Source organism: Poromitra crassiceps, assembly GCF_964638095.1.
Source record: "Poromitra crassiceps genome assembly, chromosome: 1".
NCBI classification, from domain to species: Eukaryota; Metazoa; Chordata; class Actinopteri; order Beryciformes; family Melamphaidae; genus Poromitra; species Poromitra crassiceps.
Genome location: NC_139623.1, coordinates 28,828,944 through 28,973,122, shown reverse-complemented (window position 1 = coordinate 28,973,122; position 144,179 = coordinate 28,828,944). Strand labels below are relative to the sequence as shown.

Sequence of the window (144,179 nt, the reverse complement as noted above, 5' to 3'; positions counted from 1 at the left end):
AAGTAGCTCAAGAGTTTGATGTATAATATATGCATGTCGTGTTAAAGTTGTGTGAACTGTCACAGTTTTTAAAATGTAAACACAGTCACCCGGCTAGAGTCAGACACTCAAGCCTCCCAAAGCTCACGCTCCATATAATAGGGTTCCATTGCCGTTGCCACCCAGTGACGCAGTTTGTTTACCAAAATGCTGCTCGACTGATCGACTGATCCCTCTCTGACTGCCTGTCTTATAGGATAGTAGACCTAGGGTCTATCTTGACCGTTCTCTGGTTAACATGTTTTGATGATTGATTTGACTTCTATGGGCCTTTTAGAAAATATTAGCTCCCATATCCCTCCCAAAAATCCAGAGCTTTCTTGCCACAGGGCCAAATCCAAGATGGCTGCTGGCACCAACTTGAAAACTTGAAACTTTTGAAGCAGAGCACCTAGAATCATGTATGAATACACTTTTCCATGTAATTTGACCACAAGGATTAGAATTCTGACATCCGTTTGATGATATGACATAATTTTGACCCAGCAATTCAAGATGACCACTGACACAGACTTGAAAAGTGAACTTTTGGACAAGAGCACCTAGAATCATGTATGAAGACACTTTTTCATGCAAGTTGACCACAAGGATTCAAATTCTGACATCCGTTTGATGTTATGACATCATTTTGACCAAGAAATCTATGATGGCCACCATCCAGTAGAGTGAAAATGTAAGCCTAACTTTTGAAGAAGGTCAGATGTGGTAATAGACGGCTTAGTGGTTGCTACTTTTTCCTGCTCCTGAAATTCTGCATCACTGTTGCCTAACAACAGTTTTTTAAATATTTTTTTTTGGCTTTTACAAAGCTAAGAACAAATAAAACACTAGGCAGAAACAACCTGTTATGGACAGCAGCCACATCAGCAAGATTCTGCAATAGACTCACTGGATGGTACAGTACAGGTCTCTCTATCTCTTCCAGGTCTCTCTCTCTTTCTCTACTCCTCTCCAATGCACTTTCTATACACTCACCTCTCTCTCTCTCTTTCTAGGGAGATACTGGTCTGCCAAGCGAGATTACTCTCTCTATCTTTTCCAACAGTTTAGCAAATATTTTAATTGCCCGTCAGATTGACGGTTTTGGCCATTTTGGCAGATATTCATTTCATGTGTCCAAAAATGTTGAAATGCACATTGCTTTTGCTTTTATGAGTTATTGTTAGAAAGATTCATGAAATTGTTTTTATTTTCCAAAGAAATTGAAAAAATATTGATCTAATTCGAATTTGTATATCTGTAATTATAGCTGGTTCTGTTGTTGTGATGAACTAATAAATTTGCACGTTCATTAGAATTTATATTTGTGTTTCCCGATATTTATTATTAGGCTACCTATCCTAACATTACAGATCCATTTAGTCTTAGATTGTATATTGACTATTGAAATTATATGCAAATAATGTATGTGAGTCATATGATTGCCTATGGGATTTCTAGTAGTTATAGAATTCCGGGAGTTCTAGTGTTAAAGGACTATGTATTTTTAGAGGACAGCGGGGGGTTGGGGGTTCCAAGTTACTGACCAAACACTCTATTTCAGTGATTTCTGTCAGAATATAGAGCCATTTAACACTTATTTTAATACAAAAACATCGCTGAATGCAGCTTTAAGGTAAAACAACTTGATGATGATTGTTATTGATTTGATTGTTCAACACAGTTCTCTGTTGATAAAAAAAAAATTGTGATCAATTTTTTTAATTGAAGGTATAGCAGTATAGCCGCTGTTGATAACAATTGTATAGTGTCCAGTAAGTTGCTCCTACTGGTTGGTAGCTTCACCTATATAAGTGAAGCCTGGCACACAACCTCCTGGCTTGACAGTGAATCAGCACTGCTGATACATGTACTCATGCTATCTTGCGGTCAGTGGAGATTGTGTATGAGGCTTCCATGACTGAGCATGTTCCATGTGTCTGACCATGTGTCTAGATATTGATATTGAAGTTAATAGTGCAGGTAAGGCTAAAATTGATTGGGCTAAGCTCACTAGGAATGATGTCTTAACTTATTATGGGAAAACTGATGACCTCTTGAGTGATCTATTTTTACCTTTAGGTGCTATTATCTGTGCTGATGTCAATTGTAATGTTATGTCACACCATAAAGACCTCTGTGCCATGTATGATTGTATTGTGGGAGCTGTGTATGAGGCCAGTAGGCCATACCTAACCTACTCTAAGGCACATAACATCAAGCCTGGTTGGAATAAGAATGTTGCTGCATTTCATACAGAAGCCAAAGAGGCCCATAGGGCCTGGGTCCTCGATGGTAGGCCTAGACAGGGTCCTGTCTTGGAACACAAAAAATCCACACATTTTTTGCTAGGTTCAAATATGCTGTTTGCTATGTATGTACTCATGAACAAGCGATGAGAGCTAACTCGGCTGAGAAGTTGCTTGGGAACAATGTCACTGGTTTCTGGAAGGAGGTGAGAACCAAGAACAGGGGCAATACATTGTTGCCATGCTCTATAGAGGGAGTCTCTGGTACAGACAATATAGCTGAGTTGTGGAGGCAACATTACTCCGATCTTTAATTGTGTCAAAAGTGATCCATATAATGTGGGCAACATTGTCTACGAAGATTATGTGTCTTTCACTACTAAGGAGGTCCACCAAGCAATACAGTTACTGTAAGTCAAGTCAAGTCAAGTTTATTTATATTAGCCCTAATTCACAAGCATGTCTCAGAGGGCTTCACAGAAAATATGTCTAGCTAATTCTAGCTGACACAACAGTAGCAAGAATATACAGAATAAAGATAACATTTTGAACAATTGATAGAGAAATATAGAAAATATAGAAATGAAGGAGAGAGCAGAGGAGAGAGCAGGAGAAGGGAGGAGAGCAGGGGGAATGTGAGAGAGTGATGGGGTGGGGAGGGAATGGGAAATGTTGGAGGGTATAGGAGGTGGGGAAGGAGCAAGAGGAGAGAGCAGGAGAGGGGAAAGGGGGGGGGAGCGGGGGGGGGAGAGCAGGGGGAGGGAGGAGGTGGGGAGAGAATGGGAAATGTGGGAGAGGAGAGAGCGTATGGAAGAGTATGGGAGTATAGAGGAGTATGGGAGACTATATGGAGAGAACAGGGAAAGGAGGGCTAGCTGACACAACATTAACAAATTACAGTAGTAATAATAACACATCGAACAATTATATGATAGAGAAATATAGACACACATCTTGCAAACGGACATATGTCGATTTCTTAGCAACCAAACTATGCCTAATTTAATTGGCTGCAAGCCTTTAGTAGTGAGTCCCTTTGCCAAATAAACACATGTTCACATATAGAGCTTATGGGTGCCTCGCTTTAGGGAAGAATGGGTGCCATGCTTTAAATAGTGGCGGAATATTAGAGGGGATAGAATGGGTGCCATGCTTTGGAGTAGAATGTGTACTATGCTTTAGAGTAGTGGGGGAAGGGGGGAAGAGGAGAGAGCAGGAGAGTGGAGAAGGGAGGGAGAGCGGGGGGATGTGGGGGAGGAGAGGGCAGGGAGAGGGAGGAGGTGGGGAGAAAATGGGAAATGTGGGGGAGGAGAGAACAGAGAAGGAGAGGTGGGAGGGTCCAGGGGTGCAGGGGGAATGTGAGAGAGGGGAGAGCAGGAAGTGGCAGGGAATGGGGAAAATTGGGGAGAAGAGGAGGAGAAGGAGCAGAGGAGGAGAGAAAGAGGAGAGAGCAGGAGAAGGGGGGGCAGTGGGATGTGGGGGAGGAAAGAGCATGGAAAGAGAGGAGGTGGGGGGGAATGGGAAATGTGGGAGAGGAGAGAACAGGAAGGGAGAAGAGGGGAAGGAGCGGGGGAAGGGGGAAAGAGAAAGAGAGGGGGGGGGGAGAAGATCAGACAAACTGACTACTCTAGACATTAACCAGAGCTAACTGGGACATAGGGGATCTAGCTAATCTACAGCCTAGTCTGGCCTGTCCTATTCTGCACTAGTCTGATCTTTGCCTGAACACTATAACAGGTCAGCCTATAGTTAGGCTGTAGCTAATCTATCGCCTACCTAAGCTATTCTAAACCAACCGGCAGCCCTCGACCAGTGATGGAGAGCACCGATGCCCCCCGCCCCGGCCCCGGCCCCCACACAAATAAGGCGTGGGAGAGAAGGCCAGGCCGGGACACAGCGGTACCCCCTCACCCCCAGTGAACGCAAGAAAACCATTCCACCATATGGTGGCAATCCACCACATGGATTGCCACATGGATTGCCTCAGTGACTTGGCTGAGGAGGAACCTTGTGAGGTCGTTGTACTGTAGGGGTCCAGCTATGGACCCCATCCGGGGACTCCCCTCCGAGACAGGCCGAGAGATGCCGGGCTAAACCATTTACAGAGTTTCAGATAATGAAACTCTGTTTTTATTATGGAAATAAAATTTACAAAAGAACAGAAAATTGAAAATGTAAAAAGGAGTCCAACAAAAGGGATACAAAAATGTAGTTTTTAAATTATCCTAAGATCAGGGAAGAGAGTTGAAAATTAAAAAGTAGAGTCCAAAAATAAATAGAAAATGTAGTCTTTAAGTGTTCGTAGGTTCAGAGAATACTAGCTAATTAGCTAGGTGAAAAAAGGGGTAACAAGATTGGGAGTTCCATGAGGATGATCTGAGGAATCCACGAGTCCGCGTTGGTGACATTGATTAAGAGGAGGGGAGGGGAGGATAGGAGTCGGAGGTGATGATGAGGCCGGGGGGCGTCCCCCCCCCTTCCCCTGGGCAGGCAGGTGAAGGAGTAATAGGTAGGTGGGCCGGAGTGACGACAGGTGACCAGGATGATGAGGATAGGGGTCGGTGGTGATGATGAGCCCGGGGTGTCAGGGTGTCAGACAGGAGAAGGAGTAGTGGTGGCCTAGAGTGACGACAGGTGGCTGGGACGATGACGACCGGACCTAGGGCTGCAGCGGCGGGGGTGTACGTCAGGCCAATGAAGGACACCTGAGGGGGAGAGAGAGAAGAGGGCGGAGGAATCTGCGCAGAGGTGGAACTAACTCTATAGATAACAATAAAATTAGGTCAAGTCCAAATTTATATTGATATAGCTGGCTTGAGGCAACCATCAAGCACAAGTTTGGCAGCTAATCATTTCCTGTCGATACTGCTGGGACAATTGATACTATATTACAAAGTCAAGTCTAGATTTATACTGATACTCCTGGCTTGAGACAGCCCGCTCAGCAGTTCAGGACTAGGTTTGATCAGTTGGCTGATAATAAAAGCAAGTGGCTTAGATAATATCACTGCAGAGCACCTTATGCTATAGCTAGCCCTAGATTTGCTGTGCTTCTTGCCATTTGCTTTACTGGTCTTATGACCCATGATTTGTTGCCTCACTCTATGTTACTCTTGTAACTGTCATCAAAGACAAAGCAGGTAAGGTAGGGAGTCTGGATAACTATAGGCCGATTGCTCTGGCCACTGTGGCCAGTGTGTTATCCAAGGTACTGGAAAGAATTTTATTAGATCACTTCAGTTGTTTTATTTCTACCACAGACAATCTGTTTGGTTTCAAGGCTAAGCACAGCACCGATCTGTGTATCTATGCCTTGAAAGAAGTGGTTGAAACATATAGAAGGCAGAGCTCTTCTGTTTGAATTGGCTTTATTGATGCCTCTAAGGCTTTTGATCGAGTTAACCACCAGAAACTGTTTTTAAAATTTAGTCAAAGAGGTGTGCCTGGCAGCATAACACGTATCCTGACATAATGGTATGCCAACCAGAGTATGCAGGTGAAATAGCCCATTGAGATATGTTGTTTTTTTACCCCACCCGCACACCAGCCTCGTAACATTTTGTGGGCGTTCCCATACAGACCGACTATCTATGGAGACACACCTGAACAACACAACAACCATGAAGCTGGTAATGGCCAACTTCTGGCCAGACCTCTTTGCCTTTCTCGCCTCAGAAGACCGGGGCCCCGTTCCAATACCCATACTTCCATACTATTTAGTAGGCAAAAAAAGATTTAGTATGTCCCAATACATAGTATGTCAGATGCAGTATGCCAAGAGTACCAGGATGTTGTACTACATCAGCTCCTATTTCGGAGTATGCATCGATGCATGCTGCTTCAGCCAAACTTCCCCACAATCCTTTGCGCAGCAGGAAGTTATGTCTTCTTCTTCTTCTTCTAATGTTTTATGGCAGTTGGCAAACAACTTTTTGTGCATTACCGCCACCTACTGGAGTTACGTCGCACTGACTGAGCTGCGTGTTCATGAATGAGATAATTAACTTTAAGAAAGCCTTGAAATATGTTAAAACCAAACAAGCATGGTGTGTACCAAAACATGCATATCTTGATTCCTGTTTAGATCTCTGACTTAATGTTTTTGCTTTATTTATTTCATTTTGTTTATTTGATTGTCTGTTCCAATTTTGTAAATGTTTAGTCTGAATTTTTTGTATAATGTACTGTTTGTTACTGCCAGACTTTGTTTATTGAATAAAAAAAAAAAAAAAGACTCAAATGTGGCGCTGCGGACGTCGGCGGAAGTGAGCAAGAGGTCGGAGTTCAGGAAGCTCACGTGACGACAGATGTAGTGTGTCCCAATAGTATGCATTTTGCATGCATGCTGCACACTACAATCCATACTTTGTGAGGGCAGCGGCAGTACATACTACAAGAAAGAAGTACAAGTATGGGTATTGGAACGGGCCCCGGGACAGTGTACTGAATTACACTTGGTAAGCCACCTTTCAATTCTTCACCAGTTGGTGCAGGTGCCTGGTGTCCCTGTGAATTGTGATGGCTTGCTGCTTAATATATTGCTTGCTTTGCTTGTATGTGCTAGTGTGTTATGCTAAGCTGCATTGTTAGATTGCTTGCTACATGCTAGTGTTAAGCTAAGGCTTAGCTTGGCTTGGTAGCTTAGCTGCTAAGCTAAGGGTAGCTTGGCTTGGTAGCTTAGCTGCTGAGCTATTTGATTGTTTGTAGCCACAGGCTACTTACTAACAGGCTAGCTTGGGCTTTACTGTGTTGCTGGTAATTCTGTGTCTTTCAGGTTACCCATCAGTGACACTTAATACAGACAGGAAGTTGACCATCTGGTGACTTGGTGCAGTCAAAACAACCTGGTGTTAAATGCTCAAAAAACAATGGAGATGATTGTGGATTACAGGAAACACAAAGCCCCACCTTCCCCCATCACCCTGGGTGACTCCCCAGTCAACACTGTGGAGTCCTTCCGCTTCCCGGGGACCATCATCAGCCAGGACCTAAAATGGGAGCTGAACATCAGAGCTCTCACCAAGAAGGCACAGCAGAGGATGTACTTTGTGCGACAGCTGAAGAAATTCAAAGTGCCAAAGGCCACGATGGTGCACTTCTACTCCTCCATCGTTGAGTCCATCCTCACCTCATCACCGTCTGGTATGCTGCTGCCACGCAAAAAGATATCAACAGACTTCAGCGCATCATCCGCTGCGCTGAGAGGATAATCGGATGCAACCTGCCATCCCTCCAGGACCTGCACGCAGCCAGGACACTGAAGCGGTCTCGCAAGATCATGGCTGACCCCTCCCACCCTGACCACAAACTCTTTAAGACACTCCCCCACGGCAAGAGACTGAGGTCTGCCAAGACCAGGGCCGTTTCTCAATAAGGGTTCTTGTGTGTTCTTGCGTTCTTGTGTCCCTGTGAAACGTCATCAGTCGCAGCCCAAGTACTGTTCCAATACAAAGTTCACATTTATTTATTAATTTTAAGCGTTCACAAGAACGCTTAAAATTCCCGGATGTGTTCTCGACATGCCCACTTTACAGAGGATGCTCTGGGTGGTGACTTGTGTCAACTTGGCAAGGCAGATATCCCAGCATTCATTTCGGCATAAGTGGAGGCAGAACCCAGCAGAGAAGACGCCATAAGTTTTTTACAATTTAAAGTTTTATTTCATCACTAAATTAATTTCTGATGACTTTTGATGCCTACAAGCAGGGTAGTAGGTTTCAATAAGTGCCACTTTACGGACATTTATAGCGAAAAATGGCAAAAAGCACAATTGGCTGCATCTAAATCAGCTGAGCTTTTTATTTGTGTAGTACTGCAGGCAGCCTCTGCGCTGGTATTGCGCAATACCCTCAAGAACGCATTGTCTCAAACTGCCAACAGCGTTATGTGTGTTTGTAGGATAGGATAGGATAGGATAGACTTTTATTGCCCCGAAGGAAATTTGTCTTGGACATACACCTTATGGCTGCTGTTTGGCAGGCAACACGTACATACAGACAATACATACAGCACATACAACAGGACTATTGCAGTTAGCAAAATTGCACACTGCCCAAAAAGTACAATCCAATGCATAAAAGAGATTAAAAGATATATTTGCTAAAAACAGAATTGCACATTGCCCAGATTGCACAACACTATAGCCTTCTGTATTTAGTAAAATAGGTAAAAACGAATAGAATTTAAAATAGCAGTAAAAACAGTACACAGGTTAAAAACGCCTTCAGCTACTGTTTAGGGCTTTGATGGACAGGGGGACAAAAGAGTTCTTAAAACGATTTAACCTGCATTTGGGGACCCTGTAGCGCCTGCCAGAGGGGAGGAGCTGGTACTCATGGTGGAGCACATGGGTAGGATCAGAGCAGATTTTTTGAGCCTGTTGGATGATTGTTTTTTCAAAGACAGCCTGGAGTGAGGGGTGCTGTCTGACACCCATGATGTTCATGGCCCTCTGTGTTAGCGGAGTGATTTGGGCTTTCAGCTGCACACTGAGGTTGCCGAACCAGGCTGAAATGCCGTACCGCAGGATGCTCTCTATTATGGCAGCACCTTCTGGCTCACGCCAAACACCCTCAGCCTGCGAAGGAAGTGCAGCCGCTGTTGGACCCTGCTGCATACACTCTCCACCTGAACGCTCCAAGTCGGTTTATTGTCAATGTGTATGCCCAGGTATCTGTAGGAGTCAACCTGGGCTATGTTCTGGCCATGAATGACCACTGGTGAGTGGTCTCCAATGGATTTGGGGTCAAATACCATCTCCTCAGTTTTCTTGGTGTTCAGAATGAGGAAGTGTCTGCCACACCACTGGACAAAGTTCTGGATCTCCTGTTGGTAGTCCAGTGCGTCTGATGTGTCAGACATGAGGCCCAGGATGGCGGTGTCATCCGAGAACTTAATCATGTGGTTGTTGGCAGTGCTGCATTTGCATTCATTGGTGTACAGGGTGAACAGGACTGAGGAGCTAACGCTCCCCTGGGGGGCGCCAGTGTTGATGGTGACAAGCTCAGACAGGGTCCTGTTCACTTTGACCTGCTGGGTGCGGTTCGTCAGGAATGAATAGTACCACTTTATGATGGACGGGTGTACATTCATCTGCTGTAGTTTTTTCAGGAGAACATGGGGCTGCAAGGTGTTGAAGGCTGCACTAAAATCAACAAACAGCAGTCTGGCATAGGCTCTAGGGTCCTCAAGATGTTTGGTCACCAGGTGCACTATAGTGTTGGTTGCATCATCAGTGCCTCTCTGATGCTTGTAGGCAAATTGGTAGGGATCCAGCTGTGGGCCTACATCCAGCTGTAGTTTGCTCACCATGAGCTTCTCCATGCACTTCATCACAATAGAGGTTAGCGCAATAGGCCTAAAGTCATTATTCTCCTGTGGATAGCGCTTCTTAGGGACAGGTGTAATAATGGCCCTTTTCCACTGTGTTGGTACAGTGTGGGACTGCAGGGACCTCTGGAAAATGGGGCACCAGGCGGGTGTCAATTAATCTGCACATGTTTTTAGTAGAAAGGCAGATATACCATCTGGGCCTGTGGCCTTATTGACATTGATTTGCCTAAGGACTAACAGATTCAGGGTCAATATCTAGCCTGTCAGCATTATCAGTGAGTATCTCATTAAGCACCATGTCACATTCAGCAGAGAACTCATTGTTGTCAAATCGCTTGTAAAAGACATTTAGTTCATTTGCTTTAGCCAGCTCATCCACAACATGCAAAGTTGTTTTTGTTGGTTTCATGTTGGTGGCTGTTTTCATCAAGTCCCATAGTTTTCTGGAGTTCATGGTCTGGAGGTTTCTCTCCATTTCCTCTTTATGTTGTCCCTTTGCTTCTTTGAGCATCTGGTTTAACTCCTTCTGTGCAGTTCTAAGTTGTAGTTGGTCATTTGTTTTAAATGCCTGCTTTTTCCTGCTAATACAGGCCCTCACCTCCCTGGTGATGTAGGGTTTGTTGTTGGGGTAAACTTTTACTGCCCGTTTTGGAATCACATTGTCAACACAGAATTGGATGTAGTCTGTGGTAACTTCTGTGGCTTTGTCCAAGTTCATCTCTCCGGACAGGGTACGCCAATCAGTGCATAGAAAGCAGCCCTTTAGTGCTTCTATGCTATCATCAGTCCATGCATTTATCGATTTTACCAGAGGTTTGCTGCTCTTGAGGGCTGTTTTGTATGTGGGGATCAGGTGAACAGTATTATGGTCGGAATTAGACAGGGGTGGTTTAGCTATAGCTGTGTAGGCATGCTTTACATTGCCATAGCACTTGTCTAGGGTCTTATTCTTCCTGGTGTCGCATTTAATATACTGCTCAAAGCCTGGCAATGCAATACTTAAGTTGCAGTGATTCAGATCTCCCAATATAAAAATCGGGGCAAATTGTGACCTAGCAAGTTCATTCTTCCAAGAACAACTAGCAAGAATGTTCTCCCCAAGAACACATAAACAAGAACGCATTCTTGGTATTGAGAAACGGCCCAGAACCACCCGCCACAAGACCAGCTTCTTCCCAACCGCCATCAGCCTCACCAACAAGGCCCGGAAACCCCTTCCACCAAGGGCCTCACCAACAACCCCCCCCCTTCACACGCACACACACACACACACACACACACACACACACACACACACACACACACACACACACACACACACACACACACACACACACACAAACTCACTACCTCCTCCTAAACTCAACTGAGTTAAAAAATGAGTTCCATAAAACTGGAACTCATACTGTATCTAATTTAATACCTGTCTAACTGAGACTGGTAAATTGATGTAAATTCCCTGCACATTAATGCATATTTAACTTAGCCTGTAAATTTCATGTACATTCAATGTAAACTCTTATCTAACTCTGACTGTAAATTCATGTAAATCCACTGCCTATTTAACGTATATTTAACTCAGTCTGTAAATCTCATGTAAATCCAACATAAATTCATATTTATCATCCACAGAACACTTCATGTACATATTGTATATATTGACTCGATTTGATTTGATTGCACTTGCAACCTTGCGATTGCCGTTAGTTTAATTGTCATCATATATGCACTTTGTATTATGTTGCTCTCAATTAGTATTTTTGCACTTTACTTATTTATATCTGTGCACTTTACTCCCCGCCTGTGAAGCACTTTGGTTCGGCTGCCGCTGTATGTAAATGTGCTATATAAATAAAGTTGACTTGACTTGACTTGACTTATCTTCCAACTTCTTATCCCTGTATATTGATGTAACCGATACGCTGCATACAGACACTAAGACAAATTCCTCGTATGTAACTTGCATACTGTGGCAATAAAAGTGATTCTGATTCTGATTAATTGAAGATACTTTCATTGTAAAGTTGGAGTACCCCACACCACTGTACGCAGTTGGGGGGATTCATGTGAGTCTCGCTAGGTACGTACGCGTACCGGTGCAGGCCACTAGTTAAATTTGATTGCCTTTTACTGCTGTTCGCAGCTAGTGGGGTTGGTTGTGGTCTGGCCTAATCCTGCTTGTTGCATCATGGCTTCGTGCTGTCGGCTTTGTCAGTCAAGGATGGAGCCCCAGGATGGATCATCTGTCAGAGGACGTAGACAATCCCTGCAGTGCAGCATATGACCTGTCTAGAAAGGAGCGATTGCGTCGAGTGGACGAGGTTCGCAACGATACGTCCGAACACGGGAGGAAGATGGGCCGTGGTTCGGACAGGTCTGGTCATTATAAGAGCTCTCGCAATCGCTCGCATGAACATCGTCATGATTCCTGAGACAGGTCGAACCGTGAGCAGACGCCTAGACCGGCTAAGCGGCCAGCCCCAGCTTCAGTAGCAGGGGACGGCAGCTCGGACACACAGATGCAGGTGTTGACTGCCATCCAGAGTTTGGCTCAGAGGATGGACAGTTTGGAGGCTCGTCATTCTGCCAGCCGGGACAGTGTTCCTTTACATGGGCCTCAGAGCCATGTTGGCTTTACTCTCTGTTGGATAGTGAACGTCGTTCAGAAAGCAGAAGCCATGGGGCGGGTCCCCATTCAGATTCTGCTGAGGTGGATGACCATTCGGCGTTGGAGGATGACGGGCCTGCAACAAAAATTGATAAGAGTACTTAGTGCGGCAAGAATTGTCAGCCTGCAGCCTCCCGTGCCCAAAACCAGCCCCTGTAGGAGGTGTTTTGGGAGGGCATATCTCACGTTAGTGCCCCACCGGGCATTCCAGTGGCGGATGACTATGCCTCGATGCTGAGGACAGCATGGTTGAAGCCGTCTCGGAAGCCGCAATTCAATGCGGGCTGTAGACGGCTGGCTAATGCCTGTTACCCAGCGGAGACTGGGTTAGGTGATATTCCGCCAGTGGAGCAGGCGATGGCATCATGGACAACGCTGGGCCCAGCCCATGTTTCTCCTAATCCTCGCTGCCCCAGGAAGGAGTGTGCCAAGACTGACCGGCTCACGCTCGTTTAATGCTAATGCACGGGCAGCTCGTATGGGCAATGCCTGGCTCTCCTCCTGGCAGTCTGTGTAAGACGATGCCAGTGGAAGATCAAGATGCCAGGGCTCTTATTGATTCTGCTTTGCCGGCTCACTCACAACTGACACGCGATGTGGGGGAGGCTATGTTGTCAGCAGTGTTGTGTCGTAGGCAGGTATGGCTGGCACAAACTTCGTTGCCTGAGGCCATAAAGGGTGAGCTAATGGAGCTGCCAGTGGTGTCTGGTCAAGTTTTTCATCCAGGGTCTCAAGACGTGCTTGACAGGGCGGAGCGCTCTATCAATTTGAGGGACACGGTCCAATGGGCGTGTCGTCAGCCAGCCCTGGCCTTTAAACAGGGGTTTAAGGCGCTGCAGAAGGCACAACAATCTGCTTGGCATAGACAGGCTAGTGGGGGCCCTGCTGGGCCTCAGGGTCAGAGTTTTCGTGGCCACAGTCAAAACCCTGCCACTAACCCCCAGAGATCTCAGTTTCGGGGGGGGTGGTAAGCAGAGGGGCTCAGGCAGAAGTGCAGGCAGAAGTGCAGGCCGCAGCGGCGGTCCTGCATAGGGGTCAGGGGCGGGCCGTCGAGTGTCCCTTCCAGCTGTCTCCGAATGATGTGTCCCATTCAGGTGCCATGCCCGAGCTGCCGAGTGCCCGTCGGTGCTCATTAATATTATAATTTGGAGGATGCCGCTTGAAATCTTCTTTAAATTAAAAAATGTAAATATTTATGGTCTCAATCGCTAGTTTCAAGTCTTCATCAATACAGCATGAAGTTCATTTTGTAAATTAAAATAGACCATAAAACAGACTATGCTTTAGGGCATGATTGACAGGTCGCCTGTCCAGTGATCGAGCCGCTTGCCGATCACAGAAGAATAGCAGGCGGTTGCTGCAGTTCTGTCTGGCTAAAAGAAAAAGGCGGCGGTTAAAATGCCAAACTCAAGACTTCAAAACGGGAGTCCACAAACCAATGGGTGACATCATGGTGGCTATTGTACATGTATGTCCATATTTTTTATCGTCTTGATTCTAACCCACATAGACTGGCCTTGCTTTACACAAGTTCCTCTAATGGCCTGTGTTTGTTGATTTGTTTATTAAAAGGATCCCCATTAGCTGCTGCCTAGACGACAGCTATTCTTCCTGGGGTCCAAGACAAAATACACATTACAAGACACACAATAATTAAAATACAAAAACACAAAGTAAAAGAACAGAAGAAAGAATAAAAAGCAAATCTAAGCTAAGGCAGACAATAGCATGGTCAGCTAGCCCTGTAGCTGGCCAATAGCCCAAATATTAATATATGGTCCGTACAACTCTCTATACTTTAGAAAACAAACATAGAAGGAAAAATGATGTGACAAACATTATGTGTGATAGTGCAGGTGGAAGGACCAGACCTATACGCATGTTGGAACATAGTTGTTTATTATAATTATATATATTTTTTGTCTATAATTTTTTTTATTGTTTCATTTTCAGACATCAGTTTAATGCCATAAGCAATTGGGTGTACACCCCCAAGCAAAAAAAACAACACAACTGCAAATAATCTTCAAATAAGTTGCATACCCATATCCAGTTGATTATACAGATTTTGGTTGTGTCGTTTCCTAAGCGCAAATTCGCCGTCGCCGTCTAAAAGGGAGGCACTAACGATAAAATAATTCCCCGTGACCATAGGAAACCGTCCTCGTGTAAAGGGCCCCTCACATTGCTGACAGGGAGGAGTCTGTAATAGAGCTGGCTTCCATTTTTAGCCAAAGGGGGGTCCCAGAAATTAAGTTGTCAGGAGTCCCCTGTCGCCAAAACATTAAGGCTCTAGCATTGGCAGCCCAGTAGTAGTGCCTGAACACTGGTAAGGCCAGTTCGACTTCAAGCCTGGGTTTTTGAAAATGGGTTTTCGAGATTCTATGATTCTTATCATTCCAGATGTAAGATAGAATTATAGAGTCCAGCTCTTTGAAAAACCCGGAAGTGAGGGAAATGGGAAGATTTTGACACAATAGAGGAACCTGGGAAGTGAAATCATCTTAACGGAATTCATGCGGCCAATCATAGACAAAGGGAGAATCTTCCAGTTTTCTATACATTGTTTAAGTCTTGAAACGAAGTCTCCAAAGTTCAGCTTAAATATTAATTTAGGATCTCTGGCTATGGTGAGGCCAAGATAGGTGAGCCAGTCCTTTGCTAATTTAAATGGGAGATTTTCCAAGAAACCAGGAGTGAAAACATCGGAGAGAGGCATAAAGTCACTCTTTGTCCAGTTGATTATATATCCGGACAACTTACCGAAGGAGGTGAATAGTTCTAGAAGAGGGGGAATCGATTTCTCTGAGTCATGTAGATATAATATTACATCGTCAGCGTATAGACTAATAGTCCAGGCAAAGTAGCGTTTTACGACAAACTAATTGTAAAATAATTTTTTGCAGCTTAGATCATTTCTATGAGGTGTCCAGAACAACATACTAAAAGTCCTAAGAAATCCTAGTTGAGGAAATATGTTTAATTCTCATCAATCCAAGATGTGTGCCAGTAAGGCCAGACAACAATACACCCCAATGGGGCTATTTTTTTCCTTTACTCCTATCAAAATAAAACTTTATACAATGAAAGTATCCATGAAAAGTAACATTTTTTGTATTACAAGTTTCTTTGAAAATGAATTTGAATATGCAAATGAGCTATACACTAATCGAATATATACCCAAAATATACCCGCATAGGAGTAAAGGAAAAAATGAAGCCTATCACAATCAAACCTCACACAGTGAAAGTATACATGAAAATGAACTTTTTTGTTTTACAAGTTTCTTGGAAAAATCGATTTTAAATATGCAAATTAGCTCAACACTAGGCCTAATTGACTTGTCCAATAAGCCATAAAGTCACAAGTAAAACAGGGGCCAAATAACTAACACATTCATGTCTATTCAGTAAGTTAACCTATGCATAAACAAGATAAATTTGAAGTCACTTGCCACACTTACCTGGGTCACTTGCCACAAAAAGACTTATATTGACCTTAAGAATTGATTGCACAATCTTGCCTCCAGTGGCTTTCTAAATTATAATTTTTTATTTGCGAACAAGCCTAACCTAATGACATGACAGAAAGTCAGAATAGCCATCTTAGTCATTAGTAACGTGGTGAGATTACATTTTGGGCTGGTAGATTTACAAATAATTGGTATTGTTGGTAAGATTACGAGATAACAGGCAGAAGTCATTCTTACCAACTAAACGATTCACTCTCACACAGAAGACAGATGAAAAACCAGATAGACACACTTTCCAGACATTCCAGCTCTTTAAATAATTTTGCCAGACACCAAAACTGCTTTTGTTTTTGTAGTAAGCAAGTATTTCAGACCAGGCGGGCCACACATCAGACTTCCACCATTTGTAAAGTAGCTTTGCAGTGTTATTGCAACTTCTTTCTTATTTTTTTAAATTTTCCCGATTTTTTTATCCCATTTTATCCCCCATTAATGCTCACTTGATTTCTCAATCCTGGTTGCTACTCCATCCTCTGCCGATCTGGGGAGAGCCGAGACTGGCTCCATGCTTCCTCCGAGACATGGGCAGTCAGCCAGCCGCTTCTTTTCACCTGCCAGAGGAAGTTTCACCGGTAGGACATAGCACGTGGGAGGTTCACGCTATTCCAACCAGTTCCCCTCCCTCTGAACAGGCGCCCTTAACGACCAGAGGAGGAACCACATTAGCAACCAGGATATTGCATGTTTTTGTGAAGGGGGTTCCTATATGAAGGAAACCCCCGGGAGGCACGGGGAGAACATGCGAGGACATGCAGACGGGCACGCATTCCTTCAGCGTTCACATCGTCCCAGGTGGGAATTGAACCCACGACCTTCGAGCTGTGAGGCGATAGTGCTTACCACTACACCACCGTACCTCCCACCAACTCCTTTCTAACTAGACATTTCTATCTGGTTAGGCTTGTTAGCAAATAAAAAAATTTTTTTTAGAAAGCAACTGGAGGCAAGATTGTGCAATCAATTCTTAAGGTCAATATAAGTCTTTTTGTGGCAAGTGACCCAGGTAAGTGTGGCAAGTGACTTCAAATTTATCTTGTTTATGCATAGGTTAACTTACTGAATAGACATGAATGTGTTAGTTATTTGGCCCCTGTTTTACTTGTGACTTTATGGCTTATTGGACAAGTCAATTAGGCCTAGTGTTGAGCTCATTTGCATATTTAAAATAGATTTTTCCAAGAAACTTGTAAAACAAAAAAGTTCCTTTTCATGTATACTTTCACTGTGTGAGGTTTGATTGTGATAGGCTTCATTTTTTCCTTTACTCCTATGCGTGTATATTTTGGGTAGCCTATATTCGATTAGTGTATAGCTCATTTGCATATTCAAATTCATTTTCAAAGAAACTTGTAATACAAAAAATGTTACTTTTCATGGATACTTTCATTGTATAAAGTTTTATTTTGATAGGAGTAAAGGGAAAAAATAGCCCCATTGGGGTGTATTGTTGTCTGGCCTTCAGGCCCGTATCTAGCCTGCCACACTAGGGTGGGCTGGTAGGGGGCAACTTTGGCGGTAGGTTGCCAGAGGTTGTGGGTTCGGGGATGGGGATTAAATTGCATTATATTCAGTGGCGCTGGAAGTACTTTTAGGTAGGAATGGACTCTCGATGCTGCTGAAGAAAATTTGACGGTTTTTGGACTTTCATCCAAGAATATTTAATTTTAAATTAACATTAGGATTATACTGTTGTGATGTCATTATTCAGTATCTTCTCCTTTTCTCACTCACTTTCATGTAACCACCTGCTCTCCCTTTAGTCGTTTTACACTACAACAGACAGCAACACAGGCATAAACACTGAACCAAATTGTTCCAGTAGGAGTCACCATTCTGTTTTGGGTCACCAAACTGTAAGTAGGAACTTTCACTCAGGTGACAGGCCAGTGTTTACATTATTATTGTCAAAACTATTAGCAAACTATGTACAAACTAACTATTTACAAAACTATTGCTATATTTCCAAGACGTTTAGTCTTATTCAAATTCAAACTGAAAAGTGACAAAGAAAACTACTTTGAAAGCAGATTGACTTACCCTAAAAATAAATAAAAATACTTCATCCAGTTTAAAATAATCAACTCCATAACATTTCTTTTCATTGGATGATCTTATTTCTCAAATCAAATTAAAGACTAGTGCAGTGAGACTTAATCATAGCTAAAAACTATTTGCCATTTAGTAGGGGTGTCACAATATATCGTCCCACGAAATTTTGCGATAGTAAAACGTCACGATATGTATCGTTGAGATTACGGTAAATCTCATATCGCAAATTTTTTTTTTTTTTTTTTTTTTTTTTTTCAAAAATAGACTAAGAAACGTCTTTGTTTGTTGAAGTTCAATGTGTGGAAAGTAGTTCAGTTGAACAAGTCTCTGAAGAGACACGAGAAGTTATACAGGAGAGAAACCATTCAATTGAGTTTCTGGCAAAACTGTTTACTTGACAGGAAAAACTGAAGCATAAAAAATAGACTAAGAAAAGTCTTGTTGTTTGAGTTTGAAGAAAAACTGAAGATGCATAATGAGAATTTATACTGCTGAGAAACCTTTTAGTTCAAAGTAAATCTAAGTGACGGTGTAACTCATTCTATTTCAAGATAAGCCTTATCTCCAATCTCATGTTTTTTCTAGTTGTTATTGTAATAACAATTTCCCACAACAGCATGTTTTGTATTTGTGCATTTCAAATAAAATACTACTTTTCCAGTCATATATTGTCATTATTCAAGTTAAAAAAAATATTGTTAAAATCGTATCGTATCGTATCGTTATCGTGAACCCAGTATCGTGATACGTATCGTATCGTGAACTGAGTGTATCGTGACACCCCTACCATTTAGCCTTCAAACCTATATTTACAAGACTTTTAGTCTTATTCAAACTCAAACTGAAATTAAAACTTTGAAAGCAGATTGACTTTGTTACCCTAACAAATAAATAACAATCCTTCATCCATAGTTTAAAATAATCAACTCCATAATATTCTTTGCATTGGATGAGCTTATTTCTCAAATCAAATTAAAGCTATAACTACTGTTAGGTGCCCTAAACTAACTAACCCAGTGGTCTCCAACCTTCGGGTCGCGACCCTAAGTGCGGTCGCCTGGAATTCAAAAAGGGAGATACAAAAAAAAAAAAAAAAAAAAAAATTTGGGTGGGCAAGATTCATTTTTGGGTGGGCATAGCCCACCCCTGCCCCCCCCTAGAATCGGCCCTGCTGGCCTTACTGGCACACATCTTGGATTGATGAGAATTAAACATATTTCCTCAACTAGGATTTCTTAGGACTTTTAGTATGTTGTTCTGGACACCTCATAGAAATGATCTAAGCTGCAAAAAATTATTTTACAATTAGTTTGTTTTTTGGTTCCAAAATGAGTTACTTTGCCTGGACTATAATGCGTGTCGGTGATTCATAGTAGAACGGGTGGATCTTCAGGCCTTCAATACTTGATTGAGCGTGTATTTTTAAGGCAAGGGGCTCGAGCGTGACGGCGAAGAGGGCTGGTGAGAGAGGGCAACCCTGCTGAACCGAGCGAAGTAGTGGAAACTTGGTCGACTTATTGCCATTGGTTATAACTGAACATGTTGGACTAGCATATATAAGCTTTAGCCAGGATATAAATGAATCGCCAAATCCAAATTTGTGTAGGGACTCGAACATATAAGGCCACTCAACCTGATCAAATGCCTTCTGTGTGGCAATTGATAAGATTGCTGCACCGCGGGTCTTATTGTGATCTGCATACATGGAATTGAGAAGGCGCCTGACATTGAAAAAAGAAAGCCTGTTAGGAATTAACCCTGTCTGGTCGGGGTGAATGATGGATGAGAGCTTATTCAAACAGGTAGCCAGAGTTTTAGTAATTACTTTTCTATCAAAGTTCTGAAGTGCAATAGGTCTGTAGCTGGCCGGATCTGGAGAGAGCTTCCGACTTCCGATTCCTGGGCGTCCATCTAGATGACGACCTGACCTGGAGCACCAACACCACTGCTACCATCAAGAAGGCACACCAGAGACTGTACTTCCTGAGAGTACTCAGGAACAACCATCTCGCAGAGGAACTGCTGGTCTCCTTCTACCGGTGCTCCATCGAGAGCATCCTCACGTACTGTATCTGTGTGTGGTTCTGCAGCTGTACAGCCACGGAGAGGAAGGCGCTCCAGAGAGTCGTCAACACCGCCCAGAGGATCGTCGGCTGCCCCCTCCCAGACTGACCTGTACAGCTCCCACTGTCTCAGGAAAGCCCACAGCATCCTCAAAGACCCATCCCACCCCGGGCACTGCCACTTTGAACTGCTGCCCTCGGGCAGACACTACAGAGCGATGAGGGCACGAACGAGCCGGTTCAGAAACAGTTTATTTCCAAGAGCCATAGCTGCGCTCAACATGCCCTAACAGAGTTATCATAGATACTCTGTGCCTAATGTATAAGAATATGTGCAATATACGTGCAATATGCTAAAAGTATAGCGACCGCCCTCAGTTATCTTAGATATACTGTGCCTTAATACGATACGATACAACTTTATTGTCAGCTCACACTGAAATTTGTTTTGCCTCCATGGCATCACCGTTCACAATACAGACAGGACAATACTGGTTACAGACAAAACATTGCAGTACATAGCAAGACAGAACGATGGACAGGACAGGACACTAGAGCAGAAAGAGCAAAAAGCAACAAACATATCCTCTGAATTATCGATGTTGGTTTAAAAGCAGGACAGACTGATGTACAAAAGAGTTCCTTAGTCTGTTTTTCTTAAATTTAGGGACCCTGAACCGCCTCATGGATGGCAACAGTTGATATTCTCCATTTAAAACATGTAAGGGGTCCGAGGAGATACTATTTGCTAGTCTAAGCATGCTCTTAGTATGGGCTTCTTTGAAAGAATGTAGCACAGCCTCAACAGGCCTACCAGTAATTTAAGCACAGATCTTAATTTGGCTATACAGTTTGTTCTTATGGGTTATTGATAGGCTGTTAAACCAGGCCGTGCTACAGTACAACAACACAGTTTGGACAACAGAAGTATAAAAGAGAGACAAGATCTGACTGCTAGCACCAATCGATCTAAGTCTTCGTAGGAAGTAAATACGCTGCTGTATCCTCTTACAAATGTACTCAATATGTGAGGACCATGACAGAGTGGTGTCTATCATCACCCCCAGATATTTGTAATGTATATAGAATGCTCAAAAATGTGCACACAGGACCAAGTAGTGTCGATGCCTTAATGTATATAGGACTGTGAAATAGGCTAAGTGGAATGACCGTCTCAAGTGTACAGGAGTGTATACGAAACAAACTTGAAACTAGACACTTTTTACTTTTTTTTTCCACTTTTTATTACTTCATACTTTTACACACTGAACACTTTTATCCTTATTACCTCATTACTTTTTAATACCTTATCTTTATTACCTTGACTTATTGTATTGTCTTGTCTAACGCACCAGGGGATTGCTTCAATTTCGTTGTTCTTAACTTGTTTTGTAACAGTGACAAATAAAGCTCATTCATTCATTCATTCATTCATTCATTCATTCATCTGCTTGCTCCTTCCCCTTTTTTAAGATGAGTGAGATGTTAGCTTCATATAGTAAGAAAAAATCTTGTCCTCGTTAGAGCTAGATGTCATTGTGAGGAGTGGTGGTGCAAGGATGTCACAGAATGTCTTGTAAAACTCGGCTCCGAATCCGTCCGGACCAGCTGCTTTACCTGATGGGAATGATTTGATGGCGGAAGCTATTTCTTCCACTGTAAAATCAGAGTCTAGGTCCTCTCTGGCAGCGTCACTGAGCTTGGGTGTCTCAAAAGAGTCAAAAAAGTCACTCAAATCAGACCGAGTGGCATCACACTTAGACGAGTAAAGCTCACTGTAAAATTCCCTAAAACTGTCATTTATTTCCTTAGGATTGGTCAGCAATCGATTTATTATAATTATTATAATTAATTAATTATTATAATTGTTATCAGAAAAATAAACTTGTATCTCAAATATAATTTGTTCCAATAATTTGCTAAGTACTGGCAAAATGCTGATGGGCCTGCTGTTGGGACCACAGAAAGTTGATTTTGTGACTTTACGTAGTGGAATGATCTTCCCTTCTTTCCACAATTTCGGGCATACACCACTAATTAGACATCTATTAAAAATATGGCAGATTGGTTTGGAAACATGTTCAGCAGATATTCTCAACAACTTGCCATCAAGGTGATCAGTATACCAGCAGACCCACCTACAGGCAGAGAACTCAACAACCTTTCCACCATCCCAACATCAATTTGGTGAAATTCAAAAGTACACATCTTATCCTTCATGATGTTTTTTTATAAGCCCGTCAGAGTTAAAACTAACAGTACTATCCATGTTCTCTCTGAGTTTGGAAACCTTGTTGACAAAGTAATCATTCAAATAATTTGAGATCTGAAGTGGCTTAGTCAAATAAACATCATCCGATTAAACAAAAGAAGTGCGGACAGTCTTTCTTCTACCCATAATTTCATTCAGTACATTCCATAATTTTTTACTGTCATTACAGATGTCAGAGATTTTCTGTTTATAGTAAGTTCTCTTATTTACTCCGTTCATTTTGGTCACCAGGTTTCTTAACTTTCAGTAATACTTACTGTCTTCAGGAGAACCAGAGATGACAGCAGCCTTTTTGGCATCATTTCTCTGGGACATTAAGTTCTTCAATGATGCGTCAATCCATATGGTGCACTTTTAGCTCCAACTGTGAATTTCTTTAACAGGGCATGATTGTTAATAATTTTCATAAAATAATCCATGAATACATTCAGAGAAGTTTCGGCATCCTCAATAGCACATACAGTACATCAGACCAGTTTATCATTTAGTGCATTAAGAAAAGTCTCCTCACTAAATGTCTTATATGTTCTAGAGATAATTATTTTTGGGACTGGCCTTGGGAAGTTTGCTTCTCCTAGACAGCTACAGTACGACATTGTGGTCACTGAAACCAACCAGTACAGAAAGTGGAGCATATGGGTTGTTAGTATAGATGTGATCAATGCATTTTGAGGATTTGCTCCCAGTATTATTCATGGAGATTCTTGTTGGTTGGAACATTACTTGAGATAATCCACAGGTATCAGCCATGGATCTAAGCCTGTTCCTCAGAGAAAAATAATCGGAAAACCAATTAATATTGAAATCACCCAGCAAGTACAGCTTTCTATTTTCCTCAGTATCCCTGTCTAACATGTCAAATAAACTATTTAAGTACTGTATGTTGGAACTAGGTGGCCTGTAACAACAGCCGACTAGACATGGTTTTAAGTGTGGCAGTTGCTTCAATGTCTTTTGCCATAATATCGTGCCTCTGTTTTACAGGAACATGCTCATTGCCTATTTCTGTCATTTCTATAAATAGAAAAGCCGTCAATATCGACTTCTGTGGGTGACCAGGCAATTGTACCTTAAGTAGGCTATGTCTCCTCTGTCACGTACCTCTTTCAGTTTAGGCCGTCTCAGAAAAGTCCTCGCCGATGTATATCCCAGGGGCCTTCAACTCCTTTCGTTTCAGTAAAACCAGTTCTCTCTCCTTGAAGTTCAGGAATTTGACCACAATGGGTCGATGCTTGTCGGGTCTGTGATCTTGCTTTCCACTACGGTGAGCCATTTCGATGGGCATGGCTGCAGCATCTAGTTTTAATTTTTGAGAGATTGTTGCATACTTTACTTTACTCTTCGTCTCAGCCCGGCTCTCTCGTGCAGACTCCTCAACTCCATCAAAAATCAAGTTATTTCTCCTTGATTGATTCTCAAGGTAGTCGGCCTTATTCTCGAGTGCAACAAGGCCATCACAGATGGTTCGCATACCAGTTTCAAGAGTGTTGTGGTCGCCAAGTACCTTAGATGACTTTGATATCATAGACGTCCTTCTGAGTAAAATGGATGCTGTCTTTTATCTCTGGTATACTCCTGATCGTGGAGTCGATATGCTCGTTGGTGAAGTCCATACCTGGACTAACGTATTAAAGGTGTCAATCTGCCTGTCCAGCAACTCAACGTAGTGAGCTTTCTGCTGAGCTAGCATTTGGTCAATAAGCTTCCTTGGCTCCTGTGTCTGGCTCCATATCGTCAGTAGCAACAACGGGGGGGCAGCCTCACGACCACAGTCATCACCTGGCCGTCACCCTTACCCTTTTCCCTCCTTCCCTTGCCTGCTATCCTGCAGAACCCTGGGCTGAAGACGAGCCCCACTGCAGAGCCGCGTCGGATCCCTCTTGCCAGGTTAGCCAAATCGCTAATGCTAAGCGATAGGTTGTAGCAGCTACCTGGCCAGCTATTAGCCACCCGCTCCGAATGCCAAACAAGTCCGCAATCCGTGTTGAAAGTCCCAGTCCAGGCAGTGTTCAAAGCCAGAAATGTAAATCTAGGGGTCCAATGTCCGTAATCCAGTAGAAGTAGTCAGTGCTGACCCTCCCTCAGCCCAACAGGGAGTGCCATAGTCAAGTCAACTCTCATCTAGTGACATGCCCCCCCATATGTCACCACCAGGTTCATGAAGTGAATTGAGATGCATGATAGAATCAAATTGATAGCGGAATAACGCGTCCAGTGTAGCCTCCATGCAGAACGGTGGAGGCTGTGCGGCCATTGCACAGCATCGCAATTTCGGCTATTAATCTGTGCAGCCATCGCAAATTCGACCATTAATCATCCATAATTAGCTAATTAAAAAATCTGGCTCCGTTTGGTCACCTGCAGGGGTGCTCTTTACACCCCCTGAAAGATTAATTGCAATCACGCGGAAAATGATAGCTGTGGCCGAACACAATCTGCTCACTCACACACAGAGATTTTGCATTATCATCATAGGATGCTAGGGTATTGGCCCCTTTTGGACCGAAACTGCTATGCTATGCGGGCGAGCTGTGTCGGCTGCTGCGTTGCCTCGCCTGCTCTATTGGCATGCGCAGCGTGCAATCGCCTCCTCCATTTGCATGCGCAGTGCCTACTTGCTCAACTTCGCATCACTGATGTCACAATGCCTATGACATCATCAGTGATATCACAGTGCCTATGACATCATCAATTTAAACAGAGAAACAATGCCCACTTGCTCCCTTTTATAGATATAGATAACACTCAGATATGTGGCAAAAGAAATCAAAGAATTTCATTAAATCAATCAATCAATTCATCATCATCATCCTCAACCGCTTATCTGGGATCAGGTCGCGGAGGTAGTAGTTCCAGCAAGGAACCCCAAACTTTCCTTTCCCTGGGCACGTTAGCCAGCTCTGAATTCAATTCAATTCAATTCAATCTTTATTTAAACTCGAAAATTCATTGAGGACAAGCCTCATTTGCAATGATGTCGAGTAAAGAAATACATACATAATAAATACAGTAAATGTACAAAATGCAAACATAATAAATGGTAAATAAATATAAAGTATGTACAGTTAATCAAAACAAGTGCAGGTTATGGTGGTGGAATGGTTGGTGATCAGAGATTTAAACTGACCGAAAGATACCAGGGTATTGAGTTTTAGTGTTTGTTGAATGGTGTTCCATGTATGAGGTGCACAGTAGTTAAAAGCAGTTTTTCCGAGTTCCGTATGAACTCTTGGAATCACAAGAGTGAGCCAGTTTGTGGTACGTGTGCTATAATAGCCAGATTTCCATTTCATTAACGAAGTGAGATAATCTGGACAGTCTCCAATTAAGGCTTTATATAAAAACAAATGCCAGTGCAATTTTCGTCTTTGTGCTAGGGAACACCAGCCAACTCTATTATATAAAACACAGTGATGAGTATCGTATTTATCACCGGTGATAAATCTAATGGCTGAGTGATATACAGAGTCTAGGGGCTTAAGAATAGAAGTAGAGGCGTGTCTGTAAATAACATCCCCGTAATCCAATACAGACAGAAAAATTGCTTCGATTATTCTTTTCCGACTAATCATCGGGAAGCTGGATCTGTTCCTATACAGGAACCCAATTTTTTGCCTCAATTTACTGGCAAGAGTGTCCACATGAAATTTAAAATTAAGTTGTTCATCCAGCCAGATACCAAGATATTTATATTCTGGGACTCTCTCAATATTAGATCCATCTACAGTAAATATATGTATGTTGTTATAAACAATGTCTTTGGCCCGAGAAAACAGCATAAATTTGGTCTTACTAGCATTAAGCATCAATTTAAGATTTATAAGGGCATCCTGCAAGGCACTAAAGGTGATTTGCAGATTCTCAGTGGCCAATTTCACAGAATCCGCAACACAATAGATAATAGTGTCATCCGCGTAGAGATGGCACTGACAACCACTAAGTGACGAAACAATATTATTAATATAAACAGTAAATAAGACAGGGCCCAGGATTGAACCTTGAGGGACACCTTTAGTAATTGACAGAAACTCTGACTGAGCAGTTCCTGTTTTTACACATTGTTGCCTCTCAGACAAATAGTTTTTAAACCAACTACAAGCATTTGCATCAAGGCCAATATCACACAGTCTTTTTAACAGAAGGGAATGGTCAACCGTATCAAATGCCTTTGAAAGATCTACAAACAGGGCAGCACAATGTTTTTGCTTGTCAAGGGCAGATACAATGTCATTTATGACTAAAGTGGTAGCAGAGATTGTGCTATGCTTTTCTCTAAAGCCTGATTGATGTGGGGTCAATATGGAGTATTTAGAAAGAAATGCTTTTAGTTGTTTATTCACTAGTGATTCCAGGATTTTTGATAGACAGGACAGTTTAGATATTGGTCGATAATTATTTAGGTCACTTTTATCTCCTCCTTTATGCAATGGGGTTACATGAGCTGTTTTCCAGGCTATAGGGACTGTACCTGTTAACAGAGAAAGATTGAAAATATGTGTTACCTGTTCTGAGATTAAGGGTGCAGCCAATTTAAGGAAAAAGGGGGCTAGATTATCCTCTCCTGTTGATTTCCTGGGGTCAATTGATTGTAGAGCTTCTAAAACAAGATTATTTGTGAGGGGCTGGAAATGGAATTGGTGATCATGATCATGTCTTACCCGTACGTATTTCTCATCACCAGGAGGGGGCCCCGCATAATTATTTTCAAACAGATAACCAGCATTTACAAAATGCATATTGAAGGCTTGGTGTATCTCATTTTGTCCTGAAAGTAAACAATCATTAAATTTGACATCTGTGGGTAAGGAGGTAGTGCCCTTATTTTTACCAGCATTCACTGCTTTCCAGAACTTTGATGGGTCTGAATATGAGCTGGTGACCAAATCTAGAAAATAATTTGTTTTGGCATTTTTCACTGCAGATGTACATTTATTTCTAAATTGCCTAAACAGATTCCAATTGGAAGGGTCTCCCGAGTATCTAGCAGTTGTCCAGGCTTTGTTTCTTTCTCTGAATAAAGCTGCAAGTTCTGGTGTAAACCAAGGTGAAGATCTATCTTTAACCCTATGTTTTTTCCATGGGGCATGTCTATCTATAATAGCAGTAAATTTTTTAATGAAAAAGTCTAAAGCCATTTCTACATCAGGGATTTCAGATGTATATTGAATGTCACTAAGATGGAGATCTGCTAGAAATGCTTGGTCATCAAAACATTTTAAATTTCTTTTAATGATTTTATGTGATTGTGATTTTCTTAATTTAGAATTTCTGATGCACGCTACAGGACAGTGATCACTAATTCCTAGGTCAAAGACACCACAGCTCAGAATTTTATCATTCCTGTTGGAGAAAATCAAATCAATTAAGGTGGACTTAGCGATATTTTTTAGGTTTGGTCTAGTTGGTTCTGTAATCAACTGGGACAAATTAAGGTTACCACTTACCTCCTTAAGATAATGGGATTTAGTACTCAGCCAATCGAGATTGAAATCTCCCATTACAATCATCTCTGTATTAGAACACTGAGAAAGTAAGTCTGCTATTTTATCGATTGAGCTACTATCAGCAGATGGAGGTCTATAAATCCCTATCAAATAGAAAAAGTTATTTGGTCCTAGTTCTATCCTTAACATAAGCAATTCAAAACATTTTGGAATAGTGATAGATTTCACAACAGTAACTGAGAGAGAAGATTTTACATATACAGCAACTCCACCGCCACGCCCAACTCGATCTGTTCTAAATATAGTAATAATGAGGGATCCTGAGGCGTTCCCAGGCCAGCATGGAGATACAATCTCTCCACCTAACCCTCAGTCTGCCCCGTGGTCTCCTCGCAGCTGGACGTGCCTAGAACACCTCCCAAGGGAGCCGACCAGGTGAATAAAAAAATAATTCAAATAAATTAAATTCAACTTCCTGAAGGTTTTTTTCCAAATTCCAATTGCATTCCCAAATCTTTGGGTTGAGTTCATTTTGTGAACTGACCCCAACCCTGGTCCTCGTAAAAAAAAGACATCACAGGACAGATGTTATTCAAAACTTTATTAGATTTTCTAAATTTTTATTTTTTATAATAATGACACCTAGAGCGGAAACTGTATGCATGGATGAGAGGTTGTCAATGGGGACATCATCTGAGGGTGAGCCAGAGCGTAGCTGTATACTAGTGTGTTGAGAGCAGCAGTGTGGTGCCATTTGGTGAGTCTGCACTCTGCAGGGCCAGAGTACCAGCGCTCCAGTTCACTCGGTGCTCCTCTCCGGATGTTCCTCATTCACGCTGCATTCCGCCACTACAACTCCCTGACTCCCATGATGCATTTCCTACATTGGTATTGCTTACAATATCATCACAGTAACTCAAAAGGTGCAGTGTGTTGAACTGTCAAAGTATTCTTTCAATCCTCTCCTGTTATGATTTGCATAGAGTTGCTTGTCATCGTAAGGCCATCAACTGACACAATCTCACAATTACATCCAACCTTTGTTTCCTTGTGAAAGAGCAGCGGGCTATTGATTAAATGATGCTATCATTTAAATAAACCACTTTTCTTAATACAGCGCTTAATTAGACAACTTGCAGAGATTAGCCCTGTGCACTTAGGGAAAATCCATGCTGAAACAGAATTAACAAATCTTTTGATCTCGTGATCTTGGACAACTTCGCTTAGATTTGTGTTCATATCTCCAAGTCTCTCCTCGGATCTCACAATTCTTGGGTCTGCTGTTTAATTCTGCCTGAAGATAGATTCCCCCTTTAAATGAAAACAAGAGAATGGGAAACTCACAGCTATAGCCATTTCGAATGCATAATATACAGTACTGTCCATAATATTTATTGCACTTTGTACTTACACTGTATGTGCTCTGTGTGGTTTCTTCTCGATGAACAATGTAACACACTTTGGATTACACATACACAAAAATATACATCTCTTTAAAGTGCCCAATAGACTCCCTTTACAATATTGCTTCAAGCCAGCGATTAAAGACTGGAGGCACATACAACAGTTCTTAATAGCAGAATGCATTTCAGACAAGCACCTGAAACTCACCATTTCACATTTCACTATACAGTACTGTACGTTCATGTCGTGCTTGTCGGGGCTAGGGAGGTACATGTGTGACCTGACAGTGTTTACCCTCACGTCTGTCACACACTCCAGAGGTATTTTTAAAACCAGACATTCAGTGCCTTGAATGTGCAACAGTTGTATATTGTAAATGCAGCTGACATTATATTTCATTGGTTGAATTTTATGCATCGTTATAGATGAAAATACATTTCTTTCCTGATATGTTGGGTGTGTGTGTGTGTGTGTGTGTGTGTGTGTGTGTGTGATCATCCTAGTTTGGCACAGTCATTGAGAGTATCACTTCAACTATTTTGTGCTTCAGTCTTGCAACCTGTTCTCACTCCCAAACCCTCAAATACTGATGTTCAGTCAGGAACCCTTGCCATCACTTCCAGAAGACAAAGGTATCTCCCTAGTCATGAGTCACATGACCGCTAGTCATGTGACGACAGTCCTCTGTCCCATCAGACATCGACGTCACGGGCGAGGCAACTAGTGGTAGCTACCGGGCCAAAGTGAGCCACGAGTTGTGGGAGCCTACCGGGTCGAGGCAGTCCATGAAAAATGATGGGAAATAGTGCTGGAGTACTCAAGACCACATTTTGATGGTCTCAGTCTCGTCTCGGACTCGCCCTCCCTCGGTCTTTGACTTGACTTGGTCAAGTCAGATTCTGGATTTTCTTTCAAGACCACAAGGCCCATTCTGAGCGAGGAAAAACTCTGTTTTCCATTGTGTGAAAGCAGACCAACAGGTTTACATTTCAAATAAATGTTTGTTTCACACTATAGACTAATGTTTCTGTTAATTAGCAGCATACTAACACATACAGATCATATACTGTATCATCATACAGGTTATTACATACGGTATAATTTATCAGTCAGTGGCTGACAGTTTGGGGGAGTCATAATTTAGCAGCAGTAAGGTGTTTTTACACTTCATTCTGCCCACTGTGTGTTCAGCCTTTTCCAAGGTCAGTGATATGGAATTGCAGTGTTTCAGACAGACTGCCTTCTGTCACTGAGATACAGTCGGTCACGTTACTTCCAGTAATGTGTGTGGCCGTCGGGGAAAACGGGAGGATTTCCCCATGCTGACCCATTGACCACGCGTCTATGACGAGACAACGCCTGAATGTATACTGTACAGCCATTTGTATTTTACTACAATTCATAAATGATTACTTTGTTGTTAGCAGAGCAATGGTGTAAACTTTACACCGCCATTGCTTTACACCATTGCTTTACCCTGTAAAGGTTAAGCCATCATTAGAGTCATGGTCTTGAAAATGGTCTCACCCCCCCTCAGTCTTGGTCTTGAATCGGTCTCGGTTTAGGTGGTCTCAACTCCAACACTATAAGAAAGAGGTATCCCAACTAAAGTGAGGGCAAGTGGTCCTGACCAAACTTTGGGAGTGTGTTGGCTTCAGCAGCGTATAGTTGAAGTACAGCCCCTTCCTCTCCCTGCTCCTTCAGCGCTGAGCCTATGCTCATATTAAATATGACTGTATGTGTGGGCAGAGGATGCTTATTTCCAACACAATAGCTTTTCTTTTTCACTCCACTGGAGCTAATAATGACTTATTGCAAGGAGTAAAACACTGTTTGAATGAATGTTGGCCAGTGTTTGGAAGAAGAGAGCAATTTTCATTAAGGGGCACACTGTAAGATATGGGAATATGTTGTGTCTGATCCAGGCATGTCCGGGTCCATTTAGAGCCATAGCCTTGCCAGGATTAGCACAATGAAATCAGCATGGTATATGATGGGATTTACAATTAACCTCAGAGCTGATGCTACCAGCATTACACAGGTATAATTAGAACAAGTATTCCAAAAAAGTACACATTTCTATTTTCAAGCATTGTGTCTAAAATCTTGCCCGTGTTACTTCACATGCTTAAAATGCATTGGTTATTTGTCTTAAAAGCGGCATCATCAGAGGGTCATTCATGTTTCTAGGGGTGGGGGTTTTTGTTTCAGGGGATTGTCTATCATTTCAATTCAGTAGCTTGTTGTATTATTACTATAGCGTTTGCTGAGTTTTTGCAATATGTAGTTGTCCTCATTAACAGAGGAGTATAGAAGCGCTAACAGGCACCTGTGTTTTGTATCAAGCAAAGAAAAGGTACAGTATAAGAGCTGGGCTGAATCCTCACAAGGTCCTTAAAAAACACACACACACACACACACACACACACACACACACACACACACACACACACACACACACACACACACACACACACACACACACACACACACACACACACACACACACACACACACACACACTTTGTTTTACAGTTGTTAGTTAGAATTGGAAACCATTCATGTGGATATCGACAAAAGCCATTGCTACCCAGGAGAGATGTTTGAGGGAAATTTTTAGAAATTCTGAGACTGCACACTACCCTCAAAATCAGATTTAGATTAGGTTGACCATTTTACTGAAGGTCTACTGTTACTTTAATGTTCTGTAACGAAGGATTCAGCCCAGTTCTAACTACTTACATTGCATTATTCACTGTCTCAAGCATTTAAACAATACATTTTTTGTTTTGACGTCGTATGAAAAACAGTCAAAGGTTAATTTTTTGCACGCAGCCTGGCTGTATAGCTACAGAAAATATTTTATATATCATGGCCACAAATTACCGTACTTCATAGATCGCAACTGTGCGGCACAAGATAGTTCTTTCTCTCATTTTTTTGTTTCATCCACACTTAATAACTTCTGCACGCAAATTAACTCATTCCCATTGACAAAATTTGCGCACACAATTTCACATAGTATGCATATATTATCAATTATAATTGAGTAAAAAAAGCCATCTACCAGAGACAGTTATTGGTTACTGCTAGAAGAAGCAACCACCTTTGAAAGGCTTGTTTGGCAGGGGTCTTCAACCTTTTTAAGCCCAAGGACCCCTTGGTTGATAGAGAAGCAGAGCATTTAAAATAATATAAAATTGTGTTGCACTGCTATAATAACATTGATAATCCAGCGCACACCAGGATATCAGGATTGACACTTATTTTTATTAATATATTACATTAAAAAATCAAGGGGTAAACAACGCGTTTCGCATTTTGTTTCATCATGGTTTTGTGCAGGACAGTCCACACAAGCTGTGTGATGTGGTTTGATGAAGATTTGACCAAGTGAACTAGTTCATTTTAATCTGCATGAGCTGAACTTTGAGCTAGCTCTTGTGAAGTGAAAGCTTGCACAACACTGAGCAGGTCTTATGGTTTCTGAGTGGGACCAAATCGGCTTGCAAATTGGTGACTAAATTTGGTGGACAAACCCTGTTATAGGGCCTGCGCCCTGCGTGCGCTGGCCAAAAAGATAAGAGGGCAAATAAAAGCACAAACTGCATTGTTGTGATCTGTACAAAACTAACATTTAATTTAGATCATCTGCAAAGGGTCCTCTGAAAATTATATAGAAATCTATCAAAACAAAAATATGAACCATATACTGTACATGTGATTTTGCAGAAAGATTGAGTCAACATGATTCCCAGGTCGTCAAATACTGACGCGTAAGATTTAGTCAACATGGTTCTCATTTTCCCAGGTCGTCAAATATTGACACTTTGGGTTGGTGCGCTGGACTGACCACCAACCCAACGTGTCAGATGACCTGCGAATGAGAACTGTGTTGATACTGACTTAAAGTAGTGTGGCTTGCCTCTCTGTCCTCTTGCAGCAGTTAGTGTGGGCACAGCATGTACTGTAGATGTGTGGATCTAGGTGGTAGTAGAGGGAGATTTTGGGTAACCCTTTATTTTACAGGTCCATAATTACATATGAATTACATATGCACACCAATGTAATTAATGTTGGTGTCCATGTCTAATTACAAATAGTTCATATGTAGTTACATATGAACTGGGTTTTAGCAATCGCTGTCCCAGGCTGTAGCTTCTTTACAGGTCCGGTACCATGTAACTACAGTTGAATAGACTCACTCCATTTTACAGGTCTGGTACCATGTAACTGAACTACATATGAACACCAATGTAATTACATTGGTGTTCATGTCTAATTACAAATAGTTCATATATAAGTTATACTACATTGTAGTACATTCATATGTAGTTACATAGTTACATAATGTAACTATGTAACTACATATGAATGTACTACAATGTAGTATAATGTAATTACACAGTAATATTGGTGTTCATATGTAGTTCATATGTAATTAGGGAGCTGTAAAATAAAGGGTTACCAGATTTTGCTCTTTCACTGCCAACTCTGAATAAAAAGGAATATGGTTAAGGGCGGCTAAGTAAACAGGTAAGATATTTATCCTAAATAAGTCAAGTTGAAGTGTCTCTGGTAGGTGGCGTCACAATTGATTTGATCATGTGCCTATTTGGCAAAAAACATATATTAATGTGTGCACTCACAACGTGCACAGATATTTTGTATTGTATATTATTTGCACATTCTGTATATTGCGTATATATGGTAGCATTTTGTCCCCATCTATCTTTTTCACTCCAGGAAGGCCACAGCCAGGTGCCATTACCAACTTGTTACATAATGAAGTCACATGTGTGTTTGCTCACATGCAACTTCATTATCTTCAAGTGCATATATAAATATGCGAAGATATATAAATATTCATATGGATTTACATACATGCAACTCATTTCTTTTTTGGTGATTTTGCTGATTTTGTTTCAGCTTTGGATCCTGAGAGGCCGTTTTCTGTGTTGTCGATCCCTGATGTAGTTACAAGGCACTCCTTACTGCAGTTGGTTCAGAGTAAAAGAAACAAGAACAAAGTTAGAACTGTAGATACAAAGCAGCTCAAAGAGACAACTTGCTGGGCATCATTTAAAATCTAATACATTGGTCAAGGATGGATTAAGAATGCCATGAGCACAAACACTTGGATGCCCCCCCTACTACTTATACAGTATGATGCCCATCCCCAGGCTCAATTAGGTCTCACAAATTGTTGAAGCAACCACCACCTTGAAAGAAAACATAGAAAATGCTGCGATTTGGTGTCAATAACTTGGAGATTTCTGAAAGAATTGCATTTTTCGCAGACCGGGTAGCCAACATCATACCCAATTTATGCAATTCCACGACTGTTTAGGGACCCCCAGTATGCATAAATATTCAAATAACACTGGTTTGTCTGTAGTGGGCATGTCTGTGTAACCGAGTTGAATCAGCGCGGATTCCTCGTGAGTCCCGAGTGGTAGCGAGTGGATTGGTTAAACTCACTCCCCAGTATAAAGGCATGTTAATCAGCTCCGCCAAGGGAGCTAGCTCTCTTGGCGCAGTGTCGGACTCCCAAGCCGAATGTCGGCGGTTCGCAACCACCCCTGGACAAGCCCTACACATGGGTTGCTGCAAGTACCACCTACACAACGCGGAGACTCGTGGGTACCCATATAACCAATTCTCATTCAGATATCTTGAGGTGAGAGGTCAAGGGACCCCTTTGACCTCGCCAAAATTTAGCCTAAATTTGGAGCGTTATTTAACCACCTTCTCAACAAGCTAGCATGACATGGTTAATATCAATAGATAGCCCGCTACAGCCTCTGAAAGACAGCAAAGCAGGATGAGACCACAGTTGGTGAGGTTTCGGAGGCCCCCGGTAACTGGCTCCAATCGGTCTGGTAGATAATCCGGGCTTGACAGTAGTGTGGTGGTCTGAGAACCCTTCACATGTTGCTGCTACACATTGTTGGTAATGAGCCAAAGAAGGTCGCAAATTAGTTTTGAGATTTTGAGTAATTTGGTTACTTTCATCTCCGTAGTACGTGTTGGTGAATAGTTATTTTCATAAAACAAAGGAGAAAGTATTTATTTTTATAGTTTTGGTGGAATGCCACTGTAGAAGAAAATTGCATATTGTGTAATGTTTAAGCCATTTTTATCATGTTTTACTTTTAGATACATAACATTAAAATACTCATAACTTTTGATCTAAGAGAGCTATCTCATTGATTCAAAGAGTTGTATATAGGGAGGAGTTTCCAATTTGTGGAACTAAAAAAGGGCACATTTTCAGCATGTAAAGGGGTTTGTAGCCTTGATGCAAGACTCAGCCTTCATTCTTCATTCTGAGTCTCGCAGTAGCAGCCCCAGAGGCAGTTGCAGTCCCCTCTTCAAATGGCTTTACTAACGTACCAATCACAATGAAACAGTACATACATCCTGCACAAAGTTGTTATCTTGTAAGTATGCTGTATGGTGTTCCCGAATATTGTGTCATTTACAATAGTGAGCCCTTATTCACATGCCAGAGCATGTAATTTCTGCATTTTCTGGATGTGTAATTACGAGTTTCCACGCATAGACACAACAGAGATGGCGCTGTTTCCCCTGCTGGGAAGCAGAAGAACAACAACGGCCATTTTGAATGGAAAAGATGAAAGAAATTACATGCTCTGGCATGTGAATAAGGGCTCAGTATTGGAAACTACCCAATATTCGGGAACAAGAAGGAGCATACTTACAAGATAACAACTTTGTGCAGGATGTATGTACTGTTTCATTGTGATTGGTACATTATAGTGAAGATGTGAAGCCATTTGAAGCGGGGACCGCAACTGCCTCTGGGGTTGCTACTGTGAGACTCAGAATGAAGAATGAAGGCTGAGTCTCGTGTTTTGCAGGCTAGGGGTTTTGCAGGCCATCACACAACAGATCTAACCTGCCAAGAAATTACGGAGAAGGATTAGGGCAATATGTGAAAAAAACATTTTGAGTTCCGAGTTTAAAGTCAGAATTCTGAGAAAAAAGTCAGAATTCTGACTCAGAACTGAAATAAATTTTTGTGACTATAATCCTCTTCCGTAGAAATGTTGTATTGATTACAAACAAATGTGTTAAGAAAAATAGACAGTGATTGATGGTTGTCAAGACTCACTTTTTCTCCTCAAGTTTTTGAAGAACGAAGAGAGTGAAGTTCTTGAGCAGCATGAAGCCCATCAACAGCGCAATGCCACCACCCACTGCTGAGGCTATGATGATGGTCAGGGTGTTGTCCACCACCCTCACTACAGACAGAAACATACCAGTCATGAGGGGGGTTAAGATTAACGAAAATCAACATAAGACGAGTATAGTGATGGGTGCAAAGATGGAATACAGTCAACACAGTTTAATTGAGAATTATATTTTATGCATCATATCATCATGTAGCAAAGTAACCCCATTATAGATACTGTATAGTGTAATAATTCCAAATCTGAAGACAAGACAGATGTAGGATTAATGTGCTTCCCCCTTACAGAATAAACACACGAGGTTCACATGTGTCCACATGTGAACCACATGTGGCACATGTGGTGAAACATGTGGGCACTGGGCACACGTTAAATTTCACATGTGAAAACATGTGGAACACATGTGAAACACATGGGAAGCATGTGGTTTTGGAACATTTACACATGTGGAACACATGTTTTGCCACATGTTGTATAGCAACATGTTTTCCACATGTGGAAAACAACATTTACATGATTTTCACATAAATCACATAGGTTTCACATGTAATCACATGGGAATTTACATGGGTTTCACACATTTCACATGTGAAAACGTTCCAAAACCACATGCTTCCCATGGGCAAAGCACATGTTTCACATGTGTTCCACATGTTTTCATGTGAAATCTAACATGTTTTCACATGTGATCACATGTGAAATAGCACGTGACGTTCATTTGGTTTTTAACTGTGGTATTATATTTCTTTTGAACTTTTGAACAGTTGAGATTTGCAAGATGACTCCCCTTAATGTGCTTTCCCTTAATGTGCTTTCCCTTTTGGGGGATATAGGGTCGGCAACTTTCTAGGATTGATCCTCCAGCAGCAGAACTTGCACTTGTGTGTATTAGTGTGTAAAATAGCCAGTTAAAGCAACTGCTTATCATCACAGGTTTCATTAAACACGGGTGTTTTCTGTAAGCCCACATTTTATTAAACTGGCAGGTTGCTATTACATCAGCATCAGCACCCGTTAGCATGCACGGCAGAGCGGGACCACTCACACTCGTCCACCACAATGAGGGTGAAGATGGCACTATGGTTCCTGCCCTTCTCTTTGGGGTTGCGTCCAAAGCAGGTGTACTGGCCCTGGTCCTCGAAGGTGATGTTATACAGCAAGATGGAGACGTTGTGCTTGTTCTTGTCGATTAGTTCTTGTTGATTCTTGCCAATAAACTCCACCCGGTTCCATAATATATTCACATCTGGCACCGATTCCTCTGACGGAATCACCGAGTCACAGATCTGAGTGGACCAGCAAGCCGTCATTCATCCACAACTACTGGTGACACATTAACAAAACCTTGACAAAGCTTACATGGCGTCACTGTATTCTTCTACTGGTTAAGTGGGTCTGCAGATGCATGACGGAGGCTGGGTGTGCTCCTTACCTTGTCCATGGTGCCATTGTTGTTGAACTGCCAGTTGAAGTAGAGATTTATGATGCCGATACAGCTGGAGTACGAACAAGGCAACATGACTGTGGTGCCATTCACCGCCTCCAGGTAAGGGATCTTCCCTGTAAACATCTCTAGGGCCTCAGCAGACCACACACCTGAAGAGGAGGGGGGAGGAAGAGTCACATTTACAGTGAAGCAGCATTGTATAAACATGAAACCATTCTTTCTTTAATTAAACACCCAGAGGAGGAAAGTACTTGAGTAGTTTGTTTTTGAGGATTTGTACTTTTAAGTATTTTTTATAATGGTATATATATATATATATATATATATATATATATATATATATATATATATATATATATATATATACATACATACATACATACATACATACATACATACATACATATATATATATATATATAGTATATATGGTATATTTATACTCTTACTTTAGTCATTTTAATAATAGATATTCTACTTGAGTACTTTTAAATGTACACTGAGTAAGAATCGTCAAACTGAGCATTGCTGGCCACATCTGAATGAGCTCTTCAGTATGAAAGACAAGACAGACAAAGACAGGGACAGTTTATTCAGTGGTTTCCAACCTTTTTTGTCTTATGTACCTCTGAACTGTTTTGCCATGCCAATAGTACCTCCTCACTCATGTGTGTTGATGATTCTCCTAAATGTGTTCTCTTAAACCCATATTAATTAGTATCTGACACACAACTTATTATTAAATGAATGAACGATGAATGAGTGAACGGTGACCTCTTGACAGAGTATAGTGTAACAGTTGACACCTGCCAGGGGGGGGAACTAATTGCACATACCATTTTAGCAATGCGCTTATGAAATTACTTGGAATATGTATATATTTTTAATAATTTTGGAAATGAATTGTAATCCCCAATCTTTCCAAGTACCCACTGCAAGCTGCTCAAGTACCCCTAGGGGTACACGTACCCCTGGTTGGGAAACTGGCTTAGGTAACACTGGTAACGTGCTGGATGTGTAACACAAATTGAGTTTTACTTGAGTACTTTTAAATAGGCTACTTTCCTAATTTCCTGGATTAGTACTTTTATTTGTACTTGAGTTGTTTTTCACTAAAGTAACAATACTTGTAATTGAGTAGGATTTGTCAGTACTCTTTCCACCTCTGTCAACACCACATCTACAATGTCGCCAAACATCCTCTTCTCATGGACACTGTTACGGGACCTAGAATTATTTTCTAGGGATAATTGTCTTGTAGATTTTCTGTTGAAGTAAACAGGTGATGTTTACTTCACCTGTAATGTCGTGACCATGGGGAAAGGCCCATTGGCGGTGGGGGAAGACCCAGGGACATCCGTGAAACAATGGATGACAGCTCGGAAAGAAAAGACGGCACGCAATAGTGTTAGGGCTAGCACCCTGAAGCACTGCACTGCACAAGCTACAAGTACTAAACAGAGAAAATACCCCCAGGCAGACCGAGGAGGGGGGAGGATAATCTGCCAATAGGAATGGATCACACGGCCAAAGACCCGGACAATGGCATAAAGACTACGAGATTGGATACGGCAAGACAGGAGGGTGAAGCCAAAAGAAGATGCAACATCTGCGGTGGAATATTCAAGAACGAACGTGGCGTCAAAATCCACCAAGGCAAGACCAAATGCAAAGAGCAGCTACAGCAACGCAAAGCACCTGATACTACCCAGAGAGTTATCTCTGAGTTTAAGCACTGCTTGTCAGTCGGCAGAGGACCGGGGTCAGGAAGCAAACCACAGTGCTCTGGACCTCTGCTCAACCTGTTCAGGGCACAAGAAGAGGGGGTGAATCCGAAAGTCTAGAGGACTTTGAGAGGAAACCATGCTTGAATCTACCACCAGCAGCAGATCGCAGATGGGCACAATTGGATAAAGATCTGAGTACCATCCTGGACAACACCCTGAAAGGAGATGCAATCAAGAAGATAAAGACCATGGTGCAAGTCGTGCATGCCAAGATGCCTTCGGTGTCAAGGAAGGCAAAACCATCAGACCACCAGCAGGAGACAGCGTTAAATCACAGAATTGCGGAAAGAACTAAGGACACTTCAGAAAAGGTGGGGAAAAGCAGGCGAAGAGGAAAAAGCATCCCTGAATGAGCTAAGCTCAGAGGTTTGATAAAAACCTGGTCAACCTTCGCAGGGCAGAGACAATCCGGAGAAAGCAGTCAGAGAAACGCCGACAGAGGAAAGCCTTTTTTAACCCCTTCCAGTTCACAGCTGGCCTCCTCGGAAAGCCCAAAAGTGGGCGGCTGATGTGTAGTAGAGTAGAGGACAGTGTGGCAGCAGCACATGGCGACCCCAACAGAGACATACCACTGAGGGAATGCCCTTTCCAGCTGCCAACACCTAAGCCACACACTCCGTTCAGCATGGCAGACTTCACCCTCGATGAAGTGAGGGCAGTAGTGGGAAAAGCTCAAGCAGGATCTGCTCCGGGACCATCAGGCACCACCTATAAGATCTACAAAAACTGTCCACAGCTACTGAAGAGGTTGTTGAAGCTTTTACGGACACTCTGGAAGAAGAAGCAGGAACCCAGTCTCTGGACACTCACTGAGGGCTGCTTTGTGCCGAAAGAACTGAACTCGGCAGGGCTTTACCAGTTTAGAGAGATCTCCCTACTAGATGTTGAGGAGAAAATATTCTGGTCCATCATTGCCAAAAGGCTAACATCGTATCTACTTGCCAATGAGTACATTGACCCAAGAGTTCAAAAAGGAGGAGTCCCAGGATACTCTGGATGCTTGGAGCATACATCAGTGATCAGCCAGCTCTGGTAGGAGGATTTGGTTGATTTTCTAGCCATCTTGTATTGACAGGAAGTAGAATTTTCTTCTACTACGACAAAATTGTAGCTTAGGTGTCCCCAAGTGAGGACAAGAGGTCTGAGTTCAGCAGAAATAAGTATTATAGAAACGGCAAAATGTGATGTCCTCGCAGGAACCCCAGGGGACTCAGGAGCCAAAGCAGGACCTATGTTAACAAAATAGTTGTTGAATTAATTGGCAATCTCAATGGGGTCCTCTATGATTTTACTATTAATATTAAACTTATTGTGTGGCAATTTTACAGAAGAGGGCTTATTTATAATTTCAAAATTTCATTTGAATGACATTCCATGTACTTTTCATGTCATTTTAAACAAATTAAATTTCTGTTGATAATGTTGTCTTTTTGATTTTCTCAGCAAAATCACAATATCCGTGGTCCTGTTTATCGCTGCCATGAACTTACTACTAAAGGCAGGAGGAATGCAATGTACAATACAAGACACCCGGCGTGTAGAGCTTTAATGGATGATATAACTGTAATGACTCCATCAATCCAGGGAACTCGGTGGATCCTAAGCTCACTGGAGAAGATGGCTACATGGTCACGGATGCAATTCAAACCAGGGAAATCTAGGAACCTAAGTATCCTGAAAGGAAAGCTGACAAAAACATCTTCAACATTCAAGGCTCTGGGATTCCAACGATTCAAGAACAAGGGATCTGATGCCTTGGAATGTATTATGACAGCACCCTGAGGGACACCGGGAACCCCAAAGACACCAAGGCTCAGCTAACCATCTGCCTCAAGGCAATTGACAACAGCCAGCTACTTGGGAGGTTTAAGGTGTGGAGCTTTCAGTACGGCATCATACCCAGACTGCAATGGCCATTCCTGCTGTACGATTTTCCGATGACTCAATGGAGAGACTGTGCAGTAAATTTGTGCGAAGATGGCTTGGTGTTCCCCCATCTTTCAGCTCAGTCAATCTGTACAGCAAGACCTCCAAGCTCCGCTTACCAGTTTCATCGGTGGTGGAAGAATTCAAAGCCACCGAGGCAAGAGCAGTCAGCACACTGCTTCTGTCTGAGGATGATAAAGTTTGTCATGCTAACAACACCATCAAGTGCGGCAGGAAGTGGAAGCCCCAGGAAGCAGTGAAGGAATCAGAAGTGCACTGAAAGCATCAGGAGATCATCGGGGTGGTCTGTCAAGGACGGCTAGGGGTTGGAAATTACAACGCCAGGAGGTGGAGCAAGGCCAGTGCCAAAGGCAAGAGAGAACTGATGGTGCAAAGGGTCCAAGAGGCTGCTGAAGAAGACCGCCGCGTGAAAGCGGTAGGGCTTGCCTGCCAGGGACAGTGGATGCAGTGGGACGAGGCGCTCGAACGATCACTGTCCTGGAAGGAGCTCTGGAGTACTGACCAGGGCAAGCTGAGCTTCCTCCTGCGCGCAGTGGCTGACCTCTTGCCAACCCCAAACAACTTACAGATCTGGGGCAAGGAAGAAGATGCATCCTACAAGCAGTGTGGAGTAACTCCTTCCACAATAAATCACATCTTGACTGGATGTCCTAAATCACTTGAAGAAGGCCGATACAGGTGGAGGCACGACAAGCTCCTTTTGGAAATTTCCAATTGGGTGTCAAAGCAAACAAACATCATGCATCACCAGCCAAATCTGTCAATTTCCAAAAGGAAGGGGATTCAACCCCCAGGGCAAGAACAACTGCCAAGAACCTGCCCTCCATCTTGCATCGAGCTTCCGACTGGGAGATGCAAGTGGACCTAAAGAGAAAACTTGTCTTTCCGGAGGAGGTGGCGGTAACCTCACTCCAACCAGACATGGTTCTTCTATCCAGAAGCACAAAAACCATCATACTAGCTGAACTCACAGTGCCCTGGGAGGACAGGCTAGCTATCTCTCACCAACTGAAGAAAGCAAAGTAACAAGATCTGATTGACGAGGCTCTTCTCAAAGGATAGCACGCAACTTTATTCCCAGTCGAAGTCGGCTGCCGTGGTTTCCCAGCAACATCCGTGCGCTATTTCTTACACAAGGTTGGCTTGGAACCCAAACATCTGAAGAAAGCCACAAGGGAGATAGCCATGGCAGCTCAGACCAGCTCAAGATGGGTGTGGTTGACCAGAGTTCGCAGTTGGAACCCTTCTGCAGGCGAAGGTTAATCTTCGCAGCCCCACTCAGGCGAGGCGTACAGGCTAAGCCCTCATTCACACAGGCCGCCGAACGTAAGCAGAACTGAAGCTTGAAGCAGGCACAAGCTGAATGTATGCCTTACTGTTCACACAAGACGCCTTCTCTTTTCCTCTCAGCGCCTACTCTCGTGCCTTGAACCCGCCCACAACAACCCCCATTGACTTCATGCCTCACGGCTTCACGGCTTCAGCGTCACGCTTGGAAATTCGGCGTCAGGCCTGAGTGATCGCTTCGGCGTGGCGTGAGCGTGGCTTCGGCACGGCGTCAGCGTGGCACGCGCGCGGGTGGTGTGAACGACTCCGCCTGTTAACAAGGACGCCGAAATTAAACTTGTGGGTACAGCGTAGGTACAGCTTCGGTTGAGCGTTGCTTCGGCGTGCTGTGTGAATGGGGGCTAAGGGGTGAAACGCTGGTGACCCTGAGATACCTGCTGAGGATGCAGAAGGGTTCCCAACAATGTGAATGCTCTGACCACACTTCCACCAAGGAATACTGCTGTGAGGAGGAACCTGCAACAAGGTATCGTAGCTCCTGCAGTTTCTGCTTGTAGCAAAGCATCTTTGATGTTTACTTCACCTTGCAGTATTTAGTATATTATAATATAGTATATTTAGCACTTAGAATGAAACTCATTTGGGTGTTGACACGTAACCTAATCAGTGCGCACTATGACTATCCTTTCACTGCAAATAGCGGTCATCCTGGGCTATAGAGAGCCAAAGTGAACGTCAATTCCTGCTTCAGCACTGTACCAGTTTAATCCGCCATTTATTTTCCAATAGACATTTCGTAATATGCTTATAAAAATAGTTTTACTTGTTCAAACCAAACGGTTCATATTTAGAAACAGGAGAGACTACATAACATTTCACTCAGACCAAAATGTAAAAAAAATTGCGGATTTAAAAGAAAATATTTTTTCAATGTTTTTTTACGTTTTGGTCTGAATGAAATGTTCTATGCTCTCTCCTGATTCTAAATATATTTGAACTGTTTGGTTTGAACAAGTAACACACACACACACACGCACGTACGCACACACGCACGTACGCACGCACGCACGCACACACACACACACACACACACACACACACACACACACAGAGTATATTCCAGGAAAAACAAAAGCAAACAAGCAAAGGCATACACAGTATCTGCACACGAATATAGTCCCAGTTAAAAGTTCCTCGGGTAAGGTTTTAATTTAATTAATCTGCTCAACCAATCAGATTTGATGGATGATAATGGGCAAAAGTTGATAATGTTGACAATGACAATCAATCTGCCTCATACAGGTCCATGCATAGGAATACAAGTCTTAAGTTTCCCTTCATTCATCATTGAGTAGTATGCGCACATGAATGCACAGTAAACATTGATGAAAGGGTATCCGTTTTTTTCAAATACATCATGAGAAATCCACAAGTGTCCATTAAAAGTTCAATTTACATTATTAACCACAGGAGATCTAAATGTGTAAAATACAGAATGCAATTACATTGTGCATTCCTGATACACTGTAACAACTTAACTGTGCTTCAATTCCGTATGAGTGATTTTATTGATTAAATTACCTATATAATGTGGCCAACATAAACATAGGTATTGTTACTGTATTCCTATTTGTGGCACTATGCCTATGTTAATGGGGATCTTAAACATAAAATATGGTACCAACCAGTTAGGCTACATCATTATAAATTCAATAACATCCACTAGTTTGGCCAATGGACACGCCTAATTGAATTCCTATGTTTTCATTATTTTAAAGCCATTTTGATGTAGAAATGCTTATGCTTAAAATTGTTGTTGTTGTTTAGACAAATAGAAATATTGAAGTCGATGCCTGTATGAATTTCTTTCCAAAGCCTCCAAGGCATGGGCGCTACTTTAAAGAATCCAAAATGCATATCCATTATTGGCCCATGATTAGTCCCAGTGTTGGAGAAAAATATAAGTTCCATGCCATTTCCTAATCAATATTTCCTAATCAATAAGCTATAGGCCTATTTGCATAATTATGCTATAAGTTCCATTCCATTTGACACATAGACTCACACTGACATCTCACCCAGCCCCATAGAGAGGACTTCTCCTCTTTGCTGAAACCTTGGGCAGTGCATCGTGTCCAATAACAACGGATAACAGTTTCCCTGTAGACTCAAGTGGACGCACACACATTTCCAAGTCAAATCATCACCCCCTCCTCTCTGCTCCTCCTCTTCCTACAGTATAAAGCGTATGTCAAATTGTGACATCGCGGCTGAATAATTGACTCTGTATGACATATCAGAATGTGTACATTGAGATTCATGCCCTCTGTCAATATGCATATTGCAGAGAATGTAAGCTATTAAATATACTTTATGTTAAACAGTCCTGGACTCAAGGCTCAATTAATTTGGTATTAGATAAGCTGTGATATAAATTTACATATACATTTTAGCGGAAAGAATATATTTTATTCTCTATCAATTGGCGTGTCACGAACAGGATATCTACGAGAGCGGGTAAGTCTGAATTAATTTCATAATTCATTACTGAGCTGTCGTCTGATATTTAAAAGAATCTGAAATGTTTGCATGTTGTGGGTGTGTCAAAATGACATTGTATATAATTGTAAATAGATAACTCTATGATTGAAGCTGTGTGCTCAAATAGAGAAGCTGTGTGCTCAAATAGGTAGCTGTGTGCTCCTAAACCAGGTAGCTGTGTGCTCCTAAACCAGGTAGCTGTGTGCTCCTTTTCTTAGATCTCCCCATAACATACCACTCACTCGGCGGGGTGTAGCCCCGTGGCGCGCTGGCTAGGATCGGCCAGAGATATTTAGCACCGAGCGAGACTGGGAAGCAATCATAATTGTACAAACCAATATGGTTGAGATGTTTTTGAAATACCTACAATGTGTAACAAGCATGTAACAAACAAACAAACAAAAATAAGCAGCTGTTTCATTGTAAAACAAAACAATTTCTTAAGAAGCCTATTTTAAAGGAGTTGAACATGGAAGTTTGCAAAAAGTGTATTTTAGCCAATCCCAAAATACAGAATCAATTGTCCCTTGAACAAATTGATTCTGTCACCAGTTTGTAAATTCCAGATACCCCACACACGGACGGAACTGGTCAACAGGAGAACAACCGTCCCTCTGTCACCAGAGTCCCCACATCGACTAAAAGGTAAAGTGTTGACAATTACTTTACACACACACGGACACAGATCAAGATCACAAGTAAGTGATAAACAAAAACAGTAGCTCTGTCTCTCTCTCTCAATGAAGTAAGCAATTTTAACACCCTTAGTGCGTAATGCAAGACTGAAATATAAAGTGTTTTGAATGTGAATCAATGAGACATTTATATAAAATGGGACATTCACAGTAAACTAGTTAAATCAGTGCTTTGCTTAAGCAACAAAGTGGAGTGTTTTACGAGAGAGAGAGACAAATGCGTACACCAGCAGTGTTGACAATTTTCATAGAGCACAGCCCCAAAAAGACAATTGAGATAAGCAGCTCTCTCCCTCTTTTCCTGTCTCATACTGTAAAAATGGTTTGATTCCCTCTCTGAGACCTGTAAAAAAAAAGAGTGATAATAGGTCGGAGAGTGGGCAGCCAGAACCTTGGAAACTACGAAAAGCGGAACGTCTGCGGGCGAGAGACATTCTTAGACAGCATGAAAAGAAAAACATGCCCCCCATACCACCTGGCTCATGTGCTGACATAGTACGTTTAAAATTAGGAGAAAATTATGTTATACCTTTCATGTATGATCTTAATACAGGTACCAGAGGCCTCTGGCCTGTAGGAGGATCTTTTGATAAAGATAAGATTGGATACATGCAAATTGCAGCCAGACAATCACCCAATCTCCAATGGTCAGAGTCTTATGTGACAGAATGCATAAGAGGTTGGAAGCATGTTGCTGATAGGCATCATCAGCTTTCCCAAGGCAACGCAACGAGAGTGCCTTGCTCTGACATGGACAAAAATAAGGCTCCCATGCCAGATATGACAAAAATTGACTCGGAGAAAAGGGATTCAGACCAAATTGACCCTAAACATGCGATACAGTCTAACCTTGATGAAGAACAAATTCACACTAGCAGCACAGAGTCACTCACTGATAAACCTGACCATCCTCATCTAATTGCCCCCAAGATAATGTGTGATAATACAGCCATTCTCAAACCATGGACCCCCCAGGAAGCACGAAGCATGCTTAAGGACAGTCCAGATCCTTTAAAAAGACCCATTGCTTTCCATAGCTGGCTAGCTCAAATGATAAGTTTGTATGACTGCTTGATTCCGGATGTGAGACAATTGTTGTCACTGGCTTACAATCTGGAGTGGAAAAGTGTACACAAAAATTTCTCCTTTCCAGTGGGAGATGGGAATGAAAATTGGATAGCAGCAACAACAGGAGAAAATTATTCCAGGGATGATTGGATAAGAGAAATATGTCTGGAATCGATCAAAAGGTCAGCCAGAGACTCAGTAGATTATAGTAAAGTCATTTCCTGTACACAAGGTTTGAAGGAAGACACTTTTCATTTCATACAGCGGTTTCAAATGACGTGGGACAATTCTGTTGGAGTGGATCAGCAAAATTTGTTAGCTGTGCAAATACTCATGAATTGTTTACGTCCCGAGATCACAACTGCCTACAAGATATCTGCAAAAGATTGGCACACAGCAGATTTTGATCAGACTATAGCAGCTCTGTCAGACCTATGTAGAGACGGGAGATTTGAGACAGGTACCGAACAAAGTGTTTTAAATATGGCCAAGCAGATACCTGTGAACATACAAACAGACTCAAATCATTTGCCAGATCAGATGGTTCAGCATTCTGGATCAGCTGACCACATGCCAGTACGCATACACCCTAATTTCACTCTGCATGTGCCTCGAAAACGCCCCCGTTATAAAGGCAACCGGAAATGCTACAACTGCAGGGAAAGTGGTCATTATGCAATTCAATGTCGTAACAAGCCCCAGGTTCAATCCCCAAACCTTTGAGCACACAGATGCTGTGATCAGATCAACATGGGTAGGACAGAAAAAAATGTTTTGGAATATAACAGGCTGAAAGAATTTGTTTATCTTCCCTCAGAACAACTTAGCCAAAACATTAGCCTAGCGAAAACAATTTGGAATACGACGCCAAGCTAGTCTATGGCGACACCTCCAGGCTGATTGTGTTAACACACCCTGAGAGAGCAAAGTGATTGAATGTTTTGTTTGTTATGAATCAATAGAGTGAAGTAAGCTCTGCATTATTTAAAGTGCAGTAAGCAAATTTGAATAGTAATAAATAGACTGTTGATTATTATTTTGAAAATAAATCCTAATAGAATGTGTTGTGTAGGATGAAGACTTCCTGTGTACGATAATCTGAATCTGAAGTATTTTCTTAAACAGAAAAATGCACATTTATCAACCACCAATTGGGTGGATGAGAAATCAAATTAAGTGGGCATACCAACATTTAACTTTTGGTATGTTTTCAACACATAAGCAAAATTTACACTTACCGTAAGTACGGGTGAGATGTTTTCAAAAGTATCTATAGATAAGACAATGACCTCGGAGGACAGACAGTCCTGAGTTTGCGTTTGGAGCATGTGAACAATGTTGACCCTCACTGTTTTATCTAGTGGGGTCTTGCCATCCCCAAAATCACTCAAGTGAACTGCCTGGGGTCTAGCCCGCCCCCCCCCATGTAAAGCCCTCACCAACAGCACTTTCTGGGGTCACCCTCCGCCCCATTGCACATTGCCACAAGTCCACAAGGTCAATTCATTGCCACTCTGTAAGCTGTGAATGCCCACTCAGGAGTCATCTTGTTTACGAGGTCCATTGCAAACAAATTATAAAATAAACAATTGAATATGTACTCACAGAGTATCTCAAAACATTATCTGCCGTATGTACGTACTTGTTGTACTAATAACTTGTAATGAAGTTATTTTGTCTAAAATACAGGCACATTGTGAAATCTAATGTTTATAGTTACAGGTTGTACGTCACAGAAAACCTTCAACACCAGCACAAATCTGTACTTTGAGTACTGTGCTCCCTAGTTTAGTAAACTACTGGAGAGAGTACGTTTAACTGTGCTCACTAGAGTAAAGAAAATTCTTTCTATTTTTAATATAAAATGAAGTGTTTTAAAGTATCATTTTAAGAATAATCAGTTATATGATACTGTGATTATGTTTTAATGAATATGATTAATCAATGTTATGAATGTTTTGCATTTTAGAAAGTTTTCAGTTCCTATTCCAAAACAAACCAATATTAAAACTAGAAATAGAATAAAATAGTTCTAAAAAGAAATTAAACCACTGCATGGAGATGGGCTATTAAATAGTTTTTAATAACAACAATAACAACAGCACCAGGAACAAACAAATAAATGAATGAACTAGAGTCATCACATAAGATGAGAAATATTGTTGTTGTTGTGATTACTTTGAAAATATTGTTCCTGTTGTGAATACTTAACATGATTCCTTTTAGAGGAAGGTCCGAAGGACTCGAGCGTTGAATAAAGTGAAGCTGGAAAAGATTTAAGTGTGATTTGGAACACACTGAATATTAAATTCAATGCATTATATATTAGACTATTTGCATTGAACCACATAGAGTTAAGATTAGTAGGCCCACTCCTATATATTATAGCAGCAGTGGTGATGTAATTTTGACATATCATATCACTAAAATTTGTTTTTCTCTTCCAATAGATAATGGAGATGCTGTGATAATGAGCTGAGACTGCGCTGGACTGCATATTGATCAAAAATTCTGTGTTCTTTCAAGTGTTTAATGTTTCCTATGTTTTCAAAACCCTGCCCCCCCCCCCCTGGCCCACAATTAAGTACAGATACAAGCATTATATTGAATAGTGAACTTAAATTTTGTAATTATTATTGTTATTGATGAACATAACAATTGGGTGGATTGTTGGAGAAAAATATAAGTTCCATGCCATTTCCTAATCAATATTTCCTAATCAATAAGCTATAGGCCTATTTGCATAATTATGCTATAAGTTCCATTCCATTTGACACATAGACTCACACTGACATCTCACCCAGCCCCATAGAGAGGACTTCTCCTCTTTGCTGAAACCTTGGGCAGTGCATCGTGTCCAATAACAACGGATAACAGTTTCCCTGTAGACTCAAGTGGACGCACACACATTTCCAAGTCAAATCATCACCCCCTCCTCTCTGCTCCTCCTCTTCCTACAGTATAAAGCGTATGTCAAATTGTGACATCGCGGCTGAATAATTGACTCTGTATGACATATCAGAATGTGTACATTGAGATTCATGCCCTCTGTCAATATGCATATTGCAGAGAATGTAAGCTATTAAATATACTTTATGTTAAACAGTCCTGGACTCAAGGCTCAATTAATTTGGTATTAGATAAGCTGTGATATAAATTTACATATACATTTTAGCGGAAAGAATATATTTTATTCTCTATCACCCAGTAACATGAGACCACCCAGTCACAAAATCCTGGCTATGCCACACAGTTTTAATAAGAGAGGAGGAAATGTGCTGTGCTCCTTGTGCAAACGGTAACTCTGCACCAGGCTCCACTGACAGCTGAAATCCTGCTACCTCCCATCAGCTCTACCAAAACAAAGAAAGAGTGGTCAGTTTAAGGAAAGGCTGCATCTCCTCCTTTTCCACTCTCTTCTTCTCCTTATTAATTCCAGGCTTAGCAGCTACCTGCCCATCTAGCTGCTACATAATTGTATGCCCAGGCACGTGTCAAGGTGTCAGGTCCCAGCAAAGAATGAAATAATTTCAGCAGGTCAAGGACACAGGTCTGAGAGGCTGTCATATTCCCCTCTGTTGCTTTTACATCACTCAAGGACGTTGTGCTTTATGCTGCCATCTAGTGTACGAGGTGCAAAGTGCATGCTCGGAAAGTGCTGCACAGTGCAGGAACACGCAGATGCAGTGGTTTTTATAGAGCAAGCACACTTCTCACACAGACCTAAACATGATGAATGGCTGCTGGAGGCTGTTCTAACACTCCCTCCCTCCGGACGTTTCTCCAATTTCCTTACCTCCCCACTTCCCCTGCGGCACGAACCTTCCTGTGAGTCTGCCCTCTGCTTTGTGCATGCTGTGTTACGCATCATTCATAACATAGTCAAGGTCAACCTCTGGACGAGACACAATGCAGCAAATAGGAATAACATATTGCTGTGAACTCTAAACATGGTGAAGGAGGGTGTACATAGGAATGCATTATTATGATGATGATGATGATTATAATTAGTAGTAGTAGTAGCCTATTATTATTATTATTAGTAGTAGTAGTATTATTTTATTCACTGTAAACTAACTCTTGCTTTCTCACAAACTTGCTCTTTTCAATCTCTTTCTCCCCTGGCCCAATGCAACACAGTGATCTTGCAGAAACAGTGGTGATAACATCCAATAGAAACAGTGGGGAGTGAGCAGTAGCATCCCCCTGCCTCTCTCTCTCTTTCTCACTATGTTCCCAGGCACACTCCTTTTGGCACACTTGTTTCTATCATATTTATTCTGCCCTGACTTCAGTCCCCTATCCCTCTATGTCCTCAATATGTTTGTTATACTCTACAATACTTGGTTTACACTAGCTATAACTAAAGCTGTTGGCCTAGAGAACAAGAACACTACAAAACAAAATATGAAATATAACAATACCGGTATGTATTTTTCCTTCGAAAATGCAGATTTGTACTCCTTTGTATTTTGTCTCTGAGCACATTCACACACATTAAACCCTTTACACAGCCTTGATGCAGGGTGTGAGCACACTGTTTCTTGTTTGAATGTCTTATCTAGGTTTCCATTGGAAGTTTTGTATTGCAAAGTAAAGCAGCCAGAGGTAAAAGTAGAACAGCGGCGCTCTAGTTTCTACCCTACATGTGTCAACCTGAGAAGAATACTAGCATGAATCTGCATAGGGCGACTGTGCTTGGGTTTGATATTTATAATATCCAATAGGCAAAGAAGGGCACCATCAGAGTCATATTAATTCACTGCAAGACCTCACACACTTTATTATGCCACTAAATTAAGTGGCAAAAATGGATTGACCCCACTATAGACTGTACCTATACTAAACTATAGACTGTACCACTATAGACTGTACCTATACAGTATAGGTACAGTCTATAGTGGTACAGTCTATAGTTTAGTATAGGTACAGTCTATAGTGGTATAGTCTAGAGTTTAGTATAGGTACAGTCTATAGTTTAGTATAGGCTATACTAAACAGTATAGACTGTACCTATACTAAACTATAGACTATACCACTATAGGCCAATTGTGTGAGAGAGGAATGAGCCTAAATAGGTTCCGCTTTGAACTGTTGGGGTGCAATTTGTTATCCTGGTAAAGCAGCCGCTCACGTCAACATTTCAGGTCCCGCAGAGCGAAATTAAATGTGAGTTCACGTGAGCGGCTGGTTTACCAGGCTAACAATTTGTAAGTGATGATACAAAACAAGGTGTCAGACAAAACTTAATTAAAAAAAATGCACGTGTAATGCCTATTGAAAAGGACAATCTAATCAATATGTTGGAAGCCATTAATGCAGAGAACAAGGCCATGATGTCATCAGACATAATTTAAGTCAACATTTAATTGTTTGCACCCAGGTGAGCTTTATTCTATAGTATTGTTGTCAGTTCTGAATAAAAAAATATATATATTTCCTAAGAATTCTGTCGCACACAATTCAATAACACTGCATCACTGATACTGTAATAACTTACTTTAATTTGTGTATGTGTTTATTAATGAAATCACCCAGTCATACAAAGTTGCTAACATAAACATACTCTAGTACATTTATGCCTATTGACATAGTGGCGCTACTAGACCTAAACATGTTAAGCAAAGTCAAATTTGATTCATGCTACTTTCCTTATGATGCTTAGTGTAGGCCTAACCTAATGTATTACTAAATTATTTTAAACATCTTAGATTATATGTGTATTATATTATATAATGGGTCAGTGGGGGGGGGGGGCGTGTTTAATGTTAAATGTAAATTAATTTAATTAATAAAGCCCTCGACATTATACTATATTTGACTCTGATTTCTGGCTTTGGGTGAGATTTGCACTATTGACACATATGGGACTGTCTAATGTTTAATGCACAACAAAACAAATACTTCAGAGCAGGGCCACCGGGTATCTTGCCCTGGCCCGGGACAAAATCATCCCATGTGGCCCCAACCGTCCTCCATCCAATTAAATTAGACAACTAGAGGGCCTGGGACAACTGACCCTGTTGTCCCCCACTGTCTGCTGCCCTGCTTCAAAGTGCACCAGGCCACTTCAATTGTAGGCACTTGCCAATGGGGGAAAATGTGACTGCTCATTCAGAACAAAATGCTTTTGGGCATCTGATCAACTTTATCAAGACAGTAAGCTGTAGTGACTTTCTCTCTGCAGTGCTTGGCCAGCTGCACCTGCTGGCTTTGTCTGGCATGCAGTTTTTTTTAGGTGGCCAAAATAGTTCTTGGTCATTCCCCAACTAAATAAACACAGCGCCTGTAAACACAAAACTGCTTTGCTTGTTCTGAAAAAATCATACTTAGAATCCATTTCTATTTCTATTTGTGGGGGGAATAGCCTGATCCATACACACTATGTCCTGCCGGTGAAAGTCCTCGCTGGCAGGTGAAAAGAAGTGGCTGGCGACTGCGTGTATCTGAAGAAGCCTGTGCTAGTCTACAACTCTCCCCAGATCCACAGACGTGGTGAAGCAACGACCGCGACATCGGGGGAATAGAGCTCAACAGGCACGTGAAAATTAACAACGGGATCAATGTCAATGGGAGCTGTTCTCTCTTGAGTTGTGTTGTGTCCATGTGTTATATGGACAATTATAAAACGGCTCTCTCAAATCAAGCAATCTGATTGGCTCACAGCTATGGCATATTTAGCCTATATATACCTACCTACCTATATACAGTATATATACTGTATACAGTATATATGTATGTATATGTGTGTGTGTGTGTGTGTGTATATATATATATATATATATATATATATATATATATATATATATATATATATATATATATATATATATATATATATATATATATATATATATATATATTAGTGCTACTGAATCATTGGATAAAGCCTAGGCCTAGTCTAGAGTGTTTAGATTTGGACAGCTTTCCATCACAAGGCCACTTTCCTATATAATATTTGCGTATATTTGTGACATTCCCTCCATTCCAAACCCTAACAAAGCCAGTAGGGGTCACATATGACACCAAATTCCTTGATTGCAACAACATTCATAGCTATACAAGCCATAAGCATCATGTCTCATCAGCTCTATTTCCAGGCAGAACCAGCAGCATTCTGCTGACGTGAAATGTCACATGGAAAAATACTCTGACAACAAATGACTTAGGAAGACCAAGGTCATCATTGTCACAACAACAATATTCCACTGCATCCAAAACCTACTGTAAAAGCCCACAAAATGAAGAAACTAACAACTTTGATCCAAAGCAGATGAAGGTCAATGTTAGGAGATTTAAAAAAGCCAGCATCATGGCTCCACAAAGCACACAGATGCACACTGATAAAGAGCACAAAACCATGCGAGCCAGTGGTGATTCTTTGGGGCAAATGACAAAACATGAGGTTTTAAGAACAATATGCTAATGCAGAGTGCACATGAACAGTGTTATGATGAGCAGGGAGCAAGCAAAGGGAGGTGACGTCAAGTGAGAGAGGGATATTACCAAGCAGCACAGAGAAGATCACACCGGTGGCTGTGTGTGGGGAGCGCAGCCTCGGGGCTTCAACCCCTCTCCACTGGACCTCCATGGCTGTTGGATCTGCTCCAAAACAAAAACTGCTGTGGGAGCCAGCCCGGGATCTGGATCAATTGTATTGTCCTTTTTTTGCAATAGACTCTCTCTCTGGAGGTCCGTGCGTCAGAAGAATTGGACCCCAGACACACCTCAGACTCTCTGGAAGATGCTGTCTGGGAGTCTGGTCCCAATGGGACACGTCCAAATGTTGCACCCTGTTCTAAGTGCAGTGAGCCTGTCTGCCAGCACCCACAGCACTCCTGTGAAAGAAACTGTAGGTTAGACAGAGGGCAGAGGAGGGAAGAAAGGGAGAGGGAATGGGATGAGGGTGTAACTTAAAGACAAAGTTGATCAGCTGCAATAATTTAATATGAGATAGGAGAGCCACAGAAAAAACAGTAATTGGAAAAGTTGTAGTGTGGTACAGAGTGAGAGAGAGAGTGTGTGTGTGTGTGTGTGTGTGTGTGTGTGTGTGTGTGTGTGTGTGTGTGTGTGTGTGTGTGTGTGTGTGAGAGAGAGAGAGAGAGGACACATGCGTCCACACATACATTAGGCCTACATATATACATACGGTATATACATATATGCACATACTGTAATTGAATGCCAGAGAGATAGAGCTGGAATCCGAGACGTAAAAACCTGCATTGGCAGCAGGATTCCAGGCTTGCCAAACCTACCTGGTCCTGTGTCCGGAGTCCAGTCAGAGGCCGGCCCGGCAGGCTGACTACACTGCTGAATGGATGTGGAGACGGTGCAGCGGAGCGGGGTGGCGAGAACACTCACTGCGCACAGTCAGGGTTCAGTCAAGGAGAATCCGCAAGTCAGCCCTTTCACTGCAGAGACACAGCCACATTGCAGCCACAGCCAGGGCAAGAGACAGTCAGAGAGAGAGAGAGGGAGGGAGTCCCAGCCAGGGCAAGAGACAGTCAGAGAGAGAGAGAGGGAGGCAGCCCCAGCCAGGGCAAGAGACAGTCAGAGAGAGAGAGAGGGAGGCAGAAAGACCAAGAGAGATGCTGAGAGACAGATGGACAGGAGGAATGCACCTTAATGACACAAGGCGGCCGCTCCTCTTCCTGAGCCCGAAATGAAGCTGACTCCTCTGCCTGCTTGTCCCCGCTCTGGCTATCTCTCAACTTTTCCCCTGCCCTCCGCTTTGGCGCCGTGCCACTTCTCCCTCCCTTACTCCTCTAGCCGCACCACCCTCTCCTTCTCTCTCTCTCTGCCTCCCCCCCTCCCCCCCGCACCACCCCCCCTCGTTCTCTCTCTCTCTGCCTCCCCCCCTCACCACCCCCTCTCGTTCTCTCTCTCTCTGCCTCCCCCCCCTGCACCACCCTGTCATTCTCTCTCTCTCCTCTCTCTGCCTCACCCCCTCCCCTCCCCCGCACCACCCCCTCTCCTTCTCTCTCCTCTCTCTGCCTCACCCCCTCCCCCCGCACCACCCCCTCGTTCTCTCTCCTCTCTCTGCCTCATCCCCTCCCCTCCCCCACACCACCCCCTCTCCTTGACTCTCTGCTTCCCCCCCGCACCACTCCCTCTCCTTCTCTCCCTCTCCTCTCTCTGCCCCCCCCCCCCCCCCCGCACCACCCTCTCTCCTTCTCTCTCCTCTCTCTGCCTCACCCCCCCCGTACCACCCTCTCTCCTTCTCTCTCTCCTCTCTCTGCCTCACCCCCCCCCCCCCCGTACCACCCTCTCTCCTTCTCTCTCTCCTCTCTCTGCCTCACCCCCCCCCGTACCACCCTCTCTCCTTCTCTCTCTCCTCTCTCTGCCTCACCCCCCCCCCCCCCCCGTACCACCCTCTCTCCTTCTCTCTCTCCTCTCTCTGCCTCACCCCGTCCCCGTCCCAATCCCCTGACTCTGGGCGTGTATGCAGACTCAGGCACTTTGATCAGAGTGTTTGTGAAGATCAGACAAAGTTCTGCAGTGCAGGCTGAGGAGGAGGTAGTGTAAGACATCCCCGGGGGGCCAGCCAGACGCATGGTCTCATTGTAAAACAGTCCATTCATAACGAGACGTTTTTACATTCTTACACTGATGACGGATGTCTCGATGTCTTGGCTTCCTACTTGTGTGTCCTGGTGTGAAGGTTTTATAGGCCAACATCACAGAGTTCCAAGTGAAGAAATGGGCTAGTTATTCTCAGTAGAGTCTACAGTAGGCTAGTTATTCTCAGTAGAGTCTACAGTAGGCTAGTTATTCTCAGTAGTCTACAGTAGGCTAGTTATTCTCAGTAGAGTCTACAGTAGGCTAGTTATTCTCAGTAGAGTCTACAGTAGGCTAGTTATTCTCAGTAGAGTCTACAGTAGGCTAGTTATTCTCAGTAGTCTACAGTAGGCTAGTTATTCTCAGTAGAGTCTACAGTAGGCTAGTTATTCTCAGTAGAGTCTACAGTAGGCTAGTTATTTTCAGTAGAGTCTACAGTAGGCTAGTTATTCTCAGTAGAGTCTACAGTAGGCTAGTTATTCTCAGAGAGTCTACAGTAGCCTAGTTATTCTCAGTAGTCTACAGTAGGCTAGTTATTCTCAGTAGAGTCTACAGTAGGCTAGTTATTCTCAGTAGTCTACAGTAGGCTAGTTATTCTCAGTAGAGTCTACAGTAGGCTAGTTATTCTCAGTAGAGTCTACAGTAGGCTAGTTATTTTCAGTAGAGTCTACAGTAGGCTAGTTATTCTCAGTAGAGTCTACAGTAGGCTAGTTATTCTCAGTAGAGTCTACAGTAGGCTAGTTATTCTCAGTAGAGTCTACAGTAGCCTAGTTATTCTCAGTAGTCTACAGTAGGCTAGTTATTCTCAGTAGAGTCTACAGTAGGCTAGTTATTCTCAGTAGTCTACAGTAGGCTAGTTATTCTCAGTAGAGTCTACAGTAGGCTAGTTATTCTCAGTAGAGTCTACAGTAGGCTAGTTATTCTCAGTAGAGTCTACAGTAAGCTAGTTATTCTCGGTAGAGTCTACATTAGGCTAGTTATTCTCAGTAGTCTACATTAGGCTAGTTATTCTCAGTAGAGTCTACAGTAGGCTAGTTATTCTCAGTAGAGTCTACAGTAGGCTAGTTATTCTCAGTAGAGTCTACAGTAGGCTAGTTATTCTCAGTAAAGTCTACAGTAGGCTAGTTATTCTCAGTAGAGTCTACATTAGGCTAGTTATTCTCAGTAGAGTCTACAGTAGGCTAGTTATTCTAGTAGTCTACAGTAGGCTAGTTATTCTCAGTAGAGTCTACAGTAGGCTAGTTATTCTCAGTAGAGTCTACATTAGGCTAGTTATTCTAGTAGTCTACAGTAGGCTAGTTATTTCTCTATTTTCCTGATAACATGAGCCAAAATGTCGGCGTTTGTTCACCTGCAATGTGAAAGTGACTTTGAAATCTCCATCGCCACTATTCCCATTCCTTCCCTCTTCCCTCTCTCTCTCTGCACATTCTCCTTCCTTATGATAGATTGACAGAGTTTCCTGTGACTCTGCATTTCTCTCCTCTCCTCTGTCTTGGTTTTTCCGTGATGATATTGCCATGGTAGACAGAACGAATGGGAGTCATATTCCTCTGGCTCAGGATAATCACATCCACAGCCAATAGTTATATGTGTGTGTGCATGTGTGTGTGGGTCTGTGTCCCACTCAACGACCAGAAGGTCAAACTACCTTGTATGCCACAAGGTACTCGTTACCCCCGTTGTGACTGCGGTGATGCAGCTGCACGTAGGTTATGATATGAGGCAGTGTGTGAAGCATCATCACTCACAAGCGGACACGCAGTCCCTGCTTCCCCATACAAGTACAGTACAGATACACCGGGCAACAGCAGCTGACCAGCGGCTGGCGCAGGACATTAGAGAGAGGAACTGCTTGCCTCAGTGTCTGCCTGCAGATTTGATCAGTGCTTTTAGTCCTGATTAGTCAGCAGCTTGTTAAAGAGGACTGGCTTTGTTATATATATAATAATAAATAACAATACCAACATATCAGGAAAAGGAAATGAAAATGTTTAAAACAATCAACAAATATATATATATTTTTTTAAATAAGAGCATTAACAAATATAAAGCTCAGGAACGATTATGAGCATGTAGTGTATATATATACAGTATATATATATATATATATATATATATATATATATATATATATATATATATATATATATATATATATATATAGCCTATGTGTGTGTGTGTGTGTGTGTGTGTGTGTGTGTGTGTGTGTGTGTGTGTGTGTGTGTGTGTGTTTGATACCTTGTTTTTGCATTTATGGATATGTGGTATACTTTGTTTATCTATTTATTTTGTATTTTCACCGTATAAATCTACAGGGAACTATAAAAAAATATTTAATGTAAAAAGGGTAGGCGTTATAAGCGAAGGCTTCAGCCTATACCCTTTTGGTCACAATTAACGCATTTTGGTTTCGTCAATGCTTCACAAGCAATGACTTATTGTTTTATTTTTGTTTTTTTGTTTGCTTTCTTTCATCATAAATAAATAAATAAATAAATAAATAAATAAATAAATAAATAAATAAATAAAATTAAACAAAGGAGGTACAAACAATAGGAGTGTGAGTGTGTGAGGTCAATGAACACAAATAGAGAAGTCACTGCCCCAACAACAGGGGTGAAATTGAGACAATGTGGCGGAGCTAGCATCTGAGCAGGTACAGTTACACAAGCAGACGACAAGGGGACAGCAACCACTTCCCTCTTGGATTTTTAAGCGTTTCGGTCGTTTTTCTCTACTTACGGAATTGGCATTTCTTCCACAGGAGAGGGTAAGGTCAAGTTTGCAACTTTAAAGGTAACTGAAGTTTAAGTCGATACTTTGAGAGGTATAGAGAGAAGACTGCTGCAGGTATCTGCCAGATTGGCATATATTTTACTCCCTTCGCAACTACTTTGCTTGGTGATCTATTATTCATAGAGCAAGTTATTTCCTGCAACTATTTATGGGGAGTCTATGAGATGGCATATCATTTAGCAAATTCATGCAATCAAGTATGTTTAGCTGATCATGTTGTTGCTGCCACTAATGCATTAATTATTGTTTCTCTGGGATACTTTAAAGGCGTTTAGCACAGAATTATTTCAATGAGCAGCAGCAGATTCAGGGAAGGTGAGCAGTGAGGGCAAAGGATAGAGCTGAGACAGATGACTAACCAAAACCAAGCAAGCACAATATCAATATCCAGTTTAAGATCTAATGGTGTGATCAATAGCAGGATATTGAGTGAATGAAGTTAAGTAAATATGAGATTGAATCTTGTCATCGAAACATAGTGTACCTTTGGCCAGAGGATGGCTAATACACATCCACACACACTTATACTGCAGCAAAGTATGGATAAAGTGGTGAGCACTGATCTAGACGTCTGCTCTAGTTATGAATGACTCCATGATAGACAGATAGCACTAGATGCAGCGTGGTGTGTGTGGTGACAGCAGGTGCAGTAAAGGGCGTGGTGCTCTGACTGAGTGAGAGATAGGCTCACCGTTCTGCTGCTCTCCAGGCCCCTCCACTGGAGGATCATTGCAGCAGTGGTGGGAACTCTTCCAGAACTGCAAGAAAAAAAAAACTGTTTTGCTGCAGAAAGAGAGGGTGCTGCAGACCTGTGCAGTAACCACACAGCAGCGTGGATGAATGTGGACATCACACTCTCCTACACAAACCCAATCCCACGCTGACTTATGTGCAGATGTTCATTAGTAGGTAGTCGCATATTATTATTCATGGATGCCGTGCAGGCGCTTTTAAAAGCTTGCTCTTACTGCAGCAAAATGTCTGCAGCTGCAAGGGAACGAGACAAGGACAGGCGTCTCAGCACTTACATTAGTGCTGTAGCACACACATAGGAGGAAATATTTGGCCAGAATCATCCATGCTAATATAATGGGATTGTCTCTTTTCAAAGCAGATAATATTGATTACAAGGTGGCTAATTCGGTCCAATGATTTCACTGTGCATGGACACACACACCTTATTGAACCCTGGCACAAGTCCCACTTATGTGACTCAGTGGTTGTCACATATGATAAGGAAACAAAGCAGGGACTTTAACAGATAATATCCACCCAGACTGAATCAGCTTTTGAATTGACTGATGACGAAAAATGTTGCAACATCTAACATTGCCTCCTCGTCACCAGTCCCCCCCCCCCCCCCCCCCCCCCCCCCGGGTGCCTGCTTGTCCTTTTTCCAAAACCAAGGTGATTGGCTAGAAGAGGCATGCAAAGTATTTGATGTCATACGCCCTGGCGCTAAATCAATTATCCTGACACAGTGCTCAACCCATCTGCACAGACGCAGACAGAGCCTGTTCACTACACAGACATCAATTCCCTGGCATATGAGGTATGTCATGCAGTACAGTGGAAGGCTTGATCTATGTCTTTTAATTTGTGTAAAATAACTTTGAGCTGTGTAAAGACATGTTCTGTATTCCATCAAAGGGAAAGTGCACAGTGGGAAAAAGAGTGACTGAGTGGCAGTTCGTGTTTCACCCATGCAAGGTCTTGTAGTCCCAGGCAGGCAGACTGGTCCAAACACATCCAGGGCAGAAACACCAGCTCCTCTCCAACCTGCCACAGCAACTGCTCCGGGGTAACATCTTTCCACACTCTACACCTGGGTCTTTATAAGAGGAAGGCAACACACATGGAAGCAAGGATTGGGTCCAGCCAACACGGAAAACAATACTTCTGCCAAGACGAGTGATACCACCAGGGGGTGATGTCTCCTGCACGCTTAATAATAATGGGAACAACAGGACATTTCTATCTGTCCTTTCTGACTGTCATTTAACAAACTACTAACTACCTCACAATAAAAATACACGTTACATCAGAAATAGAGGTAGACTTTGTAACCAATCCTAATTTTAGGTTAGCAATATGCTCATGTAGGCTACAGTACAAATGTGAGGTTTGACTTGACTTGAACAACACTCAAAAGGAACCGGCTTCAACTAAAAGTGGTACTGGCTGATACAAAACAGCACATAATCTACGTACTGTACATTAAACAAGCAGATGCAATGCAGTTGGTCCTGGTTGACTCCCCTACAAAAACACTAAATCATCCCACTAAAGAATCACAAAAATGGTTTAAATCGGGCCAATTTGCAGCATTTGAACTGTAGAAAGCCTCCAATCAACCATGGTTAACTTATTTTTAATGAGAAGAACTGGTGTTGTCGGCCAATCAGAATCCAGTTGCCCATTGACTGTTCTACCTGTGAGGATTGAGGCCACGTTAAAGTCTTATCAGATGTACTACAGGATATATATGCCCTGCCAATTAGGAAACAACTTTCACGTCAACCTCCTAGTGGTAATTACTGTACAAACGATGTTAAGGATTGTGGAAGTGTGCACTGTCGACACACAAGCTGTAGCCTAAACACTGCAGTGAATCCACCCATGTCAGCAGTCCAAGATAAAAACAGTTTACAAAAAGAGAACGTCTGCTGCAATTTGTTTGATTTTAAATTAATAAATATTTAGGATTTGGGCATTCCAATCAGTAAAAGACATGTACACAAGTTGTAGCAATAAGATGTCATCCCACATCCAATTTCTAAGTTTCTTCCCACGACATGGATGCAGCTTTAATCTTCAAATAATTCAATTTAACTAATTAAATTAAACTTTGAACTAAATTACATCTATTTGCAAAACTATGACTCCCACTCCTTGCTATGTGTGACACCTGTAGGAGTGGCCGCTGGCTGGCATGTCATCACTCCACAATCCCTCACCCTGGCTGAGTCTCATTTAACGATGACAGACATTGCACATTTTTATCGTGATATACTTCATGCCATTTTGAAATTTCAAAAACAGCTCTTTATTCCAAAATCGCTGTACAGAAATGCATATGAAACAGGTCTTGATTTATAAAAGCAAACTGTTATGCTAATTTAAAAGGATATATACAAGATCAAAGTATACAAGCAAATAGTAAACATTGTCCCCCACCAGTGATGTAGATCCACCCTTGGGTCAGTCCAATTAATTGTCAATGCTGCACCCTAGCAACACAAACTCAACATTACAGTGTGACTTAACAAACTGACCTGAACTAAGGAACGAATGAACAGAGACCGATCCATTGCCAGCCCTTTGGTGGGAGACAAAAATCACTTGTGCAATATTGCTCTTCTGGTAACCACCATGTTTCGCACACCACTTACTAATAGGGCTGTGCCGATTCACTTATCTCCCGATTCGATACTATCACGATACTTTGGTGCCGATTCGATATATATTGCGATTCACGATTATTGCGATTCTACGATTATTGCGATTCGATATTACGATTTATTGCGATTTTTGTTTCTTTTTTTCTTTTATTTTTTCAGTTTGTTTGCTTTTTTACACTAGATTAGAACATGGGAAAAGTTGAATCATACACTAGAGACTGTATATTATATATCATGAGTAGGGCTGGGCGATATAGTTAAAAACAGGGGCGGACTGGGATCATAATTCAGGCCGGGCATTAGATACCAAGCAGGCCAGGCCGATATGGGCCAACGCGCGTGAAATTTGGGCCGTTTGAAGCCAGATTTGGGTCCAATTTTACAATGAGATGCACCCACTTTAACCCTGAAGTGTAATTATTACTTCAGACTAACTAATAAAGTAATAAAACCACTAGTAAACCAGTAGGCGGCGCCTGGCCTGCTGTTCAGTGAGTGGCCTGACTGCAAGCACCCAAAAAAAAAAAAAAAAAAAAAAAAAAAAAAAAATTTTTTTTTTTTTTTTTTTAATTTGCGATTATCGATTCTGGAATAAAAGATCGATCCAAAAAATCGTGACATTAAAAATCGCGATACTTAGGTGAATCGATTTTTTCCCCCACCCCTACTTACTAACCACAGTTAGGGACACAAAAGGTAAAAAAAAAAAACTAAAAGGGCAACAACCATTCTCCATTCTGTTTCAAAGAGCTGCAAAGACGCATTACCACACGCTATCTGATGGCATTTGTTTGGGAACATTTGTGAGTCTCAGCTGATGCTTTTAGGAACAGAATGGGAGAGACATGAATTTGGCAGCAGCACAGATGGGACACAAAGATCAATCAGGCAAAGAGCTGATGTTGGTATTGAGCCAAAAGCAAAGTTTAACTGTCTCCGTCTTTTACAAAAAACAAAAATTAAAATCTATATTCAACAGGAAAATGTATGAATGCTCACAATGTTGATCTTGGGCAACAGATTTCCACGGGATTTGTGGACATCCAGTAAAGCTAGCTTACGGAAGGAAAGGTAGAGTCCTGCTGTACCATAAATGACACATCCAACAATCCACATAATGTTATATTCATAAAACCTGTGGAAATTAACATTTGCAAGTAATGCTTTTTTGTAATTCAGTGGCACACTGCAACACTGCAAAGACACGTACATTAACTTACACATTATCTGACAGGGTTTACAATTTCTGAACATTTAGACCATTTTAATGAGTGGAGAAATGGCTGATGTTATGACTGGAAAGAGGGCAATCTGGGCAGTCTGATGACTAATAAGACTCTGGGACAGACAATATTTCGGGGTTTTCTGGTGTAGAGCGGACATCCGCTCCAAGACTTCCGCTTCGATCGTGGTTTGCAGTCCGACAGCATCTCATATATGGTTATCCGTTTATAGAGATGAGGAGAAATGTCATCTGGATCTAAAACACTTACAAAAGGCCAATTAATTCCAACTCCATTCTCGTGTCTACCGGACTGTAAACATTGACCGCAGCGCACAGGAAACCAAAGTCTTGGCACGGACATTCGCTCTACACCAGAAACCCCAAAATATCGTCTGTCTGTCCCAGGGTCTTACTAGTCGTCACACTGATAGACTCTCGGTTCCCAGATTTGAAAGGGGGTTAATCCAAATTGGGCATGATTTAATCATCATCATCACCGATATCATCATCATCATCATCATCATCCTCTTCTTCCTCCTCCTCCTCATCATCCCCGCTGCTGGGCTCAGATCCTCCATCTGAGCTCTCAACCTCAATCGCCTTCTCCACTATGTTCAGATGAACTGCCTCTTCAGGTTTACTGATGCGACCGCATTCAGTCAGTCAGACACACACACACACACACACACACACACACACACACACACACACACACACACACACACACACACACACACACACACACACACACACACACACACACACACACACACACACAGTGAGATATTGATGGACAATCTGGCCATATTGAAAGTGTAGCAAATGAACAGGCCTGCATTTGTTTAGCTCAGCAAATCTCCAAAGGCAGAATAACAGAGAAAGAAACCTTGAGGAATACAATACCCAGACTCCTCAGCTCGGACCGAACCCAGACGTTTTCCCTCCAGAGCGCCACAGAGAATTGATGCACTGCTTCTTCCGTGGACAAATTTGTCACCGAAATATTAGTTCGTTAAGATGTCTCCACCAAAAACAGTTCATGGTTCTCTGGGGTCAAAGTCTCTGGACTTGTTAATTTCTTCACCTTGTATTCACACTTTAGAATAGCATTATTTTTCATCACGATGTAAAGCAATAGGTGTCAGTTTGGCTGCTGTTTGCAGAAAAAAGGTAAGGTTTTGCCCAGAAAAAGGTTACACCAGCTCTTATCTTCCTACTTTAAAGACAGTAACCATCTGACTCAAGGATAACCGGCACAAGCATTGATATGACTCAATTCACCACAGCAGTATGTAGACTCATAAGCACAGCAGTATGTAGGCTCATAACCACAGCAGTATGTAGACTCTTAAGCACAGCAGTATGTAGGCTCATAACCACAGCAGTATGTAGACTCTTAACCACAGCAGTATGTAGACTCTTAAGCACAGCAGTATGTAGGCTCATAACCACAGCAGTATGTAGACTCTTAAGCACAGCAGTATGTAGGCTCATAACCACAGCAGTATGTAGACTCTTAACCACAGCAGTATGTAGACTCTTAAGCACAGCAGTATGTAGGCTCATAACCACAGCAGTATGTAGACTCTTAACCACAGCAGTATGTAGGCTCATAACCACAGCAGTATGTAGGCTCATAACCACAGCAGTATGTAGGCTCATAACCACAGCAGTATGTAGGCTCATAACCACAGCAGTATGTAGGCTCATAACCACAGCAGTATGTAGGCTCATAACCACAGCAGTATGTAGGCTCATAACCACAGCAGTATGTAGACTCATAGTGCTCATTTTTGCTTTCTAGGTATAATTTTGTGCATTATCAATTACATGCTTAAGTTTTACGTCATGATTCCGTTAAAGCAGTGGTTCCCAAATGGGGGTATTCGTACCCCGAGGGGCAGCGCCGACGCTAGGCACATGCGCATCACGCGCCGTGCGTAGGGCACCAAGTGCCGCGAGGGGCATCATGCTATAGGCAAGAATTATACCACAGTCAAACGGAGAGTGTTTGGCTGTAATGTCCCTCCTAAAATTAACCATCCACACGCAAGTTTCGCATTCACTGTTTTGAACTGTGGTGCCCTTAAAAGAAAGTTGTGGATCTCCTCGTTTAAAACTACATGCGACACAGTGAATACGCAAACTTAGGTTTCCCTCAGCGTGGCCTGCATGGGGCGTTTAGGGAGCATGGTAAATACGTTTCCCTCAGCGTAGCCTGCATGGGGCGTTTAGGGAGCGTTTCCCTCAGCGTAGCCTGCATGGGGCGTTTAGGGAGCATGGTAAATATGTTTCCCTCAGCGTAGCCTGCCTGGGGCGTTTAGGGAGCATGGTAAATACGTTTCCCTCAGCGTAGCCTGCATGGGGCGTTTAGGGAGCATGGTAAATACGTTTCCCTCAGCGTAGCCTGCATGGGGCGTTTAGGGAGCATGGTAAATACGTTTCCCTCAGCGTAGCCTGCCTGGGGCGTTTAGGGAGCATGGTAAATAAGTTTCCCTCAGCGTAGCCTGCATGGGGCGTTTAGGGAGCATGGTAAATAGCAGAAGCTGTGTTTCCCTCAGCGTAGCCTGCATGGGGCGTTTAGGGAGCATGGTAAATAAGTTTTCCTCAGCGTAGCCTGCATGGGGCGTTTAGGGAGCATGGTAAATACGTTTCCCTCAGCGTAGCCTGCATGGGGCGTTTAGGGAGCATGGTAAATACGTTTCCCTCAGCGTAGCCTGCATGGGGCGTTTAGGGAGCATGGTAAATAGCAGAAGCTGTGTTTCCCTCAGCGTAGCCTGCATGGGGCGTTTAGGGAGCATGGTAAATAAGTTTCCCTCAGCGTAGCCTGCATGGGGCGTTTAGGGAGCATGGTAAATAAGTTTCCCTCAGCGTAGCCTGCATGGGGCGTTTAGGGAGCATGGTAAATACGTTTCCCTCAGCGTAGCCTGCATGGGGCGTTTAGGGAGCATGGTAAATACGTTTCCCTCAGCGTAGCCTGCATGGGGCGTTTAGGGAGCATGGTAAATACGTTTCCCTCAGCGTAGCCTGCATGGGGCGTTTAGGGAGCATGGTAAATAGCAGAAGCTGTGAGGCGTTTAGGGGACATCTGTAATTTGTAGCACACGTTATTGTGTGTTACTGGACATTAAGTTAAAGTGAGAATATGGAAGATTGCAGTTTTCTTGTCTCTGACAACACCTACAGTATGGCCTTGAGCAGTAATTGCAAATGAGATCCACACAGTGGCGCATATGTGACGTGAGGGTATTTTTTCTTCTTCTTCTTAATACATTCAAGTTTGCCAGTGGGGGCAAATCTCAAAAGAAGAACAAGTTGGTCAGCGGTGCTCATGGATCCCACTGGAGATCGCTATGACACGTGGGCGGCTGGGCGGTGTGTGTGTGTGTGTGTGTGTGTGTGTGTGTGTGTGTGTGTGTGTGTGTGGGGGGGGGGGGGGGGGGGGAGATTTCTCTATTTATTCTCTTTCTCATACTCCTTTCTCTATTTATTTTGTTGAGGAAAAGGGACTGAATAATATAGTTAGTGCTATAGTGGGATATACTGTTATTTCATACTTCTGCTTTTCTATTTGTAACATTGATTTTGAAAATATATTTCTTCAGTTTAAAAAAGATTGCAGGAGGGGAGGCACCACGTAGCAATTACGCTTAGAGTACCCAAATGACCAGCAGCGGTGCTGCCGAAGGGTACATGCAGGTACTACAGGGGAGAAAGGGGAAAATGTAAAAAATAAATCATGAAAATAAATGAAATGTTAAAATAAATTTGCTCAGGAGGCACTAATCACTCAATTTCTCATTTTGTAATGTTATATTCTTCAAAAGGTGGGTTGTCATTCATTCATTGGATCATATGCTATAGTTTTCTCTTGCGGTTTTCTAAGCAAAATGCTGTAGCCGAGTAAAGGAGGTACTTGGATTCAGAAATCAGGGAAAGGGGGTACTGAAGGCAAAAAGGTTTGAGAACCACTGATTTAAGTATAGAACACTGTAAAATGTGTGGTCAGATAACTACTTTGTTTGTTAGATGATACAAGAGCAACTCAATTGTGTAATAAGAGCAAATGCTGAGGCCACCCTAACAGCCCAGTGCAGTTAGTGCTGCTGTTGTGAACTGAGGTCAGCAAACACATTTCAAGAAAGGCACTTTGTTAGAAATCGCCCTCCAACATATTCACATCTCCTACACTAGAGCTTAAACTATGGATAACAACAAACTAATAATAATAATAATAATAATAATAATAATAATAATAATAATAAACTATAAACTACAAAAAAACTACAATCACTCTTGTCATTTTGATCAAAACCAATTTAAAAGTGTATAAGAATGTGGTATTAAAACGAATGGCAAGTGTGGTATGTTAAATCCCTAATACTGAAGTAAATTATCTACAATACTATCTTAGATGTTTACAATGGGGAAGCAAACGTAGAAAAAAGGAGACCCTCCCCCCTTAGCATTCATTAGTCTCTTCCAGCAGAGAGGCCCCAGACAGACACTCCAACAAGCCAATCCCTGCAGACTGCACACCAGTCCCAAGAGGAGAGGAGAGCCCCGGCCCTCCAGCCCTCACCACACGGTCGGGTCCTTCCACTCTAGCTCCCGCGTGTGCATCTCCACGTCCGACTCCAGGCGCCTCCCCTTGTGGAACTTCACTAGCACAAAGACACCCAGGAGGAGCAGGATAACGCCGCAGGCCCCTCCCACCGCTGCCGCCAGGATGCCGATCTCAGAGAGGGCAACTAGAAACAAACGAGCCCAAACACACCGATTAGACTGGAAAGTGGGTCACTGCAGCAGCAGAGAACAGGCTAGAGATAAGATTAGAGGAAATATGGCAGAGTGGCCCAGTGGTTAAACAGGCCGTCCTTCAACACGGACAACCCGGGTTCAAACTGCCGACCTGATGAGGTGCTCTGCGCTGTTCTGCAGCTGAACCTGACTTCTGATCTCCTTGAGGAGGCCAAGCGACAAACATAATTTCCCTACAGTACAGACATCAATAAAATCCCACCTTATAAAAGCAGAATATTGAAGGTATTATGATGAAAGAACATATAATGCAAATAACACTATGTAAAGATGATAAAAGATAGAATACAAAATACTGCAACTAGATATATCCCAGTTTGTGGATCGGTAGATAAAGTATTCGATTGTGATGAAATATGATGAACTTGCTATCCTTGCCGAGATCAAATCAAAGTGTCCTATAGGACAGTGGTTCTCAAATGGGGGTCTGCGGCACTTTGCCAGGGGGTCTGCGAAAAGTTTTCAAGTAATTTTTTTTTTTTTAATTAAAAAATAAAATGCTACATGTTAATTATTCCTTCTCAAACTACTTCCTACATGGTGCTAGTCTATCAAAATATCTTGGCTGTCATTGATTGTGTTGCATAGTGGTTTTCTGTACTGTTGACAAATTGTGATATTGTAAGTCGCTTTGGACAAAACAAAAGTGTCTGCTAAATGACGTAATGTAAATGTAATGTAATAATAAAAAAAAATTTTTTTTTGCAAAATCTTCATAGTTCAATGAAAATAGTTTATGCTTTAAATCTAAAATGGTTCATGGATTACATTCTAATAACAAACCTATCAAAATAAAAGTCAAGCATGTTACCGTGGAAACAATTAAGCTTAGCCCAAAATCACAAATCAGAATGAGGGGGTCCCCGGTATATTTTCTATCTTGTAAGGGGTCCTTGGCTGAAAAACATTTGAGAACCTCTGCTATAGGAGCAGTCTAACCTAACCTTACCGGAGTGGTTTTAGAATATCAAGTGTCCTATAGGAGCAGTCTAACCTATCCTTACCGGAGTGGTTTTAGAATGTCAAAGTGTCCTATAGGAGCAGTCTAACCTATCCTTACCGGAGTGGTTTTAGAATGTCAAAGTGTCCTATAGGAGCAGTCTAACCTATCCTTACCGGAGTGGTTTTAGAATGTCAAAGTGTCCTATAGGAGCAGTCTAACCTTTGGTGATGACCTTGAGCATGATCTCTCCGCTCTTGCCGTGCACATCTGGCAGGTTGTGCACCTGGCAGGTGTAGGTGCCGTTAAAGGTGGGTGGCACTTCATGCAGGGTGATGGAGGCATCTTTTCTCATAATGTCGCCCGACCACACCGCACGCCCTTTAAAACGCCCGTGTGTGGGAGGATACGGCGTCTCTTGGTAGAAGAACACCTGACAAAAACATACACATGTCAAATTGCAGACAAGATGGAGTATTAATGAAGTCATGACTGGATTTCATAACGGATAATGAGTGAATATCAAATCCCAACACAAGCTGATTCAACACAAGCTGATTCAGAACATTTTGGTGACAGTAAGTAATGCCACACACCGACTCCTCGGGTCCGGGCTCCAAGGGGCGGAAGTTCCAGGACACGATGACGGTTTTGGGTGACACGGGGTGAACGGAGCTAAAGGTGCACTTCAGTCTCACATCGGTCCCGTTGACTGCCTCCACCTCATTCGAAGTGAAAATCTCCATCCCACTGACTCGTCGCACCCCTACGTGAAGCCAGTGAGGAAGGACACTCATTAACATGTAACCTCGTCCATACACACATTCACTCAATTGACTCAGGCATTCACACACAAACAGAAAATGTACATTTCAAACTGCCGTTGTGGAATACGGTCAATTAATCAACCAGACTCATAAACAACATATACTGTATACATATATACGTATGCATACTGCACACATAAACATCTCTAAATTATCTCTAAATTATGCTTGTGTGAAACTGGTGAAACTGTGTGTGTGTGTGTGTGTGTGTGTGTGTGTGTGTGTGTGTGTGTGTGTGTGTGTGTGTGTGTGTGTGTGTGTGTGTGTGTGTGTGTGTGTGTGTGTGTGTGTGTGTGTGTGTGTGTGTGTGTGTGTGTGTGTGTGTGTGTGACAGGAGCAGAGTTGATGTGATTTTAATGACGAGATGTAAACACAATGAGACATGGCCGAGTTTCCTATACAGATTAGAACACTATTTTATCCATCAGTTTTTGGGGCATTCAATCAGACTAAAAAGCAGACATGTTGGAGCCCAGCAGCTTTGAAAAGCCTTTTCAAAAGACTGTTCTTGTGAAAACACACTGCTCCTCGCCCATGGGTTATGAATGATCTAACTTCTTATTCAATTGTTAACTATGTCTCCATTTGCTATGTCTCCATATTCTGCAGATAACTTTGGCCAGCACTCCTCAGTAAACATAGGAAAGTCCTTGAGTCATGCCTTAAACATCAGTTTGCATGAAGCAACAAACCCATGAGAATAAACTAAAGCAACGAAACCCAGACACATGTCCTGCTTTTCTACGTGGCTTCACTCAAGTACAACTACAATAATGTTACAGAGCAAATAATATCACAGAACATCTGATGAATGGCAATGCTTTCCCCGATCCTGACAGAATGTTTGTATGGAGCTGTGTGCATCTTGGTTAATGTTTGCACAAGCGTGTGAGCACAGAGGTTCAGCGGCTGCCTGCGTTAGATGCCTGCAAGAGGCAGAGAATATGAAATATATTACTATGTTAAAAGAGTCTTCATGGATGACCCAAAAATGAACTATCAACTTTCCATACTTGAAAGCATAGAGGTGCAGCTGGCTGATTCATATCCTTTAAAGGGTTCTGGTGTGATGAGATTTGGGTTATATCTGGATCATATTGCCACACATTCCTCTAGCCTCTTCCTCTGGATTAAAACATTCCTCCTAATAAACCAAAGAAGTCTGGAATGTTCCATAATCCTGGACAGTGAGCAGAGGTGTAGTGGTAAATACAGGGGTGGGTAAACTATCCAAGGTGAGTAGTTGATCCACCTTGTTTCCCCTCATTGACTGACAGTTGAACTGAAAATATGTGAGTAAACTCTCACTCTGCCTCATTTCAAAGAGGTGGGTAAACTGTTTACACTTGCTTTTACCCCTCGCTACGCCCCTGACAGTGAGGGGAAAACTGTCTGACAGGAGATGGAATTTAAACGTTGTATTTACTAGATTACAACTAACTGTTACAACTAATAGCAGGCCTCTGCCACCTGTCAAATGAGCAAATAGGTACACTCTGCCGTCTGCCCTAACATCGCCCTCCGGAGGCCAAAAACAGCCTTTCTCTCAGTAACATTATGCAACTGAGATGGGACAACACTAATATCATTACCTTTGCAAGCAGGAATATCATACCACCACACAGTCTACCATCCCAGTGTTAATAGTATGACTTGAAGTTTTAAAAGGGGCGGGGTTATCTATGAAAATCCACTGAAACTAGAAGAACACCAGAATAATGCACTTGATTGAAAACAACAACACACATTATCTTTGCCTATCCAGCACCGATCAGCTCCAGAGGTCTGGGCATTATAAAAAAAATGTGTTGCCCTGCTTCCCTATCCTACTCCTCAGTATTTATTATTCCTTTAAAGCATTGTGTTCACTTTTAACCAAGTAGCCTAAACGGGAGGTAGGAAGTGCGGGGAGGGGGGCAAAATAATCACCCAGTCAAAAGTTATACATTTCACATTCCCCATTACCTCAGTCCAATAGCCTAGGGAGGGAGTAGGCTCTCACAAACACAAGTTCAGTAGCTATATTCATTCTAGATTAGAGGAATTAGTAGGCATGGTTTTGCATCAGTGGAGCTCAAACTGAAGCGCTGTGCAGGAAACTCACCTGGCACCACGAAGCCTCCAGTCAGCAGAGTGAAAAGCTGCAGCCATGTCCGACACATATGCCTAACCATTTAGAACGTTACCTTCTGCCTAAAGGCCTAAACCCAGGCGCTCAATTGTTCTGTAGAGGTCCCTTCATGTGAACAGTTTGGAGAATGAACGCGTTTCACCCACTTTCACCGCAGACTCACTGTGGGAGGGACAAGTCTGCACTCCGGTTGTGGAAAAAGACACCTTCCGTGTGGAAAGGCTGGCTACACCTTTGGATGGGCGGCGTTCACGGACATTTCTTGCATAACCTGTTGTCCTACCTGCCACACAGCCAATAGTATGCACCTAAAGGCAGGTGAGACTGAGACGGTTTCAGTAGGCTACTGCTGCTGTCTTCCCATGAGCTACTTCACATGTTTGACTCTGGGCGACTGCTGACAGTCCAATTAAAATGTGATCTAAAAAGCCAATTATCTGCTGGCTAATACCATCATGTGGCCACATAAACAACATCACAAACAACAAGAATGAGTCACCCAAGACCAAACCGAGTAACTAATGTCTCCTTCAAGTGCTGTCGGGATTATCACAGTAGTGCTGGAGTAGCCTGATATTCAGACTGAATCGTCAACTCATAAACTCATTTCCTCTTCCGCTTTAAAATGATAAGTAGGCCTACTGTACTTGATCAGAAAGTAGTATTAGGGTTGGATACACCTTTAAAACTATAAGTACTTTTGTCGTGAAGTAGGCTAGTATTTGGGTGGATATAGGCTACCTTTAAAGTAGCCTATAAGTACTTGTACAGTTTTTGTGTAGAATATACCTTTAACACTATAAGTAGGGTCCTACTTGGACAGAATGGTATTTGGGTAGAACATACCTTCAATAGGCTACTATAAGTAGCTACTTGGTCTCTGGCTCTGCAGATACATAGTATAGGCTCTACCGAGTGACCGAATTCAAAAGTCTGGATAGAGAACCAGATTAATAATCTAGCAATCTTGGGGCAGAGGGTTCAACTCTTGTATTTATTGTTATAGGTCAGGTGATGCTCACTTCCTCCCCCCCCCCCCGGATTTTTTATCCCATTTTTTTTATCCCCATTAGTGCTAATTTTAATTTATTTATCCTGGTTGCTGCTCCACCCTCTGCCGATCTGGGGAGAGCCGAAACTGGCTCCATGCTTCCTCCGAGACATGGGCAGTAGCCAGCCGCTTCTTTTCACCTGACAGGGGAAGCTTCACCTGTAGGACATAGCACGTGGGAGGATCACGCTATTCCAACGAGTTCCCCTCCCTCCGAACAGGCGCCCCTAACGAGCAGAGGAGGCACCACATCTGCGACCAGGATATCGCATGTTTTGGTGTGGGGTTCCTATATGAAGGAAACGCCCAGGGGGCACGGGGAGAACATGCAAACTCCACACAGAAAGGCCCTTTTGACGACCCCACCCGGGCGGCGGGCCCTCGAGGACATGCGGACGGGCACGCACTCCTTCAGCGCTCACAGCATCCCAGGTGGGAATCGAACACAGGACCTTCTAGCTGTGAGGCGACAGCGCTTACCACTGCGCCACCGTGCCCCCACAGGGTGATGCTCACTAACATGGATAATCATGAAGTCGTGTCACGTCTGCTCAGGACCTCTGCCGGTACCCGTGCCAAATATGAATGCTGTCAGGCCAACAGTGTCCTAGGAAAATTAAACAGAGACACAGAGATAGCCTACATACATGAGTAGTTTTGCTCATTTATGTGTAAGTTGTGTAAGATGTTACACTGCACTAGCCTACTGTAGTGGATTAGTGACCACTGCTACTACTCCAAATGGAAGGCAATATTATCAGGACACCAAATAAAGTTGTGCAAAAATGATAAATCTGGCCCAAACATAGTCATATGGTTAGTTAGAAGAGGGAGAAAGATGTAAGAAGAAAAAAGGAGGCAGTCATTGGAGAGAATAATCAGCAGGAATTATTGGCTTAATTTATCAGTAGTAATAATAATAAGAAATGAAAAACAAGACTAATGACAGTCAGAGAGGACATAAATGGTAATAGGAGGATGTCTGGATATTAAAAATATAGCATCGACTGTAATTGTTAATACAGATAGCGTGATTTGGTAGATTTGTGTGAAAGGATGACAATGGGATTAATGGTAGCTAAATTGGAAATGCAAGATTAGAAGAAATTGGTTCTGAATGCATAGATAGTTATCTGTTAAAATGTTATTAAGTTGTGATATTACACTGTATAGTAAGAATAGGTGAACTACATCACCTGTGGGAGGCAGCAGTAAGCCAGAGATGCATTGGACCTGCTGTATTTCTCACCAAAGAGAGAATGAAGAGGGGAAGTCTGTAACACTACACACAGATAGATAGATAGATAGATAGATAGATGGATGGATGGATGGATGGATGGATAGATAGATAGATAGATAGATAGATAGATAGATAGATAGATAGATAGATAGATAGATAGATAGATAGATAGATAGATAGATAGATAGATAGATAGATAAAATAGTACTAGAGTAAATTCTGGCATTACAGCAGCAGTAACATCAATGACAGCAACACAATATAACTTACCGGTATATCAAAAACACACACAGAGGTAGGCTAGGAGTTGGTGAGAACTTGGGGGGGTGGACAATACATAGGCTACATTTACACAACTAATACAGTGCTCTTGCACAGTGGCTCAGTGGTTAGCACTGTTGCCTCACATAGAATGTCCTGGGTTCGAACGCCGGTCTGTCCCAGGTCCTTTCTGTGTGGAGTTTGCATGTTCTCCCCGTGTTTGTGTGGGTTTTCTCTGGGTGCTCCGGTTTCCTCCCACCGTCGAAGACATGTACGTTAGGGTTAATACTCCTGTCAGTGTCCCTGACCAAGGCAATGGCGAAAGAACTGGAGTTGGTCCCCGTGCGCTGCACTGTGGCTGCCCACTGCTCCTAGTTCTAGAAAGGTTCCTAGTAGAGGATGGGTCAAATGCAGAGGATGAATTTCCCCATGTGGATAAATAAAGTATAACTTAACTTAACTTTCCAGAACTGTGGACTAGAGCATATTATATTATACTAGGCATCTCACACGCTACGTGTGCTTGATTCCTACCCTGCAGCTCGCCGAGCTGGCCCTGCAGCTCACATACACAGCTCGGCTGCTGCGCGACCTCACCCCCAGCTCGGCTGCTGCGTGGCCTCGCCTGACCTATTGGCGCACGTGTGTGTGCCCCTTAAGTTTACATCGGTGCCTATGACATCATCAGTGATGTCATAAGATGATTATGCTCTTATGACATCACTGATGACATCATCAGTCTTATTACATCACTGAAGACATCATGAGTGATGTCACAATGCCTCCTATGACATCATCAGTGAGACAGAAATGGAAACAAACAAACAGAGATTGCCCTAAGCCCCTTTTATATATAATAATATAGCTAGATAGATAGATAGATAGATAGATAGAGATAGATAGATAGATAGATAGATAGATAGATAGATAGATAGATAGATAGATAGATAGATAGATAGATAGATAGATAGATAGATAGATAGATAATACTATTACTATGACTATACATTGTAATAAGTACAAAATGTGCAAAGTGGACAAAAGTGTACAACAATGTGCATTAGCAATGTGGGATTAATAGTGTCATTATACAGTAGGAGGGGAGGGGCGGAGAGGCCAAATTGGACACACATAACCCAAGGCACCTATGGAGAAACAACAAACCCAAAACACCTCGCCCTCCCTGCCGGACGAGCTGAATGCGTTCTACGAGGTTTGACCCCTCCGCCAAATCCCCCAACATCCGCCCCCCCCCCCCTCCCCCATAGTCGAGCGCCACTGAGTTGTGTTGGAAGTCCGAGGTGTATAGGGTGAAGAGGAAAGGTGAGAATAGAGTCCCCTGTGGTGCTCCTGTGCTACTGACCACCCGGTCGGACACGCATCCCCAAACTGTGGTCTGTCCGTCAGGTAGTCAATAATAATAATAATAATTGTGGAGGCGTCCACCTGCATCCTTTGGAGCTTCTCAAATCAGCAGTGCAGGCTGGATGGTGTTAAAGGCACTGGAGACTTCATCACTGCTGTGTTGAAGTGAGAGTGGGCTCGCTGAAGCAGGTAGATGATGGCGTCATCGACTCCAACCTTGAGGCAGTAAAGCGAACTGCAGTGGGTCCAGGAAGATCACCTGGTCTGAGATGTGCCAACATCAGTCTCTCCAGGGCTGTCATGATGTGCGATGTTAAGGCAACCGGTCTATAGTCATTTAGGGCAGATGGAGAAGGCTTCTTAGGAACCGGAACAAGGCAAGATGTCTTCCACAGCACCGGAACCTTCTCCTGGCTCAGGCTGAGGTTGAAGAGGTGCTGTAGAACCCTACATAGCATGTGTGTGTGTGTGTGGGGAGGGGGGGGCATATTTAATTAAAGTCAATATGCAATCCTCTGTGAATGTCCTCTATCATCACTCAAATCATTTTGTCAGTTAGCAAAAGGACCTTGTGGTTTGAGGCAAACCTGATTTCAGCGCAATCTCCTGAGAACTATCAATCAAACAATTTTATATTTATATTGCGCCAAATCATAACAAGATGATTCCCAATCAGCGTCCCAAGATGCTTTACAAATAGAGCAGGTAGAAGACCAGGCTCTTTATTTTAGACCCAACAATTGAAACAATTCTCACATGCACTGGCGATTATACTGCGAGGTCATGTGGCAATTGAAAAATTGCCCAACAAGTGCAGCACTTGGCGACGGTGGCAAGGAAAAGACCATTTTAACTCATGATGCTATTCTTCACTTCCCAGACAGGTGAGTGGTGGAAGAGAGAGACAAGGTGGAGAGTGTTCACAGACCAAAGCAAGTGGGGTAAGGAGTGTTAAACAATATTTGACTGATGTGAGGTTCTGTGTAGACTCAGCTTGAATAAGGTGCCAGTGATCAATATGATGTTGTATTTTTTACATCATCCAGTTGTCACAATAATACATATTTTTTCTCATTGTATAACCACACATTCCCAACCCTTTATGATGATTATTTCAATAAAGCATACAAATAACAATAAAGCAAATATAGGACATACACATTTGACTCAAATGTCTAATTCATATGCAGCACATTACATTACATCACATTCTGTCTCTGGAAGGAAAAGAGAGCAGAGAAAATGCAAAAAAAAAGAATGACTAAAACACTGAAAGGAGACAGGACATTTGAATAGTGTCAGCTCAGCAACTTCTGGAAGCAGTTTCTGCATAAAACTGTTTGTAAGGCATTTAAAGTTGTTTTGACTTACTAATGCCTCTGATTCTGATTATGGCCTTCCACACACAGACACATAACAAACATCAGTGGCTGCAGAATGAAATGATTGTGAACTCAGACTCAGAATGTAGCTGTGCATGTTATAAAACAAATGTGCCTCAGGCGTAAATCAGCTTTAGAGGCAGCTGCAACACAAAGTTGTTAAATTGAGCCTACTGTGTGACAGAGGGACTCCAAATCAGCTTCACAGGCAATAAAAAGGAAGCAGGCTGGCATGATGCAAAACTGTCTGCCACTGAATCATAATTATGAAACAAGCATCATATTATCAGCTTATTCCACTTCATGTTGTGTCACTGAAGAGGCTGCTTACAACGATGCAAGTTGTTCATGTTCAAGAGGAAATTTGTTGTCACAGAGGTCAACTAAATAACATCCCCACATCCACATGCACTTCGCACCTCATGACATACACATAAATACATACACATAGCTACAGTACATAAGACAGGCTGGCTGAGCTCATTCTGACTGGCTGACAGGCCCTCAGTGTCCAGATGCAGGAGCCAGGTCAGGTGAAGTGGTTTGGGCACCTTTGCAGGTGTACCAGGAGTACCGCAGGGATGACATATTTTTGTAGGCTTACCCAGAAGTCCCTGCACTTCCTGGTTCCTACGTGTAAAAGTCAATGTGATTTTTGTATGCAAATTTCATTTTCGCACCGGCTTCGGTAACAATGTCTTATCTATCACTGGTGGGAAAATCTGGAACAGTATCCCAGTTGCAATAAGGGAATGCCCCACTTATCCAACCTTCAAAATAAACCTCAAGGAATGGCTCAAAATAAATCAACACTGCAACCATAATACCATCGCTAATCAGCCCTCGTATGTCTCTACCCATGCACTATATTTTGTAGTTTCGCACTTTTTTTCAGAGTTCAAAATATCTCAACACTGACCTACTTTTCGCTGACCTTTCATGAGCGCAACCAATCAGAGGAGGAAAAGAAGATAGCCGGTGCTCGCGCTGTTGCTGCTCGCCTCTTGTCCTGCAGATTTGCGCTCCGCTCTACCTCGCGTTGAGAAAAGTGCAGAATGCTTATCATGTGAAGGCGCCTTTAATGTTCACAAATGAGGACCACTTTTATGACTTTTGAGGTGTTTTCTGAAAATTGCCTAAAATAACGCATTTACAAGAAAATCTCATTTGTGAAGATTATCTAAAACACAAAGTTTGCTGTTTCATAAACTTTTGTTAACCACAGACCCCTACCCTGGGGTACGGTGGTGCAGTGGTAAGCGCTGTCGCCTCACAGCTCGAAGGTTTGATTCTCACCTGGGACGCTGTGGGCACTGGAGTTGTGACCCCCCCATATCTTCAGTGCCTACTGCCCAGGTGGGCTATCTCGTCGAAAGGGCCTTTCTGTGTGGAGTTTGCATGTTCTCCCCGTACCCCCCAGGGGGTTCCTCCGTACATAACCCCCCACTAAAAACATGCAGAAGATCGTCATCCGACCAGTGACGACAACATCTGAAGTTGGTCCAATGATGGTCCAATGAAGGTCCCCGGGCGCTGGAAAGAAATAGCGACCACTGCTCCTGGCCTGCCCCCTGGAGGAAAGGACAAGCCTGGATGGGTAAAATGCAGAGGACATATTTCACCGGCCACCGTCAGCATGAGTGTGTGTAGTGGCCACATGCATGTATGTGTTGTAGTGTGTTCGTGTGACAATAAAGACGGGCTGCCGGCTGAAATCGTGACCTTAGTCGATCATTTAACCAAAATCCCCATAAAAAATCCCACTGACTTTTACAGTAGGCTACTAACATCCAGGTCTTCCAGACTCATTCCTGCGGTACCCTATAGGAAGACCCAGGTCAGGCTGGAGGGACCACATCTCCTTACTGACCGGAGAGCACCATGGATCCACAGGAGGAGGAACCATGGAGGATCCCAAGTTTTTTGTTGTTTGATATTTGATATTTTCACGGTGACAAGGACAAGGATGGCATGGCATGGTGGCTCAGTTAGCACTTTTGCCTCACAGAAAGGTCCCGGGTTCTAACCCCCGGTCCATCCCAGGTCCTTTCTAGGAGTTTGCACGTTCTGCCCGTGTTTGTGTGGGTTTCCGCCCGGTGCTCCTTTTCCTCCCAATGTCAGAGGCATGTAGCTTATGCGTTAATCCTGTCAGTGCCCCTGACCAAGGCACTGGCAAAAGAACTGGAGTTGGTCCCTGGGCGTTGTACTGCGGCTGCCCACTGTTCTGAGGTTATAGGTCAGGGGTGGGCAACTATTTTTCATGGGGGGCCACATGAGAAACCCAGATTGTTGCCGGGGGGCGAACAAATATTGTCATGCCGTAACCCATGGATGGGCAACTTTGATGATAGTGAGGGCCACAAAAAAACATCCTCCCTACCAGATTTTGCTGAGGGCCGAATGGCGCCAGCGCGAAAAATGTGGGGCATTTGAAGCCAGGTTTAGAGGAATAACTCATTTTAAATTAACAGTTGTGATGTCATTATTCAGTCTTAACCACCAATATGTGATCGTTTTCTCACTCACTCCTATGTCACCACCTGCTCTTCCTGCAGGGCTTGAAATTAACTTTTTTGACCACCTGCCAATATGGCTGCTAGATTTTAAAGTTACCAGCCAATTAGAATTTCCACTAGCCGAAATGTTTTTCTTGAAATAAACCAGAATATGAGTGGGTTAATTTAAGCATAAGTATCAGTAAGTGGCCCGGGATTCTCAAAGCCTGTGTTGAGGGTCACACGAACAAAAATGCACTCTTGAAGCTAAATAAATCCAAAACCAACGAGTTTTAGATATTTTTTATTGTTTTAGATATTCCATGAAATGTTATAACAGAAGTGGAGTATTGCCAGAATGACATGAACATTTGGACACTTATTCAGCGGGTATCTTGCACAGAGATTAATAAAGTATACAAAAAATACATAGTCTTTCACCTCACTACAAGTCTTTCACATAATTTATTTCCACACAAAATGACTACAGGATTTAGTTTCTAGTTTTTCTTTTTCTTTCACTGCATAACAACATAAAGGTAATATTGATCATTATTATAATAGGTTAAAAAATCCTTTAATACGAGGGATCAGCCGAGCAGCATTTTGATGAAACAAACCGCATCACTGGGTGGCAACGGCAACGGCAATGGAGCCTGAGCTTTGGGAGGCTTGAGTGTCTGACTCTAGCCGGCTGACCCTGTTTACATTTAAAAAACTGCGACAGTTCACACAACTTTAACACGACATGCATAGCCTATAGGCTATTATACATCAAACTCTGGAGCTAATTATGCTCTCGCTCAGAATGTCAAAATATAAGCGATGTGATGTATAGTTTTTGAGATATTAACGTCTGTTTCTTTCTGGGTGGCAAGTGACGTCACGCTGATTCGTCCTATTGGGTACGTGCGTGCGTGTGTGTGTGTGGGGAGGGAGGGGGGTAGATAAATCGTAATTCCTGTCTTTCCCATAGGACTTGAATGCAGCACTTGATCTGACCATGATGCCTTGCGAATAGCAGATACTCTATTTGAGAAGATGGCTCACGACCTCGACTGCTTACCGTTGCAAAGATGGCGGTGATGCTGTGAAAGCAGGCAACGACTTTCTTCAAAATTACTGCACGACACTCGCTAAAACTAGCCAATAGAGTAGACAAGAAGTCATTTATTTGGGAAAACACTAACAGGGTGCATCTGTTTCAAAGTTATCATTTTCTCAACCATTATTTATTCTTTCCATGATGACCCACGTCCCATGATTCATTGCGACTTGACTGCAGTCAGTGTGCCTTCAAGCTCCAACGGCGTTACTGCTACCAGATAGGAGCTCTCACCGTTAATAGACTCTTTGTACTTTGCTATCTTGACACACCTTTTGTTGTCTCGTTTGCTCTCTCGGTGCGGGCCGCGGCGCGAGCCACCAGCTAGCTCGAGCTAACGTTAGCTGACGAGCATCCCTCGCACTGACAAACTGACCGCACACGAGTGCGACCGCCGGGGGCAAAGGAGTGACTCAAGCCCGGGGAGCCTGGAAGTAACGGTCAGCAGCCTGCCAGGTAGTTACCTGCAAACTACGAACTAAATAATTAACGGCAGGAGTTTTAATATCAACGACGGGCGTGTCGCTGTGCGTGTGTGGGAGACGGAGCTCTGCAGCTCTTTGGTCTGCACTGATTAGCCAACAAGCACATGCATGAAAGCGAAAGTACATCCTTGTTAGGTCAGTCAGTCTGGTGGTGATCATGAAATGTTAATCTGCTGCATAGATGCTTTTTCCATGTTGGTATGACACCATACCATCAATAACACCATGGCCATCCCTTTGCTGCTCTGTGAGAATGTGCTTGAATGTGTGTTGATATGAATAAGCAGTGATAAATCCTTGTTGTAGGATGAGTGGTGACGACATGAACCCAGCTGCAGTGGCACAGCCAGTGGAAGATGCACAAGGTGATGGGCGGTGGATATCACAGGTATGTAGATTTGAGTAGTTTTTGGGAAACAGGCACTCACTCAACCCTCTATCTATCTATACTATAATGACAATAGCGTATGTCTGTCTCTCTGTCTGCGTATCTCGAGAACCGTTGGTCGGATCGACTTGAAACACGGGGAGTGCGCTGATGGCGACCTGACGGAGTGCAGTGCCCTGTCTCCGTGTGATTCGGACGTGAAACACGTTCGATATTAATACATTTGTGTTCAATCAAGCGTGTGCTCCTTCAAGCCCTGGCTGATCTGGGCTAAGTGAGGAGAGTAAACACTGCTGTGAGTACAGTCGTTGAGAGAGTGAATGGTGCTGGTGCTGTAAGTAGTAGGGATGGGCATCGAATTTTTAATTTTCGAATAATCGTTATTATCAAGGTCGACTTTTATTATTGAAAGTCAAAATTCGAATAATTTTTTTTTTTTTTTTTTTTGGTAAGTGAAATGTTGCATTGTCTCCCCTGATTCTAAGTATAGTCGAATCGCTTGGTTTGAGCAAGTAAAACAATTTTTATAAGCATTTTAAGCAAGGTTTATGGAAAAATGAATGGCGGATGAAATCCCATGAAGAGGGAGAGGGGGTGACTTTGGCACCCCTTTGGCACTCAGACCTGAGCCTACTAAATATTTACTCATGATTGTCAAAACTGTTTTTTATTTTCGAAAATGTCAATGTCATGTAACATGTTCTTTACTTCAGTGGTGCAATGCTTGTTTGAGCTAAAAATCCACAGCAGAAGCTTTTTCTATTAATTAATAAAGCCTGAAGGTCCTTACACATCGGGAGCGATGCGAATATATGGCACGAAATTGCGATGCGAGTTTTGACCCACCTGTCAATCACAGCCACAGATGTGTACACGTCGGAAGCGAATTTCTGAAAAATCGACCGTGGTTCGAAAAAATAAACACCGCAAAAACGCTCAGCGAAACTTCGCCGTTGGTATGCACGGTTGCATTGACTGATATAGGTTCGGAAAATATTATTGACGTGCGAATTAATTGCACGAAAAATACGTGCTCGGTGTGTAAGGACCTTTAGACTTAGAATCAGGGGAGACAATGCAACATTTCACTCACATTTTTTTTTTTTTTACATTTTTTTTTTTTTTTTCGAATTTCGATTAAAAGTCGACTTTGGCCAGCGAATTTGGAATAGTGTTTCTGCTAGAAATGCCCATCCCTAGTAAGTAGGGTCGTTCAGAGTGATTGGTCGAGAATGAGGGGGTAAAGTAAACACTGGAGGGAGGGCAGCATGAAAGCAGCAGAGAATACTATAGGAGAACATGTATTTGTAAGCTGAATAAGCAGCAAAATATTCAAGTTTGTCATGAATACAACCAAGGGGAAATAATCAGTAGAGCTCAGTGATCTTAGTTAAGTGAGATTTTTTACGTGGCTATAATGGTAGGCTATAATGAGTCACGCATTCAGAAATAATATCCTCTAGGGCCACGCCACTTCCGGGAACCCCCATCCTGTGTAAGTAGGGTTCCCAGAGTAAAACCTGGCCATTTCCACCACTGCTTATGGATGAGCATCATCTGCTGCATGCCATCGAGAAGCGTTGGTCGGATCGACTTCAAACTTTGGGAGTGAGCCCTTTGTGCAGTGCAGTGCCCTATTTTCGTGCAATTGGGCATAGCGCCACCTATGCCCTACGGGCAAAACAAATAGCGCTTTATCTTGATAAGTTGATAACCATTCATCTGATCGACTTCAAACTTCAAACTCAGGGAGTGCGCTTAGGGGGACTCAACAGAGTGCAGGGAGCTGAATTCCGTCCAATCTGGCATAGCGCCACCTACTGGCAACACAAAAAGCAGTTTATCTCGATAGCCATTCATCTGATCGACTTCAAACTTGGGGAGTGCGCTGCTGGGAACCTGACATAGAACAGTGACGAATGTTGTGCAATTCGGCACAGCGCCACCTACCAGCAACACAAAAAGTGGTTTATCTTGAGAACCGTTCATCCGATTGACTTCAAACTTGGGGAGTGTGCTCCTGGGAACTCGAAGAAGTGTATGTAGTGCTGGAGAGTGTGCTGCTGGCAAGCTGACATAGAGAGCCCCAGGGATGACGTATTTTTGTAGGCTGAATGCGGAAGTCCCGAACTTCCTGGTTCTTCACTGTTTCTGTCTATGGGATTTTTGAATGGGTTTTTGGCGCGATGCTTCAAATAATGTCTGTGGGCAACGCAAGTTTAATCGAACGCGAACCAAGGTTCAGCGGGATAATCTTCACACATGAGGACCACTTTCATGAGTTTTGAAGCGTAACTGCGAGCCCTAGAGGTAAAAAGCTCGTGCTAAGCTAATCCAGAACTACACACAGTGTCGCATAGGTGTCCACGCATTGATTGCGAGAGAAAGAATTTCCGCGTTCACTCGTGATGACGTATAATATCCGCGTCGACATTGTAGTCTCATTTAGCCGTTTGCTAGCTAGCCACCCTTTTAACGGCACATAAAAGCTTCAAAACTCATAAAAGTGGTCTTCATGTGTGAAGATGATGTTACTAAACACTGGTTCGCGTTTGATTAAACCAGCGTTGCCCAGAGAGATTATTAGAAGCATCGCGCCAAAAACCCATTCAAAACTCCCATAGGCGAAAACTGTGAAGAACCAGCGCTGTTAGCATCGATGATTTCCGGACTCGTTCCTGGGGCTCTCTATAGAGCAGTGCCGAATGTTGTGCAATTCTGCACAACGCCACCTATTGGCAACGCAAAAAGTGGCTTATCTTGAGAACCGTTCATCCGATTGACTTCAAACTTGGGGAGTGTGCTCCTGGGAACTTTCTTGCAAATCTTGCAATTTCCCACGCCATCTACTGGCAACACAAAATGCAGTTTATCTCAAGAAACATTTGTCTGATTGACTTCAAACTTGGGGAGTGCGCTGCTTGGACCCCGATGGAGTGCGGTGCCGCATTTCATGCAATATGGACTTATTCCAGGACACTACCTCCGCCTGTGGGAAGTACTCAACAGCCTCAGCCGTTCTGCTCCCCATCCAGGGCGCCTCCCAGCCGACAGATCCCACTTCTGACACCAATGTAATGGTACAGGCGAGCCTGGTATCGAACCCGGGTCTGTCATTTACAAGTGCAACACGTTAGCCATCAGACCAAGGGACAATCATTGGTCAAGGACCAACGTGCTCACTTTATACATTGAGACCGGATCGCTACAATATTAACTTTGTTTAATTAGAATTCATTTGACCAGGGCGTCCGGGTAGTGTAGCGGTAGATTCCCTCCCTACCAAAACGTGGGTTGCAGGTTCGCGCCCCCGTGCTACCTCCGGCTTGGTCAGGCGTCCATATAGGCACGATTGGCTGTGTCTGCGGGTGGGAAGACGGAATGGGGGTATGTGTCCTGGTTGCTGCACTAGCGCCTCCTCTGGTCGGTCGGGGTGGAAGGGAACTGGCGGGAATAGCGTGATCCTCCCACATGATACGTCCTGCCGGTGAAGCTCCATGCTGTCAGAAGAAAAGAAATGGCTGGCAACTGCACATGTGGAAGCGTCTGTGTCTACAGCTCTCCCCAGATCGGCAGAGGGTGTTGGGCAATTGGCCAAAGTACATTTGGGGAGAAAATGGGTAAAAAATAAAATAATTCATTTGACCATCTAAAAATGGTCAAATGAAAGAGTTTGCTTTTGTGATAGAATGTAAGGTTTTTGTAGGTTTTCTTACTCCATGATGTAGATTTACTAGGGATGCACGATATGGATTTTTTCAGCCGATACGATAACCGATAAATATACTGTATGCTTCTCCTGGCCGATAACTGATACGATAAACCGATAATTATTTCACATTTTTGTATTAATTTTTTTTTCTTAACCTGTATGTCACTGCACCCTGACGAAGGCACTTTCGCCAAAACATGTTGGTGTAACCCATTAAAACACAGCAGAGGAGATTTTGAGTGTGCAACTTATTTTCTTTATGTTACTTTGAATTTTCATTAGTCTGCACCTCTTCAAATGTTTTGGGTGTGCTCCACTCTACAGTATATACTTTGATTAACCTGTATTTTATGCACACCTGGGGTAAAAAAAGAAAGAAAGAAAGGGCAGATGTAGTGAGCAAAGATGGATTTAATATTCCATAGCTCTGACCTAACTGACATCACTATTGTGAACACAAAACAAAGAACACTTCTGATATAATATATGATTGTTTTAGTAAAGTGTATCACTCAATACAATACTCAATACAAAAAATAAATAAAGGCTTTTATAGAACAGAAAGCCTATAGCTGCTTAGTCTGCAGCTAAAACATAAAATACATAGTAATTTAGACTCTTATTGTCATGTTACTGGCAACTAAATGGGCTGTCTGAATTTTGCATTCAGGCCAGTGCTATTGAAGTGAATGGGGCAGGCATGGAAAGCCTCACTATAAGCAATATGTTTCGTTTGTTTTTACTCCCTCCAGATTAAAGAAAAGACACTACTAGGGGTGTCACAATATATCGTCCCACGAAATTTCGCGATAGTAAAACGTCACGATATGTATCGTTGAGATGAAATCTCATATCGTGAAAAAAAAAAAAAAAAAAAAAAAAAAAAATTTTTTTTTTTTTTTTCAAAAGTAGACAAAGAAACGTCTTTGTTTGTTGAAGTTCAATGTGTGGAAAGTAGTTCAGTTGAACAAGTCTCTGAAGAGACACATGAGAAGTTATACAGGAGAGAAACCATTCAATTGAGTTTCTGGCAAAACTGTTTACTTGACAGGAAAAACTGAAGATGCATAAAAAATAGACTAAGAAAAGTCTTGTTGTTTGAGTTTGAAGAAAAACTGAAGATGCATAATGAGAATTTATACTGCTGAGAAACCTTTTAGTTCAAAGTAAATCTAAGTGACGGTGTAACTCATTCTATTTCAAGATAAGCCTTATCTCCAATCTCATGTTTTTTCTAGTTGTTATTGTAATAACAATTTCCCACAACAGCATGTTTTGTATTTGTGCATTTCAAATAAAATACTACTTTTCCAGTCATATATTGTCATTATTCAAGTTTAAAAAAATATTGTTAAAATCGTATCGTATCGTATCGTTATCGTGAACCCAGTATCGTGATACGTATCGTATCGTGAACTGAGTGTATCGTGACACCCCTAGACACTACAGTATGTGATGACTGGTGTTTTTAATGTAAATATGTGCATTTGTTTCCCTTATTATTGGTCTCCATCAGTGTTGGGGGTAACGCGTTAAAAAGTAACGCGTTACTGTAATCAGATTACATTTGTCAGTAACGAGTAGTGTAAGGCATGTAAATGTGTGCATTTGTTTTCCTTATTATTGGTCTCCATCAGTGTTGGGGGTAACGCATTACAAAATAACGCGCTACAAAGTCAGATTACAAAGTCAGATAATCAGATTACATTTGTCAGTAACGAGTAGTGTAAGGCATTACTCTTCCTAAATCCAGTAATCACATTACAGTTACTAATCAAACACTTAAAGGATGGCTTTTCCGTGGTGAATATGAAGATCTATTAAATGTAACGCACCTATGGAGTTGGAGTCCGTTGACATTTTTTGAATTGATGGTTGCTAGCCAGAGAAATCAAAGAAAATGCACTTGGTGGGGTGGGGAGGGGAGGGGCGGGTGCGAAGGGGCAGAAATACTCCACTTCCCACAATGCACTTGGCTCGTGGCCTTCTAATAAGTCCACGCCCAGCCTGCAGGCAGGCCCTTCCACTATGAAGAAGACATCAAACTCCAGTAGGTGGCGGTAATGCACAAAAAGTTGTTTGCCAACCGCCATAAAACAATAGAAGAAGAAGAAGCAGGCAGGCCCGCGTGATTTCTAACCCCACATAGGATAAGCAATAACCACGCCCTGTGGCGCCAGGATTGGCCAGGAGCATTGAAGCTTGGGACTAAAGCACCTGGGGTTTTTCATCTTTTAAAATAAAGATGTTAAAAAACTATTGCTTGTTACATTTTCAGTGCTGTACCTTTTCTCTGGGTAAGAATTGAGCTTGAAATTAACGATATGATACATTATATTATATGAGCTATGAACACAACACGGTTTATATTATTGCATGTTTTTGTAGATTGTGTACATTGTGTAGATTACAATTATTATGCTTATTATTATTATTACTATGCTAAGGAAGGTAGGTGACCATAATTCATTTCAATGTCCGCTCTCGAAATCGCTGTCCGTTCTCAAGAGCAGTTTGTTTATGAAATCGCTGGGCTGCGTGCCCTCCAGTGTTGCTCCTGGCCAATCCCGGCGCCACAGGGCGTGGTTATTGCTTATCCTATGTGGGGTTAGAAATCACGCGGCAGGCCCTGCAGGGGCGCTGGCTAAAACATTATTCACGCAATCTTGCTATTACTCAACTTTACTTTGTTCATCAAACGATAATGGCAAGGGTTAAATGTGTAGTTAGCGCGTGCATGGCGAAGAAGAGGAGAGAAGCAGAGGAAACGGGCAAAGCGCTTATTTCGCATTTTCCCCCAAAAGATTGAGCGCTACGGCTAGCCTAATGCTAGGTAGCTAGCATTAGCATAGGGCTCCATTAGCTGGGACCTGCGAGTTTGCAGTAGCCTAGTCATTTCAAAGAGGACTATCAACATTCTTTTCTAGCCACGGAGACAGCTCAGAGTCGGAAAAGACTGAGGGAAGACTGGTTGCAATAAAAATCTACAGCTCTATGTCGATAGCTGCAATGTACATATTTTATCCATTTTGATTTCGTTTTAAAATGCTTGATTTTACCTGTCTTGTTTTCAAGGTTATGGATATACTTGAATTTTAACAAACTCGAAAAGGTTGATTTGCAAGATAATCTGGTGTAACCCTTACAAATAGGCTATATTTCTGGCTAAATTCTCTGTATGTGACTACGTAGGATTTGCAGGGGTGCAAATAGTCCCCTTTAGGTGACCGTCACCTTTTTCATCCCAAAATGTGAGGATTTCTGAGTGGTTTTATGAATGTCCTTACCTTTTCACTAGCCAGCATCCCCTCCCTACTAGGGCTGGGTTCAAAAAATCGATTCTCCGATTTTTAATCGATTTTTATTTTAATCCTCGATTATCGATTCATATGTCCAGAGATCGATTTTTTTTTTATTATTATTATTATTATTATTATTTTTTTTTTAATAAACAGGCTAAAATATTATGCTGTGTGTGGTAGTTGAAACATAGTTTCAAGTTGACGTTTATTTATGTTTGTAGTTGAAACAAAAACAAATGGCTACATGAATGGAAATGTCTGATCATTAATATCTACTTTTAGAAATTATATAGGCTGAAATCAAATCACTGTGCATAATTGTGAAAGTGTCTTTATTGACAGATGAAAAGGCTGTTATTTACCCTTTATCACCACCTGGTGAGTAAATATATGTGTAACTAAAACCATTAAAATTGACAACAGGTCTGCAACTTTTTTCCCCCGTGTATCTACTTGACTGGTTGGGAACCCCTGTGTTACATAACTGGACATGTAATTCAGGGTACAGATCAAAAAACATTTTGAAACATATTGAAATCGATCGAATCGGAATCGAATCGAAATTTATCGATTCGCAACCTTGTGAATCGGAATCGAATCGATTCTTGAAATTTGAACCAATACCCAGCTCTACTCCCTACCTATGTTCACTTTCCAGGACTTGCATATTTCATGTTCATGTCCCCAGAATTTCAATTTGTGTATTATAGTTATATATTTATATTTTTTTTTACATCACTTACCACAGCAAGTCAAGGATTTGAAATCATTCAAATATGTTTTATGTGAATTCAATCCATAAGTAACACAATGACAGAATGTGGCTATTTTGGTCATGGGTTTCATACACTTTCTGTAATAAAACATCTAAAGCAGAAATCTTATCAGATGTGGTGCTCTGGGACATATTATCAAATGAGGGTCAGTGGTCTAATTTGGCACAGTTTAGGGGTCCTTGACATGAAAAGTTTGAGAACCATATACTGTCTTAGAAAATGCAGTAGGATTTCTATGACAAACTGATCTGTGATTTCTACTGGCATAAATTAAGACATTTTATAGGTTGGTGTGAAAATCAACAGCTCTGCATCCCATGTGTTTATACTTTGTTTTTACAACAGTAAAAAGTTCACGTTTCTTTGGTTAACACAGTAGTATTGATGCAGGTGCAGAAATAATAGATGCCAGCAATAACTGCTCAAAGACCTCAAAGAATCTACTGCATCTAATGTAAATATCAACCTATTCGCTAGAGCTTTTACAACCCCATACCGGCATGACTGATTAAAGTGGCAAATAACCAAAGCAACATATATTTTTAATTTTAATACAGGTTCTGACAATATATAAACACTATGCAAAATATAATAATAAGATGTAGCCTACAGAAAATGAAAAATGTATGTTTAGCTAATTCTAAGATTTCGAAAATGTTCTCTATGCCATGGATTGTTTGCTGGAAGCCACGGTATTGTTTATCAGGTGAAGGGTACATGGATCGCCTGCACAACACGCTGGCAAAACAATACGACGATGCCTCCCTCTCTCGCACTGTAGTCCCCACTGGAGGAAATGTCGATAGGCTATCAGGACATCACGACACTGTCAGCAAAAAAACTAAAACAAACAAAGAAAAAACAGTATTAGAACGGCAAGACTATTTTCAGTGTAACGTTTGACTTACATACAAATGTTCAGCTAAATATTATTATGCAAAAAACGATTGGTTATCATCATAATCTACTGCTAGCTATCAGGACTAACTTTACACAGACACCAAAACAGTATAGTAACGTATTATTACACGTATCGTTGTATCGCTATGAAAAACATAATCACATAATTATTTAATTTATTCCCAGATGCCACTATAAGACCAAAACAGTAGGGGTGGGGGGAAAAATCGATTCACCTAAGTATCGCGATTTTTAATGTCACGATTTTTAGGATCGATCTTTTATTCCAGAATCGATAATCGCAATTTTTTTTTTTTTTTTTTTTTTTTTTTTTTTTGTGTGTGTGCTTGCAGTCAGGCCACTCACTGAACAGCAGGCCAGGCGCCGCCTACTGGTTTACTAGTGGTTTTATTACTTTATTAGTTAGTCTGAAGTAATAATTACACTTCAGGGTTAAAGTGGGTGCATCTCATTGTAAAATTGGACTTCAAACGGCCCAAATCTGGCTTCAAACGGCCCAAATTTCACGCGCGTTGGCCCATATCGGCCTGGCCTGCTTGGTATCTAATGCCCGGCCTGAATTATGATCCCAGTCCGCCCCTGTTTTTAACTATATCGCCCAGCCCTACTCATGATATATAATATACAGTCTCTATTGTATGATTCAACTTTTCCCATGTTCTAATCTAGTGTAAAAAAGCAAACAAACTGAAAAAATAAAATAAAAAAATAAACAAAAATCGCAATAAATCGTAATATCGAATCGCAATAATCGTAGAATCGCAATACTTAAGAATCGCAATATAAATCGAATCGGCACCCAAGAATCGTGATAGTATCGAATCGGGAGATAAGTGAATCGCCACAGCCCTACAAAACAGTATAGTAATGTATTACACATTCTGCTATTACAGTACTCACTCGATGCTGCTGGTCTTTGCTGTCTCTTCTAGTTTATTTTCCGTCTCCTCACAAAAGTTTCTAAACCCCAATGATCCATGGTCCAAAACATTACACATCCCTTTTGTTCCTCAGCATATTCAGCGACTTCTTCAAGAAGAAATTGGCCTCTCGCTGTAGCAGAGCGATCCATTGGAGCACAATTGCGGCAGCCGCACAATGCAGAATTTGTCCCCGGGACGGGCTAGCCTGGGTAAACCCATCCCCCACGTGACCTGCTCTCAGACCTGTTCTCAGTCACTATGGTCTGGTCCCCCGTCTGTGCTAAACGTTTTCCTGCGGTTGTTGGGCCCCCCCCGATAGACCGCTCCATTACGCAACCTTCATCCAACCAGCTTTGTGCACAGAGCACATGCGCAGTGCAGCAGATGGCGTCATCGCTCTGCGACCTTTGTTGTTAGCAAGCGAGCTAACACTTTTCATTTCAGTACTGCTAGCACGCAAATGGTTACAACCAGCTACAACCAACCAAGCCCCCCTCCGCCCGAAATGTAAACAGACTCAGAGCTGGCCTACGGATCGATGTGTGATTTCCAGGTAAGAATATGTTATTCACAGGTATATGCCACACTATATATTATCTCAGAAACTAGCGTAATTGTGTTTGGTAAGAAAGACATTCGATAAATGAATGACTTTTCCTCATCGGCTGTGTGGGGGTTAGCGAGGTAACGTTAGCTAGCTAGATTACGGGAGCATTTAACGATCTAATGAATTCTAGAAAAACATGTCAGAAGCTAGCTAACGTTAGCCACGTGTAACATACAGTAACTGCTACGTTTTATATTATTAGAGCTTCCAAGAAGAGAGAACATCGCCTCTGCCAATGACTCCTGTGACGGTGGTCAGGGAATGAAAGAGGAACAGGACAACTGTCTACACGGACCCAAACCTCGATCCCTGCTGCAGATGGCCGCAGATCTGGAGAGATATTTGTGGCTGTGAAGAACAGTCATCATCTATACAGTGATATGATCTAGTTTTCAGGGACACGCTGTCTTATCTGCATAAATCATATTGAATAGTACCAGACAAAACAAATCAAATCAAGCTCATGCAGGGTGTCGGGCAGGTAGCAGTGCATCGCGCACCCCTCTGGAGCTCTCAGAGCTCCAGGCTGCCTCCGGGGCTTGACTCTGCTACAGCCCGGAAATGATCGTGGACTTAATGTTAATCAAAAACGGCCACACTCATAACGGTAAGGTGTGTTTGACCTAGCTAGAAATAACGTTAATGCACTCGCATTTCAGCGTGGTTACAGATGTAGCTGACGCTAGCTAGCTACAGTAGATTTTTGGAGGCTATAGCGTTAACGTGAATGTCATGAAATAGTGAGCGTAGTCTTATACTGTATATTATACATAATCCAGATCATATTCCAGATGCAACCTAGCTAGATGTTAAGCTCCACACTGCTGTATGAGTACAATCAAATCTATCAAGCCTTGATATCATATTCCAACGTGAATTCAGCTGAGGGGTTCGCTCCAGAACGAGACTGTTGCATTCAATATTTGTACACGATACTGTGCAGTAGTTAGTGCAGGCTAGTTAATTGTTGGAAGTAAGGTTTTTGAATTGTAAAAGGCTCACAGCACATGTTGTTTCTGACTTGGATTGATTAATCAAAATGTTCAAAATCTTTACTACTGTAGGCTACTGTCCATTAATAATTACATCAGGTGACAAGCTGAAATGTCAATTCTTATAGCAAATCTAGGTAAATTTCAGACTTTAACGTAGTGTCTTGTCTGAAGTGAATACAAGTGACCTATATTTTTCAATCCTGTCTTTGAATAAAAGTTGTACATTGTGTTATACTTGAAAACCATGTCTTTGCTCCCTTTGTGTTCACAATTACAACAAATCTGGTGATCTGCAGATGATGTAAACTTTTGTAATAAATGTTATCTCTTGTACTTCAACCTCTGTCTAGTCAATTATAGGACAAGATACACTTAGCCTACTGTAACACAGTCTTGGGTTTTGTCTTCATTGCCTAGAATTATTATTATTATTAAAACGATTATGAATTATATTCGCTAAACATTATCTTAACAGACTTAACAGCTTAGGCTTCATTCTGTGATGCGTTTGTTATGGTTTGTTGTTGTTCACTTCCTCCCAGCATGCATTGTGCTACTGTATTTCGCTACTAAATAGCAACCAAATGAGCCGAAATAGATATGAAGGTAGATCTCAATTTTGTGTAATGGTAACACAACCTGCAATTGTATAACATTTCAATATTGGACCAAATAAAACATCAAATGAAAACACCACCCTATGTGAAACATATATGTAATCCTGGGTCTATATATACCCCTCGTCGATTTAACGTGATTTAGGTAAGTGACAGCGTAACGCGCTTCTACGCTTCTACCGGCATCTCCTACTGTGATGTCCGCTCCAATAAATTGGCTCTACTTCACATTTTAGTTTTACAATAAAAAACACATTTATGCAATGACTTTACATAATGTAGGCTATATTTATGTGCATCATCCTACCTGCAGCAGGAGAGAGAAAACTTTATAATAGCCTATTACTGTATAGCCTGGATGACGTTAGCTAATGCTACCCAGCCTTACATTGGTATATGCTGTATTTAGCTTGTGGTATTATGTAGGCTACAATAATATTGTATAGCTGGCTAGACAGAGGAGTTTATCTGGAATCAGTGTGACAAGATCCCTGCTGCTAGCTTGTCTGCCTTTCTGTGTCAGAGTATCTAGCTACATTATCTGCATTACATGCTACACCATGCAAATATATTTCGATATAATTCAAACAATTAGCCCACTGTACTACTGGACTGTGTATTGCTGTGAATAAGTTAGATTTGATTGTGTAAAGTGTTACATGTTATATTTTTAACTGAGCTTTGCAGAATTACCTCAACACAATTGTGTTGTGTATCAGCTTTAAATATCCAATATATACAGCATTAAACAAACGACCAGCAGCATTCAAATGTGCAAAAACGTTATATTTATTGAAATGTGGTGATCTCATGTCACATTACATAATGTTATGCCCAAATGGTCTACTGCCCAGAAGCGTCACTTTACATGTTTGGTAGGGAATTATTTTAATTATGTTAAACCAGCGTTTATCTTCCATAATGCATTAAATCATAATCACGATGCTATGAAGACATTAGCTGATCACCACAGAGCAGCACAGACAAGTTTATCAGATAATTTCGCCATAAAATGTGTCCAGGTGATCAGCTCTGAAGCCCTGGCTTGTATGGTCCGCTAAAATCCGATTTCGATAACGCTAGGTGTTATTTTGATCAACAGACCTCAACCTCAACAGCTGTTTTCACTTGAATTTCCTCACGTAGTTGCATAGCCATATAGCTAGCCAGCTAGTAGCTAGCTCGGGAGCTATGCTTTAGAGAGGCCAAATGCTAACGGCTAGGTAGTGCTAAGCCGCTGCAGCTGTTACACGTCATTGACAAAGACGCACTCTCTGATTGGCCGATCACGGCAGGACTGATGTTGGCAGTCATGCCGTCACTCATTGGCTGCGGGTCTGCGGGAGTCTTTCAACCGCCGCGGAAATCGTTGTGAATGGCCCGGAGTCTAGACGCTAGTGACTGGGAACTGAGAGAGCAGGTCACGTGGGGGCTGGGTTTACCTAGGCTAGGGACGGGCAGCCTCGGGGCCGGGCTGTGGTTCGTCTCCGGCGGCCTGCTCAACTGCCTCTCCTTCCATACGGCGCAATTCCTCTGCACTGTAGTCTGGCTCATATGGCGTTAAGTAGCCCTGAATGTCAGAGTTTATTAGCACACTTTCAAAATCGTCTTCATCCATATCAAACTCTTCAATTTCATCAGAGATATTTCCTTCAGCCATGGTTGAGCTATGGTGAGCTAAGTTAGCTTGCAAGCTATGCGGGGCAGAAAAGATGGCTGACTGAGTGTTTTGATTTCAGAGCTGTGGAGGTGCGTGGAGGCCCCCTAGAGTGCACACACACAAAAGAGTTGTAGTTTTAAGGTATAGCTCTTCTGAGTGTGTGGTACACCGCTCTGACGCAGTCGTGACGTAAAACGCGTCAGAGCGGTGTACTAAAAATGTGAATGATAAGGGAGAACAGACAAGAGGGTTGAGTGAGGGGCGGTAAAGGCTGCCCATTTAATCATACTACTGACATTGTAATGATACATATCTGGTTGAAAATCAGTAAAGCCGTCCTTTAAGTCGTTACTTGCGTTACATAAGTTATTACATTTTCAGCAGGATCGGGTTTGAATCTGCAGGATTATGGTCGGAGAAAGCATCAAACGGGCTTTCCTGCATTCGATTGCGCAACACAACAGCTGATTTGTAAAGAGACATCTTCCTACCCTCTCCAGCAGCCACTCTGCAACAGAGGGAGACTGGCATTCCAGTGATTAGACCTAGCTGCTCAGCAACAGAGGGAGACCGGAATTTCAGCGATTAGACCTAGCCGCTCCAGCAGCTCCTGCTAGACCAGCTTACAGCTAGCCACCTTCCAGTGGTTAGCCATCAACATCCCTGTTGGCCTCTTGTCCACCTGTTTAATTTGATTAACCACCACCACTCGCTCCTTTGCCGACCAGCAAGGATGGCGCGTCCGACAGTTTCTTTTATTGTTTTATCCTTCTCTTTCTTTTATGTCTAACTCCGGAGGGACACACAGATCGCCTCACATCAGACACATTATACACAGAATAGTCTGTTACAATACAAACTGTCAGTTATTTGTTAACAAGTATGTGGAAAGTATATGAAAAGGACAAATTGCTAGAATATCACAATAAAATGCTGATGTCAGGCGAGGAGTCATATTTTGCCAGAGAAGAAGACATGATTATATTTAGGCAAAAGCTGTCGGTCTGTCTGACTGCCTGATGTTTATTTAGCCATTTATAAAAAAAAAATCTTTATTTAGTCAGTGTTAATTTCTATATTCCATTGACGATGTTAAATATTTCTTTAATACATATATTTGTTTAAGAAAGCAGCCTTCTGAGTAGGCTATCCCTGCATAGTCAGATCGGTGCAAAATCCACTTAGAAAAGGTCTATATTCTCATTCCAGAAAAAAAAAACATATCGGCCGCCATATCGGTTATTGGTGATCTTCCCCCCTCTAAAATTGGTTATCGTTATCGGTCACAAAAATCCATATCCGTATCTATATCCGGGCTTTAGTTAGTACTCCTCTGTGTGTGTGAGGAAACTGGCAATTCTAACTTCCACGGGACTTTGTCTGGCTTGAAAGGCTAACAAGCATCTTCCCACAGTGCAAAGATTTAAGAAACTCAAACCAGAAAAGGGTTGTTAACTCAGCCTCAAATGCCTAACTTTTGGACCCAGTGGAAGTAGATCATTGAAGTATATTGATTTTGTGATGGCATGTGTTTTCGCAGCACACAAGATTTGTGCAAGAGTGTAAGGATGCAGAACCGGACGTGCTTTTTGTGGGAGACTCTATGGTGCAGCTAATGCAGCAGTATGAGGTAAGGAGACATTTTCCTTTCTACACTTTGTCATTTGATGTCGTGTGTGTGTTAGTTTCAGTGCATGTGTAATTTTCACAAAGTTCAACTTCAGCAATATGGGATCACCATCAAAATTTGAGAATTATCCCAAGATGCTGCAGAAAGGAGAGACACATGGCTTATGCTGGCTTATGTCTGAAGTCTTCCATTATGAAACATTCTTCCAGATGGACGGCATCATTTGCAGGATACTGATCAGAGGGATGGTGCAGTTTGCCACTGTGTGTTCTGCCAATGATTTGCCTGATGGGGTCCCTGTAAATAAAGGGCAAAATTTAAAACATTGGGGTGCCCTGGAGCTTAGTCGGCTAAGGCGGGTACCATGTAACCGCAACGTCCTCGGTTTGAATCGGGCGCAGGACTTGTCGCATGTCACCCCCCTCTCTCTGCCATCCTTCCTGTATCTCTTTACTGTAAAACCAACCAATTAAAAAAAAATCAGAGTAAAGAATCTAGTGGTGTAATGTAACAAAATAACAATACTTTGTTACAGTACTTATAGAGTACTTTTTGAGTATGATCTGTACTTTACTTCAGTATTTATATTTCTGTCAACTTTCACTTTTACTTCACTACATTTCCTAAAAAAAACAAGGCCAGGTCGAAACCTGGCATAGGGCCGGTGCATGGTATCGTCACCCATGTAGTATTCTTTTGCCTCCGCCAGCCAAAGAGGCTGGCCGATTTGAAATTGTACCAGCCTACACATTTGTTTCCCAGGCATTCTGTGATATTTGCGGTACATTCGGGTACATGATTTACCTTACTACCATAGCCTACACAGCGGTTCTTTGTTGGCAATGTTTATTGACAAAAGCACACTGGCAGATACATACCAAATGGTTCAAAGTAAATCTCTCAAAATCTCTCAAATCTGTCAGCATTATATTGTCAGCATTTGGCTTATGTTATTGCAATATAGGTTGAACAACTGATGATCAGCAATATTCTCACAGTAATATGACAAAAATGTGTTATTGTAAGTCGCTTTGGATAAAAGCGTCTGCCAAATGACGTAATGTAATGTAATGTAATGTAATATGCGCATGGGAATCAAAACGTAGCATTAATTTTCACAAATCATTTGACCAGGGGACAATGTGCCTCTGTTGTGTTGTGCTGTTCCTGCTCCACCATGGTAGGCTACTCCGGCGACCATCCCTTGAAGAAACAAACGACACCGTGTTATATTAATCACTATAACATTAACGCCACCAAATTTCAGTTAAAGTATAGCAACGGCGCTCACCAACTTGCTCACATGTTTACGTTAGCACACGATGCTAATCGAGCTAGCGTTAGCTTACAAACATGAGCATCACTCAAACAGTCCAACATAGCAGAGCACCAAGTGCGCGATCAAATCCACCTCAGTTATAAAGTTTAGAGTTTGCCCAGATATATAATAAGTATAATAGCAGTTTACCTTGTAAAGGCTTAGCAGCAGCTAGCAGGCTGGAGACTCACACCAAAGGCTTAGCAGCAGCTAGCAGGCTGGAGACTCACACCAGGCTCACTCACACCACACCATGCGCTCTTGGCCAGGCCCCGGACAAGACGGTGGTCGGCTGGCTGGACTGCTACTCGCCCATACCAACAGCTTAGAGGTGCATTACCGCCACCTACCGGACTGGAGTGTGGAAAGACCATTACCGTGTGTGGAGTCGTGCATAATGTGTCCCGGCGACTGAGTCGAGTGTAGGGGGGCTGATGCATCATGATGCACCGCCCCCAAAAATACTTTTACTCTATTACATTTCCCCTACCATCTTAAGCCGCTTTCAGACGTGCCTTGGAACTCTGGAGTTATCTAGAGGGGACCCGGGTGGCGGTGTATGTATGAACACATTTTGGTGAGATATGCACGCTCCCGCGACCCTCCTACTCTCCGGCTCTAAGACAAGCTCCTACCCTAGTATCAGGGGCGGATTGTTCCCCCTCCCCTCCAGAGCTCCGTGAAGTAGCCAGCTCAGTGAGTGGGATGAGGCGAGGGAGAGAGACAGAAAGCCAGCGTGACAGATTATTATTATATAAATAGTTGATGTGAATGAGCGAGCGAAAAAAAACATCATGCAGTTTTTCCAAATGAAGCTCGAACCTGCTCCGTGTGTGTCAGCCAACAGGCTACGTGTTGCTGGATTGAAACGCTCATGGCTTTGATCTTATTTCATTTCTGCATAGCTTCGCACAGCACACACATTTAAAATAGAGCATTTTTGGACGTGAGGGTCATCCTGCTTCCCAGTATTGGACATCGCTAGGTAGGGTATCTGGATCTGGTTGCGTTCATGCCTTTGATTTAACGTTTACACAGCGTTTGTGAAGATTCACGTGCAGAACCGCAAATTACAAGTAGTGTCAAGTCAGGCACTATAAAACGAAAGATTCCGGGTACAACCATCGCAATAATGGCAATTAAATAAAGTAAATGCACGTGTAATGTTTTTTGTGTGTGTGTGATCCGAAAGATACAGAACAGAGATAAACTGGAGGAATATATGCTCCCTTCGAAAAGTCAATTTTAACCCCTTAGTGAGTCGACCGTTCTGATTTTTTGTTACTAAGTAATACAACATTGATTTTGTTTTGAAGGTAAAAACGTCTAGCTTCCTGTATCTATCTATCTATACTATACTTGCGGGAGCGTCTGTCTGTCTCTCTGTCTGTCCTTCGCGTATCTCGAGAACCGTTGGTCGGATCGACTTCAAACTCGGGGGGTGCGCTGATGGCGACCCGACGGAGTGCGGTGCCCTGTTTTCGTGCGATTCGGACGCGAAACACGTTCGATATTAATACATTTGTGTTCAATCAAGCGTGTGCTCCTTCAAGCCCTGGCTGGTGTGGGCTAAAGCTCAAATTATGCTCAAGCGAAATCGCCGGCGCAGCTCGGCGTAGGGGGCGTGCAGCTCCTCGAAAATGTGACTGCGCCGTCAAATCCTTGTTGTGAGGAATGAGGAAATGCCATTTGCTCATTTAACGTGCTTGTCCCTCATCTAGCAAAGCCTTCTGCAGGCTCACCGGTAGGGCTGAACGATTTGGGTAAAAAATCTAATTCTAATTTTCTGACCGATATTGCGATTTCGATTTAATTTCGATTTTTTTTTAATTCAAGTTTCAGTGCAATATTAGCTGTAATAAATGTAAAACACAATGGAGCATTTGCCTACCACATTCAAACATCACAATCAACAAACTGCTCTATATTATAATAGACTGGGTCAATTTTCAGAAAATCTGAACCCCGAAGGCAAATCATGTTAATTTATGGCATACATGCTTTTTAGGGGTATTGAAGGGTGCTGAGTTCAAATTTGCTGTATGCCCAGATCAAAAATGGACGGAAATGCCTCAAAACCAAGATGGCCGCCCCCATCGGCATGAAATGTATTTAACTACATCTTTTTGACTAAACATGGTAGAAACTTGAATGAAATGTGCTTTTGTAGGTTTTCATATATGAGGAATCCAATACCATATCCTGTTTTAAGCTAAAATGTGAAGAAACTGTTTGAAACCATATACATTGCGAAAATTGTCAGCTTTAGTGATGAATAATTCGTCAACCAAATAAGATCCAAAAGCAAGTTGGTCCTAGATGTTTAAGAATAATTTGATTACTTTGCAGTTTGTCTTTGAGATATGTCCAATGCTGTGATGGAACATTTGCCCCGCCCCCTCCCACAAACAAAGGCTCTACTCTCAGAACGACAGAACCTTACAGAAAGGCTGTTTTGCTGAAGCAAAGGGAACAAAAAGCACCTAGCTAACCTTACTGGCTAACGATAGCTAAATGAATATATAACGATATGTTAACACTCTTCTTTTAAATGTATCTCTGAAATGGTCGGCTGGTGACCAAAAACATTGCTGAAGGAACAGACTGTAACATTACCCAAAAGACAATACACAAAATGTTAACAGGTAAGTCAACATCAGCAAAGATAGGAATATAATGTGATACATTTTGTGTTGTTTGAATTATATTTTAGGATATTGCTGCATGAAGCTTATTTAGCTATCTAATGTTATCCAGTGGGGCCTGCCCATTGGTCCGACCTCCCATTAGTCCGACCATTAGCGTTAACATTAAGGTTAGGGTTGGGGTTTTGGGTTAGGGACATTGAGTGGTCAGACTGGGTTATGGTTAAGGTTTGGGTTAAGGTTTGGGGTATGGGGTATGGGGTGCTCATATGAAAACAATAGTCGTGTCAGCGCGCGATACAGATGTGCTTCTTCTACTTCTGGCACACTATGACAGAATGGCATGTACACATCTCTACATGAAAGCTAGGACTTTCCAAGGCTCCAAAGTATCTTCCAGTACATGAAATTCACATGTTGCTATCTGCTGATCAAGTGGACACACTACTTGCCTTCTATTCCCTCACTGGCTGTGATAGTGTGTCTCAGTTCAGTGGCCACAGCAAGAAAACGGCCTGGCAGGTGTTCCAGCAACATCACACGGATCTTATTGGCCTTGGCAAGGGCCCTCTCACAGACGACATAGCGATGTCAACAGAGAAATTCATCTGTAAGATGTATGGTGTGCCCGAGGTTGATAACTGCAACAACGCAAGAGTCAAGTTGTTTTGTAGAGGTCGTGCACAAGAGACTCTGCCACCAACCTCAGATGCAGCAAAGTTTCACATCATGCGTGCACACTATCAAGCAATTGTCTGGAACCAAGCTCACTTGCCAATGTTGCCATATCCCGATCTTCCTCCAGTGACCGAAATGGGATGGATGCACCTTGATGGTCAGTTAGTGCCACGGCTACTCTCTCTGCCACCTATGCCGAAAGCATGCAGGGAGATCACCTCATGTGGTTGTTTGAAGGGGTGCCTCAGCCAACGCTGCAGCTGGAGGAAATTCCGCATGGAATGCATCGAGGCTAACCTGACGCTGCCAGATGGATGGTATAGCTCCACATACGTTTCACTAAACCAGTCGATCTGGGAATGCAGTAACCAGACCCTGACGGAGGCGGGCACTTTTTCCAAGCTACTTGGCAGGTGATTGGATGACCCATCTGTCTATCACCACTGGTGCGTGTTAACTTCAACCAATCAGATCGCCGAAGGTGCCTGTGCCTGATCTCCGTGGTATTCATTGATTGAGTCCTCACCGTCGTAAAGTCACCTTCGAAGCATGAAGTTAGATTATAACGAACTAGTTGTGTGGCTTAGCCTTCCCAAATGTTGCCGTTAATTTTTTAGAATTGATATAGAATTGGGAACGTTACATTCAATTTAATTCAGACTGCCTGTCACTTCCGCGGCGGCAGCCATGTTGACGAGTGAAAAGAACTACAAAAGACCATGTACCCACTACTTGCCCAGACGAGCCTGAGCCCGCCTAAGGCTGCCGCTGATTCGTCGGGCCGGCATGGTTCGGCCAATCATCTTAACTGCCTGTGCATGACAAGATGGATTACGTCGAGAGAATCTCTTTTGATCTCGCAAGGTTATCCATCTTGCAAGCAAGGTTACATCGAGGCAGGCAACTGCAGGAAACTTGGCAACACCTGCCGGAACACTACTGATGACTGGGAATAAGTTAATGTGTTCAATAAGTTAATCTACCTGACTGCAGGGTAAATAAAACCAACCATTTTTGCAATAAATATTTATTTGCCTTTTATTTTAAAAACTGAATGTGTCATTGTATTTGCCATATATGAAAACCTACAAAAGGGTTACCCACTCAGGTTAATTGATGACATACATGGTTTGTAGGGGTACTGGACTCAACTCAATGCATATTTGAAAACCAAAGTAAGGAAAGTATTCACCTAGGATAAACCTGCTTCTGGATTTTATTAGTTTGAGTAAATAAAACCAACCAACTACCAAATATTCATCACTAAAACGACCATTTTTCACAATATTTATGAGTTTCAAGCAGTTTCTTCACATTTGATCTCAAATCAGAATATGGCAATGGATTTCTCATATATGAAACTATACACAAGCACACTTGATTCAAGTTTCTACCTTGTTTAGTCAAAAAGATATGTAGTTAAATACATTAAGCCCAGTGGTGGCGGCCATCTTGGTTTTGAGGCATTTCCGTCCATTTTTGAGCTGGGCATACAGCAAATTTGAACTCAGCACCCTTCAATACCCCTAAAAAGCATGTATGCCATAAATTAACACGATTTGCCTTCAGCACTTTATACAAGCACATTTTCAGGAATTCTGCCTAGTCTATAATGCAAGGATGAGAACTTGGATAAGAATTCCTTCCAGCAACATTTATTTGCATTTAAACAACAGCTGCAATTCTCTCTGTGTCTCAGTCTGAGACACAACTCAAGTCTTAAGTCTTTAACAATAAAAACAAAACAAAAAGCACCAGCATCGCCGCAGCTCTTGAAGTAACTGCCCAAGGATCGATGGCCTGGCTCCTTTCTGTGCTGCACTTTGAGGCACAGCAGCAGCATCTGGGGGTGATGGCAGCCCTCTTATCCTGCAAAACACAGACACAACTGTTAAGTTTCACATTAATGCAATGCATTAATGCAATGCATATAACAAGAACATGTAATGTGAGCTAGCCAGTTAGGGCTAGCAAGCTAACTTTACTAGCTAAATGAGCTATCTCCTTAGGGAGAGAGCTAGCGTTAGTAAAGTTAACTTGCTAGCCCTAGCTGCTAGGCTAAAGAACGTACAGTAATGGACCCAGTGGAAGTAGTATCTACTAATGCTAGATACTACATCTAGTGTAATGCTACCCCTGAAGGAGACAGACTTTGTTTGCTCTGTGACCTGGGTGAAATTGAAAATGAGATTCATTTTCTATTCTATTGTACTGTCTATGATGAGGTAAGGGAGATACTGTTCAGTAAAATGTCCTCTATTTATGATGACTTTTTTGAGATGGACGATTATGAAAAACTTGAGTTGTGTTTTAAGAAAGGCACTTTCTTTATTGGAAACTTTCTTTCCCAGGCATGGGAGCTAAGGCAAAATGTTCTGTTCAGAAAATGATGTAATGATTTTGTTTTGCTGATATGGTGTATGTTATGTTATGCTGTGATTTAGTTTTATTACTGCGGCGTTGGCGTATGTTGTACTGTATAATGTATCATTTGTGTGTCTTGTAAGCCCATGAGGGCTGGGCACTGTCAAGTGCATGACACATTTAATAAAAATCAATCAATCAATCAATCAATCATACAGATGGCGAGGTGTAGTCTGTGGTGAAGCACTGGAGTGTGGTCCATCTGTTGATTTCCATAGCTTTTATGACGTTTGAAGCGTTGTCGGTGGTTATGCATCGCGCTTGCATAACACTGTCTTTTGGTCACTAAACGATGCTCTAAATCCAAAGTAGTTCCAGCCTTTCTTCGGTGCTAAATCACCCGGCGGCCGCTTCTTGTTCTTGTTCGGCTGAAGCCATTACACTTCCGAGTCTTGTTAGATTAGCTGCCCTTCCATTGTAGAGCATCCAGTCAGTCAGTGCACTATTAAAAATCCAGTCAGAGTGAATAATGTGTCAACCTTTGTAAAGTTAGCTAATCGGCTCGCTAGCTAGCATTAGCTGCAGACTGCAGCTAATGCTTTCTCCTCCTCCATTCAGGCACGTTTGATGTACTGCGTGCTGCTGCTGCGTAAACATACGTCACATCTACTACGGCGTGCTGCTGCTGCGTAACGACGTCACGTCACGTGTACCTACATGCAGTCATGTCACATGTATAATGTTAAATCGTCAAATCGCAGCCTTTGCGATTAATCTAATTGCGTTGTTTCAAATCTCGGTTTCGATTTAAATTCGATTAATCGTTCAGCCCTACTCACCGGAATGAGTTTTGAAATGGAGGGACAATAAAATGTTCCCCCACCGACATAATTGCAAGTTCTTGGTAAACGACATGATACGTTTTGGACGTGTACCGCAGCCAATGCGCCGAGTTAACGTTCGAGTATGCACAGTCTCGCTGTCGCCGCTCGGCGGCGGCAAGGCTCCAAGTCGAGGTTGCGCAGAACCTTGCCAGGCGCTTTAGTGTCAACACTGCTGTGAGTACAATTGTTGAGTAAACAAGGTCGTTAACTAAGTCAACATAGAGTCCTTGAGATTGAATGGGGGGGGGGGGGGGGGGTTATCTTATAAGGGGTCCTTGGCTGAAAAACATTTGAGAACCTCTGCTCTAGGGCAACACCACTTCCGGGAACCCCCATCCTGTGTAAGTAGGGTTCCCAGAGTAAAACCTGGCCACTTCCACCACTGCTTATGGATGAGCATCATCTGCATGCCACCGAGAACCGTTGGTCGGATCGACTTCAAACTTTTGGAGTGTGCCAGGCACTGCACTAGTTTTGTATAATTCTAGTAGGATTGATGCATTTTAGGACTGAACATAGCAAAGCCCTGTTTTCTTTGTAGTGCTTGAGATGCGAGGAAATCGATGCATCTGGGCGTGAGTTGTAGGGTTGTTTAATTAATTACTAACGTTATGCGCAAACGATTATATGCCGCAAATGTTAGGCAGTTATCGCCCATTATGTATTTTTAGCAACTTGTTTTCAGACTCTGCATGTCGTGAGAGTTTGTTGAATGTCAATGCGATTCACTTAAGGCTATGCTCAGACAGTGAAGTACATCTGTGTGGTCAGTTTTCACAACTGCCCATTGTGTGGTCATGCCCAAATTCCCCCCACCCCCGCCCCCTCTCTACTTTACACCCGGAGGTGCTCCACATGTATGAAAGCAACATGCCTCATGTCTGAAAGGGTACACTTCACGTATCCCCCGGGTCAGGATCAGGGCAAGCAACCCTGACCTGACCCGGAGTTCATGTCTGAAAGTGGCTTTAGTTACAAAGTAAAATCAGTCGAAATTTGGTATCCTGCAAGCAAGCAGGATTGGCGAAGTGCTCCTAGCTTGCAAGTTAGGTTAATCCCGATCCATGCTCCATTCGAGTTGGTAGTGGTAATACACCATAATGTTGTTTGCCAACCACTATAAAACTCAAGATTTCCACTCAAACTAGGGATGCACGATATGGATCTTTTCAACCGATACGATAACCGATAAATATCTGCTTCTCCCGGCCGATAACCGATACGATAACCGATAAGTATTATAATAAAAAATATATATAATATTTTTTTTTAGTTTTTAACCTGTATTTTATGCACACCTGGGGTAAAAAAAAGGAAGATGTACTGAGCATAGCTCTGACCTAACCAAATCTAACTGACATCACTGTGAACACAAAACAAAGAAAACGTCTGATATAATATGATTGTTTTAATAAAGTGTATCACTCAATTATAGTAAATACAAAAATAAAGGCTTTTATAGAACGGAAAGCCAATGACTGCTTAGACTACAGATAAAACACAGTGACAAAAGGCATAGTAATTTAGACTCTTATTGTCATGTTACTGATCTGTTCGAATTTTGCATTGGTGCCAGTTCTCAGTGAATGGTAGCCTGGGCCCAATGAATGGGGCAGGCACTATAAACCATCTGTGTCGTTTCACTTTTTTCTGAAAAATGCTGCCACCAGATTAAAGAAAAGACGCTATGTGATGTTGACTGATGCTTTTTATGTAGCCTAATGTGCGAGACTGCGCCTTTGTTTTCCTTATTATTGGCTAAATGGCTCTGTCCAGCAGCTGCAGTAGCTAGTTCAACTCCAAAGTCCCTTTGGTTTATAGTGGGACTCCCGGCTAGCGCGGTTAGCTTAACATTAGCGTGTTGTTTTTTGGAGTTAAAAACACAATCCCTGGATGTTTCATTTCGGGTAAAGGGGTTTCCATTAGTTTCTATATGTTAATGCCAGCTCTGTGAGTATGAAGTGCTTTTGCGGGGCTGTTTGATCACAAGCAGTTTGTCTGCCAAGCGGGCGAGCCTGAAGTGTAGGCCGTGCTACGAGCTAATGCTAATGCTAACACTCGTTAACAACAGCTAACGTAAACAACAAACAAATCCGCTGCATCATCGCCAGCTTTGGTTTAACGTAATGCCAGCTTAGATGTTTCCCCTCCTCTCGGAACCCGTTGGGGACATGGATTGCAAATTACAATAGCGTTGTGATTGTTGAGTTGAGTTTATTTTTTCTCGAACAATCAACCATATAAAATACAATAAAAAGGATAAAACACAAAACATAAACATTTGAATCTAACAAATTTCCTCAAATAAACAAAACAATTGAGTTTGAGAAGGAGCAGAAGGAAGCAAATGCGTATCTAGTCCTGCCCCTTTCTTCACACTATCATAACAAATCTCTTACAATGTTAAAATAAAAATAGAATAAAGAAAAAACAAATAATGTGATATGTGAAAAAGTGATCATCTGAAACTGTGGAAAACCGCAACATACTGGCAGCAGCCATGTTTGGCCAGGCCGCGCTGCTGTCGCAGCTGTGATGCCACGAGTGTGCAACAACAATAGCTCCACTTCCGAGGCAAAAACAAAGCCTGATTATCGGCTGTTAATTTATCGGAAAAAGGCCATTATCGGAATAATAAATAATAATGCAAAATGGCCATATCGGGCCGAAAATTTATCGGTACATCCCTAACTCAAACGTCTTTTGCACTTGCTTTTTTTTATTAACGGCATTTAGTTGTACTTTTACTTTCAATACTTAAGTCCATTTAATAGCAGAAATTTTCTTTTGATACTTGAGTACAGTAAATATCAAATATACTCAAGTAATATTCTAATAGCTTACTTGAACTTCTACTAAAGTCATTTTCTTCTCAGATATCTGTACTTTTACCCAAGTGTGGTTTTCACGTACTTTATCCACTACTACAAAAATCTAACTTTGAAAGGCCGTAATAGTGGAGCGGCTAAGAGCTTATTTTAGGTATAATCATTCAGTTGGAGATACAAGCATGAAAATTGGCATGAGCAGTCTACATGGGTAATTTGACAAGAAAATGCTCCCAGCCACTTGAAATCTCAAGATGGACTCCTGGCAGGTTTTACCAAATCGGACAGATCGAGGGCAAGGAGTCAGACAAAACACAGTCTAACAACCTCTCTTGGCCTTTTTAGGAACCCTATGAGAAAATGTATCATTTAAAGATCCAGGTGGTGGCCATCTTGAAATTTCAAGTGGCTAGGAACATTTTCTTGTCAAGTTAACTTCTTAAACTAACATCTTTCTCTCAAAAAAAACAAACTAAACGTTACCACTATTTCTTCAGAAGTTGTAGCTGTCATAGTGTTGCATAGTTGATTGCTCTATTGCTGACAAAAATGTGTTGTAAGTCGCTTTGGACAAAAGCGTCTGCCAAATGACGTAATGTAATGTAAGTGACCATTGGAGACTGCTCATGCCAATGTTCATGCTTGGATCACCAACTAAACGATTACATCACTTAACTGCTCCACTAAGGTGGCGGCCATCTTGGAAGGTGACGTCCTTGAAATTTCAAGTGGCTGGTAGTATTTTCTTGTCAAGTGACCCATGGAGACTGCTCATGCCAATTTTCATGCTTGTATCACCAACTAAATGATTATATCACTTAAAGGAGAATTTCGTTTTTTTACACCACGGTCCTTATTTCCAGCTTAAAATATGATGTTTTACTCACCCAAATAACTTTGGTTTCATTCGGATGTCCACAGAAGATTTTGAGCTCGGAGTAGCATCCTCAAACAGGCTATAACGGGCGCAAACGGGGCAAGGTGCATGCGCTCTGTAAATAACACATTTTCTGTCACATCGCGGTTCATTGTGGTTGTTATATACAGTAATTATGAGAACATGAATTAGCGATCTAACTAACCTCTTGTGCTCCCGACTGCCGACAGCCTGCTCTGTTTGCTGTCCGAGTGTCCATCACAGATAACACCTCCCGCTTTATCTCCCGCTGCTGTTTGTTGTTGTTGATATGTGGCCTTATTCCAGACGAGCGGCAATTTAATTGAATCGTCCACAATCTTGACATCAGATCATATCTATATGCCAAGCTAGGCTGCTAAGCTAACAACAACATACTGTAACAAACGAGTCAACTCTGACCTGCCCCGGATGGACTTACAGTGCTTATGTTCTTCTTCTGTGGTTTCTCTAACAGAAGCGCTTCTCACTACTTCTTCTGAAGCACATCCGGGGCAGGTCGGAGTTGACTCGTCTGTTACAGTATGTTGTTGTTAGCTTAGCAGCCTAGCTTGGCATATAGATACTGCCATAATTTGACCCTTGAATAAGCTTGCTTTGACTTCTCGAGCTTTCACAGATAGTACCAAAAACACACAGTAAGCAAAACCAAAAGTAATTTGGTGGTTTTCTTATGCACCCCACAGATTTATGTTTTGATCTCCACAGATCTGGAGGGAGTTGTTCTCTCCTCTTCATGCTCTCAACTTCGGCATCGCGGGGGACACGACCTGTAATGTGCTGTGGAGGCTGCAGCACGGAGAACTGGATAACATCCGGCCCAAGGTGAGGCAAGCCTGCGCAGACCTCGAGAGAAACACCTTGCAGAGTTGGAACTTGCTACAGGTTTTCATTTTCACACTTAGAAGTTATGATTACATCTGAAGTTACTCAGCTGATATGAAGGAACTGATTCATATGGGATCCTAAGATTGAAAGCCTTAAAAGGGGACTCCCCCCCCCCCCCTGATTTCTGGCAAAACGGTATTCTACTTGATTTGAAAACTCTACAGGTACTCCTGTGTACCCTGGCAGAATTCCTAGCCCATAAACTAACATAACTTGGCCAATAAGTATGTAACATACAAAATAAAACAAACAGTAATGTCAGGTTTCACAGGTTTGAACCCATAGAGGGCACTTATGCAGCTGAAAATGATAAAGATTGTAGAATATTATAAATTTGGTCTCAAATGTGGAAAGTTTGACCAGAATTCTTCACACACCACCCCAAAAGCCATATATGTTGGTTAAAAGCTGAAAAAAAGTGTTTTGGGGGTTAGTTACACTTTAAAGACCACATGACCCGGCTCTCCGAGAGGCCTGACATTGTTGTTGAGTAGCAATGATTGAAGCTTGATGTGCTGAGCTCAATCAAGCATTATTAATTTGCACTGCTCTGGCTAACGTCATTAGGCATTGATTAACTCAATGCTATAAGGCTAACTGTTACTTTGAACATCCATTTGCAATGATTCTTGTTGGATATTAACTATTGTAAATTTGTCACAATGAATGCACTTTGTGTACAATGTGTAAATACATTTTATATTGATTGTTTAGGCCTAATTATTTGTAAAGTCACAACACATTAGAGATGTGTGTAGTTCTTCATAGATTTAGCCTCTTCATTTTGCTCTCAAATGCACCAGGTTGATGAATTTTACTCTAAAATATACAAGATTTTCTTCTGGGGGAGAATCCCCCCGGACCCCCCTTGAGGGTCCAAGGCCTATCCCATAGCCAGCTACTTTTCCTATCTGGCTGGCTACTTAGAAATGTGGGGAACCCCCAATATACCTTATAGGGCTATATGATTCAGATTAAGTTGTTCTACTCTCATATTTTGTCTATATCGGTCACGCCGGTGCCGTGTGAGAAAGCTGCCTCAAAAGTATAGTTTACTCACCTTTTTTTTTAACCACTGCAGCACTGCTAGTGTCTGTAACCTGGCAGAATTTCTAGCCCATAAATTAACTAATATCTTGGCCAATTGTATGTAACATACAAAATAAAGCAAACGGTAATGTCTAAGAATGCAAAGAAATGTAACTGGCTTGACAAATCGCATTCCAGGATTACAAAATCAAATTCAGACCCCGGCCCCACAGAGATTCCAGGCCGGCAGGCGGCACTCTCCGCTCCGCTCCACACAAAGGCAGCTGGCTGCCTGCAGCTCTCACTCGCGGAGCGCCACAACACGCTGAATCCACTCGATTTGTGGGTGGAACACGCCAGGATTGGCCAAAGCCAAATCCAGTCCCCAGATTTGTCAAATCAAATCATCGACATTGTTTCCCCTAGAGTATTTTTCAGGCCTGGAGTAGGGGTGGGAATCGTGGAGTAACTCACGATACGATACGGTCATGATACTTGGCCCTCGATAACGATATTATCACGATACAGCGATTCTGCGATAATCGATATATTGGAAGAAATTTAACCTACGATACATCTGTGTAACTGAAGAGAAAAAAATACCCCTAAAAGGCAAGAAGCAGGTATTATGTATTTATTAGCAGAATTGACATGAACTCACTCAGAGTTCACTCACTCATACCATTTTCGATACCACGGAGGAAAAGTTACACATTAACTCATTGAGTGCCAAGGACGAGTATGTTCGTCAATTGGTTTAGTAACGTAGAGTGCCAAGGATGAGTATGTTCGTCAATTGCGTTTTTTGACGGTGGGACGTGGATCAAAGCCTAATATATCTCCTGTAAAATTTTGGGGCATGTTGAATGTGTATAACCTATTTTACCGACCCATTAGGTGGCGACAGTGCTCTCCAGATTACAGAAAGGTCCGGAAAACAGCAGGAAAAACCCCCGTGATCAAAGAGAAACCGCTCATGCTGCAGCCAGAGCCATGGCTCTGACTGCAGCTGATGTTGGCTGCGAACAGCAGTCAATCCGCGCACACAACTGAGCCCCTCTGCCTCTGTCTGTCTGTCTGCATAGTTTCTTCACACGATTAGCAGCCAGAAAGGCAGCACCCGACGCCGAAGGGCCAAACCTTTCCCTGCAGTCCGGTTTGGCATTTCCGTGTCGCGCTGGGAGCCGGCGCAAAAAAACGGAGCGCTCTGAAAATAGACTGGGTGCGTGTTAGGCTGTGTGTTAGTGTGGGGAGGAGTTTGCAGCTGAGGGGGGGAGAGGGGGGTGGGGCACGCAGGCACCACACAACTACACCACGTCACTACATCAGAAAATATTATCTTCAGACTCAGTGAATGTGCTTGAAATGCTGCATTTCACAAAAGGCGGAATAACTCAGCTTCTAATTTGAAAAGTGTCTTTTTGCTCAAAACAGCCTATCTTCTCCGGCTCATAACTAAAGAACAGAAAATGGGATCAATAAACTTTTTTTTGCAGATGATAGAAGAGAGTCTCATCGTTCTTTGTGCGTGTTCGGTGTTTACATAGTAATATCACACAATATTCTGTGGGCCTCGAGAAATCACTGAAAACGCTCTGAAACTCTGGCACTGGGAGCGTCCGTTCTCCAAAAGTGGCTGGCACTCAATGAGTTAAGAGTCTTTTTATTATTATTATTAAAACAAGAGAACAATGGCATATATTCACAATATATTTTTAAGTTGTCTTAACACGTTCACTGCCGTCGACGAGATATCTCGTTAAAAAAAATCCAACGGTTGACTGCCGTCGACGAGTTATCTCGTCAAAAAAAAAAAATTGACGGTGGGACGTGGATCCAAGCCCCCTACGTCTCCTATAAAAATATGGGAGCCACCGAACGTGTACAACCCATTCCACCGACCCACTAAGTGGCGACAGTGCTCTCCAGACTAGAAAAAGCAGAGCAAAAACAGCAGAAAATAGCGTGAGGAAAACGGAGGAAGGAGGAGGAAAACGCGGCGAAAACGCTTTCGCTTTCGCGCTGGAGCTGGCGCACAACATGGGGGATTCCTAAAATACACTCTGGGTGCAACACATGCAGCAGAAAGCTCAAAAGCCCAGAATCGCACGGGAGGGGGGTGGGGGTGCTGTTATGGAGGAAATTACTGTTCCCGATCCAGACTCGCCCGACGAGCAGCCTCGCCAGGCAGCACAGACAGACAGCAGAGACTCGCTAGTGACAAACGGAGCCACGGAGGGAGGAGGAGAACACCCACGGAGGGAGGAGTTTGAAGGAGAGGGGGGTGGGGGTGCTGTTATGGAGGAAATTACTGTTCAGAACTAATTGTTTAGATGTCTGATGTCTTACTGATGCCAAAAATAAATGGTTAAAGTGACTGTTCTGCCTGTTCTATCGAATTTCACAAAAATGCAAATATCTCAGCTTTCCTTCTCAGACGCTGAAACCATGCTGTATTCAACTGCTAATGCCTACATAACTACTAACTCTACAAACTAACTCTTTTAGACAGAGAAAGCACACATTCTATTAGTTCTTTTGAGATATTTTGTGTTCACAAATTCCTAGCAGAAAATAATCCTCGGCTCTTGAAAGATGAGCCAGAATCCTCAAAAAAACCCTTGGCAGAAGCTACCTACAGTAAAAAAAAAAAAACTGTTGGCAGTGAATGTGTTAAGTAGTTAGTGAGTGGTGGGGATGTTCCAGCTTTCATGTTTCATGTAGGCTACAATTCCCTCCAAAGCCTCCCTCAAGCTGAACTGCTGCCCCCAGTATGCTCAGAGTGTAGCCCAAGACAGCCCCAAACACCAACTCTGCATGTCCAGGATTCAGTTATAAATCGCAACTTCGACAATTCTGCACCAAAGAACTTAAATTGATAAGAACTGACGACTGGATTGTTCCCCTCAGTGGTTCCACTGCAACATCAAGGCCGGAGCGCTGTTGTAAAAAAACAACACAGGCTTCGTCTCTTGCCTTCAATGCAATGCATTTAATGTTAAATTTAGCTGCAATCTACAAGCAGGGTCCATGTATCAACAGATTTCAAAGCCAATATGTTACTGGAAAGAGCGTCACTCCGACTGGTTAACAAGTGAAACATTTGGTCACTCACACTGGCGTTTTGAGCCCGGTGTTGGTGAAGTGGTTACAGCAGCAGTAGTGGGATTAGCTAATGTAGCTAACAGCTGCGGTGCTGTGTGTCTGTGTGGAGGAGGCAGAGGGAGCGCTGCTGGTATCGATAAACTTGATACTGTAGAAATTGAGTATTGTATCAGTTTAAAAAAATGTTTAGTAGCCTATCGAGTAAGTACCTAAGTATCAATATTTTTGACAACCCTAGGACTCTTGTTTATCAAAATGGCTGTGGGGAATCAGTTTAAAAATCGATAAAATCGAGATATCGATACTTGGTGCCAGTGTATCGATAACGTATCGCAAGTGGAAATATCGCAATACCGTGAGTATCGATAATTTGTCCCACCCCTCGCCTGGAGGGATTTCAAAACGTATCCCGACTGCAACGGTGGGGGCCCTTGCTGGCGACAATTTTTTTTTAGCTAACCTGTTTGTATCTATGTTCACAATGGCATCCCAAGTATCATCATACTATTATGCGATGCGAACAGTTGTATTATGGGCTGTGCATTTCCCAGGCAACGACACACGTTGACACATTTTGGAACAGCGCCGCACGCTGGCACGATGCTCCTAAAAGCAAAATGCTTATTGTTTTGAATGATTTGGCATCTTCTATTACTGTCAACACTGTCAACACCAGTATTGTTGTATTGTAATAATATGCCATAAAGGTTTATTGAAATTTTGGCGAGAGCAGGGGAAAAAAATCTATTATTTTATATAAAAAATAAAATAAAATCCCGCCAGGCCTGTAGAATGGTAGGGGAAACACTGTAACTATGGCCCGCCTCTCAACCTGTCATCTCAGAAAAGTTTTGTTCTCAGTCTGAAACGTGACTCCGACCCACGCGCCACTTGGGTTCCGTTGGGTTCATCTCGTCTTTAACGAGCCAGTTGCATGTCCTTTGCATTCTACATCAAATGAAGACATTACCGTTTGCTTTATTTTGTATGTTACATACTTATTGGCCAAGTTATTAGTTACTTTATGGGCTAGAAATTCTGCCAGGTTACAGGCACTAGGCGGCCATTTGCCTGCAGAATTTTCTCCTCGAAATGAAGATTGATTGACAGCTGCCATGTCGTGATATGATTGGTTGAAATGGGGTAGAAATTTGATAGTACTAGCTGACGTCACCATACTGTAAATTACGGTTATGAATGAAATCCTGAAAAATGAACTTTTGATGTGGAAAAAGTGTGGAAAAACGAAATAAATTATTAAATTATTATTATTATTAACACGTTCACTGCCGTGGACGAGATATCTCGTTTTTTTTTTTTGACGGTGGGACATGGATCTAACCCTTTTACATCTCCTATAAAAATATGGGAGGTATTGAATGTGTATAATCTATTTTACCGACCCACTAAGTGGCGACAGTGCTCTCCAGACGAGAAAAAGCCAAGAAAAAACAGCCGCGTGAGGAAGCCATTCTCATGAAAATGGATTGGCGAAAATGCTTTCACTTTCGCGTTGGGAGCTGGCGGTGGGGGATTGCAAATTTGCATAATAGATTATGGGTGCAACACACTTTGAAACACCAGAATCGCATGCAGCTTCATCAAAGCTCACAACCGAAAACCCAGAAACGAACGAGCCCGATTTTACAGTCTAATCCAGACTCGCCCGACGAGCGGCCGCGCCAGCAGCAGCAGCACAGACAAACAGGCAGCACAAATGGCAGAGACTCATTTGTGTAGTATGCAAAGCACAGCGATCAACATAATATTTGAGTCTGGGGAGAGATTTGGTCTGGGCTAGTCTTGTTAGGGCTGGGCTAGTCTCAATGCCAGACCCATGAGTTCTTATGCTGATTCACTACATTACTGCATGCTGCAGATCTTTCTTTGGGTCTGGGACACTTCTAGCTCCACTGATGTTGGAATCCTGACCAGTGATTGGTTTCCCCGAAATCTTGGAGGGTACCAATCAATCAGTAATGACTTTAGCAATCAGGACTTGCCCACCCAACCTGACTCTGTTGACTTTTGAAAACGAACCACTCTCATTGGTGCTATGACCTGAAAATGGATTGGCGAAAATGCTTTCACTTTCGCGTTGGGAGCTGGCGGTGGGGGATTGCAAATTTGCATAATAGATTATGGGTGCAACACACTTTGAAACACCAGAATCGCATGCAGCTTCATCAAAGCTCACAACCGAAAACCCAGAAACGAACGAGCCCGATTTTACAGTCTAATCCAGACTCGCCCGACGAGCGGCCGCGCCAGCAGCAGCAGCACAGACAAACAGGCAGCAGAAACTCGCCTGTGAGACAAACACTGCAAAGCCACCAGAGACACACCTACGGAGGGAGGAGTTTGAAGGAGAGGGGGGTGCGGGTGCTATGGAGGAAATTACTGTTCAGAACGATATTGTTTAGATGTCTGATGGCTCACTGACGCCAAAAATAAATGGTTAAAGTGACTGTTCTGCCTGTTCTATCGAATCACGCACGCACGCACACACACACACACACACACACACACACACACAAACACAATACAGTATACACACTTGCCCAAGGGCACCCATAATCACAGGCACGTGAGGTGGTTCTAAAAATCCATTTATCTCAAAACGCTCTGAAAATCTCTGAAACCATGCTGTATTCAACTGCTAATGCCTACATAACTACTAACTCTACAAACTAACTCTTTTAGACAGAGAAAGCACACATTCTATTACCGTAAATTCCGGACTATAAGACGCACCGGTGTATAAGCCGCGGGACCAAAATTGACTATTTTTTTCTTCTATAAGCCGCACCGGTCTATAAGCCGCGGGTGTTTTGATGTTTAATTACCATATGAAAGGGTTCGTGCACAGAGAGGAATGTCGGGAAAGCGATGGCTGTTTGGGGAAGCTCCCATTTATTAACATTTCAACAAAACAAAACAAAAGTCAGGTCACTAATCCCCAGACAAAATCACACAACAATAGGCTATATGTGCAGCAAACCTGTAACCAGAGAAGTCAAGTCACTAATGCTCGTCTTCCTCTTCTTCCTGCGTACTGAAACCACCAAAGTCCTCATCTTCAGTGTCGGAAACGAACAGGTTCAGGGTGGCTTCGTCAACCACTCTCCTCTCTCCTTCATTGTCACTCAAAACCAACGAACTCCTCTTCATCTATAGCTGTGTTTCCATTACAGTTTTTCGCAAAAGAATTGCGATATTTCTACAACTTCGACAATGTACAATTGCGACTTGTAGGCGTTTCCATTGAAGTTGCGTTTGAGTGATTCCCCGTTGCAGCAGCTGCCACAGTGATTACGCACGGGGATCTGCCCCATATCCCGTCCCCTGCATGCTCAAATCCAACCAATGGTCAATGGAAATCCCAACATGAAGTTACAATGCATATAAACGAGCCTGATTATCAATTCAAAAGAAAATGAGTCGCAAAATGTTGCTGGCTGCGTGAATGCAGTCAGCGCGACAGGCAGAGGAAAAAAGGTAGCCTAATAGCCTACAACTGGTCCGATTTAGAGATGGAGGGGGGAAAAGGCTGATTTGGTTCTATAATTGCACCTGAAACGTGTGCAATGTATTAGCCTACTCACAGTCACTGTATTCACTTCAGACAGCACCACCGCACCAGTGTGTGCTTTTCATCCTCTCATCTCGCCGCTGTGCCAAATGCGCGCACACAGGCAGCCTGCTGTCACCATGGACCGATTTCTGCCATTAAACATTATCTAATTTGCCCGGCTACGCTTTTGCACAACACTCGTCTTTCTGCTAGGTAGCGTTGCTTCAAAGTTTTCCACTTGCTGCGGAGGTTTTGACACGGCTATCGAACCTTACTTACCAAACTTATTTTCCGCTCCTTTTCCAAGGGATAATATGGGTCACATGACGTGCAAATGCGAAAAATGTGTTTCCATTACACTTTTGCGATAAACTGCTATATCGACACGTCTGAAAAACCACCTCATGATCATCTACTGCTCGTTCTCATGCTGTCGAGAACGAGCAAAGCTTTTTTTTGGTGAAAGAATCCTCCAGGGCGCTTCTTGTTAACAGTCCGAGTGAGTGGCAGGTCGAACGTCAAAGGCACTTCATCCATATTTATGATCTGCTCCGGTTCGATGGAATATTCCTTGATCTTCCTTTGTGTGAATTCGCCGAAGTTTGTGATTTTCTCCTGGTAGTCGGGGGAGGGAGTTGATGGGCTTGTGGCCGTTTGCTTACCGTAATTACCATATGTAAGTGGTCACGCACAGAGGGGATTGTCGGGAAAGAGATGGCTGTTTGAGGAAGCTCCCATTTACCGTATTACCGTAACATTTCAACAAAACAACATAACACAACACCACCGTTGTTTATTTTTACAGTGCACACAGTGTCCGCGGTGTGGTGAAAAGAGGGCAAGAGAGGAAATTAAAACAGAAGTGGATTTATAGTTAGAAAGAGTGCTAAAAAAGAGAGATTTTTTTTTTTTTTTTTTTTTTTTCTGAAAAAATCCATAGATAAGACGCACCGTTATATAAGCCGCAGGGGCCAAAAAACGGGAAAAAAGCCGCGGCTTATAGTCCGGAATTTACGGTAGTTCTTTTGAGATATTTTGTGTCCACAAAATCCTAGCAGAAAATAATCCTCGGCTCTTGAAAGATGAGCCAGAATCCTCAAAAAAAAACCTTGGCAGAAGCTACCTACAGTAAAAAAAAAAAAACTGCTGGCAGTGAATGTGTTAAATAGGTGCAATGAATACCCAGGTATGTGAACTAAAATAAAATAAAAATCCTTTTTGGGTTCAGCTCGTTTAAACTCCCTTAGATCAAATAGTCACCGCTGGCCCAGTCTTGTTAGGGCTGGGCTAGTCTCAATGCCAGACCCATGAGTTCTTATGCTGATTCACTACATTACTGCATGCTGCAGATCTTTCTTTGGGTCTGGGACACTTCTAGCTCCACTGATGTTGGAATCCTGACCAGTGATTGGTTTCCCCGAAATCTTGGAGGGTACCAATCAATCAGTAATGACTTTAGCAATCAGGACTTGCCCACCCAACCTGACTCTGTTGACTTTTGAAAACGAACCACTCTCATTGGTGCTATGACCTGTTAGTCATTCAATTTAGACCCTTACCCTCCCTTAAAACAGCAGCGGGGGCTGCAAAATGGCAGAGACTCATTTGTGTAGTATGCAAAGCACAGCGATCAACATAATATTTGAGTCTGGGGAGAGATTTGGTCTGGGCTAGTCTACAATACATTTGCCATAGGTACTAGGGGTGTGCCGATTAATCGTATAATCGATTTAATCGATTATACGATATAATCGATATAATCGATTGACAATGTTCGATTATCGATTTGCAAACAATTGCATTTTTTTTTTTTTTTTTTTTTTCCCAATTTTTTTTTTTTGCTTTATTTGCAAAAAATACGGTATTTCGCCCGGAAAGCAGTTCCTTAACTGTAAAACGAGACCAAAACCGAAGTACTGGAAACTGGAATCACTGAAGAAAGCATGCAGGGTAGGGGTGTGCCGAAAAATCGTTTCTTCGATGCATCGCGATAAGACACGTAACGGGCTAAAGGAAGTAGGCAGTGAAGGAGAGAGGAAGTGAAGTGGTGAAGGGCTAAAGGAAGTAGGCAGTGAAGGAGAGAGGAAGTGAAGTGGTGAAGGGCTAAAGGAAGTAGGCAGTGAAGGAGAGAGGAAGTGAAGTGGTGAAGGGCTAAAGGAAGTAGGCAGTGAAAGAGGAGGTGAAGGGCTGAAGGAAGGAGGCAGTGAAGGAGAGGGGAGGTGAAGGGGTGAATCTGTTAATTCTGTTATTTTATTCATCCGCCACTTATTTAGTTTTAAAGCTGCTTTTGGTTGTGGATAGGAAAACGTTTGCTTGTTGTGGGATGATGCTATGCTGCTCACTGGTCATTTGTAAAGGATTTTGTTTGGAAGTCTTTATTTATTATTTATGAATAAGCTATTTGTTTTGTATTAAACAAACATGCTAGTACCGAACTCTGTGAAAAAAGCAGAGGATTTTGGTTAAAAGTTTTATTTTCTATTACTGAATACAGAATAAGCTATTTTTGTATTAATCCTGCCAGTACAGAAATCTGTGAAAACAGCAGAATAAGCTATTTGTTTTTTATATTAATCCTAAATCTGTGAAAACAGCAGAGAATTTTGGTTAAAATAAAAGAAGTTTCTAAAGGCACTTTATTTCAAATAATCTCACCTGTAAAGAGCAGCTTTTTGTTGTGGGAAATGTAAAATGTTTTGGATGTATTGTGTTTGGTCTGATTGATCTAAATAAAAGATAATGGAGGTAAATTTGTTTGTTTCCTTTAATTAATGGATACTGACAAAGAAATCCTGTATGGGGAAAAAGATACTGACAAAGAAATCCTGTATGGGGAAAAGATGCATCGAAATCGTAATCGTGATTAATCGTAATCGTTTAATAATCGAATCGTAGCACCCTTAATCGTAATCGAATCGAATCGTGAGGTGCCTAAGGTGGCACACCCCTAATAGGTACGTATCATAAATGCACAGATTCGTAGATTAATGTTTTTAAATTACACTAGTGGACCCGTGGGAGTTAGGCCCCTCCTGGTCTGGAACATGACATCATCACTGATGACATAATCACTGATGACATCATCAATGAACTTATATAGCCTCTAGTCTGGGCACCTTTCATCCCGCTTTTTGTCATGGGGCGTAAACCACGGAACCAGAATGAACACCGGAAGGCAGTGCGCCAAAAAGCGTCTTTGTTGCCGTTAGCTTGACGTCTCTTGCCTCGATTAATTGTCTGATTCAAAGCTTCTGTATTGGCTTAAAAGATGTGAGATTGTGAATTCGCAATGTTTCTAAAATAACTTCTTCAAAAACTTAGTTCGGTACGTCCATCTTTTGTTTTGTTGTTTGCCGTTCTGATACTTGGGTCAAATTGTCAAGTTAACGTGAAAGTTGACGAGCTAGAAACGCTGCCCATCCGGTCTAGGGCGGGCTCTAGGCCGGAACCAGGTAGGGTGACAAAATCAATTGTGGGCGGGAGCCAGGCTCTTTCTCGCCGAGAAGAGCCTGGTGACGCGAGGTTATATAGCCTCAGCCAGGAAGGATGACATCACTGATGTGATATTAAAAAAACTTGCTGATGATATCACATCATCATTAGGTAATTAGGGCAATTACCTAATTAAAACATCTGGCTCCGCCAGGAGGGGGTCAGGGGTAGAGAGCTCCAAGGCCGAGGGTACCTGAATACCTCGGGCCTCGCCAATTTGGGCCGGGTTCAACCTTTTTTTTAATCCATAGATGGGGCTCGGGCTGGTGCTTGTTTCAAAAATAAAATAAATAAAGTTGTATTTCTCACTTAACTTTGCACAGCAGACCGCACATCACAACGCTTTTATCTTGAAAAATTCTTTCAGGAAGTCCTCCAGCTGCGCGTGAAAAATAAGCAAGCTAATGGCTCATTTCCACCACATTTTACAGCCCTGCACAGCTCGTCACCACTCGGCTCTACTTGTTTCAACCCGATGGACGTTTTGCTTCCACCGCTGGTCATCTGCCCCCGCCCACACCTGGTCGTCATATTGACCGCATATCTGCCCTCCGCCCATATTCCGAAGTAGGCTATAACATATAACGTTACAATTAAATCCATACACAGAACTTTTAAACTGTTTATGAAATACTGGTGCCTCAAATGACCTACAGTGTACATGGGCAAATGTGACAATCGGCCAGGAGAATGGATATCACTTTGTTGTTAGTCAAACTCACATGCGCTGCGCGAGGGACGGGGGTTGCGCTACAGAGTGAAGCCTCTACCCTGGCGGCCTCTCACCTGGCAAGACCCCGGCTTCACCAAAGCCCCGCTGCGGCCTAGCGGAGCCGACGCTGCAGACGGCTACAAAGGGCTTCCTGAGGAGCGGATTTTTTTTTCTCTCAAAAGAATTGAAAACCACCGTCATGTTAAGCTGAGTAAGGAGATCGGTTTTATTTCACCGGAGCCGAAGGCAGCAACACAAAAGACTGATGGAAATAACAGAAGAGAAGGTAATCCCCACTAAACTGGTATCCAGCATTGACAGTAGATAGAGTAGACACGATTCTGCCTGACCAATCAGTCGTCTGCAGTGTTTTCACGTCACCGTATGGTACCGGGTCCACATCGCTAGAACCTCAACAAAGCAGGGACCAAAACTAGCACGACTCAACCCCGACTCGACCCGGGCTGGCCAGGTTTTTGATCGGTGGAATGAGACAAAAAAGCGAGACGAGCTGGGCGGGGCCGCGCTGATACCAGCGGTGGAAATGGCCCATAAGCGCTACAAAAGTTGAGATGGACACACTAAAAGCTAGCAGACAAGCTAAAAGCTAGCAGAGGGAGTTTTTGAAAGTTCCCAATGCGGCAGGGAAAGCTGCAAAAGATTGTTTTCCTGCAGTGGCTGCAAATGGAAAGTTAAAGGTCCCAATTCGTGCAGCTGTAACCTCTTAAAAACGTGTGTCTCTGGTCCATAAAACATGATTCTGGATTAATTTGTCGAAAATATAGCAACCCCGTTTGTTGTGACGGAGTTCTCACTTCCTCATCTCGTTGCGTCCCAAGAATGGTCTGTTTCTATAATATATTCAGAACTAACAGTTCCCATTGGCCGCTGAGAGAGAGCCCGCCCCAGGCTCCCAGCGGCCAATCAGATTAGCGTCTGTGGACCAGCATGCTAGGTTGTGTCCACAACTAACGTTAGCAACGAGCTATCGCTAACTTAACGGTTGCTACGCTAAAGAGGACATCTCAAAATGCCTAGACTTACCGAATGCACCTCCGCAGTTGCTGGATCACGTACAGTTGGCGTCGCTCCAGCTAGAAGTGTTAATTTTGTGGCTATAGACAAAATGGTGCAGGTAGCTTGTGTGAGAGAGACGCGCGCAGTATGCTTGAGGAAGCGACTGACGTCACATTATCCCGTCTGGGGAACAGAGCGTTAGGGGGCGTGGCTTGAAGGAGACTGCAGAGGGACGCTGGATAGGGACAAATCCAACTGTGGCAGTTCTGAGCTTGTGACCACTCATTACAGGGAGGGATGACAGCAGTATATATGCATTTACAAGTAAATGCATATACGGTATACAAGTTTGCACGGAATGGGACCTTTAAAGTTTTGCCAGATTGTGGATTTAGCCGGTTGGTGAAGATTTGTGACATGTGAGGACACTAACGTAACATTAAATCTAAACAGTGAGTCTGCTGTTTTAATTTCGATACGCTTGAGTGACAATGTTTCCGTTTGTGGGGATTGTTGCTGTTGACAATTAAACGATCATTTAACGATGGTTCTCTCTCTCTCACTCTCTCTCTCTCTCTGTCTTATGTCTTATGTCTTATTATTGTGGCAAGTTGGATTTGATAGGCTACGGTGATTGCAGCGCATCATAGTCGTAGTGTGTGTACTGAGAGGGACAGACAGAAAGAGAGCTGCGGTGAGAGAGAGGGAGAGAGAGATGTTTCTTCGTAGTGTGTGTGTGTGTGTAAAGAGAGGGGGAGAGGGACAGACAGAGAGAGCTATGGATGCACGGTACCGGTACTACAATGGTACCGCGGTATCCCTGTCGTTAAAAAGGGTACTATACCACGTTAATTTAGTACCGATACTTCATGAGTTGTGTCAGTGTGCGACCAGCGCTGTCGGCACGCTCACCAAACATCTGGGAGTCGAGACTAGCGGAGCAGTGAACATGTAAACAAACTCCATTCAAAAACATGCGGTTTTAACAGAGGAAGAGAGCGGGATAACAGGTGACTCACATCCAGAATTGACATTTTATTCACTTACAGTAACCTCTCCGTGGATTATATATATGCCGAATTGAAGAGTGCCGTCTGGTAATACATTTTACGTACGTTTGTATAATCAAGAACGTTAAATTAATAGGCTATGTGATGTTTTTCATAGCGAGAAAAATTATTCCCTCCACTTCAGTCTGAATATCAGGCTAGGATGTTTTCACATTTATTCAGAGAATGGGGTTAATTTCCCTCGTTTGAGGGTTTGACTGGCATTTGGCGATGTTTTAATCACGTCATTTAATTGCCCCTCCTCTTCAACATTCCTGATATTATGCATAATGGTAGTGGGTGGAAAATTACGTACATAATAGGCTACCGCATTTTCTTTTGCCAACTTTCTGAAAATTTGATTAAAAGTTGGAATAGCCTAACTTTGGATGGAAACCTAGCGACAGGTCAACGGATCCAACACATCGAACCAGGCTATTTCTGACAACATGCATGCCCTCATAAGTCAGTCAAACGAGTGTAAACAATTTCGCTCCATGGCAGAGAGTTTAACGAGGCAATTAAGGCAATGGATATGTGCTGCCTAGTACAAGCACAGAGAGGATGAACAGTCATGACGGTGTATATAAAGTCACTATCAAAGAAATCATAAACTCAAGTAGCCTACCTAGGGGACATCAGACTACTGCATAATGCAAACGCCCCAATAACACCATGGCCCTGACTCAAATATGTACTAAATTGATTGATTGATTGATTGATTGATTGAAATAATTAAATCAAGGTCATAGTGTCATTAAAGCCCTTACATGGCATGTAGCAATCCAATGTCCCCCATGGCCCATACTAATATTTACAATAATCCAATTATTAATGATATAGTAATTTATTGTCAAAAACACACCTGACATGTATGAAAACAAATACACCACATAATAAAACACCACCATAGCGTATATTTCAATAGCCTATTTATTGTGCATGCAAATAACAAACATGACATTCATTAACTCATTCATGGCCAGTTTAGGACTGCCAATATTTAGCACAGGCCAAAGATTTTCATAATTGTTGGTCATATTTCAAGACCCACAGTAAATTATCTATTAGCACCAAAGTGATTTGCAATACCTCAAAATGAAGATGTACGTCTCTGGGTTCACCAGGAAAAAAAAAGTGAGCTTTTAGCATGTTCTGTACTCTACTTATAGCCATTTATATACACCCTGTTTTCACCCAAAAGGTCTCTCTGAGAAGAAAAACAGGAGAAAAGGCGATTTTTGTAAATCACACAATCTCAGGCAGAACTCGCTCTCAATTATTTTATTTTGAACTGTATTGACATCAGACATGTAAATATTATTCGTTATGACACAAATGACAAAAAAAATAAATATATATATATATATATATATATATACTGTACATGTACATACATATACAAGTGCTTTTTTTACATTCAACAATACAGTTTACTCAGTGTGAGTGAGTGTGCAGACAGACAGACAGACAGACAGACAGACACAGACAAACAGACAGACAGACACACAGACAGACAGACACACACACACACACACACACACACAATCCCCCTTTTATCTTCGTTACGTTGTTTCCGGGTCTGAGTACTGCTGGCGTCTGCTGCTGTGACTGCCGCTTCTGCCTTGTTAGCTGTTCGTGTGTTTATTTTGTTTTGTTCTGGTCCACCCGTCCTCGTCCATGTCTCCCTGTCCTATACTCCCTGCTGTTTGATCGTTCCCGTTTTCCCCTCGGCTATTCAACACGTCCTCACCGCCCTCTGGATTACCCGTCAAACTGATCGATCATTTCCTCATTCCTCCGATGATCAAACACATCTCTGGATTACTTTCTCCCGTTTTCTCCCGGCTGGCACACAGGAAGGCGACCAGCTCGTGCAGCGCGCCGAGGGGCGCTTCAATGGCGTTTCTCCTCTCTGCACAAAGAAGCGTTTATCCGTTTTCTGTTTTTCCTCCTGCTCAATTTCAAAACAACAGCTGCGGTATGTGTTTGTTCACGTGTTGTCGGCTTGTCTTAGATGCCAGGGACCTCTGATAACATGTCACAGGCTGGGGAAGTGTTTGAACTACGCGCTGCACTAATAAAAACAAAAACACGTCAAACACGTCATTGGCCCTGAGGGCTATTCCTGATAACACGTCAAAGACGTCTTTGGCCATGAATGAGTTAATACACAGGACAAGATGTTACTATCCCTTCCTTGTGCCAAAATCCAAGGTAAAACACATTTAGAAGCCCATGATTATTAGCCCACATACAGCACTACAGTTAATGTGCAATGAATGCACTAAAGTAGACTGAACACAAAATGAAATGACTCAATACACCTTGGCAGAGTTCTGCTAAATACTGTAAATAGAAAAGGAGAAAATGTTCTCAGTAGAGTACTGGGCCCATATTTCCTGATGTTTTAGGTTTTTGCCGTGGTAACGTTTCAGTATCGGTATCGAGATACGTACATAGGTAGGTATTAGGGGTGTCACGATACACTCAGTTCACGATACGATACGTATCACGATACTGGGTTCACGATAACGATACGATACGATACGATTTTAACAATATTTTTTTAAACTTGAATAATGACAATATATGACTGGAAAAGTAGTATTTTATTTGAAATGCACAAATACAAAACATGCTGTTGTGGGAAATTGTTATTACTATAACAACTAGAAAAAACATGAGATTGGAGATAAGGCTTATCTTGAAATAGAATGAGTTACACCGTCACTTAGATTGACTTTGAACTAAAAGGTTTCTCAGCAGTATAAATTCTCATTATGCATCTTCAGTTTTTCTTCAAACTCAAACAACAAGACTTTTCTTAATCGATTTTTTATGCATCTTCAGTTTTTCCTGTCAAGTAAACAGTTTTGCCAGAAACTCAATTGAATGGTTTTTCTCCTGTATAACTTCTCATGTGTCTCTTCAGAGACTTGTTCAACTGAACTACTTTCCACACATTGAACTTCAACAAACAAAGACGTTTCTTAGTCTATTTTTTGGAAAAAAAAAAAAAAAAAATTTGCGATATGAGATTTCATCTCAACGATACATATCGTGACGTTTTACTATCGCGAAATTTCGTGGGACGATATATTGTGACACCCCTAGTAGGTATCGTATCAAACTCATAATTTTGGTATCGTGACATCCGGTGGCTGTCCAGTTTACAGCCTCCGCAGCATGCACAGCACAGAGAGATGGAGAGAGAGATGTGTCGTCATATCGTGATATTGAGGTCGGGCCTCGCGGCGGACTGGGGTCGATTAATTTCATAACTCCTCGGGGCCGGGCTCGGGCCTGAATGTCACGGGCCGGGGCGGGCTGGGGACGAAATTTCAGGCCCTCGCAGCTCTCTAGTCAGGGGTGCTCTTTACACTTCCTGAAAGGTTCAGCCCGATCGCATGTAAAACGGCATAGCTGTAGCCCAAAAGAATAATTCTGCTCACTCACTCACACACACACACACACACACACACACACACAGAAACTTCCCTTTTTATTATTACACTACTGGACCCGTGGCAGTTAGACCCCGTCTGGTCTGTCTGGTCTCCAAAACCTCCGGGACACACTAAAAAAAAAATTTTTTCCTTTTTAGTTATTTATACACAATCTACACTCCCATCATCATAATAGGGAGTAAGTGGGCTCTGTTTGTTTACATTTTTGTTCCACTAATGATGTCACAATGTTTCTGACATATTCAGTGATGTCACTGTAATTGTGATGTCACTGATGATGTCACAATGTCTATGACATCAGTGATGTCACTCGAGCATGCGAGCAGTTGTGCACTGTGCATGCCAATAGGGCAGGCAAGGCCACGCAGCAGCCGAGCTGTGGGCGAGGCCGAAGTTGAGCATTGTGTGCTGAGTGACATCATTCGAGCACTCCATGATGTGATCAGTGATGGTCACTCGAGCAATTGTGATGTCATCAGTGATGCGAAGTTGAGCAATTGTGCGCTGCGCATGCCAGTACAGCAGGCGAGGCTACGCAGTAGCTGAGCTGCGGGCGAGGCCCGTCGACGGAGATACCTCAAGTCGAGCAGTCGTGTGTTTTTCTCTCTCGCTCCCCTCCAGTTAGTGTGGTGTGCTGTGCTCTTAAAATACTGAACACCACCTCGTCAAAGTTGGCACATGTCTTAATTATAGTCAGTTTCTCGCTGGATGTGTCATACATTATTAATATCTTACCTGATGAGCTCAAATGATGTTGTTTATGTTATCAGCCCGACTTGGAAGCACTCTCTGCCGGCCGAGCAGCTGTGCGCACGAGCAGTGGGATTCCCACTGTCTCCCATTGCCCAGAGGGGATGAGAAGAGGCTGACATAACGTCATGTTAACGTTACTTTATTCTCGTCAGAAACCACTTTGATTTGCATGTTAAAACAAGTCTGCAGCCTAGGGATAACTCGAAAACATTTTATTGATCTATTCACATCAGTGGAAGCCAGGATTAAACAAAACGATATCAGAAATACACAGCGCGTCTTTTCCGGGTATAGTGTCCTCGCTGGGGGGTACAGACGGAGGTAGGGGAGGAATTTCGAGGTTTGAGGACAGATTGAGGGCGAATGGAATTACGAGAATTACTCACAAGCTCGTTTTAATGCTTTTCCATTGGTTGCATTTTGTAAAACCCACACAGAGACGTGAAGGGTGACCAGTGGCATTGAGTCATGACACGACACTATGTCCCCCCCCCCATCTAAATTGATTGAAGTTATTTCTAGTTTAGACTTATTTAGGCCTTATTAGTCTTGAGAAGAACTGTAGCCTAGGCATTGGACATGTCATTTCAAAGCAGCGGCAATGTCCTTTACACTTTAATTTGTTGATTGATGTAGGCTACATGTTGTTGTTTTAATGTTTAAAGGGTGAAATAAAAAATAGGCTAAGAGCCTTAAATTAAAAAAGAAATATGTCCTGCCTGTCTCATTCAGACTCCAATTATCCCGACGTCGAATTGCCGCAATTGACTATTAATGTGGTCAAAATAATCACTGAAGATTTTTTATTTTTTTATATAGTATAGTCGAATATTTATATTGGACAGTCGAATCCGAGTCGACTGGCAGAATCCTGAGTCGAGGACAGCCCTACATTTTCACACAACTGAAGCTCAGTTTATCATTGGAACTGCCACAGTCCTTCAAATGGGGATTCATTCATCGATAGACTGTTCGGCTATTAGTTTAGTGTTAAAGAGTGTGGTGCAGGTAAAAAAAAATATTGAATTTACAGTTAGGACTCAAGATTCTTATGAAAATACCCCAAAAAAACAAAATTAAAACATGCCCCCAGGCCAGAAATATGGAGGAAAATGTGGCATTATAATGCACAAGCCAAAAAAAGAGCCATCTGGGCCGATAACACCTGTGACGTCACTCGGGCTACTTACTGTAATAATAATATACAGGCAATATGCTACAGCATGCAGAATCAGTGGTGGCAGATGTACGATAATTATCGTATTTGTACGATAATTTACCACCAAAACCAATAGCATTTTGACCCTCTAGTACGATAATTCGACACTGCCCAGACCCAGAATGCATTTCGGCGGAGAAAAGAAAACTCAGTTGCTTTTAGTGGGGAAACGGCGGAGCAGAGTTTTCTTGTACTTTCTGTTTAATTTGGGCTCTCTACCTATGGTTAAAGGATGGGTTTACCGATGGGGAATATTAATTCTTAAAAAATCTTAAATTTCGAATCCGTTGAAATTTTTGAAATTGCTTGTTCACAGCCAGAGAAAAAAAAAATGAAAAAAAAAAAAAAAAAAAAATTGGGCCAGGTGACGCGTTTCGCGTCGAAACGCGTCACCTGGCCCATTTTTTTTTTTTTTTTTTTTTTCATTTTTTTTTTCTCTGGCTGTGAACAAGCAATTTCAAAAATTTCAACGGATTCGAAATTTAAGATTTTTTAAGAATTAATATATATTCATATTCCCCATCGGTAAACCCATCCTTTAATATGACACTTTATGAAGTTTTTAATAGTTTCACTAGTCAAACGTAACTAGTTGACCCGCAATATGCATATCGGTTTTTCAAAAGAACGCCTATTTGCAAATATGATTTTGGAGAGCCATCGACCATCTCAGCTGATGTAACCCGGCTGCAGAATGGTTTCAGGCAGATAACTTTATCGTCGGAGACGGACACAAGTGGCACTCACTGGAGCTCGGTAGGAGGAGATTTTAGCTCCAGACTGAGGGGAGGAGTTTTAGCTGCAGAGTGGAGGACATGTACTGCAGCGAGCCGCCTCTTGACGGACGGACAGACCGGGACAGACGCTGGATGTACGGAGGTAATGATCCGAGGGAACATTTATTGATTATTGTGTATTAAAATCGTCACAGGTGTTATTGCTAGATTTGCGGGTTTTTATGTGCGCGTGCCAGATGCTTCACAACAAAAAAAAAAAAACAGTCACGGCTATGTGTGGGGGAAAAAACAAAAGAGAATCCTAGATAAAAGTCCCACATATTAATACAAAGTGGTGTCTAACCTGCACCATGCTCTTTAAGTGTTTCCCACAGGATTTTGAGTTGTTGTGGTGGGGGGTGGACTCTGCCTCTGATTGGCCCTGATATCGCTCAATCATCACTCTGCTGTCCTCTGTGTTTGAGAGAGAGAGAACTGAGGGAACTGGACTGAACTATAAAGAACATTCTTCTAGCCATTTAGTTCAACACAGTCTTGTGCTCCAATTATCTCACACACAAAAAAATCGTACAATATAAAATATTGATGTAGAGAAAAAGAAAATGTGCTGCACTTTTGATGCATGAAATGTAGGCCTATATGTAAAATGGAAGCTGTTCTATAATAAATAGACTGCTATAGCTGCTTAAAAAAGTATAATCTGTGATCGGTCGGTGATCGGTCGGGCAGATATTTCTCATAGGCGATCGGTGATCGTGGCAAAAAACATGATCGGAGGACCCCTACCATATGTATTAATGAATGGGAAACACTGGTGTTGGTTGTGCTGCTGATCTTACAAAACACAAGTCCTTTCGGTAGCAGTGGAACCTGATCATTGCTCTCCCAATACGAAGGATCAGGCAACGAGAAAATTCACTTAAAACAACCAGCAACTGTTTATCAGTTACTCTGTATTGTATCTGTGATGCTCTGGGATCAGCCTGGATTTCTTTCAAGACAATCACAATCAAGGATTTGATGTCCATGGCCCTGGAGGTTCAACAGAGTGTGACCATGCTCAGTGAGAGTAAATGAAGCATCTCTGTCTATGATCCTGTCCAGGTGGTGGTGCTTTGGGTCGGAACCAACAATCACCAACACACAGCAGAGCAAGTTGCAGGGGGAGTTCTTGCTATTGCACAGCTGCTCACCTCCTGCCTCCCCAAGGCAAAGGTAGTTGTACTGGTAAGTCTAGTTATATGTCTTGTGTTACACCTACTTTGTTTTAAGGGGATATCTTAAGATAGATCTTGTAGAATTTTAGTCTGTTTTTTTGTGGTAGTTATTTTTTTTTCAAGCATTTGTCTCATTGAGAGGATACCCAGTAGTTTCTGCAGTTGCACTTAGGTTAAATAGAAATCGTTTTGTACCATCGTTTGTGTTCATATGAATAAACTTTTGCACTACCTTCCATACAAAGAGACAACAAAAATAAATGGCCAAAAATCTTACCAGAGTATTTCATCAAACCTAAAACCTAATTATAGCTGCTGCGGGTTGTGGCAGGGCACTGACAGAGATGCTCACGTAATTTTTTGCAAGTCCAAGTCAAGCCTCAAGTCTTTTAGCTATAGTCCAAGTCGCCAAGTTTTTCGTCACAAGTCCAAGTCAAGTCTCTTATGGATGAGCGTTCTATCATCTGCTGCATGCAATCCAGTCTGCTTAGAACACTGCCATTCGTGACAGGGCTGGGGCAGAAGTAAAGGTGCTCTTATACTCGAGCAAAGCTCCGTGGGGGTGGGGCCCCGCGAGTCTCCGTGAGTCACCGTGTAGACCTCGCGCTGGGGGTGATGCCATTATACTCAGAAAGTGATCAGCATGTATTGTACAATGGTGAGAACAGCCCGTGAAAAGTCGCAATGAAACTGTGCAGTACTGAGTGCGCTTTCACTCTCAAACGACCGCACATCAGCACATGAAGGACTCACCAAACTTGTTTTTACTGAAAGCCGTTTTTACTTCTCAGCCCTGATAGCCTACTACTCTGTGCTGCTTTTAATCTCTCTCAATAATGCTCTCAACACAACACATTTACTTCGTGAAATGACTAAAAACGAACAGTTGCAAATCTAAGTTTATAGCCTACCACATGGGTCAAGAAATGTGGCGAAAACACAGCTCAGTGTTCAGGGTTCAGTGGCTCGAAAGCGGACATGTTTGGAGAGAAGCCGTGCGCTGCTCGCGCTGTGAGGAAAAAAATGTTGCACCGCGCGAGTGCCCGACGGAGCTAGCGAATAACCACGCCCAACAAATTTACGTCATTTGACGCGCCCGCCCCTCGCTCCACCCACGCGCCCTTCACGGCAGGGTGAGCATAATTCCCCCTTAAAGCAGCAAGTACGTGGCAGTTGAACAGAGAAGCAGAGAGAGAGAGAGTAGGGACAGTGGAGCTAGTGGGCAGAGAGAGAGATAGACTGAAACATTGCTTTATACTTTGGCATGTATGACATCACAGTAGCAAGTATGACATCACCGATGACATAGCAACAACTATGACATCAGCCCACCCAGTCTCCTCAGCCAGGAAGGATGACATCATTGATGACATCATCACTGATGACATCATTGCTCGAGTGACATCACATTAGGTGTGGCTCTTTAGGCTATACATGGGGTAGAATTCAACATTCTGATGCACTGTGGGCTAAAATCGAAATCGAAAATCTGTTTGATGCTTTTGTGTAGGACAGTCTAATGATGCAGATGCTGGAGTTTGGTGTCTTTTGAAGAAAAAATGTGGGTTTAAATAGTTTTAAAGTTTTTGCAGTTTTGCTTTGGACTTCATAATTGGCCATAGGTTGCAGTGTACAAAAGTTTCTCCTCACTTGGTCCCACATTTCGGTGAAAGTTGCACCTATGCCTGATTTGTTATGAATTTTCCAAATTTGAAGCTTTAGACGGTCACTAGCGCCACCATCAGGACTATTGGCGCCAAATTCGCATCGACTTAGTTTGGCATGGGACTGGACCTTTGTCGAAAGTTTGGTTTATTTTCATGCAGAGAAGAAGAAGAATAATACAGGCAAATACAATAAGTGGCCCTGCCGCTTTGCTGGCTAATGATGATCATGAGGTACAGGCTGTACAGGCTGTTTGGATGAACAACAACCAACTAAAATGCGAAATTTCAAGCTATCCCTTTGATGTAAACATGGATGTACTCAAAATTGCTAAATGACTCAAACCTTTACTGTACTTTTTCAGGGTTTGTTGCCCCGAGGTGAGCGGCCAAACCCGCTAAGGGAGAAGAATGTGGCGGTGAACGGGTTCCTGCGCTCCTGGCTGCCGCGACTGGGCCAGGCTCAGTTCCTGGATGTGGGCGGGGGCTTCGTCCACTCCGACGGAGCCATCAGCCCACAGGACATGTTTGACTTCCTCCACCTGACGTCGTCGGGCTACCGCGCCATCGCCAAGCCCCTCAGCGACCTGCTGCTGCAGGTTCTGGACGAGACGCCGGAGGAGAGGCGGGCATCACTGGTCTGAGGACCCGTGGTCTGAGCAGCACATTCAGCCAGAGGCATGCCTCACCTACTGCTGTGGGAGAGGAGGGGGAGAAACATGCCCCTGGTATCTCTCGGAGAAAGGGCTCACTCGTAGGAGGAGAGACAGAGAGGGAGGGAGAGAGAGAGGCTCCCTGGTTATGGGTGGGCCCACCAGAGGAAGCGTGGGATCATTCATGAGTTCAGGGTTGAGTGTGGAGAGGTGCCAAAGAGGGAGAGAGACCTCGCTACAGTTAGACACAAAGAGGGAGAGGGACCTCACTACAGACTTAAGCCACTTTCACACAGAGATCCCGCAATATAGCCATTCAGAAGGCCCGCAACGGCGGCAGCCTTGCCACAGAAATTGCATTCACACACAACCATGCAGCCCCACCATATTTCCGCCTGGGGCGTGCTTTCAGGTTACATCCACCCCTCGGAGGCGAGGGGAGGCTTTTCCACCCAGCTCCTCCTAGTAGCATAAATTAATATTTTTATGTGTAGGTTATAGTGTAAGCTACTGTATGATGAAGGAATTCATTCAACAACCAAACATCGCCGATGTACGCCAGCAGCTCTCAACGTGCAGCTGGTTGTTCAGAACATCAAAGGACAAAAGATGAGATGAGAGCTCACCTTAATATGCCGACAACGCAGAAAGTGTTCTCCACAAGGCAGCATCGTAACACAAGGCTTTCAATATTCATCTGATTGACTTTATGGATCACAGAGGCACTATCATGTATTAGGTACAAGGCTAATTCTTATCTTTTGGTTCCAGTTTTTTGTAAAGCAAATTATTCCCATGAAGTAGCCTAATTAGCCTAAGTCCATTCTGAAAGCGGACGCCCGCATGTCAAGTCTGCATAACGTTACTCGTCGTCGGGGGAATAGTAGACTATAAATGCACATGGATAATATAACATGAGTTGTTTTTGTAAGGGAATGCACAACAAGCTGGTTTCCCCAAACATTGGGATTGGTTTGAGGAGAGACGAACAGAGGGAATATCCTCAGACCGACTTGCCACAGACAGATGCACGCTAAGAGACGTCCTCTGAACCGTATTATTATATCCGTTAATTTTGCCTACTAATGTCAACATCGTTTGAGCATAAATAGCCTATCATAAACTGTAGGGGAGCATTTCTCCTGGTGCCCGTGTTGCAGTCATGATTGTATAGGCTACTTTTTTACGTTCACTTATGCCTTTGTTGCTGTGTGAGGTGGTTTCCCCTGTAATTTTTTTAATGAATGAGCTGAGCTTTGATCCGTCTTCCCGCGGGTACCCTTTCAGGCAGACGTGGATTCAGGGCTATGACTACCTCCACTGGCGGAACGAAAGGCGTAACACAATTATCCACCACTCTGCTTTCACCACTTTCACACCGGAGGCGCGGCTTACTAATTCCGCAACATTTACCACTTTCACAGCCTGTGTGAAAGCGGCTTCAGACACAAAGAGGGAGAGAGAGACTTCGCTACAGACATAGACACAAAGAGGGAGAGAGACCTCGCTACAGACTTAGACACAAAGAGGGAGAGAGACCTCGCTACAGACTTAGACACAAAGAGGTAGAGAGGCCTCGCTACAGACTTAGACACAAAGAGGGAGAGAGACCTCGCTACAGACTTAGACATAAAGAGGGAGAGAGACCTCGCTACAGACTTAGACATAAAGAGGGAGAGAGAGACTTCGCTACAGACTTAGACACAAAGAGGGAGAGAGACCTCGCTACAGACTTAGACACAAAGAGGGAGAGACCTCGCTACAGACTTAAATACAAAGAGGGAGAGAGACCTCGCTACAGACTTAGACACAAAGAGGGAGAGAGACCTCGCTACAGACTTAGACATAAAGAGGGAGAGAGAGACCTCGCTACAGACTTAGACACAAAGAGGGAGAGAGACCTCGCTACAGACTTAGACACAAAGAGGGAGAGAGACCTCGCTACAGACTTAGACACAAAGAGGGAGAGAGACCTCGCTACAGACTTAGACACAAAGAGGGAGAGAGACCTCGCTACAGACTTAGACACAAAGAGGGAGAGAGACCTCGCTACAGACTTAGACACAAAGAGGGAGAGAGACCTCGCTACAGACTTAGACACAAAGAGGGAGAGAGACCTCGCTACAGACTTAGACACAAAGAGGGAGAGAGACCTCGCTACAGACTTAGACACAAAGAGGGAGAGAGACCTCGCTACAGACTTAGACACAAAGAGGGAGAGAGAGACCTCGCTACAGACTTAGACACAAAGAGGGAGAGAGACCTCGCTACAGACTTAGACACAAAGAGGGAGAGAGAGACCTCGCTACAGACTTAAACACAAAGAGGGAGAGAGACCTCGCTACAGACTTCGACACAAAGAGGGAGAGAGACCTCGCTACAGACTTAAATACAAAGAGGGAGAGAGACCTCGCTACAGACTTAGACACAAAGAGGGAGAGAGACCTCGCTACAGACTTAAATACAAAGAGGGAGAGAGACCTCGCTACAGACTTAGACACAAAGAGGGAGAGAGACCTCGCTACAGACTTAGATACAAAGACGGAGAGAGACCTCGCTACAGACTTAGACACAAAGAGGGAGAGAGAGACCTCGCTACAGACTTGCACACTGTGACTGCAGTAGTACGCACTGATGCAACAGGATTTATCAAGGTCTGACATTCCTGAAGCACAGACACAAATATGCTGAGATCATAGGATGCTGCAGTGACGCACACACACACACAGTGTATTTATGTAGGCCTTTGGACTCAGAATTCCCCATCTGGCTAAATGTACTTAGGAGTGTTTCCTGTCACCCATGCCAAAAAAAGATAGTAGGATGCTCCTTTTTCACACAGCTCTAGTATAATGATATGCGCAACAGTAAAACACCATTTGTTTAATTTTGCAAAGACAAGTGCAGAATACAGTGTTTCCCACAGGATTTTGAGTATTTGTGGTGGGGGACCGCAGACCCCCTAGGGGGGTGCGGGGGCATGCCCCCCTGCGAGTTTTTTTTTTAACATTTTAAAGTAAAATGCATGAATTTGGTGTACTTTGAGAAAGCTTAAGAGCAAAATTAAAAGGCTAGATCTATGAAGAACATGTCATCATTACTGTGCTGTGGGTTTACAATGACAAACTAAATTTCTCTCAAGATACTCAACTTGCTTTGCCACTTTCGTGAAATGATAGAAGGCCAGGGGCCAGTTAATAAACAAACAATATACATTTTTCTGTAGCGGATTGTAGGTTTTTGGGGTGTCAGCTGGAGTTTAGGCTGACAATGTTGTGCCCACCGGATAGTTATTTAGGTTAAGTTAGTTAGGTTAAGTACATACATAAGTGCCTGGGTAGCGAGCAGACGGCGGTATTTGACAATTTAGCAGCTAAATCATAGATTATTGAAATATATTCCATATTACATACTGAAATGCTATAACAGAAGTATTGGCCAGAATGACATGAACATTTATTGGACACTTATTCAGCGGGTATCTTGCATGTTGCGTTCAGGTGCACTGTTAAAAACAAAAACAAAAAAACATCTTTTTGTGGCGGTCAAAATCCTTTTGTGGCGCCCTGCCACAAATTCCTTTATGTATGGGAAACACTGGAATACATTGTAAACACAACAGAGCTGGTTAACAACATTACAAGATTACATAATGGTTACACAGGATTGCAGAAAGTATTATCCAGTATTCACAAAATGTATGAGTTCCGCTCATAAAGTCTACAGGGAATATATTGTAATGGCACATGGTGCAGTATGTAAAACATTGTTCACAATTGGACACACTTAAAACAACCATGCCCAATAGTGAACAGCATACAAATCATTTACAGATTAACCATGATCATGAGTTTTGCCCGTCAGTCTATTTGTTTATGTATAGTACATGTACTAAGCTCAGTAAGTACTGTACCACCAAATATTTCTGCCATCTTGGGTAAAAAAAGTAAAGAGCTGTTGGGCAAGATTTACCTGAGCTGAGAATGGGTGCTGCCAGCTCTCTAAATTGTGCTTCTCTGTCATGACCTGGATATCAGTTGGCAGAGATTTTTAAATAGACAAAGCAGTTCCAAATAAAGCCATCATTTTCCGATGCTGTGCCGCTTCCCTTCTCCCAACTGTTGTGATGGAGAGGAAGCGCCATTGCTGACAATTTCCAAATGATTCCCAGCCCCTCCATTGCGTGTGTACCGTTTTTCAGTTGCAGTGCTTTCTCAGCAGCTGGAGGGGAACAAAAAGACAAAGCGATCATTGTCACATGAGCTCCAGTCTTCCATCATAATAATAATCAAATCATAGATGTCACTAAGTCAGTGTAACATTTGGCTTTACCCTGCACCTCATAGAACACTAATATATCCTGATTCATTATCAATCAACTTTGTCTAGCGTAGGCTCTCTCTCCCTCCTTAACACTATATTCTGTTTGTTCCATACCTAAGCACCACCTGGTTCTGTTGTTGACCCACTCTATCTCTGCTATGTTGTATGTGTAGTTGACTCACACCCAGCCCTACCACCCTAACACCTGCCTTTTTGATATGGTAAGCTTATTGAATATTTTTTAGAAATAAAAGCAGCATCACGGTTAAGCTGCTGACAGCTGTATATCTATGTCACGCTAAACGCTCCAAAGCTACCACAGGACATGTCAAGAACATGTGTGAGCTTATACTGTAGCTGTTGCTTCATGGCGCAGTTCTGTTTAAATTGTTGCTGAGATCCTCGTCGAGCATCAGATTATCCAACATTGCTGCTCCCTTTTAGCACCATGTCGTGCTCTGTTAAATATCTATTGTTACAGTATGTGTGGGTGTGTGTGTGCCTTAAGTTCCTGGGGGACGTTTTGTATGTCTGTTACTATGTTAGTCGGATGTGTGAGTGTCTAGAAGTGACCCCAGTTGTATATACTGTAACGTGATGCCTGAGTAGATGAACCTGGAAGGGTGTTTAGATTGTGGGAGTCTGTATTTGGTGCAATACAGTATATTTGCACTGTTTCATCTAACTGTCACATGCTGATAAGGTAAAGCATTCCAATAATAAAAACCATGGATCTGATCTTATGTTGGAGTGCTATGTAAAATTATCCATCAGTTTGGCGGGTTTAAAGAAAAATGTCAAATGAGACAAGAAATAAGCGACCGCAGGGGTTCCCAACCTTTTTTGGCCTGAGACTCCACTTTGACGTCACACAAATCTAGCGAGAAGTTTGGGAACCACTGAGCTACACAAAGATAAGATGGTGTGGGATCTGTACTAAATCACAGAATGGAGATATGGGAAAGTGGGAATCTTAACATTAGAGCACAGTTTGTAAGTATTGATTGCTCACCAATAGAGGGAGCCATTTTATTATTAAAAAAGACAGGAGCAAGGCACTCTGACTTGTTCCACCCCTCTTCTCTTTTCTGGCCAGAGTTTTTCCTCGTATTTCCTAATTTCCCCAACATGTCTATGGTCTCATGAGTTTTGAATTATGAGCTCCCAGAATCGAGGCGAATACAATCTTGTCACATCAAGTTACATTGCCTGAGACGGTCAAAACAATTGGCATTGCCTGAGATGGTAAAACCCATTTTATTGATAGCCACTTTCTATTAAACCTTTTGGAAATTAATCAAAATATGCGAGTGTAATGCACACTTTGTCCACAGATTGTAGATTGCCATCCAAACCACTGTTTAAATTGTCGGTGAACCAAATCTATACACCTACTTTGTATTTCTCTACCAACATACTGTAGTCATATTTGGAATATTAAGGCATTGACAGAGTGATGTTTGCAGTTACGTAGTTGCACACCTGATATAATCTGCAACTGGCATTGTGTATCATACTGCTTATACTCATTAGCCTGTTTGGGTAGTTTTGGAAGTTTTTGCCACATAGCATTTGAAGAGGTATGTACTGAGAAGGGAAGAAAGATATGCACTGTATCCTACCAAAGGTTTGTGTATGAACAAGGAGAGTCAGGGTTTGCAGCACCTTGCCAAGTATGATAAATGCTGCGGCGTGTTGCCTGGGTTACAGCATGCACCAGGGTATTGGCCTTATATCTTATCTGCCACAGTATCTGTTTGTACGCTATCTAATTGCACAGTGCAGCACTAGACAAAGCACCACCAGGGACATTGGTATATTACGTCACACATTTACCACTGCAGCAGTGACACAAGCTATTGTGCATTTGGGCAAGATCAACAAACTAGAAAACTTACAAATAAACTACCGTACTGTTAGTGAGTTAAGCAGCCTATTGTGTGGCTGTCCTTTCACCTTTTTCAAAACATCACATGAATCAGCATGAACAAACTCGATATGGGCCTAAAGTAATTCCAAACAAGTTATCGATATTATATTATGTGGGTTAAAAAAATAACTCATTGCACATACTACATTTCGGGGTCAATTATAGACTTGTGTCCAAACACTGAGCAAATCAAATTTCACTGACAGGGTTCACTTGCTTTAATCAAATCACTATCTTTTTTTTTACAGTCCATGTGAGTCATGCTGTATTGCTGTATTTTGGTATGAGCTCAATGAATTCATGTCAGAACCTATAGATGGGTTATTTGTGCCAGTGACATTTGCTAGGATATTTTTGATGCTGTATTGCTGTGCTTTTTTTATATATATAAAAAAATACATCTATTATGATGTTTTGTAATATTTGTTACGTTGCATAAATACATGATATAATTTCATCTGATACTGTATATATTGCTAATGGTAAATATTTGGGAACAAAACAGAAGTTGTCCACATGATAATTGCAGAAGTAGACACATTTTGAAAGTTACTCTTTTTATGCTTGCTGCAGGCATAATGATGCTAGACTCAACACATTGCAAGCCGAACACTGTTTTAAGAAGACATACAAATGGATACAGTCCCTAATCATTCAAAACGAATTTATCGCTCAGTATAAAACTACCCAGCTCTATTGAACATTTATTTATTTAATGTTTATTTGTTTATTTTTCAGGGACAATGCACACGCACACCAATCCACAGTAAAACTGTAAATGAACCAGAGTTAGCCTGGACGGCTAGTTTCCATCTGCTGTCCCTGGCCAGATGTTGAAAAGGCAGTCATGACTTCTGCTCCATACCCTTTGTCATGTGTCAACTGTCCGTCTGTCATAGTCGAAAACATTTATACAAATTATTTCCCAAGAGAGAACAGAATGCTGAGAAGCATTTAACAGCTAGTGTTCACTTGTTCTCTAGTAGAAGCTTTTTATAACATGACAGCAAAAATATCTGTCTCAAATGTCATTACTTTCAAATAGCAGTAACTCAATATAGACTCAGTAGCCTACGGATTTTCACACAAACCATGCCAAAAGCTAATGAGCCACATCAGAATGTAAAGGTCACATCGACTGTTACTGTCAGTTTCATTGAGGAACTAGGCTATGTTCTCCTGCCTCAGCCAACACCAATTTACTTCTCTACAGAAACTTTGCAGCAGCTACAGCAGAACACTTAGGAGCAAGATTGACGTGATTTGTTAATTAGCAATCATGGCACAAAGCTGGAGGGTTTCCAGATCTTTGGCACAAAGTGTTCAAATGGATGGGTGTTGGAAAAGGTTGCAAAGAAAAGCTGAAAGTTGTCTTTACCAAGGTGAGTTCACCCATTCTGAGAGGAGAGCTTTTAAGGATTTAAATCAGTATTTGGGGCCAGAAGCTTGGCATCTGGTCATCTAAAAAAGCAGAAACGGACGAATATGGAACTTTTCTGTGCTCCAAAAAACAATTCTGCTCTGAAAACAGGGTCATAGTAAATAAATGTGAGGTGAGTTATCTAGCTATGTAATATACACAAAAATAAAATGAAGTAACAAAATATAAAACCATCTTTCTATGGGGGAACGATGACACTAACGCACATCTGCCAGATCTGGGGCGGGTCTTACGAAGAGCAAGATGTCAGTCATGGGTACCAGGCTCTTCTCATTTGAGAGAGAGCCTGGTGAGGCGTGTCGTGAGGTTATTCACTGTCCATCCAATAGGACAAGCCACTTATTGGCTCACACAGCCTTCAAAACACCATCTTTGACCTCCAAACCCATCCATTCTCTTATGGCGTTTGAATTGAAGGTGTACCTTTCATATCTTCATATCGTGGTGTCAGACCAAGAGCTTGAAGAGGAAACACCTGCTTCCTGGCTCTGCAGCCCATTCAGAAATATTCCTGTGAGCCACCAACACCCTCTCATCCTGCAATACCACCATATAAAGGGCCAGGCGCAGATACATTGATGTTATGTCCTTCCTTCTGCTTAACCATCTTGAGTCTCCCAGCCTCCAATCGAATGACTGTCTTTCTCACAAACACAGTGCATGTTGCTTGAAAGCCACACCCATGCATGCTGGATTCCCACAGCATAATGCCTTCCCTGAAGCCACTCGGGAAGGCAATCATCCAGTGCTTACGCTGCATCAATTCAAACCAATGATCTGACGCATCACCTATAAGGCTTGCTTTTCCCTGTAGGGGGAACTTGGGCATTGTTGACACTGCAAGTCGAGCTGCTGAACCCTGCATTAAGGCCAATGTAATGCCACGTCTGTCTCATTAGAGTCCAGAAGCATTCCAGCGGGCCTCTCTAGTCCAAGACCATTGAAATTCATTTATACCCATTGATTTCGGCTCCTAAAGCTTCATTCCCCAGCTCCGAGGTCAGGCTGTCAGGCTGTTTATATCCCTAGCCTTTCACCCAGGGCAATCATTTCTTGACCGCAGCCTGCTGGTGTAGCACTTAATGACCTTGAGCTGACGTCACCCTGCTTCGCACAAGCTAAAGCAGCCGAGCATAACTGAGCCCATCATTTAGTGTCAGCACCCTTTCACCTCAAATCAGAAGCTTCATCTTGTGAAGTGGAGTTTAAATGTAGTCTCAGTGCCACATACTCGATAGTAAGCTGCTTTTTGGTCTATTCTAAGCCTGCAATCAGTCACTACGGAACAACCATTTCCCCTTTCTCACCTCTCACCTCATCTCTTCCCCACAGGATTGAAACTGTTAGACGCCTTCTTCCTGGTATCAGCTGTCTTCCTCAAACCAAGCCATCTCACTGCACCTCCCCCCATCCCATCCCCCCCTCCTTGGTTTTGTGATTTATTCACCAGCATTGTGACTTCTTGAAGGGGCGCATCACTCATAACCTCAGTCTTGACAACCTTGGCCTGACATTGCCCTGTTGTGTATATGAGCCAAACCTGCCTGCAGTCAACGCAAACTAAAATGATATTCTCATTCTATAATATCAAGAATCCGAAGTGTCTGTGAGTGCGTGTGAGTGAATCTTTTGGGAATTGTAATGCTACAGATTTCCTGCAGCAACCAAGAACATCTACAAAAAATCTTTCATACCAAATGCAATAAATCTGGTAAATTCATAAACATAATTCACATTAGAACCATGTCCGTTATTGCTGCCTGTACTGTGCATCTTGTTCTGTTATATTGTGTATTCTGTTGTGTACTGTGTATTCTGGTGTTTGTTGCATGTACTTTACTTTTGTGTGCATGAAAACCTGTGAAGCCAAGGACAAATTTCCACATTGTGGACAACAATTAATTGAATTGAATTGAATTGAATTAAACACAACGCAGCCAGATTTTTTAATTAGCCTAATTAGGGCTGACTAAATGGGCAAAAATGGCTAATAGTGGCCAAAATGACTCGACAGGTTCAGCACCATGGAAAGCTCCAGAGTGGAGGAGCCCACACGTGATTGAAGTGGATGAAAACCCTCTGGGGAGAGAGGAGAGACTGCATGCTAACTGTGAGCAAGGCCTTACTATGACCATTCACACAGGGCTATTCCGCTAGTCTAAGGAAAACAAGAGGCTTATTAGTCTTGTGAAATTGTAAATATTTACTCAATATATAATGGAGTAAACTGTGCTGTGCTGTGCTAAGTTGGAGAGATATGACTTTTGACCATTGGCGTTCTAGCCTATATGTGATATTGTGCATATTGCCTTGTTTTTTTTGTATCTGCCTGCTTTCATGGTTTGTTTTCTTTTCCTTTTCCTATTGTTTTTTATTGTGTTTGTGTGCTATGGCCCATCCGTATGCATGTCCTTAATAAAGTTTTGATGATGATGATTTATGCATTTGGGCTGCTATTCAGAGATAACTGCATGCATCAATATTCACACCACCTATAGACTCTGAGATTTCAGCTGAGCAGGTGGGGTAGGATGTGTCCCAAGGTGTATGAGGTTCAGCCCTGCAATGTCAGCTTGTTTTAAAAGTGCAATGTCTGCTCTTGACAGAAGGTGAAAGTCAGGCAGCGGGTCTT

The 144,179-nt window shown here is 42.6% G+C and overlaps 3 protein-coding genes across 3 annotated transcripts; 1 reads left to right on the top strand and 2 right to left on the bottom strand.

The window, feature by feature from the left end:
* Positions 1–33,895: 33,895 nt before the first annotated feature.
* On the bottom strand, positions 33,896–54,612 carry LOC310788769 (sodium channel regulatory subunit beta-4-like; the record flags this gene model as incomplete). Its single annotated transcript, XM_083650344.1, has 5 exons — positions 33,896–34,026; positions 36,171–36,300; positions 37,295–37,535; positions 37,682–37,845; positions 54,528–54,612. 5 exons carry the CDS (start codon positions 54,610–54,612, stop codon positions 33,924–33,926), a joined length of 723 nt encoding a protein of 240 aa, XP_083506470.1. The 3' UTR covers positions 33,896–33,923.
* An 8,887-nt stretch (positions 54,613–63,499) lies between these two features.
* On the bottom strand, positions 63,500–72,910 carry LOC310783448 (myelin protein zero-like protein 2). The gene is made up of 5 exons (XM_083644314.1): positions 72,700–72,910; positions 70,365–70,534; positions 69,991–70,201; positions 68,590–68,758; positions 63,500–64,647 (listed from the first exon to the last, which is right to left on the bottom strand). Exons 1-5 carry the CDS (start codon positions 72,767–72,769, stop codon positions 64,488–64,490), a joined length of 780 nt encoding a protein of 259 aa, XP_083500440.1. The 5' UTR covers positions 72,770–72,910; the 3' UTR covers positions 63,500–64,487.
* Positions 72,911–81,946: 9,036 nt separating this feature from the next.
* On the top strand, positions 81,947–135,548 carry pafah1b2 (platelet-activating factor acetylhydrolase 1b, catalytic subunit 2). The gene is made up of 6 exons (XM_083641200.1): positions 81,947–82,081; positions 82,417–82,498; positions 97,552–97,641; positions 109,983–110,099; positions 131,424–131,546; positions 133,566–135,548. The coding sequence occupies exons 2-6, from the start codon at positions 82,418–82,420 to the stop codon at positions 133,842–133,844; spliced, it is 690 nt and encodes a 229-aa protein (XP_083497326.1). The 5' UTR covers positions 81,947–82,081; position 82,417; the 3' UTR covers positions 133,845–135,548.
* Positions 135,549–144,179: the final 8,631 nt, after the last annotated feature.

What these genes read in the sequence shown, in the direction of transcription:
- pafah1b2 (XM_083641200.1), top strand. Translation starts at nt 82,418, where the DNA reads ATGAGTGGTGACGACATGAACCCAGCTGCAGTGGCACAGCCAGTGGAA. An exon ending in AGCTAATGCAGCAGTATGAG is followed by an intron (nt 97,642 to 109,982) that starts GTAAGGAGACAT and finishes TGATCTCCACAG; the next exon opens with ATCTGGAGGGAGTTGTTCTC. An exon ending in TGGATAACATCCGGCCCAAG is followed by an intron (nt 110,100 to 131,423) that starts GTGAGGCAAGCC and finishes GATCCTGTCCAG; the next exon opens with GTGGTGGTGCTTTGGGTCGG.
- LOC310783448 (XM_083644314.1), bottom strand. Translation starts at nt 72,769, where the DNA reads ATGGTTAGGCATATGTGTCGGACATGGCTGCAGCTTTTCACTCTGCTG. An exon ending in TGGAGGCTTCGTGGTGCCAG is followed by an intron (nt 70,535 to 72,699) that starts GTGAGTTTCCTG and finishes GGCTTCACGTAG; the next exon opens with GGGTGCGACGAGTCAGTGGG. An exon ending in TGGAAGGACCCGACCGTGTG is followed by an intron (nt 64,648 to 68,589) that starts GTGAGGGCTGGA and finishes CGGTCGCATCAG; the next exon opens with TAAACCTGAAGAGGCAGTTC.